The sequence below is a fragment of the Delphinus delphis genome, chromosome 12 (genome assembly GCF_949987515.2).
Source record: "Delphinus delphis chromosome 12, mDelDel1.2, whole genome shotgun sequence".
NCBI lineage: Eukaryota > Metazoa > Chordata > Mammalia > Artiodactyla > Delphinidae > Delphinus > Delphinus delphis.
This window is the reverse complement of record NC_082694.2, coordinates 75,324,934-75,469,112: the sequence shown is the minus strand read 5'-3', so window position 1 is coordinate 75,469,112 and position 144,179 is coordinate 75,324,934. Positions and strand designations below refer to the sequence as shown.

At 41.6% G+C, this 144,179-nt stretch overlaps 3 protein-coding genes and 1 pseudogene across 3 annotated transcripts; all 4 read right to left on the bottom strand.

Annotated features, from left to right (window-relative positions):
- Positions 1-45,969: 45,969 nt before the first annotated feature.
- On the bottom strand, positions 45,970-52,402 carry TTC32 (tetratricopeptide repeat domain 32). The gene is made up of 3 exons (XM_060027060.1): positions 51,989-52,402; positions 47,100-47,266; positions 45,970-46,354 (listed from the first exon to the last, which is right to left on the bottom strand). The coding sequence occupies exons 1-3, from the start codon at positions 52,138-52,140 to the stop codon at positions 46,227-46,229; spliced, it is 447 nt and encodes a 148-aa protein (XP_059883043.1). The 5' UTR covers positions 52,141-52,402; the 3' UTR covers positions 45,970-46,226.
- Positions 52,403-58,632: 6,230 nt separating this feature from the next.
- On the bottom strand, positions 58,633-118,242 carry WDR35 (WD repeat domain 35). The gene is made up of 27 exons (XM_060027059.1): positions 118,108-118,242; positions 117,082-117,199; positions 109,950-110,021; positions 108,805-108,897; positions 107,129-107,257; positions 103,706-103,839; positions 102,665-102,830; positions 102,399-102,544; positions 99,081-99,206; positions 95,994-96,179; positions 92,938-92,998; positions 86,735-86,879; positions 83,974-84,043; positions 82,897-82,950; positions 80,895-81,004; positions 80,208-80,418; positions 75,513-75,593; positions 70,377-70,513; positions 69,854-70,057; positions 68,854-69,000; positions 68,121-68,253; positions 65,998-66,108; positions 64,917-65,081; positions 63,795-63,935; positions 62,968-63,124; positions 59,415-59,655; positions 58,633-59,115 (listed from the first exon to the last, which is right to left on the bottom strand). Exons 1-27 carry the CDS (start codon positions 118,129-118,131, stop codon positions 58,965-58,967), a joined length of 3,513 nt encoding a protein of 1,170 aa, XP_059883042.1. The 5' UTR covers positions 118,132-118,242; the 3' UTR covers positions 58,633-58,964.
- On the bottom strand, positions 111,984-117,061 carry LOC132435341 (E3 ubiquitin-protein ligase RNFT1-like; annotated as a pseudogene).
- Positions 118,243-121,266: 3,024 nt separating the features above from the next.
- MATN3 (matrilin 3) lies at positions 121,267-142,483 on the bottom strand. The gene is made up of 9 exons (XM_060026335.1): positions 142,441-142,483; positions 141,075-141,587; positions 136,353-136,919; positions 133,446-133,571; positions 132,512-132,637; positions 130,772-130,897; positions 127,909-128,034; positions 122,960-123,070; positions 121,267-121,322 (listed from the first exon to the last, which is right to left on the bottom strand). Exons 1-9 carry the CDS (start codon positions 142,481-142,483, stop codon positions 121,267-121,269), a joined length of 1,794 nt encoding a protein of 597 aa, XP_059882318.1.
- Between the last annotated feature and the right edge of the window lie 1,696 nt (positions 142,484-144,179).

The window sequence follows — 144,179 nt, the reverse complement described above, 5'->3', positions numbered from 1 at the left end:
GTCTTTGAGCACAGACTTGACTACAAACTTTTCAGAGGCATTAGTCCCTTCAACAGACTCATTTGTGTCTTCTAGTTTCCATGTGGTCAGTGGGATAACTACACCGATGGCATCAACAAACTTTTTGCAAGTTATACATTAACATTCACTTTCCTGAAAGAAAAAAAATTGTTCTTTATTTTGTATTAAGCATATATTTGGGGTTTTTGAACTCATTGTTACAGAGATTATGTTCCCCCCTCCAAATTTCTAAATACCAAATGATAGAGTAAATACTTAATCATTGACACCAAAAATAAATGACAAAACCATTCTAGAAAGAATATCCAAATTTCTTATTCACTCTACCACAGAACTTCTCAGCCTCGATTTTCTACACATTTCACATGTAGCTAACGTATAATTTTCCTCATTTTCCAGTGACCCCACTTTGTGACCTGGTGGTCTTTGTGTACTTGCCATATCATAACTGGCTGGTATACCAGGTGAATTTCCCCCATCACCACCCAAGACCAGGATTCCAATCATGCTTAGTTGTATCAGGAAGCAAGAGTATCCTGCACGCTGCCCTTAAAAGGTAGATGTTACTTATGCTCTGTCTGGAAAGGGAGGTGGATAAATAGAAGTTTGCTATAGCAAGGGACCTACCTTTTATGTGAAATCATACATTATTAACTCGACCACTAAAGCAATAAAGCTAAAAATGCAACCCCTAAAATAATATTGCAAAGTATACAGCTAAAAATTCAATAGGAAATAAAAATAGAATGCTAAAATATATTCAGTTAACCCAAAAGAAGGAAAGAAAGGGAGAAAAGTGGAACTAAAACAGATGTGACAAATACAAAACAAATGGCAAAATGACATACCTAAATCCAACTATATCAATCATTACACAGAATACCAATGTATTAAACACTACAATTAAAAGGTCAAGAGAGAGTGAATTTTTTAAGTAAGTCTTAATTATATGCTATCTACAGGAGACACACTTGAAGCAATTTATTTATAAATAGTTGAAATTAGAAGAAAAGAAAAGACAAACTACGCAAACATATATTATGAGGACCTCTAAAAGAGTTGCATTTCCAAAATCACAGGGCTAAAACACAGGAGACACACTTGGTACTTGCTCCCACCATGGATGAAGTAGGTCAAGGGCCAGAGTTTCCTCACACCACTCACCTTCCTCTGAACTTTACCTTCTACAGGTATACCAAAGCCAGCAACCCCTCTCTCCCTGGATCTCTGAGAACATACTCTCCCTAAAAATGCCACTAACTGGCTGCTCTCCTGGACCATGGCATCCCAGGATGGTTTCGGGAGCCAATGGATGGGCCCACACTGGAGCAAGATCCACCTAGAAGAGTAGTTACATAATCGAGGTGGCTTTGTTTTGTTTTATTCTTTTCACTCAAAAATATATCATGAATATCTTTTTTTCCAATTGATTTGAAGATACTTTATCTTTTTGTAATGACTGCATCATTTTCCTTTGTAGTATGAGCCATACTTCCGTTAACTGGTCCCTTAATAACGGCTGTTAAGAGGCTTTTCCAGTTTTCCATTAATCAGAAATTAATGAATATTCCAGTTCATTCTAATACAACTTTCCTCACTGGAACCATCTCCTTCTTATGGTAAATTTTCCAAGCAGGGTTGCTGGGTCAAAGGATATGGGCATTTTATGTTCTGGTATTTGTCACACTGCCTTATAAACGGGTTCTACTAACTTATACTCTTCTGAACTAAGTATCTCTCAAAACCTCAACTAATACTGTTACTTTTTTCCTTGCAATCTGTTCACCTTCACTAATAGGCAAAACATGATATCTCAATCATTAATTAGCTTTTTTTCATCATTATGAGGGTTGAACATCTTTTTATATGTTCTGGCCACTTTATTTCTTCTTTTTGTAAATTGCCTATTCAATCTATTTGTCCATTTGTCTATGTGGGTTTTATTTTTCTTTCTCTTTTTATTTTTTAAGGGTCTTGTAGATACTGAGCCTATTAACCCTACTGGAAATGCTGCAAATATCTTTCCCAGTTTGTCATCTGGCTTTAAATCTTTAATCTGATTTTCACAGGGCAGATGCTTTTGTTAAATGTTAGATGTTAAATAAAACTTACATATTAGGAGCCTATAGGGTTTTCTGATTACATGATTAAATATTTACATTAACTCAGATCCATGTCCTCCTAAATAGCCCACAGATAATGCAACCTTCCCTCCAGGAGCAATGATCTAAGCTCTGGGGCCAGTAAGATGTTGATTAAATGTCTTCTGATGACACTGTGCTTCTTGCCCCTATACTTTTCACTTCCCAGCCTCTTCCCCTTGACTTTCAAAGCTCTCACTGAGGCATAATAGAAGCCATCTGCATCATCATCCCCTTCCAAGGCTCCTGTTTTTTTTTTCTTTTTTTTGCGGTACGCGGGCCTCTCACTGTTGTGGCCTCTCCCATTCCGGAGCACAGGCTCCGGACGCGCAGGCTCAGTGGCCATGGCTCATGGGCCCAGCTGCTCCGCGGCATGTGGGATCCTCCTGGCCCGGGGCACGAACCCATGTCCCCTGCATCGGCAGGCGGACTCTCAACCACTGCGCCACCAGGGAAGCCCGGATCCTGCTTTTTAAAGGTGATGTACCTTCAGAAGTTTAGTCTTAGCATTGGAATCTAGCCCTCTGCCTTTGTGCATTCGTTCAAATAATCCTTAGGAATCACAGCATATGTTTGGCCTGTGTTGGATGGCAAACCCCCTGAAGTGCCTCTCCGGTCGCTAGTGGACTTGCTCGGTTCCATCCCAAAAAGGAAGAAAAGACAGGAAGATCAGTAAGGGAAAGCCCATGGCAGGACTCTGCAGCTCAAGGTCTTACCCCAGCCTCCTTGTCATGGCTGTGGTTGAAATAGAGGTTGTCATCTGTGAACAGGCCCAGGCTTTTGTCGACAAAGCCCAGTCGTTGCCAAACCTCAACCGCCTCCAAGTGCACCGTGGCAAGGGTTTGCTCAAAGAGATGACTTCACCAGCCCAGGGTAGAGCCAAGAGCCGAAATACTTCGTCTTCTGCTGTTTATTTTTAAATCATGATTATGTGTTCCCTCTTCTTTCAAGGACATCAAACATGTAGGAACATTGTGCAGGGACTTCTGGGGGGCCTGGCCACTGGCAAGAGCACAGAGGAGATGTCAGACAGGTGCAGGGAACACTGTATCCATGGAGGATGTTCAAAGGGCTGACCACACTTGGCTAGACTTGCTATTCCATAAGTGTGTCTGGTCCCAAGGCTGTGGTCATCTGGGAACAGTCACGGTGCACAGGGTTCTCCTCTAAGAATAATACTTCTCCCGCTGCATCTCCCAAAGGAAGCTGCTTATCTTCAAGATCAGGAGGTGAAGCTGACATCTTCCTTGGTCTCAGGCTCTTCCAAAGCGACATTTCTTCACTCTGTGCAAATCCCAGCTCTCTGGAGGCTCATATCTTCAAGTAATCTACCCGTTACCACTCCCTATCACTGTTCATTCATCAGAGACCCCAGTGTCAGCTGAACAATTACCTCCACCAACCAAAGTCCCTAGTTGACCTCAACATCTGCACCCAGCACCTGGGCTGCTTTTTTTTTTTTTTTTAAGTTTGTCTGTTTTATTTCCAGTCCAGTACCACACACACTCACACGCACACACATACTGCATCCACTTGAACTTGGCCTGGGCTGCTTCTAGCTCTCTTGACCTTCCAATCAACAGTGGCCTTTACCTCCACCCACCTTAACCATCATTCCTTTTGTGACTCCCTAGACCTTGTCTTCATATGTACTCCTTCACCTCTGAAATCTTGAATTCAGTCACCCTGATTTCCGACCACAGGCTTGAATTCTTTCAGCTCACTCATTTTTATGCACTATTGCTATACAAATACATTCCTCCTACTTTGCGCATTCTTCAGCCATATAGGGACCTTCTGCCCTCATTTCTTTGGCCTCTTCTCCCTCTCTCCCTTCCTTCCTTCTACTCTTCACTTCCTCCCCCACCCACCTGAAATTTCATGGTTTGACATCAAAATCCCTCTTTTGTCAATACCCTCAAATCAAACCCTTGTCCCTTTGATGTTTCACCACATCCACCCAACAGAACTGCAACCCTGGGTCATTTTGACCGATTCACTCCCTGTGCCTAAATGTAGGCAGCTAAACCCTACTGATGAAATTAGCTCAACCCTAGGCTTGGAGTCATTATAAATGTCTGGCCACCAACTAACCCAACACTGCTCTCATCTTCCCAGAGAGCTGGTTCAGATCTTCTACACTCTCAAACCTCTGCCTCTGCCTCCGTGCTCTTTCACCTCTCACTCCAGGGAGATGACTCCCTCGCCTCCTTCACGGAAGACACAGCTGCCAGTGGGCAGGAATTTTGCCAGATATTTACCATCAAACCTACCAATTGTCCTCTCTGCCTCCTACCCTCCTCCCTCTCACTAAAACGCGAGATTTCCTTCTTTTGCTCAAATCTAAGCCTTCCACTATTCTTCTTCTGATCTGTTTCCACCTCAGATGTCTCCTATGGACTGTCCACTCTCGCTCTCATCTCCAAATCCTCTGTCTTGCTATTAATTCCTTGCCATCAATACTTAAACATGCTCAAGTCTGCCTAACGTTAAAAAAAGATAAAACAACCTTCCTCAACCCAAAGTACCACCTCAACCCTTCTCAGACTCTCTTCCCCGGTCATAGTCAGTCATGTTTAACCTTCTTTATTATAAAATAAAACACAGATACAGAAACACAATGTAAATGCATAATGTAATGAATTATTACAAAGTAAATAAGTTTGCCAAGATGTTCAAGAAATGATATTTTTCTAGCCATCCCAGAAGCCATCCAGGCGCTCCATGTCAGTCATAATTTCCCCTTTCCCAAAACGTAATCACCATTTTGACTTTCACAGTCAAACACACTTTATGGCGTGTTTTTATAGTTGTATCACCATAGTTGTGTCCCTAGACACTGTAGTTTAGTTTTGCCCGTGGTTTCTTTGATACCTCTTTTGAATATCTATTATCTACATGTTCCCCCTTGATCCCTTTCTTTTCCTTTTCTTCACAATGTTTCAGTTAAAGAACCTTGGTCATTTGACCTGCAGAGTTTCTCCCAGTCTGGATTTTGCTGATTGCATACTCTTGGTGAAGTTCTACATGGTCCTCTGTCCTCTGTTTTCCTGTACATTGGCCCCTGGATCTGGAGGTTTGCTCAGGCTCAATTTTGATCCGTTCGACAAGACTATAGGTTGTGGTGTTTCTTTCATCAGGAAGTGTTTAAAGTCTGGTTGTCTTTCTTTTTAAATGTTAGCAATCATTGAGGCACAATGTCTAGACCCTGATTCTATCATATCCTTTTGTAGCTGAAATTCTTCTGTAAAAGATGTGTCTCCTCTTTTCCAACTTGGTTACATGGTGGTATCGCTGATATGGGACAGACAGGATAAATGTTTGATTCTTTCCTTACCCAGTTGTTAAGATAATAAATTTGTTCCATAACATCCTCTCAAGAAGACAAGTAGTTTTGGGGGTTTTTTAAGTATTATTATGAACTCATGGATTCCTCTTTTGCCAGTGGAATCCTCTTCAAAATGGCTCCTTTGTCCCTTTGACATAGCTTTAGCAGTCTTTGATAGCTCCCTTGCTATCTGATATGACAAGATGTTCCAGGCTTATCTTTTATATTTTCTATCCCAGACACAGAATTAGCCATTTATCCAAGAAGCCTTGATTTGTTTTAATGGGAAACGATTTTTCAAGGTCACAGTCTTGGTGATAAGGAGGCTCATGGATACGTAGGCAGACTTCTTAAGAGCATGATCTTCATTCCTCTGTCCCCGTTTACTCCTTAGCCCATCCAACTTAATTTCTGCCACCACCACTTCCTCAAAAATATTCTTACTAGTTGCTAAATGCAACTGGCACTTCTGAGACTTTATTCATAATTGACAGAATTGACCACTCCTTTCTTCTTGAAATACTCAGTAACATTGATATCCATGACACCACCTCCTTTTCCTCCTACCTTTTCAAGTGCTTCTTCCCATTCTCCATGGTGACCCTTGCCCAGCCCTTAAATTCTGTGGCCCTGAAAGGACTGAAAACATCTTAAAACTTTTCTCTTTTCACTGGACCTCTCTCTCTGACCTATACCACCCCTCCCATGGCTGAAATTAATTTCCATGTTGATAATTCTCAAATCTCCTATCATGATCTCTCTCCAGAATATAAGGCTACACTAGCCAACCCTTCACTTGGGTGTCCTACCCAGATACTTGTCATGTCTCCATTCCTCAACATGGTCCTGCTGTGATGATTCTTATCTCAGTGATTAGGGGCTGCGCGTACCTAGTTCCCTGAATCAGAATCCGAGCATCCACCTTTGACTCATCTCTAACCCAATCAAAACCTGAAACTGACTCAGTCTGTGCTCCCACCTAACTGTCCAGCATCTATACACTTCTCTCCACCAACACTACCCTTACTTCAGCTCATGCTGCCATCACCCAGCAGCATCTAAGCAAAAGCCTCCCTACCTGATCTCCTGCCTCTGGTGTGGCCCCTCCAGTCCATGTCCAATCCTTCTAAAACACAAACTGGATCACGTCATTCTACCATTTAAATGTCTTCACATCAGTCTTGAAATAAAGTCCAAAATTTTTCTTAAGATATTTTTTTTACAAGACCTCTGCTCTTTTCAGAGAAGTGAGCTGATAAGTTCCCTTTCTGCTTAAGGTAGTTTGGATTGGGATTTCTGTCCCTGGTAAACAAAAGCACCAAATGGATATAATCCTATTGTAACTCAACCCACCTCAGGTCTCACCAGTCCATGGCAGACGTCTGGTCACATTAACAACAGTACGATGGCTCTTAGTTTCCACCTACTGTACAGGGACTCAGCCCCACCTCCCAAGACTCCCTCAGTTATTTCATGGCAGCAGTTTCCCCAATGGGTGCCTCACATGTGTTCAGGAACAGTTCTGGTCATGTTCTATTATAACACACTCTTATCAAATGACTGAGGCCAGAAGAGTGAGATACATCAACTGACTCCATGATAATCATGGGCAGAGGTGGGAGGAGAGTGAGTGTGGTTGGCAGCCTCCACTAAAACCACTCGATTAGCATGGAGGAGAAGCCACCCCCTAGAGAAGGGAGAGTTGTTATCAAAGAACAGGGGAAGGAGAGCTGAGCAGATAAGACAACAGGGACCACCAAGGGCAAGGAGGGCCATCATCAACCACTGATGACAAAATGAAGGCCTAGGGAAGGGAAGAGATGTGCCCATGGTCATGGTCACTGGGAGAGAGAGGTGCAGAGCTCAAACTTGAGCCCCGGGATCCAGGGTGCTTCCCCTGCACACCCACTTCCTTTACAGGAGAGCTGGACACAACTTAGGAAGAGCCAGGAATGTTCACGACTTCTCAGGCCAGTTCTTTCCAATCCACTGTCGAATTTGAGCACATCCCTGAACAGTGGGGCAAAGGCATGATCTGTTTAACAGTCCAATATCTCCCCAACATGAACACCAGGCTCCCAGGCTCCCCATGATGGAAACTGCCACGAAACAGAGGCCCAGACCACTGCAGCCTTCCTCAACTCAGGAAATGGCCATGTTATGGAGTTGAAGCTTGGCCCTTTTGCCCCAGGCTTGATCCAAATACCTCCTGACTCACACCCACTTCAGCCAACCCTGTGACTCTAAGATCCTGAAATTCTCTCACGTCTCATTAAGCAAATGAACCTGGTCCTTTAGACTTTTCTCTCTCTCCATCCTTCCAGAATTCCCTTTCCCAATTCTATAACCTAAGAGCTCTCCTTTCACTTCTTTCTCTAAGATTTTTCGCCTTTAAACCAAGCCCCAACCCAACCTCCAAATCCCAGACTCCTCAACAGAAAGAAGCCTGAATTGAGAGCAGGAACCCGGAGGGTGGAGCATGCTGGGACTGCTTCCCCGGATGAGGCCAAGCCAGTTCCTCCTCCTCTTGGACTTCAGTGTGCCCTTCCCGATGCCAAGCACACACATGCCAGGCTTTCCCCCATCTTCTGACCCACTATAAGCGTGAAAGACACCCTCTCTTCCCCCTCCCCCAACCACAATCCTCATGACACCAAATTCTCCAGCACTCACACTGGGGCTGCATTCTGCTCCCAGACTAGACCTGAATGGTGGGAAGAGATGGTCTTGGCCCTGGAGACACAGGGGTCCAGGGCTGTTTTTGTTTTAAAAATAAACCACATGACTCTTTCAGATTTGGGGAATGAAGAGCAAAGGGAAAGGGGATATAAGAGAAGCTTCAGGGCTGATTGCCAAAAATGTTTCCCAGCCCCCAATTTCTTTAACTGGGAGAATCTCACGGGGGAGCCAGCCACATGGTCTTGATTTATTACAACTTCACTCATCAGGCTGGTATACTTTCAGGCGTATTGAACGGCCAACAGGCAAGAGCCTTTTCAAAGCCCCTTCCCCTCCGTCCTGGGGCTGGCCGGTGGCCAGGAGAGAGGCCCTGAAGCAGGAGCCTCGCGCAGCCTCCCAGGAAGCTGCTTCTGCTGGATAACATCCCCCCACGGAGCCAGAAGAAAGCTCTGCAGAGGATCACATGTGACAGAGATCACACAGGGACAAATGGCTCAAGGAGTCAAAGTCAGAATGGACGCCTTGGGACTGGACATAGGTGTGATGGACACATGTGACCATGGGTATGAACGACAGCGTGGACAGTACCACACACAACCAGCCTCCTGTGGGCATCAGCCCCTCCCCCCGCACTGGTTCACACTCACATACAAGGGCCACCATTCCTGCCTGCTGGCGAGACACGCCCAGCGAGCTCTGTCCCTGCCTGTGGCTGGGACACCACTGACTCCCAAGCTCCCTGTGAACTGGTTGTTGAACCCATGCACACACTCTTGCTACAGACATACACACACACACACAGACTCCCTAAGAGTCCGTCTTCAGGAAAAGCCATCTTAGCTATGCCAGGAGTTCACTCCCCGATCTGGGTGAAGAGTAGGAATAAGTGCATCTGCTCTCCACAGCCGCCTGCAGGACACAGTCTCTTCATCGAGGCCCTGCGCTGCGATGGCTCCTTGCAGCTGGTACCTGTGCCCCAGGTGTGTGTCTGTGGCAACAAACATGTGCAAACACGTACAAACACCAAAGCCCTCAGACACACAGAGATGAAAAGCAAGTTCCTTCTGGAGCTGGCTGTTGGAGGTCAGGGGTGACCTCTGGGAAGTCAAAGAAGGGACACCACACAGCTCACCTGGTGGCTTTTTCTAAGCATCATCCTAAAGCCGGAAAAGGCATAAAACCAGCCACAGTCCAGCACCAAGACGCATTTTCCCACCAAAGGATCCTTACTAGACGGTCCTTTCCCGAGAGCCAATCAGGGGCCATGTTTCCTGACTTCTGAGCAGAGCCGGGCCTGAGTGTGTTTCCTTACCCAGCCAGGGGTGCCTGTACCCCAGATGCCCAGCCTTCACACGCTTTTTTTTTTTTTTGCGGTACGCGGGCCTCTCACTGCCGTGGCCTCTCGCGCCACGGAGCACAGGCTCCGGATGCGCAGGCTCACTGGCCATGGCTCATGGGCCCAGCCGCGGAGCGGCATGTGGGATCTTCCCGGACCGGGGCAAGAACCGGTGTCCCCCGCATCGGCAGGCGGACTCTCAACCACTGCGCTACCAGGGAAGCCCCCCTTCACACGCTTTTATTCACAGGCTGCAGATAAGCCCATCAGATCTGTCCTGGGGCCCAGCCTGGCTGGTGGAGGACTTCCGAGCTCTCTGGGGCTCAGTCTACAACCAACCAGGAGACCCACTGTGTGCGCAAAGGATGAGCCAGCCTGGGTATTCCCAAAGGACAAGGTCCCCTACCCCCAGCTTAGGGAGGGGATGCGTTTTATGATTGGGAAACACACTGATGGTGACAGAGGAAAGAGTCAAACTCAGCAACTGGCTGATCTATTCCCCAGACCAGGAAGTTCTAGAACATGATGCTGTCCAGTCAGGTGGCTTTGATGCTTCCCTAAACACCTCCCAGCTACGCTCAGTTTTGGGAAAACTCCAGGGTTGTTGGTCTTCACAGATGATCACAGATGTTGGTTCTGGAAGGGGATATAAACCAATACCTCATCTTCTGAATGGGAAACTGAGGCCAGAGGAGAAGACGGTCCTGTCCAAAGCAGTGCAGAGCTGGGCCGTGAAACCAGCCTGGTCCAGCAACTGAGAACACAGGCTTTGGAGATAGGAGGTCCTGAGTTCAACCCAAACCCCACTGTGGCCAAGGGCCAACACCGGCTTCTCCAGAACGAGCATCCTTGCTGGTGAAATAAGAACCCCACTAGCCCACGGAGTTAGGTGAGCACTAAACAGGACGCTACATGGAAGACTCCAGCATGGAGTAGATGCTTCATAAATGCAGGGTCTGCCCCTTCCTGCTTCCTCATTCCTCCACCACGCCGAGCACAGCCTTGGCTGCCTCCTGACCATTTGGTCAGATGATGCTTTGGAGACCTGGCCCAACCTGAGACGACTGACCCAGTGGATGCGAGCACATCAGCTCAGCCCCTCCCAGGGTCAAGGCCAACTGGAGCTCAAGATTCCAGGAAGACCCCCTCCTTCCAGTTAGAGCCCAAAGCCTGCATCACCCTTCCCCTTGTGCTCCAATCCATCACAATAGTAGTACCAAGAGGGGAGACCCCTCCTCGTTTGGTGGCCCTCCCTGAGAAGGAGAGGATCCTGATTCATAGCGTCGCACAGCCCCACGTGTGGCTGAGGACCTGGGCGGTGCCCTTGCCGTCCGTGGACCCTGCAGGGTTTCCCTGAGCTGGAGGAGCACACAAGCTTCATGGCCCCAGAAGGCAGAGCCAGGACCCAGGGCAGCGACAGGCTGCTGGGAGGTCGGGGGAGTATCGCGCCTGCCACGCCTATACCACTTTCCAATATAAAAAGCATTACAACATGCTCCCTATCTATCTTCTCAACTCGGAGTATAATGGGCCCTCTCAAAACATGATGACTCTTGGGCTTCCTTGGTGGCACAGTGGTTGAGAGTCCACCTGCTGATGCAGGGGACGCGGGTTCGTGCCCCAGTCCGGGAAGATCCCACGTGCCACGGAGCAGCTGGGCCCGTGAGCCATGGCCGCTGAGCCTGCGCGTCCGGAGCCTGTGCTCCGCAACGGGAGAGGCCACAACAGTGAGAGGCCCGCGTACCGCAAAAAACAAACAAACAAAAAACCATGATGACCCCAAGATGAATCTTAGCAGAGGAGCACCATCTGCCAAAGACTATGCTAGGAATTTCTCCAATGGGTAAGAGAGGAAGGAGGTGGCTTTGAGGTCCTCCCCAGAGAGGCCTTCCAGGCATCAGAGGATTCGAGTCCAGCTCCATCAGAGTTTCAGGACACTGACGGACAACCCCAAACATCACACAGTGAGAAGCTGGTTGCTTTTATGGGGCTCAAAAGGATACCTCCCAGGCCAGGTATGTCCAACAACTTAGCTGCAACTCCCCAGCCTGGAAAGGCCAGGCTTCCCTCCCCAACCCAGAAATTGGAAACTCACCTGCCACGTGCGTCTAGCAGAGCAGAACCTACTGCATTGACCCAGTGAGAGAACTAGGCCACCCACTGGGGGGCTCCCTGTGATTGGTGCCTGCAGTGAAGCATTCCAGGCTGAGCCTCCCAAGACACACACTCTGTCTGTTCAGTCTCCACGCCATTAGCAAGCAGAGATTTCCCTAGGCTGGTCCTCAGCAGGCTAAATGGGGAGGAGAAAGGCAGATTTCCCAGGACAAAGAAAGTCACTTTGTCCAGGAACTTGTCATAGCCAGAGTGGGCCATCTCTCCTCTCTGGATTCTAAGACCTGCCACTAAGATATGCTAGGGGTGGTGAGAGAGAAGGGGCACTGGGGTCCAGTATAGTCCAAGCCCAGGGAGTGGAGGGAGCCCGGTGGTCCACAAAGAGTGCTTCAAATCGCAGAGGAGAAAGAGGAAGCTCTCATGAAGACAAAGGACCCCTCAGTTCTGCCTTAATTCTTGGGGCTTATGGACACTATATAGCCATTTGGTTTTATTTTGTTTTGTCAAGGAAGGGATGGGGTGAGAATCAGAATGTCGTCTATCACCATGTCCTTACAGGTGACCCAGCCTGGTGGTTTTCAAACTATGCTTGAAGGAGCCCCAGGGTGCACAGGTCCTGTAAGGGGCGCTGGGGAGCAGACTGAAGGGGCAAGGTAGGGCCCTGCTACCTCCCACCCCACCTTACAAGAGTCATTCCGAGCTTATCTATTCTATGTGCGGGGCTTTTCGTTTGACAAAAGGCTCTCACGGATCCTTAAAAAAAATTTTTTTTTGGATACTTCTTGCTTTTTACAAGAGAAAATAAAACCAAGGCCCAAAGAGAGAATGGAATTGGCAAAGGCCACCGAATGGGATGTGATGATCTCCTGAGTGTCCAGCCAAAGTTCTTTTCATGCAATTCACCCAAACTTTAGCGCTACTTTAAGGGAAAAGGCACCACATAGGAATATTGAAAGTGAGAGGTGAGGGGCAATTACTCTCTAATTGTGGAGCATAAGAAGTGCACATGGATGGGTTTTTTTCCCTGGACAGAAACCACACACAATCCAGGCTTGGACAGAGCACCTGGGACCTGGGCAGGTACCCGTGCTAGATTGTTCCCAGGTCAGATTGATGGCGTCCACATCGTCAGGCCCAGTTTCAGGGCCATCACAAAGCCTGGTAAACGCTTCACTTTCCTGAGCCTGTCCGTGAACTTGAGCATGGAGACAATCCTAGGGGATTTACCTGGCTCAGGTACGGAATCTTTCAAAGCCCCAGACGAGAAGGCCCCAGGCAGGGCCCCAGCGGGGCTGAGTCAGTGTCAGGAGGAGACATGGTGTCAGCGTCTAGCTAATGCGCAAATAGATCATGAATAATTTGCTGGAAGCAGCTGAAGGCCATACGCATTCTACAGCCATCAAATGTAGACTGTACATTGTTTTTAAACTTATTTCATTTTCTCTTTTGCCAAAAAAGGGGGGAAAAAAAGACACAAGTTTTGGGCCATGAGATCAACCCACTTCATCTGCTCTATGTCCCTGTGTTTCTCCAGGCCTGGACTTTTATTGGTGTTTTGTCTGCAATGGGCTTTGGCCATGTAAATGCAAACAAAATGAGGTAACTCACACTTAAATCTTCTGGCTATATCGTGGCTGAAGGCTAGTGCCTCTGAGTGTCGGCAGAGATAGACAGGCAGGCAGGGACCCCAATCAAGTGGTGGCCGTCAGGCCGGGAGCCAGCATGTTGCACAGATTAGGGGTTCAGACCAGTGGTCTGGGATGGGGAGGCTCGGGAAGGCAGGACAGGATGAACTTAGCTACCGCCTGCGGGGTCTGCTTCACGACACCGGGCACTGAGAGTCGCTACGTCCTGAGCTACAGTGGGGCCCCCATTCTGAGTGTAGCACCAGGGGAATTCACTGCCCTGAATGGACCACACAACCCCTGGTAAGGAGAAATGGCCGGAGACCACAGCCCGTCCTCGCTCAGCCTCGCAGAAGTGAAGGAAGAGAAAAGAGCAGGAGGGGGTCAGGCATGGGGGCAGGGGCAGTGGGACACAAATAAAGAGAGAGATGGGACGGCCAGCGGCCAGGAGGCTGGGGACTGAGCCAAACTTGATTTAGAAAAATAAATGCGACATTTCTTATGCCCAAATGACACAGATCTAATTCACACCGGTTATACTTGTTTTAAGTGTATCAAACTTAAAGTGTGCCAGCTGTCCACACCCACAGATACTCAGAACCCGTTTTTCTATCGGCTCTTCTGCTGTGACTCTGCTCAGCCCCAGCAGATGCCCGACACACCCAGGCTCACTGACACTCCAGGTCCTGCAACAGGGGATGCGCAGATTCTTTCTGCCACAAGGGAAATTTGGGGGTTGGCTGAGGCCTTTGCATTTAGAAAGCCATCGGTAAACACCTGAAGTGCTCCCAGGTAACGAGGAAACAGAACCCTCCCGTCGGGGGCAGTGGCTTTTTCCCTCCTTCCGTGTATTCACCTATTCAACCAAAGTTTCTGGGGTCGCTTCACTAGACACATCCAGTGCTCACCAGTGTCTGTTTCTTTTCTTCTTCCTGGAAGTAGAAGACCCTCTCACAGTTAGAGGGGGCCCCGCAATTAATTCTAGCCAACGGGCTGTAAACAGAGGTGATGAGTGTCACTTCCGGGCTGGAGCGGTTGGGGGACCCTCCTTCATCCCCTTCTACCACAGCATCAAGAGAGACCATGCCCCAGACGATCTAATGCAAGTGACGGAGCTTCCGGCAGCTCAGGACTTCGAATGACTGCATGGAACAGAGTCTCTGTCCCTGATCTGTGGTGGACAGGAAGCATGAGCAAGAAATAAAACACTGTATTAAACCCCTGAGATTTCCAGGTTAATTTGCAAGCTAACCTAACCTAGCCTGACTACTACAGTGGCCAACCCCATAAAACCTGTCCCCAAAACAGGAGTTTGGGGGGGAGGGTCAGAAATCAGCAGGATGGAGAGAGAATGGAGAACATAGGGAGAAAAGCCACAGAGAGCAGGGCCTGGGGGCTGCCAAGGGGAACTTTGCCAAGTTCATGGTCTCTGGAGGTCAATCCCGCCCTGTCCCATCTCAGCCAGCAGCTATCCCCCACCACCTGGAAATGCCCTCTGCTCTGCCCCCTCCCCAGCCCTCCCGGGTCATCCGTCAGAGCTGCGTGAGGGGTGGGAGAGACCACCTGAGGGTGGAGACGTGAGCAGCTGCATAATTCAGGGGGCCCAGTGGGAACTGAAACATGAGTCCTCTTGTTCAAAAGTTAGGAAGAGTTTCAGGATGGTGATGGCGTGAGGCCCTTCTAAGCACGGACACCCACGGAGCGGGGAGGTCCCGAGACAGAGGTACAGGCAGGGGCGAGAGCCTCACACGGGGTCTCCGAGCCCCTGCAGCTGAGTCACAGCACCCTGTTCCTAAAACACCCCCAGGAAAAGCAGCAGCTCCTGGAGAAGCCCAATGGGACACACAGCCAGGGCATAGCACACTGCACCCCCCGAGGCCAGGCCTCCCCCTGCACCCCGTGTCAGATGGGATGCTGGGGGAGGTGAAGCCCTGAGCTCAGCCCCGTGGAGGCCCCGGAGGTGCAGGCGTGAGGTTCAGACCCACCACCTCCCCGGGGCTGCCGCCATCAACAGAGTGAAGGAGAATGAGTCACTGTCACGTGGCCAGGCCAGAAAAGAGGCCGTCAGGGCTGAGCTCTCTGGCAATCCCTGGGCGGCACTGGGCAGCCTCAGGGGAGGCACTAGGACATCTCAGCAGCAGCGGGCTCAATGCCAGGGGTGGGGGGAGGAAGTTACAGGCTGGGACGGTACCCAAGGGCTCAGGAACCTTGCCCACCCAGGAGGACCACATCCCCACAAGCTCAGGGCACACTCCCACCCCTCGCTCCCCCTCTCTTTGGTCCAAAGCCGCAACCTGAGGTGGGGAAGGAGGTCTGGTCTCAGCCCCAAAGCCGACCTACTTCATGACCCTCGGCACGGCTCCCCTCTCTCTCCCAGCTTATTTCTTCCACAGTAAAATCCAAAATTGGGTTATATGATCTCAGAGGCACTGCTGTCTCCAAAATCATGATTGTTCCTGAGAGGACTCTTCCTCGAGTGGGACAAGTCACGCTAGCCTTGGGGACTGAGTTCCAAGTCCCCCTAAGAGCAGACGGGGAGACAGGGCTGCATGACTTTACCTCCCTCCCAGCTTTTCTGGAGCCAACCTCCTTGCGGGGTCCCGGGGCCCCTCTGCTCAGCCACAGGTCGTGTGGTGCGATTTCACACCATGGGCGCACCCCAGGCTGGGGCTTTGCCATGGAATCAGCCAGAAACTGTCGTCCAGCTGGCAATGTGTGGGATCTCGAACAAAGGCCATGTGTAAATCACCCATAAAATCTCTCTCTTGCTCCCCACCGAGCTCTAATGGACCCCACAGAATAATTTACGAAGCCCAAGTGGGGAAGACTTCATCCCTCACCCAGGGCCATAAAGCATAGGGTCTTCTGGTCCTTCCCCAACAGTTCCACGGGCCCCAGGCTGGAACAGGGGACCTCCCCTCATGCACGTGCTTCCAGTCCCAACCCAGGGGTCTATTTCGGTCCTGCGAAGGCCCGGGTGTCACGGCCTCAGAATAAGGACGTGGGCAGACGCACAGGGACCCCAGGGCAATTTATCACCATCACTGCCCCCAGGATCTACAGCAAACTCATGTGGAATTCCAGAAAGTTTTTCCAGATATCTATTTCATGATTAAAATCAAGGTGATGACTGTACAGAGTTAAAAAGTCAAATAGTGCAGAAACTTACACGATGAAAAGAAAAACCCCCACCTGACACTGAAATAATCCTCTCATGAGTAGAATCTATTCCCCTCTACAGATACAGAAACTGCAGGAAGAGAGATCAAGCGGCTAGTCCAGGGTCACTCCGCCGGTCTGTAATGGAGCCCAGGCCCTCCGACCACCTGAGGTGACCGGTCCCTCGAGATGGCATTTGCTACCCCTTCTGGAGCTGGGAGGTTCAAGGTGCCTCCTGTCTAATTCCTGAGCCCCACACAGACCCGGATGCACAGCCTACCCTAAAGAAAGATGGGACTGAAGCTGGTTTCTGGTCCCTCTTGTGCCTGTGTGGCGTCCCCAGCTCCTCATGAAGCTGGTTCCATCACGTTCCCATGCACGGCTCACACTGAGAGGGTCTGAGCTAGGGCTGGAGAGACATGGGAAGCAAGAGGGAGGAATTGTCCCACCTGGCACCCGGGGGATGGGGGCCCTAACCTTCAGAGCAGACTCCAGGGGAGGGTGAAACACAGACCGGTGGCTTGAATGAAGAATAAATGAATGAGTATCTCATTTGGGGACAAATAAACTTGCAGTACCATTGGGCCCTGAGGTAAAAGTCCTGCAGGCCATGAGGAAGGCAGCCGGAGACCACCAGGGCCAGACCACCTGCTGGACGTGCAGGGTCCACCCCAGCTGTGACAGGATGACAGTGTCCGGGGGCGCTCACATTCTGAGCAAGAAACCTGCGCCAACTGGGCCTGGCCCAGCCAGAGCTGCGTGATCTGGGACAAGTCCCAGAATCATCCGAACCCCCAAAAGTACCCAGAAGTCTAGGGAACTGAATGTTAGGAGAGCCCAGGATAGAACGTTTTATGTCCTTAAACAGAATCGCAGAGAGGAGGAGAAAGTCATCTGTGATGGTAAACTTCTCCCCACCCCAGGACAGGGTCCTCTCAGCAGCCATCCTCACTCACCTTAACTACTTCCACCAAGGGCATTCACACCCCTAGAAGTCTGCTCATTCCTTGGTTCAAATTTGTATGTTTTGAAAGTTTTTTTTTTTAATTTGACTAGAAACTGCCTTTTTGTAATTTCTGCTAACCAGCTCACGTCTAATCTCTTATAGCATATTTTCGCCACATTTTCTTCCTCCATAACATGTAACTGCCGGCCTCCAAATGTGCCTCATGGGCATTCACGCATGCGTTCACGGAACACATTTTACTGAGCATCTACTAGGTGCCAGGCACTGGAGCAGAAGAGAGCGTGAAAAAGACAAAAACTCCTGCCTCACAGACCCTATATTTATTACAGTATTGCTTATAATAATAATAAATAAAATACACAGTACGTCAAATGGAGATAAGGAGAAAAATAAACAAAGCAGGGAAGGGGGGTTAGTACTCAGGGTAAGGTTTTAGATAGAATGGTCAAGAAAGCCGCATGGAGTCAGGACCTAAAAGGGGGGAGGGAGCAAGCAAGTCATTCACGGGGAGTGATAGGTGCAAAGGCCCTGAGGCAGCAAAGGCTGGGGCACAGATGGGCTTCAGGACAGGCATCTACGGAGTCTGGGGAAAACTCCACGCTTAGCGTTTCACTCAACAAGGAAACGGGAACGCAGGGGAATGAGAAGGACGTCTCGGAGATGAACCTTGAATTCGCTCTCATTTCTTTTATAACGTACGTTAGTGCTTTATTATGCTGGCAACACACCTCACAATGAAGACGACTCCCCAGGGCAGTGCCACACCGTGCTGAGAACGCTCTCCTAGAGACCAGCACGACCAGCACAGCCCTCTCCTTGGAGAAGAGAAGGGAGCTCACATCCCTCACTGTCTTGTCACCCTCCTGGACCCCCTCCAGCCTGTCTAGGTCAATCAATCAGTCTCCATCCTTCCTTAAATCACGATGTGCAGCTCACAACATGAAAGATGGAGAAAAATACACACTGCGTATCCGTTCACACGCAACTCAGGTTGCCTTAACCCAGACGCGTGACCTCCATGTTGGGGAGTCCGCACGCGGGCCCGCCCTCCCCCCCGCAACCACGTCACCTCCAATACCAGAAACATGAATCACTCGGATCCTTTCCCTTTTTTTAAGATGTTCCCAGGAAAATCTGTATTTAATTTATGGGCAATTTATAATGGAAATAGACCATATAAAATGTATACAAATGTGCAGGACTGTATATAGGGCTTGGAAGGAGGCAGTTGAGCTTAGCAATAATTAACGTGAAGGGTCTCTTCCCCGCTGCCAGGTAGACGTTTGGATTGCCTGTACTTTCATTAAACTTAAACCAGAAAGGGCTCAGGGGCCGAGGTCCAAACATTCCTCAACTCTGCAGAGGACGTCAGGACACAGAGCCGACGACAATACATTTCACCAGGATTGCCAAGGCCCTGTTTAAGTTTAGAAGATGCCTGTATTGCATTACTTGGACAGAGAGAGCCAGCCTGTGCACCACAATCAATTTTCCGGAGAAACAAAACCATCTCCAACCAAACCAACCCCAAACCAATGTGAGGCCGCAAGGGTTTGCAAGGCAGTCAGCAGACACACAGCACACCTGTCTTCTGTCCCCACTCTGGGCTCCTTGGCCTCCAAAGGCAAGACAGCTGCTGCTCCCCGCCTAGGGCCGCCCTGCTCAAGTCGAAGAAGAGTTACAGAGAACTTCAGAGTTGCCAAGAGTTATTTCCAGGGGACTTTGATCAACTGATGCTGTAATCTCTGAAAGGAAACATACTTCATTTAGAAGGTATTCTTTGGTGTCATTCCCAAGGAGAAGGCATACTTGTTTTTGGAAGAACAGAGCACTTTCTCTCTCTCTCTCTCTCTCTCCTTCTTCTTCTTCTTCTCTCTCTCCCTCTCCCTCTCTCTCCCAGCCGTGAGCACTCTAATTATGATGGTGCACAAACAACCTTGCTGAACACAGGGAAAGATCATAGAACATGCTGTCAGCCAGAAAAACATGTTTTCAACAATGCCCCATTAGGAGCCAAAATCCTAGATGGCGACAACACCATAGCCTAAGGGCCAAATCCCAGGCTCCAGCCTTTCCCGCCCACCCCCCTCACGGGTCTCCTGCAGTCCCCACCCCCTGAGGATTCCTCCTCTCTGACCCCATTCAGGGTGAGACCTGAGTGTAACAGAGGCAGGCCCCCCTAGAACACATATGGGTCCCTCGAAGCCCTTGGATGCCATGGTGAAGGGTGGTACATTTAAATAAGTTTTTCCTGGCATATTCTGACATGGCTTAGATCAACTACCTCATTTTTCAACAATGAAAAGATTAAACAGTTGTTAAGAGTTATAATATGATTTAATATGCTATTAAGCAGAGATGTAAACTATCAACGTTTAAGTTTCCAGAGAGAGACTTAAATATCAATTATATTCGAATCCAGTTTGTATCCAGCTGCCCCCACATCCCCATCCAGAAGCCCACATCAGGGGCAGCTCCCTACCACTGCCATGGGCACACACAGCCCCTCCGAAAACAGCTTTGGAAATCCAGTTCCCGTGCGCTGGTTTCAGGAGAATTTGTCGCGGCCAGGGAAACCAGGCTCAGGCTGTTCGCGACACTTCTTTTCCTTTAAATGGAGAACGATATCAAGTTTTGGAGACATTCTGGGGATATGTCTCTGTGCTGAATGATGGGAAAGGACCGTTAAGTACCTGATTTGAAACCAGAGTAGGACTCTAACTTCTGAACTCTCACTGGTTCAGTGCTGGCAACTTTTCAAAGTGTTTTTGTTTGTTTGTTTGTTTTTTCCAAATTACCTTGTAAGGCAAAATACAAAAAAAAAAAAAAATTCTTTTCTTTATCTGTTTCCTCTCCTTGCATTCACGTTTAAAAATATGGGTTCTTGTCTCACTTTACTCCCCAAACCATTCAGCCTGAAAACCCGCAGCCCCTGCTGTGGACACCTTCCCGATTCGCAGAGCCCCGTTTACATAACGCATCGACAGCCGTGCATCCTGCCTCAGTTCACCTCCAGGCCCCTGGACAGGTTCCGACACCGTGGGCCTCACCAGGAGGATGACTCCGTAACCCATTTTATCAATGGCAGCTGCAGGACGGAAGGGAAGGCAGACCCCACTGCGGGAGGAGCTCTGGTCAGCCTTCACAGAACACAGATGTGCCCTCACCTCCTGACCGTCTCTCTCCCTGTTCACTCCAACTAGAGCAGATCATAGCGGAACGGCACCAGCAAGGCAGGCTCTTGACACTGTCTTGTGGTCCAGCCAAGACCCCTGTCCCGGCCAGACCCACAGGCCCCCATCTCCCTCCATCGGACCCCGGGCAGCTTTAAAGATGATAAAGAAATCTGTGTGTGGGGAGCATCACCGTCCTGCTCTTGACAAGCGTCCGGGGGAAGCGGCTGAAAGAACATGTGAGAAAATGTTTTGCAGGGTGACTATCTCCTGACCCCAAACTACGGCTGCCCAATATCCAGGAAACCAGAAAGTCCTTATCAGGGCAAGATTGTGGTTGCAATTATTTAAAAATGCACATTCCATGTTTTTCAAGGGGAAGCCAGACTCCCCAAAGTAACAGTAAATCAAAACAGAAAACCACGCCCGGGCATGAGGCAAGCACGTAGCCGCTGATGCGTCTTAGAGGAGAGACCTTCCATGGCTGCTGTGTGTGCGCTTCTGCGTCAGTGCAGCGACTCTTCTCCAGTCGCCAGGTGTGAGGCCCTTGGGGCTGGTGAGATGCAGCCCGGTGACCTGGAAGTTTCCTGCCTCTCTGCCTGCTACTCTCTCCAGCCTGCTGCAGAAGAAGAGACTCGGGGTCCACTTCCTTTATGACTTGTTTGGCTTTCCAGTTGTGCTCCTGGACAGCTTGTGATGAGCAGGGAGGGGTCTCTGACCCTTTTCCTCACGTACCCCAGCTGGCTGCACCTGTCGGGCCTCTGGCTCCAAAGGATGGGCCTGTATCTGGGTGAGAGGGAACCTCGGTGTATCAGTCACCGCGTCCCGAGCACTGTTGCCAGAGGCCAAGATGGGGTCTCGCCCTGAGTAGGTCTCCCTACATGTGTGTGTGCACACCACACTCTCACACACGCACACAGCCACACACCTCCCAACAGGCACACTCACACACCTGCCGGCATGCGCGTGCAGGGCTCTCTGAGTGACAGACCCTGGCACGGCTGGCGGCAGGTCACCCGCAGCCTCGGCCTCCGGAAGAACCAGGGCTCCCTCCATGCTTCCTGGGCCGGGCGTGTGTGTGGGAGTGTAAGGGCTGGATTTAGGATCTGGATAATATAAATAACGGACCACCACACTCAGATCGTCTTGTTTCCATGCAACCACAATCCCATGACCCTCCATTACTCTCCAAGCCACTCTTGTCGTATAATATATGAACTATGCATAAACATTTCTGGGTTATGATGGGTTTCCTAAAACTAAGAGAATTTCAGCCATAACACTGACATTTTTTTTCTGGAAATTAAAGCCTGGGAACAGTGGAAATCAAGTCCATCGATTTATGAATCGTGTTTCCGCACACAGCTCAGTTCCCAGCGCCTGTGGGGAAACAGAAACACGATCTCGTTTCTGATGGCGTGGCCACTGAGGCCAGCAGGCCTGACCCTGCTCGGTTTTCCACTTCATACCAGGAAGCCAGACTCTCCAAATAAGGGCCCTGCTGAAACCCAAGTGAACTAATACTTCAGGAAAGGACAAGGACACATCCAAGTAAGAGGGTCCTGTTCATTGCTCCTGGGACACGGGCGTCCCCTACCACTGCCCGGCTGTGGCACGAGGGGGACAACACTTCAGAGATGCTGGGACAGGAGGCTGGGGCCGTTCATCTGGGCCATTCCTCAGACACCAGGTCTGCACCCCGCTGTGAACCAGGCCTGGTGACATGGTGCGGGGACTGGTTGGTGTGTCAGCCTGTCCCCTGACTGTGACCTTCTGCTGATGGCGGACACGGACCCCCGACACCCAGCAAGCTGGAGGCCCAACCAATGTTTGCAGAATGATCACTAAGGGAGGTTTGAAAATGGCTTCAGGGAGGCAAAGAGGGAGTGGTGCCAGGCATGGAGGGAGGGCTGAGAGAAACCGGGGAAGCTTAACACACAAGGTGGGGTCTGGGTATGGACACGAGGGTAGGATCTCAGCAATGCCGGCGGGAGAACAGACTAGGTGGAGGGAACACAGGGCAAAGCTAAGGGGTGGGGCCGGGGGGTAAAGGAAGAGTGGGAACGTCGCTTCGATGAGTGCTTTGGAGATGAGAAAGGAATCAGGGATGCAGCAGTTGGGATAAAGACATCCCTGGCAATATCTAATAAACGTCCTTTATAAGATTAAGGAAGTTCTGTTATATTCCTTGTATGCTCAGGGATTTTTTATAATCATCATAAATGGTCATTTAATTGTATTATATTTTTATTAATTTATCAACATTGTACTGAAGGTACTAGCTAATGCATTTAAGAAGAATAAATAAAATATGTAAGCATTAGGGGCTTCCCTGGTGGCGCAGTGGTTGAGAGTCCACCTGCCGATGCAGGGGACACGGGTTCGTGCCCCGGTCCGGGAAGATCCCACATGCCGTGGAGCGGCTGGGCCCGTGAGCCATGGCCGCTGAGCCTGCACGTCCGGAGCCTGTGCTTCGCAACGGGAGATGCCACAGCAGTGAGAGGCCCGCGTAGTGCAAAAAAAAAAAAAAAAATTTAAGCATTAAAAAACAGAGAGAGAGAGAGACCCATGGTGATGCTTCTGTGCTAGAAGGGCTCTGGGACGGCCTGGAGGGGCAGACTGCCACCTGCACGTCTCACTCCCGCTCCTTCCTGGATGCTTCTGTCTGCAGGGTTTCCTCAGCCAGGATGGCCTCTCCACCCCTTCCTCTAGGATAAACCTATCCATCCCTCAAGGCCCTGCTCAAACTCCACCTCTTCCAGGAAGCTTTCCCTGAACTCCTCAAAAGGCAATAATGCTCCTCTTCCTCCCCTGTTCCTATTTCTACTGAGCACAGTCTGCTCTGCCCAAGCCAGCCATCCGTTTAGGGCCGTGACAAGGCGGAGGAAGCATTTCAGGGACAGTGTTGCCGCAGAGGACAGTGCTCTACGGGAAGAAGGGCCACTTCCTACACCATCAGTTGCCCCCGTGGTGTGACTTAACCCAGGCTGAGCACACAGGACTGCAGAGAGGGACCTACCAATCCTGAGGGGGACTGGCTTGGGAGGGGGTGATCCAGCCAACCTAGCCCCTCCCCACTTCCCCACCCTGCAGGGACCCTGCCTGCCTTCCCAGCCCTTGACCCAGGAACCAGGACTTCAAGGCTCCTGTAGAAAGAGACTCCTGCACCCAGTTCAGGGGGCAGCCCTGCCTTCTGCGCCTCCCCACAGAACACCCAGCCGCCCGACCTCACCAGCACGCCACAGCTAGAGACCATAGTCAGCACTCATTAAAGCCAGGCAGCGTGGCCTGCCCAGTGCCAACACTTTCTGGCCACCATCATGTCCAGCCAGCCCAGCTCCCAGGAGGCCAACTAGGCCTGCCGGCTGGTCAGAGCATCTGAAAACTTCCCTAGCTCTGTGAGCAAACCCACTTTTACAAGGTGGGGGAGGGGACGGGGGAGGGGAGGGGGAGGGAGGGGGAGGGGAGGGGAGGGAGGGGAGGGGAGGGGGGAGGGGAGGGAGGGGAGGGGAGGGGGGAGGGGAGGGGGGGAGGGGAGGGGGGGAGGGGAGGGGGGAGAAGAGGCAGGAGGGTGGCAAGAGCTCTGGTCTTGGTCCTTCCCACTGAGGAGGAAGGTGGGAGACTGTCCCTTGCCTCTCCTGGTGCGGTGAGGCGTGGGCCTACAACAAGGCCCCCCACCTGTGAAGAAGCCAGAGCCCACCCCAGGCCTCTGGGTCCGCAGCACAGACACAGGCCCCAGGACTCTACCCTGGTCATAAGGAAGACACAGAACATGTTTCATGGATTATCTACGGGGCAAACACTCACATGACAAATTTTTTTTATTCATTTTTATGGTTGTTTGGTTGTTTCACAGTGCTGTGTTAGCCTCCACTGCACAACAAAATGAATCAGCCATTGAGGAGGATGATTATAATTTTTGTGACTTTCTGTTTGAATGAATAAAAAAAAAAACTTCAATTTTCTGCCTGGCAAACCTTCCCAAGTACCTAAATAATTCTAAAAAGTCTAGTAAATTACCGAAAATGTCCTGATGAGATCACACACACATATGTAAATATGCATATACATAAACATATACTATATATATAACACACAGAAACGTGAAAAAAAAGTGAATCAGCCATACACATACAGATATCCCCTCCCTTTTGGACCTCCCTCCCATTAGGTTGCCGCAGTGCACTAGGTAGAGTTCCCTGTGCTATACAGTACGTTCCCATCAGTTGTCTATTTTATACATAGTATCAATAATGTCTATGTGTCAATCCCCGTCTCCCAATTCCTCCCACCCCACCTCTTTCCCCCTTGGTATCCATACATTTGTTCTCTATGTCACATGACAAAATTATTCTTCATTCAACAAAGGGTCCTCTTAGGGAATTAACAAAATTTTCTCCAACACCTAAGTGCCCCTGGGAGAGCTAAGTAAGGCCTTACCCCAAATTCTCACCACGGAGGTGTTAGTCACTCACCCCTTAGTATGAATCTTCTGCCTCTGGTAGAATTCAACTTCCTGAAAGAATGGATTCAGTGGAGGACTGATACAGGCTGGTCATTTTGGAGCAAGGGTCACAGTATGAGGCTGGGGAGAGCAGAGGAGAGAAAGGGGACTTGTTCAGCCAGAGCATCGAATAAGGAGATAAAAGAAGAGCCGGCATCAGTCAGAGGCCCAGCAGGAAGAAATGAGGGTCTGAAACAGCCTCTTAGATTTGGGCACTGCATTAGTGTGCTGGAGCGGCTGTGACAAAGTACCACACACTGGGGGGCTTAAACAACAGAAGTTTATCATCTGCCTGTTTTGGAGGCCAGAGTCCAAGATCAAGGTGTCTGCAGGGTTGGTTCTTTCTGGGGACTGTCAGGGAGAAGCTGTTAGCCGCTGGTGGTTTGCTGGGCATTTTCAGTATCACTGGCGTGTGGAAGCATCACCCTGACCTCCGCCTTCACCTTCACATGGCCTTCTTCCTGAGTGCTTGTCTGTGTCCACATTTCCCCCTTTTATAAAGGACACCATCGTATTGGATTAGGGCCCCTCTAGTCCAGTACGGCCTCATCTTAAGTAATGACATCTGTAACAGCGTATTTCTAAATAAGGTCGCATTCTGAAGTTTCTGGGGGTTAGGAATTCAACACGTGAATTTAGGGGCACACGATTCAACCCATAAGAGGCACCTCTACCATATGACCAAGCAATCCCACTATTGGACATATACCCAGAGAAAACCGTAGTTCAAAAAGACTCATGCAACCCAATATTCATTGCAACACTATTTACAATAGCCAGGTCATGGAAGCAACCTAAATGTCCATCAACAGACAAATGGATAAAGAAGATGTGGTACATATATACAGTGGAATATTACTCAGCCATAAAAAGGAATGAAATTGGGTCATTTTTAGAGACGTGGATGGACCTAGAGACTGTCATACAGAGTGAAGTAAGAAAGAGAAAAACAAATATCGTATATTAACGCATATATGTGGAATCTAGAAAAATGGTACAGATGGACTGGTTTGCAAGGCAGAAATAGAGACGCAGATGTAGAGAACAAACGTATGGACACCAAGGGGAGAAATGAAGGTGGTGGGATGAATTGGGAGATTGGGACTCACATATATACACTAATATGTATAAAATAGATAACTAATGAGAACTGCTGTATAGCACAGGCAACTCCACTTCCCTGTACAGTGGAAACTAACACAACATTGTAAAACAACTATACCCCAATTAAAAAAAAAAAGAGGCACCTCTTCGAGGATGGAGTTGTGGTAGAAGGGAACTCAGCCGCGACCAGCTAAGAGAACTTGAACAAGGCACTCCCCTGCCTGACCCTCAGTCTATGGTATGTGGATGGTGGGTCCCTCCCACCTGCCTCCCAGCATGTTGAGAGGGTCCATGAGGACCGGCCTGTGCTCTGCAGGCACCAGGGCAGTGTCAAGGTCTCAGCAGAGCCTCGCCTGCCTAGATCTTCGAGGCCCTTCCATCCCTCAAAGAAGGTCATGGGCCTAGCTTCCAAGATTCCCAAGCCCCTGGGATGAGGGAGCTGGGACACTGCAGGTGCAAAAGTACGGCCTGACACCAAGTGCCCTGGAGACTTCTTAAATGGGTAAGCCTCAAGGACCACAAGGCAGAGACTTCCACAGAAAAGCGTTCTATGAACAATCCCAGTAAATTCCTGATGTTGCCTGCAAACAGCTTGTGCGACCAGGAAGGAATAGCACTATCTCTGCCCAAGTCAGGCCCACCCACTGCCTTCAGAACAGAGCCAGATAAGGGAACGCACCGCCCCAGCCCCTATCACTGGCCAGCACCTGGTAAGCCCTTAAGGAGCCTTAGACTGCGGGAGGGAAGACCCACTTGCGGAGCGAGGGCGACACCCAGTGGTCATTTAGAAAATGGCATGCTCAGGCCCAGTGGCCGGACAGGAGAGAGGGAAGCCGCCCCACCATGTTTACCCAAGCGGCTCTGCCAGATTTGCGTCCCACATCCTCCGGACTCCACGTTAAGAAGCCAAGTCCTAGGAGGGACAGCAAGGTCTCCTTCACCTTCCCAGGGCCATCTGACCGCCCACACAAAAATTTAAAAGAACAAAACCAGGCACGAGAGTGGGGCAGCTGAGCCCTCCTATTCAGACCACTCGTGCCAGCTGTGGACAGTCGAGCTGACCCTCTAACAGGGTTCTGTTCCCCAAGGGACACCCGCAGCAGGGCTCCCAGGCACCTCCCAGCAGGTCTGGAGTAAGGGAGCAGGGGGAACTCAGCGGCGACCGAGGCTCCAGGCCTGGCTCTGCACCAGGACCCGGGAAGCCCTCACCCCCACCGGGACTCGCACATCCCATCCCTGAAGTGTGGGCGCAATGGGGATACAGCAAAGCACCTCTGAGGGCATTTGCAGCTCATATGCCCTCTGGGTCGTTGTGAGCCACTTACTTTCAAGACCCTGAGCCTTGTTGGCGCCAGGCAGAGCTGGGTTCAAATCCTGCCTCTGCCCTTAACCAGCTCTGTGGTCTTGGGCAAGTCCCTTAGCTCCTAAAAGCCCTTTTCCTCTGATCTAAAATAGGCTTTTAAAAGAACTTGCCTCACAGGGTTACCAAGAAGATTCGATGATACAGTATATGGAAAGCACCCCACACTGTACCTTTCCCATAACAGGTGCTCTTATTATTTAAAATAAGGGTTCTTTTAAAAATATATATAGCATGAAAATAAAATAAGGGTTCTTCTTTTAGCCTCAGCTCTACGGCACGTGTCGAAGACAGCTCAGTATGGAATTAAGTAATGGAAGATCAGAGAAGGCATCTACGTCCTCTGCCCTTCCGCAGAGCCTCTCAGCCACAGACCCCACCCAGCCCTGATCCGCGCATTCCCACGCAACACGAGGCCCAAGACCACTCCCTGACTGCCTCAGGGTCAAGTCCACATTGATCCCGCCCTGCATTCCATCCGGGAACCCCCTTCTGATGGGGGTGGGAGAGGAGTGTTCCTGTTGGGCTGGGGGTTCTACCCCTGTCCAAGTCCAGCCTCCCTGTGTGACTGGAGACCATCCCACACCCACACCAAATGTCAGCAACAGCCCTCCGACCTCAGAGCTGGCCGCAGTCTGGGGTGAGCACAGAGGGTCTTTCAACTCAGTGATTTTAGATAAAGGAAAACAGTAAGTGGCAGAAGCAGGTGTAATTAAATTTAAGTGTATTTAACTTGACCTAATCTATCCAAATATGTTATCTTTTCGACCCACAGTCAACATGAAATATAATTCATGAGATGTTTTACATTATTTTATTGGTACTAAGTTTTCAAAATCTGGTATATATTTAACACAGCACATTTCAATTTGGACACTAAATTTTCATCAAAAGTACTTGATCTGTGAATCTGTTGTTCTAAACATCTTTTACATTTTTCCAATAACTGAACTGAGTATTTAAAAAATTTAACTTAATTCAAAGAAAATTAAATAAACAGTTCCTCAGCAGCAGCAGTGATACTTCAGGTGTTCAGCCACACATGCTAGTCTACCAAGTTGGACAACACAGCTCTAGATCCTTTGAGTAATTCTTTTTTTTTTTCTTTTTCTTTTTGGCCACGCAGCTTGAGGGATCTTAGTTCCCCGACCAGAGATCGAACCTGTGCCCCCTGCACTGGAAGCGTGGAGTCCTAACCACTGGACCACCAGGGAATTCCCAAGTAATTCTTAAATGAATCCACACCCAGAGACACAGCTCTTCGAAGTCCACGTCTTTTCTTCTTGCTCTGCCCGGGAACTCAGTGTTTTTGACCTTCATACGTTATTGGGCTGGCTGTGTGTCCCAAATCCCTCCTGACGATCCGTGGGTATGTGTAACAGTCAAAGCATCAAGATCGGTATCCATAGAGCAGAAACGAATACGGCGCAACTTCTGAGAAAGTAGCCGGTGCCCCAGAGAGTCCACGCTTGTAAAGAATCAGAGGGATAAGTCCAGTCTGCGCATCTCACAGACTCGAGGGACCCGAGAGGAGATGCCATCCAGTGGCCACGCTGCTACTCAGACAGCTGTGCAGCAACGGAGGCCCGCACAGAAGAGTGACTGGTCCAGACCACAGAGGCAGCACTGGAGCCCAGGTCCTCGAATGCTCAATTCTGAGCTAATAGGTGAGACAACTTCACCAACTCCAATTCCTGCAACCTTAAGTTTCCCTAGGAAGGCCGAGTCCTCCACCACGGGGGCACCTGGGGGCAAACGTCCCACGTGGTCTCTGGACTGGGAGACAAGATCCCGACCCTCGGCAAGCCCTGTCCCCACTCACACTCATCATCTGTGAAAGGAGGGGTGTGTTCATTTCCTGGGGCTGCTGGAACAAAGGACCACATACTTCGTGGCTTAAAACGACAGAAATTTATTCAGAAGTCAGAAATCAAGGTGTCAGTAGGGACCATACTTTCTCCAGTGGCTCTAGGAGAGGTTCCTCCCTTGCCTCTTCCAGCTTTTGGGGGTTCCAGAAGCTCCTCAGTTTGTAGCTTCATGACCCAAATCTCAGCCTCCATCCACATGGTCTCCTCTCCTCTTCCGTCTCAAATCTCTCTCTGCTCTTCTTTTAAAAGGACACTTATCATTGGATTTAGGGTCCACTCAAATAATCCAGGATGCTCTCTTCATTTCAAGAGCCTTAACTTAGTCACATCTGCCAAGATTCTTTTCCAAATAAGGTCATATTCACAGGTGCTGAGAGTTAGGTCTTAGGCATATTTGCAGCAGGGGGGCTCCGGACCAAATGAACTCCAGGTCTCACTCAGTTCTAAAACTCTGTCACAAAAATGTCAAAGAGCAACTATTTCAATATCTCTAATGCATCCAGGTAGGCTAAAAAAAAAAAATCAACATCCCAAGAGGTAAATGGACAATTTTTACATCCAATTTGGAAGATACTCCAATTAGTAAGCAGACATACATGGATGCCCTGCCTTCCTAATGTCAGAGAGATGCAAACCAAGACGAGTCTTAGATGTGTTTATTCTAAGAAAATGCAAACCCGGCACTGACAAGGACGTGATGAAACTGGGACTTACACATGGACCCGCCATTTCTTCCCAGGGAAAGAAAGGGAGGCACGAATTAAATTGAATTGAATTGTAGGTGGGTATGTAAATCAGCAAAACTCCTTGTGGGAAAAAGCGTGGCAACATGTTCCAAGAACCTTGAAAATAAAGATGTCCATTGGCTGAAAATTCCGCAGCTGAGAATTCACCCTGAGGAAATCATCCTTGGAAACAAATGTCTGTCTCACATTATTTACAAAATCTGAATATTGCAAACAACATACACTTTAAAGAGAATGGGAAGAGTTTTGCGTGGACACTCTGCAGCCACAAACGCAACTTTAAAACCAGGAAAGCAGCTAAGGTGAATAGATCTGGATCACCGAGGATGAGGGAAGGAGTCTTCAGAGACGCGAGCCGTGTTTAGTTGTGGGTGAGCAAGAGCGTGATGTGTCTGCTTTATAATTATGTCATAAACTGCATCTGTTTTCAGCATTTTTATACTTCAATCGCATTTTAGGATGGATGGATGGATAGACAGATATATAGTTGTTTGGGGTTTTTTCATTTTGTTTTTCCTTTTTAAGAGGTAGATCCAAGAACCGTTAGGACACCAACTGCCCCGGAAGCGGAACTCCATCTGGGACAGAGCCTTGAAGGGCTCCCAGAACCGGAAGATGAATCAGCAGCGATTTCTTTGTACTTCCATGAAGTCCACAGCTGTTGACACACACGGTCCTGAGCGAGGATGAATGGAAGGAGGGCCCTAGGTTTCAGATCCCAAGAGGTGAAAATGTCATGACCGTGACTCCCGGGCCACGCCCTTGCCTCCTAGGACGCGCCCCTCACCCTCCCGTGGGAAGCCAGGCGCGGGGAGCGGGCGTCGCTCTGCAGCCGAGGAGCCTCCCCCGACGCATCACCCCGGGGGCAGCCGCCCGGAGCTGCAAGGCCGGTGGCACGCGACACACACCTGCCCCTCCGGGCCACCCCTCCTCTCCCCGGCGATCGCCCTGCGCAGCCCACCCGGCTCACCCCAGCTGAGCGCGCAGCCCCTGCCTGCGCGGCCCTCCCACCCAGGTCAGCGTGCTCCCGGGATAGGTGGCCCCAGTTCCCCTGCCCCTTGCTCCTCGCCGCCCTCCCCACCTGCCCGCTTCTCTGCCACAGGCTGTCCTTGCTGTTCCGGACCTTCTCCCCACGGCCGGGCCCGGGGGGCACCCAAACCGACCTCTCGCTGCCCCCGGGTCAGTGAAGGATCGAATGGAAGTGCTCGCGGGGAGTTCCCGTAGGGGCAGCCGCCGGGCCCGCCTTTTCCAGCTGACCCTGCACCGGGTCTTCCCAAGCTGCTTGCCCAGAATCTTCTGGATGAGGCTGGCCTGGGCTTTCTGAAAAACAAAGCCTACCGCTTAGAACTTATTGCTGGGGACTTCCCTGATGGCGCAGTGGTTAAGAATCCACCTGCCAATGCAGGAGCCACGGGTTCGAGCCCTGGTCCGGGAAGATTCCACCTGCCGCGGAATAACTAAGCCTGTGCGCCACAACTACTGAGCCTGTGCTCTAGAGCCCGCGAGCCACAACTGCTGAGCCCAGTGCGCCACAGCTACTGAGCTGCACGCCTAGAGCCCTGTGCTCTGCAACAAGAGAAGCCATGCAATGAGAAGCCCGCGCACCGCAACGAAGAGTAGCCTGTGCTCACCTCAACTAGAGAAAGCTGGCGCGAAGCAACGAAGACCCAACGCAGCCAAAAATAAATAAAATTAAATAAGTTAATTTTTTTAAAAAAGCACTTATTGGTGGGAGGGGAAGAGCTCTTGCGGCTTCTTATGGCCCCATGTCCCCAGAGCAACCTCCTGTCCCTCACTCCACACCCCTGACCAACAGGGTAAGACTGGCCTGGCCGGGGGCAGGGGAGGTAGTGAATTGAGGGGCCTCCGGCATCGCCTGTCCTTCCATCTGTGGGCCCTGCCCGCCCTCCCGACATGGAGGTGAGCCACCAGGGCCTGGGAAGCGTGAGGAACGCCAGTCAGAATGCGTGTCTCCAGGCCTGAAACGACTTCATTCATTCCTTCACCCTGTGAATGTAAGCCAAACTCGGTATTTACATGGAACACAGTCCCTTCGTATTTAAGCCTTATCAGCCATGAACTAGATCCTTTCCTGGAAGCAAGCTCTGATGAGGTCAGTCTTGGGTCCTCCCTCCAGGAGGGTGGCCAGTGCACCCACAGCCACTGCTCAGGGGCCTGGGCTTCAGAGACCGTGGGCGAGTTTCTCTTCATGGACACCTGTCAACAAGTAGGCTTCTTTATGGGGCAGGTACACTCAAAGGGGAGCAAGGCTCTGCATCTCATGGGCCCTCCTGGCCCACAGTCACGCATCACCTTCACTGCAGGGACTGTGCGGTCCACACACATTCCCAGGACCCAGCCCAGCCAATATCCACACCCAGTTACATCTTCCAGAGCAGGGCATCTGCCCAAGGCCACGGGTCCACCATAGGAATGGCCTTTCTTGTTGGGACCTAGATTCTCTTGAGACATCCTCAGGTCTAAGGGCCTGGTTGGGGCACCGGCTTTGACCCCACCTCTGTGCCCCAGGCAACAGCAGGGCACCAGCTGGCGGTAGTGACTGCATACAGCCTACCAACCTGCAGGCCTGGGTTCCTGCCATCTAACCCCTAGACCTAGACAGAAGTGGCTCCCAGATCCCAGGCCCCCAGGCTAGCAGACAACTCTAGAGGTCCAGGGCCCAACATGCACGTGTTGCCAAATCTGCCTCTTCCGGTGAGGAAGCTGAACCCAGCCGTGGGGTGAGTCCCAGAACCTTTCCCTGCAGAGGATGCAAGCCCAGTTTGAGGTGGCTCTGAAGAAGGCTCCAGAAACCTCTCACAGAGTGTGTTCACCCCTCTTCAGGCTTCATTCGTGAGTAGCCAGGCCTCTGGGCTCTCCAGTCACGTGGCCCCCTGCTCGGTGCTTCAGTCACGTGTGGCCCCCTGCTCGGTGCTTCAGTCACGTGTGGCCCCCTGGTGCTTCAGTCACGTGGCCCCCTGCTCGGTGCTTCAGTCACGTGTGGCCCCCTGGTGCTTCAGTCACGTGGCCCCCTGCTCGGTGCTTCAGTCACGTGGCCCCCTGCTCGGTGCTTCAGGAGGGCTCCTTGGCCTCCAGCAGCCTTGTGTCCTGTCTTCCCCGTGATCTCTGCCTGCCTCATTCCGCCTTCCAGCCCCGTCTTAGGCCTCCTGCTGGCTCGAATCTGAAGCCACAGCATCTGCTTCCGTCCTGAGTAAAGAAGACCTTGAGCGTCTGCCTTGGTGGAATCCCTTTCCAGACTCACTGATTTCTCACTTCCTCTGTGGAAGATGACTGAGACGGTCACAGCTCAAACTCACCTCCTGTCACTTCCACACCTTTGTGAAAATTATCCCATCTCTTCCTATGTGAATTCTCAGGCTTCAGAGCGCATTTCAAATGCTGCCTCTTCCACAAAGCCTTTCTGGTTCTCCCTTCCCTCTCCCCCAACCCTCCTTCTTTTAAATTCTTATGATCAGAGTCATAACTGTATTCTGCCGTGTATGGTCATTTGTCCCTTATTGTTTGTCCTTATTTTCCTTTCTAAATGGATTTCCTTGAAGGCAAGACCCATGATCTTTGCCTCTGGTAGCATTCAGGCTTGACATTCAACTCCTAAAATGTATGTGAAAATGAGTAAATTCTAATATTTGTCCACTCATCCTAGGTCAATGCTATTCTGCTGCTACTTGGGTAAAGAAACACTAACCCAAGTGGGCAGGCATGGGGACAGGCCAAGGAGAAAGCTGTTCTGCCACCAGGAGATGGCTCAGTGGTGTTGCAGACCCAGATTAGAGGTCAGTGGGGGACCGAGGGAGAACTTTCCTTAAGTATTTCTACCTGGTTGCTCTAGGCTTGGCATTCTCACTCAGTAGGGCCTATGAGGGGGCAGACAGACGCTGGAGATGCAGACAAGGATGGCTAAAGGTGAGGCTATTCCAGGGTGTATTCTGGGGGAAGGAGGGCAGAGGAGAAAATTCTCCCTGAGTTCACCAAATGCTTCCCCTCTTAAGATGAATCCTTCACTGAGCTCTACATTGGGAAAATGACCACCGTGAGTCAGACGTCAGAGTCGGGGTCCTTTGAGATGGAACGGATGTGCTTGGTGGATATCACAGCAGAATTACTCCCGGGCAAGTGCTGGGTGTCAGTGTCAGCAGGATTTGACACTGGAACACAGTGAAACATCACTGTGAATGGTAAGTGCTCTCAGACGGCTTCTGCCCATGAACAGCTTCATCTTCTAAAGACTCTGGCCCAAACCACCTGGCCCTCACCCATCAGGCTTTTCTAGTGTCTGGTTATGCTCATTTTCAGGCATTTTATGAGACATTTAACAAGTCTGGTTATCCTTCTAGAAGAAGGTAGTCCTGGAACAAAGTCCACATGAGCCAAGAAACCTTAGTTTTCCTTGCCTCGGTGATGTCCCCTCTCTGCACGCACCTTGAACTTGGGCCAGGAAAGTGTACTTAACCTTATGGCCTGGATTCTCAGTCAGGATCTTCCACTGACTTCCTAGCTGTTCCCTCCAGCCCCACGCAGGCTTCCTCATGTGTAACAAGGGGCCGGAAAGGGCTGTAGGCAGGTGTTGATGGACGCAAGTTTCTATGGGGCCAGAAAGTCACGATCTGAGAGGGAACCTCGGAACACATGTCACCTGCGACCCTACCTTCTTCCTCCTCAGAGGGTGGCACCCAAAGTTCCCGGCCGTGGTTCTGCCCGGCTGTCTGCTTCCTCGTCACAGAGGTAGCCACCGCGTCCACACTATCCAGGATGACCTGTAAGTCATTCCATAAATGTCAGCAGGTTTCAAATTCCAAACGCCCTTAACCAAGGGCGTGTCAGCCCCGCTGCCCTGACACTGGTGTTCCAGTTCGGGGATCTCGCACCCTTCCTTAAAACAGGGAGAATTCTCCGCGCGCCACGGCAGGGGCCCTCCAAGTTTGTTACCTTAGAACGTGTTTTATGACATGAGATGAATGACCTCATCCTGGTTGTCTGGCTTCCTGTCGGCAAAGAAAAAACATTAGAGACAAGGATAATCACCACCTGCAGAGTCCTTTTGTGGAGGAGAAAAGCTGCTCAGTTACTAAGTTCTCCACAAGCATTTTCAACAGCTCCAGTCGGTCTGTCCCCACTTTCTCACATGTCCTAACCTGTCAGGAGCAGTTGTGGTCTCCATCGCAGCACGTGTGAGGCCCAGTTGCCCACTTCTCCAGGTAAGAGTGTTTTCCAGTGATGACCACGTGACTGTCTTCACCCCCAGGGGCCAATATGAACCCCACTGTGGGAGTTCACGGAACGCAGTCTGACTTTGGAGGTCATCTTTGGCATGGCTCCTTCCTCCTCCATGTGTGATCTAATGGCCTCAGATGCAGGCCTACAGTTGTGGAGCCCTTCCTGGCCGGTCCTGCAGCAGTCTCTGAGGAGGGCGGCAAGAATGTTTCCCCTGGGCCCAGTTATGGAGCCTGTCTCCTTTCCAGAACATGCCGTAACAGACTGAGCCCTCAGCTCGGCCCATTCTCCCCTTCCTGGCCCCCGTAATGGTCTCAGGTGGGCAATGTTTCTCACTGTAGAAATGGGAGGTCCGTCCTGTTAACCTAGCTGAATGTTATGGCTTGGCTAGCTATAACGGCCAGGGTGGTGTGAGTGGAGTGTAGTTCTTGGCTTTGGTGATAAACGGCCCTGGCCGCAGAGCCCCTGCTGGTGGCCGGACCCCTGCTGGGCCACAGGCGCCGATTCAAGATGCTGGCTTCTCCCCACTGAGGAGCTCAGGCCCCCAATTCATCATGAGGATTTTAGAAACACCAAGAGCATCAAAGAAGAGGAAGGACACAGTTTAAGTGTAAGTATTGGCTCACATAAAGGAGACCCTTAAAGGGCCCCTAAGAAGACAGGATTTGCATGTAACCACTGACTAAAACTTGAAGTGCTTTAGAAAGCAAAAGCCCCTAAGTAGTGTGTATAAACTGACGGGCGTAAGTATTCAGAGAAGGGACAACAGCTCCGAGGAGAGTGAGAAAGTCTTCAGGAAGGAAGTGGCAACCCAGAGCCTTCTTGGAAGGGGAAGGGGCTCTGAACTTGAAGAGCAGAGGGTGTAATGTGCCCGTAGGGTGGATGGTGGCTGTGAGCCAAGGCTGTTGCATTGCATCTGGACTATTGGGAGAGAGACGAAAGGCTTATTCCCCACTCCTGATGCCTCCTTCCGTGTGGGAAGAGCTCTAATAGCAGTGGCACACAACATTTCTCCACCCCCTTACCCCCTCCTCCCCAACCTGGGGTTCTTAGTGGGATAAAGAACCAAACTGCACAGCTGGGACATGGCCTCCCTTCCCTTCCTTCCTCTCCTTGGAGTAGCCTGGGTTTCAGAGTCTGTGTTTCTCTGGTTTCCTCCTGGCCATAAAGTCTTCCCTGGGCCGCAGCAGCAACCTACATCTTCCCCAACGATGTGGCAGAGCAGCGGAGGGTTGAATAAATTGTCCTAATTCTAAGTCACTGGTTGGAGGACACAGCCTACACTCTCTGTAAGCCCTATATACTGGGCTTCCCAGAGAAGCCCAGCATCCCCCCTAAATGTGCCTGTCTGCACTACCAGTTGGTTCAAAGCCCAGTGCTATTTCCTTGGGCCCTCAAGACTGGGGGCAGCTGGCAAGGGGTGGCCACTCCCATCCTCCCTCCTCCCCAAGAGCGCATATGAAGCTCATTCTTGGATCCCATGAAACTTGTACTCTTAAAATAAAGTCCCTTTTGACATGAGTTGAATCTGAATAAGTGTTTGATCCTTGCACCTAAATTTGTCCCCAGGTGGAAATGGCAGGGATTGGCTTCCTCGGTGGCTGAGCCACTAGTCTCCCTGTTTGTCATCCTCTCAGTCTGGGCTGATGCAGAACCAGGTGGATAGCGCCTCCTGCTGGCCAGTGCTCCACAGTGAACTGCAGCCTGACAGGGGTTGGCGGAGAAGCAGCCAGCTTGGGGCCATGGACCCTCTCCCACCTCCACCCCAAAGCAGGGATCTTCTTGCCCAGCTGATGGGCGCCTGGCAGGACAGGACAGGCTCAGGCCCTGTGGTGCCAGGATGGCTCCTGCCAAGATGCCTGTTGCCTGGGGACAAAAAGAGGGAGAGGGCTTCCCCGGTGGTGCAGTGGTTGAGAGTCCGCCTGCCGATGCTGCCGATGCAGGGGACGCGGGTTCGTGCCCCGGTCCGGGAAGATCCCACATGCCGCGGAGCAGCTGGGCCCGTGAGCCATGGCCGCTGAGCCTGTGCGTCCGGAGCCTGTGCTCCGCGACGGGAAAGGCCACAAGAGTGAGAGGCCCGCATACCTCAAAAAAAAAAAAAAAAAAAAAAAAAAAAGGCCCATTAGGCAATTCAAAAGGAATTATGTCTAGAAATTTGAAAGCCAGCAGCCAGCCTGAGGAGGAAGAGCACTTAAGGAAACATTCTGGGACATTCTGCTCCCACCCGGGACTGCTGGCTGTGGTGGTAATTGACGGTGATGGGACACAGCAGTGTTTTATGAGAGCCCAGGAGTAGGGAGCCCAAGAAGGCTATACATTAGTCATGTCTGAAAATCCTTCTCGCTGATACTGTGTGCCAGAAGAGCTAGCCACCGCCACTCGCCCAGATGAGGGACTTAATTGATCCAGGGAAAGGAGCCTTCAGCCAGCATTGTTCTACTTGCTCAATGGTAATGACTTTTTCCAGGGAGGAAAACCCACATAAAACTGTTGGAAGTAGAATTCTGGATCCAGTCAGGCCCTGATGTGTTATTAACCCATTATGCACAATTACATGGTATCCATTTGGTCTCCAATTTGAGAGAAGAAGCTTAATGCCCTCCCCCCGCAAACTAAAATCCTAGAGAAACTCAGGAGAACAAAGGGAAATCTCCCTGCATCTTCCCTTTCACCCTCTGGCCTCCTCTCCAGTCCCCACACGCTTGAATAGAGACACTGGTCGGTTACTCTGGACATCAGTCATCCCATGTTTAGACCTGGGCTAAGTGCCAGAGAGACGTACAAACACTGCTCCTGTCCTGAGTGTCCCCAGCTTGAGGGGAAGGACAAACACACAGGAAGGGAAAGAGCATACTTAGATGCTGGACTGAATGATACAGACGAGCAGTTCGCAAATTCGAGTGTGCATCAGAGCCCCCTGGAGAAGGCTGGGCCCTACTCCCAGGGAGTCAGGTTCAGCGGGTCTGGGCTGGGGCCCAGATGTTACGTACTGACAAGTTCTTAGGTTATGCTGGCACTGCTGGTCCAGAAACCACACTCTGAGAACCAGCGAAACAGACCACTTTACACCTTGCTCCCTACACCTTAGTGTCCAGCTGAAGCACGTGGGGAGCTCTTGAAAATGTAAAGTCTGAGTCCGTAGCTCTAGCATAAGGCCCGGAATCTGCACTACTAACAAGCTTCTAGGTGACGCCAATGCTGCTGGCCTGTGGACCACATCCAGTGGCAAAGGTGCTCCGTCTAGACCATCACGGAAAATGGGAGAACAAGGAGATGAGTTTGGGTTGATCTTGGCAGGGAAGGGTTAATGGTATTTGCTGGCACTTGAAGGAGGGACAGGATTTAAATAAATGAGGGCAAGAGGGCATTCTGGGAGAGAATGCCAGAGTAGAAGCAGGGAGGTGGGAGTGAGAATAACCAGGGTAGATAAGTGGCCCCTGGCCACTGTCACGTGCTGGCATCAGTGACAGATGGAGGCTTCGGGCTCCGCAAGAAGGCGCCTCGCTCCATTCACCCTCCACATCCAAGAGGCTGTTCCTATTGCAATAAGTCTACCAGCAGCTGGTCTTCATAATGGAAGTGATTATTGTTCTGCAGGCCCCACTGACAGCTCCCAGTCCTGCCAGCTTGGCCAACTTGGATGCCTGTCACCTGGCTTGTAATGGCTTGTTGTTTGGCAGCCTGAAGGAACTCCCACTTTTCTTTTCCCTTCTCGAGCCAGAGGAGGCTCTGTCCTCCAAGAGCCGAGTGTCTCAAAGGCACAGCGGGTGGTTAGGAACTTCTCAGCAGGCAGCCGGAGCAAACCAGCCTGTTTTTGTAGGGAGCTTACTCCTGGGTCCCTCTCCTGATTCAGTCAAGGTCATGACCAAATAAGGAAATAAGAGCCCTCTCTTTCCTCCCCTCCCTTGTTCTAACAAAATGTTCACCCTGTTCCCACAGAGCTGCATTTTGTGGGTGCAGGAACACGAAGGCATACGTGTAGAAAGTTTGGAAATGGAGCTAATGTTTACTGGGTAGTCTTTTAATTTTCCCAGGGCTGCCACAACCAAGTACCACAAACCGGATGGCTTATAAGAAATGTCTTCTCTTACCGTTCTGGACACTAAAAGTCTGAAATCCAGATGTCGGCAGGGCCATGCTCCCTCCAAAGCCTCCTGGGGCGGATCCTTCCTTGCCTCTTCCGGTTCTGGTAGCTGCAGGACATCCTTGACTTGTGGCGGCATCACTCCCGTCTCCGTCTCCGTCTTCACACGGCCCTCTCCTCTGTGTCTGTCTGTATCCAAATTTCCTTCTTACAAGGACACCAGTCGTACTGGATTAAGGGCCCACTCCTCTCCAATACGACCTCATCTTAACTAATTACATTGCAAAACCCCAAATGGGGTCATATTCTGAGGTGCCAGTGCTTAAGACTTCAACATATCTTGGGGGCGGGGGGGACACAATTCAGCCCATAACAAGAAGCCCCTGTTACAAAGCCATATGAAAACATAAAGTCCTTGCAGAATTTGACCTTGTCTTTTAGAGAGCTTCCATCCTCTAAATTAAACTAGAACTATAAGCTGTTTTAAATGAAAACAACTATAAATCAGGCCCTTTCTCAAGAACAATGTTGAAACAAGAGGTCAAACCCCATACCTAATAGCCAGGGATGAATCTGCAAGATCTAAACAGCAAGTCCACTGGCAGACTAGGATCACGAATTCATCTATCCATTCAACATATTTGAGGCCCTTCTGTGTGCCAGGCACTGTTCTAGGTGCTGATGATACAGCAGTCAACGAAACAGACAAAAACCTCTGCCCTGGTACAGCTTACCTGCCGGGGGGCGAGAAGACAAGCAGACCAAATCAATAAAAATGCGGTATGGGTTGAGAGGGGAAAATAAGTGAAATGAGGATTGGGATTTGCATTTTAAGCGGGGTGGTCAGGGGAGGCGACAAGCAAGCAAAGGCCTGAAGGACACGAGGCTCTGGCCTTGGGGCGAGAGGTGCAGACAGGATACAGCAAGCACAAAGTTCCTCAACAGAAGATTTTGTGAGAACTCTGCTTCTTACTCTGTGATGAGCCACTGCATGCTTTCAAACACTCACATGACAAGTGTTTACTTAACTGAAGAACCAGAGACCCACCAGGATGAGAGCCTTTGAGGCACTGAGTAGTTATAGTCATTGAGGAAGGTCCCAATTTTACCTGGGCATAAAGTTACTGGGTTAAAATCAAAACGGGTTAATGTCCTCTGGGCCATAAAATTTGGGGTTATCATTTCCACCAGGCTAAAATCATTTGCATCTCCTCTGGACAAAAATCTTCAAGTTAGGGCTTCCCTGGTGGCGCAGTGGTTGAGAGTCCGCCTGCCAATGCAGGAGACACGGGTTCGTGCCCCGGTCCGGGAGGATCCCACATGCCGCGGAGCGGCTGGTCCCGTGAGCCATGGCCGCTGAGCCTGCGCGTCCGGAGCCTGTGCTCTGCAACGGGAGAGGCCACGACAGTGAGAGGCCCGCGTACCGCAAAAAAAAAAAAAAAACAAAAAAAAACAAAACTTCAAGTTATGTGTAATCTCACAGGGTCCAGGCCCTAATCAAGAGTAAATAGGAAATAAAAGAAAGACGCAACCCTGGAGAATTTAAACAGATCGTGGGTAGGTCTGTTAGGCTGTGCTCAGTATGATACTGAAAGGCTATGCAATCCTCCTTTTGCCTTCTTCATAAATGTTGGACCCTTTTTCTTAACATAAGACACAAATTTACATATTGGCAGCTGTGGCTTTCAATTTTCCAAATGCAGTGTGCTATTAATATTAATCTGCTTTTCACCATCTTCTGTGTCTGTTTTCAGTCAGGCAGGAAAATTAACAACAAGCAATTCTAGAATGACAATAATGCTCCATTATAAAAACTAAGTATATTTTAATACTCTTTTGATACTCACCTTTATGGATACTAAAACGTTTTATGAGCGATTTAAATTTTGTATCAGGACCAAAGAAATACACACATATCTGCTTTGAGTTGAAGCCAGCAACAAAAAAACTGATTGACACTAACTGAACTGTGGTTTTGAATTTTATATGGATTTGGGGCATAACTCTGGGCAAGTTACTGAATTTCTTAGCCTCAGCTTCCTCCTCTGAAAAATAAAACCTTCGTCACTTCACTGTTGTACATGTGGTTGTGCTGACAGACACAGAGCTGGGATTACGCTGCTGTGCTCATTTTCACTCTGTTAAATGCATATTCACAGGTCATAATTTCTGCTTTTGGGGCTTTATTGTAGGTTTCTTCTTTTTATCATGTCTTTTGCTACATGGATGTGTCCTTTCATCTTGTGATTGTAAAAATTAAAATTCAGGTTTTTTAATCTTACCAATTGCTTTTTTTTTCCCAAGGGGAAAAAAAGTTTTACTCGTATTTCTCATCCTTCTTTCCGTTTGTAAAGAATGAAATGGTGTTTTCTGAAGTACCCTTAGCATTAGATATGAAATTCAACAAATCTCAGTCTCTCTCAATCTCCTCTCTGTCTCTCTCTAAATGCCATTTTTAACTGGAATCCCTTTCCCATAATTTAGTGTCCCATTTTTGAGAAATATAGAAAACAACACAACGTGCATTTATCTAGAAGCTGTTAAAATTACACACTTAGCTCATGTACCAACTGTTCTGTTAGCTCTTCACTAGGTTCTTGGAAAGTTACACCATATGTTTGTCAATAATTAGTTTTTTAAAATAACAACCTGTTCACCCAAACACATTAAATAAATATGCCATAAGAAGTGAAAGTTCCACATCACGGCTTCAGGCAGAGATGCACCTCCCGTTTACTCCACACAAGTTTCTTGTCAGAGAACATCACATGAGCCAAATTGGAATCATGCTACTTATTTGGATGGAAGCAGAAGAGGCAGCAGTTTTTAGGACTCTTGCATCTGTGTTGTGTGTGTGCTACTAGGTGTTTTGAAACACTCTCATGTTTAGCCTTTAATTTGCCCAAAAGTGCTTTTCTGTGTTATAACTTCATTAAGTGCATTTTGCATGCCAGAAGACCATGAGACCCGAAAAGCTTGAAAAAGTTGAGAATGGTACAGAAACTCTGAATATACTTAAAACCCACTGAATTGTACACTCTGTATCTCAATAAAACTGATGGTACAGAAAAAATAATGAGTAAAGGAAGCATTCATGCCATTACAGTTTATGTAACTGTTGTAATTATGTAATTCCAAATTATTACTTATATAAACTTGTCTTTATCAGTCAATTGATATATATATATTTTAATTTTTATTGGAGTATAGTTGATTTACAATGTTGTGTTAGTTTCAAGTGTACAGCAAAGTGAATCATTTATACATATACTTATATCCACTATTTTTTAGATTCCTTTCCCATATAGGCCATTACAGAGTAGAGTTCCTTGTGCTATACAGTAGGTCCTTATTAGTTATCTATTTTATATGTAGTAGTGTGTATATGTCAATCCCAATCTCCTAATTTATCCCTCCCTCCCCTTACACCCTGGTAATCATAAGTTTGTTTTTACATCTGTAACTCTATTTCCGTTTTGTAAATAAGTTCATTTGTACCCTTTTTTAAGATTCCACATATAAGTGATTTCATATATTTGTCTTTCTCTGTCTGACTTACTTCACTCAGTGTGACAATCTCTAGGTCCATCCATGTGGCTGCAAATGGCATTATTTCGCGATATATTTTTCTATCTGCAAAAAGTATTTGGGTATCTTGGGCTAAGATGGAATTTGTAATTTTTCCAATTAAAATGAATGTAAAATGTTTTCATGTTATGGCTTTTCACTTAGCAGAAGCATTTTCAAGGATAAATTAAAGTTGTTAAGCAAGATAGGGGTTTAATTATTTGAAGCTTAGAGTCAGATGTTTAAGGGGGATTAGACTTGGCAGAGATGGAGATATTGAGATGTGTTGCCGTATGCTGAATTGATCTGTGCTGAGTGGCAGGGCTGAAATATATTCTGCCCATTGAGAAAGACGAAGACCTGCAAAACAGCGGAAGGCTAAGACTATATAGTGTTGTGGGGGGAAGGGGTAGAGAGGCCAGTGAAAGGCAGAAAAACCAGAAAAAATCTAGAAAAGCGCAAACAGATAATAATCAAAAGCTGACTTGGAAATTTCATTTGCTCATCCAGCAGCTGGGCTTGGTTTGTTATCATAAAGGAAGTCCACATGCTTCATTCAGTTCCAGATTTCAGACAAAAAAAAAAAAAAAAGCTCCGTGCTTAAGAGTTAAAAGTTATTTTCTAAGCTCAAAAGTAATTTATATCCATTTATTCTCTCTTACCTTACTTTGTAAAGGACAAACCTTAAAACAAACTACAATTTTCTGCCTTGTTTGTAGAGAGAAAAAACTGGAAAACAATATAGTTTGGGCACTTTTCTAGTAGAAAAAGAGCTCAACAAGTACTGAAACGTGGGAAATATAAACAACAGCAAACATAAAATAACGTCTTTTTTAAAAGGTACATAGCAGGACTTCCCTGGTGGTCCAGTGGTTAAGACTTCGCCTTCCAATGCAGGGGTTGCGGGTTTGATCCCTGGTTGGGGAGTTCAGATCCCACATGCCTCGCCGCCAAAAAACCAAAACATAAAACAGAAGCAATACTGTCACAAATTCAATAAAGACTTTAAAAATGGTCCACATCAAAAAAATATTTAAAATTTTTTTTAAAAAAGGCAGATAGCAAAGGTATTAGTCAGTCAGAAATTTAGAATCTGAATGTGTAATGTCGGAAGTTTTGAAGAAAATACATGAGGAAAATATATTATTCTTTAGTTATTTCCGGTAACTTGAGAAAAGTAAGTAAGTGTCTGGGTTCCAAATCAGCAATTGCTGATTCTGAACTTGAGTGACTTTTTTCTGATAAAGGATGAAGAAACGTTGAATAATAAAACCCTACAAAACCAAATTAAATTTTTAATAAGCTTTTTTTCATATTACATCTGATCCCAGTCAAGAGTAAAAAAAAGAGAACATAAGCCAAGAGAAAATAAAGTTATCGAAGCATTTTTTAAGTATTTGATTTTCAGGACAGACTGGCTTCAAACCTTCCCAAGGTCTACGGACTTTGCTTTTTATTTTATTTTTTTAATAAGTTGTAAAATAAGTTTTTAAAAGAAGTTATCTTAAGAGGAATTTTTCTACATTTTAATGCAACTTTATAAATTCTTTCAAAGACATTTCCAACATAAGATAAGTCATATTGGAAAATGTGAATCATTCCAGAAATAGAGATTTTAGTTTCCTTTCAAACTTCATTTCCTTTTAATATTCATTCACCTGCAGCCCAAATTCTTCATGTATTTTGCCAGATATTATTTATGAACTACAAACGAGGCAATTATGTCCTCTGCTTTATGAAATCACTTAAACTCAAACAAAACAAAACGGAACAAAACACCCTTTTAAGGGTGATGATGGTGATTGCATCTGAGAAGGTCACAGTAGTTACGCTGAGCCCTCCTCTGGAGACACTGGGCAAACATACTCTTTTCTCCTGATTAGGGCAATTTCCACCCCAGAACAGTTTTTTTCCACAGCAATAATAAACTAGTTTGGGAGATCCCCAGATACAGGCTCTGAATCTTTGAAAGCCAAACCTCAACAATAAAAACACACACACAAAAATGTAGGTGAGACATGGTGTCTCTGGCTCGTTTTCCCTTCAAATCCTTCCCGGCTCTCGAAAGCTTCATCATAGCCTAATCGAGCGTTGCAGCACCCAAATAAAATAGATTTTTTAAAAGCCTTCTATTTACTAAGTGCTTTTTGTCAGTTTCTCACCTCTCTAATCACCCCCATTCCACTCACAATTTATTATATAGAGTGTGAACAGTTCTTGGCTTATCGTGAGTATTTAGTAAATGTTGATGATGGGATTATTAGTGTCATTATCCAGAGACAAAAAACGATGCTCGATATTTAAATCTTAACTACCTTATCAATGATTACTAGAGAAAATCAAGTGTAAGTTGAATTCTTTCAAATTGCTCTCATGCAAGACATGTGTTTATTTTTAAGCCCAAACGTTATGTCTCTCTAGCCTAGCTATATAAAATAGCTTTGCTCTCAAAGTGAATACCATGGGGAGAAAATGGGCAGGGGACTATTGTAGATTAAAAGAACACAAAGAGGCTTAACAACAAAATGCAGTGTAACTTGATTGACTCCAGATCCAGAAATAAAAATCTACGCAAGACATTTTGGAAACAATTGGGGAATTCGAATATGGGCTGGGTATGGATGATATTATAGAATTATTAGTTTTATTAGGTATTATAACGGTATTGTGGCTATAAAGAAGGCTGTCTTTATTCTTAGAAAATGCAGGCTGAAATATTTAGGAGTAAAGTATTGTGATATCTGCGCAACTTATTTTCAAGTGGCTCAGTAAAAAGTTATATATTTAAGTATAGAGAAAAAGCAAATGTGACACAATGTTAACAACTGGTGAACCTCAGTGAAAAGTTTACAAGTGTTTATTGTACTATACTTCCAATTTTCTGTAGAGGTAAGATTTTTTTAATAAAAAGTTGGGAATAAAAATAGCAAAATAAATAGTTTTACTGAAGAAAACACCACACATTTCTTTAAATATTTTACTGTAATAATATACAATTATACATTCTTTTTACTTATTTACACTTCATAAAAGCATACCCACTCAACATAGTTACTCAATCTGAAATTAACTACCTTAAGTACATCATTTAACTTTCAGTGCTGATGCATGAATCTCTTTATCTTAAATATAAATCAAAATAGCTTAACACCAGCTTTAAATTAAAGACAATGAGATGCCAGGTGGATCATGAGTTAGTATTTCAACTAAGTTAAAATTTTCAATAATTTCTTTTTTGCTTTTCTTTTTTGTCTAGAATAGTCTGTTTTAAGCTCAAAACAGCATCTTGAAATCCAGGATTTAAGTCTAATACTTTCTTGAAATCTTCCAAAGCATCATCAAAGTATCCTGTACCAGAACCCAAAAAAATAGAAAAGAAAAAACACTGAGTATTTCTATATATTATTCATAGCAAAGTTTGGATACATATACTTTTGCTTTTATATCTACAAGCTTTCAACCACTCCTACTAAAGGAATATTTTCCTCTTGATAATGATGTAGGGATGTTTGAATCACAGTAACTTTGTGTACCCTTACAGATTAATACACTTAAAATTAGTTATGGGTTTACGTACTGGGATTTAACAGGTACGTAGCCTAAATCATCACAAAATTTCAACAAAATCATATCACCTATTTTATATAATTACAGTAAAATTAAGAAACAGGAAATTAATATTCTTTTTAACACTTTAATGAGAAACGATCCTAACAGTCCCTTTAGTCCAAGAATCTAAAACCCCTTCACTTTATATTGTCTTGTATGCCTTCAAAGATTTTAACTCAGAAAAGCTTCCCAGGGGATCAGAAGCATTACCCTCATTTCGCAGCTGGGGATGCAGAGGCACGAAGTAATGGGATCCCTCTCACTCCGGTGCCCAGGTCCAATTCCCACCCCAGTGCCCCGCTGTGGTCTGTAACACCTACTGAAAGCCTAAAATAAATTCAGGTGGCTTCCTTTGCTCCAGGCTCTAAACCTAAATTTCACATCACTTTCACACTGGATGGTTGCTACGTTAGCTTTACAACATTTGAGAGCTCTGAATTCACAGAATACAGTCAAAGACAAAAGGGGGGAAAAAGATCCTTACCCAGCCTATATAGTATCAACCCTCTGTTGTAATACGGAACTTCAAAATTGGGTTGGACTTCTATGGCAGATGTGTAGTCATCCATGGCTTCATAAAAATCCACCCTGAAGTACTTGATTTGCCCCCTGTTGTTATATGCAGTAGCCAAATCCTCAGGGCTGCATTTGCTTTAAACAAAAAGTTCACATTAAAAACAGTGTTGCCAAATTCCTCTTGCTTCCCCTTTCATTCTCTTTTGGGTGTTGTCAAACTCATAGCCTATGACATGCAGTATCTACACTGAAAAACCAAGCGGAAGAAACAAAGTGCGAGGAAATAAAGCGGTGGAGTCAATTTTTGTTTAATCCTGGTTTCTACATTCGCAAGGTTATATAGCACTGCAATGTCAATCTGAAAAGCACATTCATTTTACTGTGTGTTCAAAGCCCCTGTTCATTGTCAACTTGTTTTGTTGAATATAATATGAAAATGTTTATTTTCTAAAGCACATGCCAGTGAGGCAAAGAAGACAGCTCAGAATTGAATGAAGCAAGGAGGGAAAGCCAGCCCAAAGTTCAAGTGTGCTACGGACATGTCATAAAGTGAATCAGTTTTATCCTCAAATTTTTAAATGATCTCAAAACACTGAGATTTTACTCATTTTCCACCAGTAAAGAAACAGAGGTTAACTCTAAGTGAAAAATCAACATGCTGATCCCTAGGGAGTGCTCTCTGGGGACAGAATCGCCCTCCCTCCAGCCTCAGCAGGTATCCTTCCCAAGGCCAGACTGGCTTCCTGCTAGGGGGACATCATGGCTCTGGTCCACACTGGGGGTCCTGTGTGCAGAAACGGCACTGCATCTGAGGGCTCCAGAGGTGGTCCAAGGAGCTTTGAGTGAGCAGCCTCCTGTGAGTGGTTAGACATCCAGGCAGCTCTGACCAGCCACCAGCTCAACAGGACACACACACACACACACACACACACACACACCAGCCTTTGCTGGACAAATCTTCTACACAGAGAATATCAGTGGGCTCTGCTCCATGTCAGAGATGATTCTGTTTTCCTTTCTTTTTTTCAAAGAGGATTCTCAAATTTGAACCAAACAGGGAAGATGCAGGTTAAACTCAGCTGTCATTCTTTGTTATACTCCACAGTTCAAAGTCTAGTTCTCAGAAAATATTTGTGACCGCAGTCAGTGTTATTAAAAGTTACTTCTCTTAACATCTTGATCCTTGAGATCTCAGACAGGGACTGTAATTACTGCTGTTAGGAGCGGTACTCACAGCCTAGGGGTCTCCTTCAAGTTTAAGTTTCCTAACAATGGAAAGGAATCACTGCAACTTTAGAAAATGTCTGTTTCTGTGAGCTAGGACCGAGAGAGACTGGGTACATGGACACTTCTAGATGCCGCCAGCACCACCGTTAAATCCTAGTGAACAAGAAGGGACACTCCTGCTTTGTGACAGCCTGGAGGGGTGGGATGGGGAGGGTGGGAGGGAGGGAGAGGCAACAGGGAAGACATATGGGAACATATGTTTATGTATGACTGATTCACTTTGTTATAAAGCAGAAACTAACACACCATTGTAAAGCAATTATACCCCAATAAAGATGTTAAAAAAAAAAAAAATAAATAAAAATAAAAAAAAAAAAAAATAAAAAAAAAAAAAAAAAAAAAGAAGGGACACTCCGTTTATCTCTCTCTCTGTTATGATATAGCTGGACTGCTGCCCAGTAAAGAGTATTAAGAAAAATGCAGCCTCAGGACTCGGTAAGGCTTTAGTCATTAAATTTCTAAGCTTCAAAGCTTTGTTATAAGTGTCTTATTATCAGAGGATCATCAAATGTTTGATTTAGAATCAGATCTCATTAAAACAAATTCTAAAAGCCTACTCTCCCTATGGAAATCGTTTCATATTTTAAAGACATGGGCTAACAGTTAAAGCCGAATTTTTTTAATACTGAGAATTTTGTAATGATAGTGTTTACTTGGATGGAATATAACCAAGTCACCTAATCCAAAAGTAGATTTTTTTTTCTTTGCACTTGCTAACTTTAGCAAAGAAAAAAAAATTTGGAAATGACGTTTATGGCTAAGGCTGAACTTTTGGATATTAAAAGAAAACGTTATAAACCATTCAGAGTGGCAGGCATACAAAGACTGTGAATACTGTTTCAAAATGATTCACTGACCCATTGTTTTAAAAATAAACGCACCCTAAAAGATATATTTAAGGAAGAAAGTTGAAATGACAGAATTCAGTTTAACCATGAGTTCCTAGAAGAATTTCAGAACTATAAGGAAATTAGAAGGCTCATGCAGGCATGCTGAGCAACCTTCTGCTAAACCTCCACAGATTTTCCTTCCTATGCTGGTAAGGGGCAGAAATTACATTTGCCACACAACAAATTTGTGCTCTCAGGCTGAGATGAAAAAAGGAGGAGGAGTAACAAGACTAGAGGCATCGATGCCTGTTGCTGATGAATCCTTTTTGAAACCTACTAGATAAGTCTAAAAAATATAACAAACTAGTGAATATAACAAACAAGAAGCAGACTCACAGATATAGAGAACAAACTAGTGGTTACCAGTGGGGAAGGGGGAAGGGACAATACAGGGGTGGGGGATTAAGAGGTACAAAATATTAGGTATAAAATAAGCTACAAGGGGGCTTCCCTGGTGGCGCAGTGGTTGAGAGTCTGCCTGCCGATGACGCAGGGGACACGTGTTCGTGCCCCCGTCTGGTAGGATCCCACATGCCACGGAGCAGCTGGGCCCGTGAGCCATGGCCGCTGAGCCTGCGCGTCCGGAGCCTGTGCTCCGCAACGGGAGAGGCCACAACAGTGAGAGGCCCGCGTACCGAGGAAAAAAAAAAAAAAGCTACAAGGATATATTGTACAACACAGGGTATATAACCAATATTTTATAATAGCTATAAATGGAGTATAACCTTTAAAAATTGTGACTCACTATATTGTATACCTGTAACATATAATATTGTACAGCAACTATACTTCAATAAAAAATTAAAAAATAAAAAAAAATTAACCTACTAGATAAGTCTATGCTTAGAGCTTGAAACAAGAATAGAAAACTACATTTTCTATGATTACTAACTTTGGGGGGGGGGGTGGGTACCATCTTATTGCTTGTCCCAAAACTTCTATTAACTATTAGTCTGGTGTATGACTGAAATAAGAAAGCCACTAAATGTTTCTGATTTAATTCCATGTGAGTTTAACGAACAGGAGAAGAATCATAAGCCTCATACAAATAAGACTAGCTGGCATCCTGTCAAGAAAAATCAAATCCTTGAGGGGAGAGGATAGTGCAGACAACTCAGAAAACCGCTCATCCAGCTGCCCTTTCTTTTTTCATCCTGGACCACTCAACACCATCAACAAGAACAACAAAGGCAAAACCTGGAGTACAACACATGCTACACACTCAAGAATAAATCCAAGATGCTTTGAGAGAGTAGGTATTAGCAGGTGAGGTTGAGACAAGCTGGGACCTGGGACCCTTTGCTGCAGTGCTTGCACCTGGACAAACATCTCCTTGAGCAACAAAATACAAAGAAACTATACGGGACTAAAAAGTTGGTGCAAATTATGGACAAGATACAAGACCAAAAACAAAAACAAACGCCAACTGCCATTTCTGAAGAGCCGGGAGCAAAAACAAGGTGTCGGGAGCAAAAGCAGGGTACCGCGCATGCCCCCTACACTCAACGCCCCCAAAGGGGTGGGCAGACCGCCTAAGCCACCCCTCCGGCCAGCCGGACCCCGGACACACCCCCTCCCCTCACCCCTTATAAGGAATCAGCTCGCCCCTCCTCGGGGAGCAAGGGAATCTGTTACTTGTGTTTGCTCCCTCCGGCTGCAGCAGGGGCCCCAAGAAAGCCTTGCCGGAATTTCTTGTCGTCTCATCAGTTTCTATTGATTGGGGAAGGCCAAGAACCCTAGTAGGTATCAAGGTCGCTAACATCACACAAAAAAAGACATTACATGTTCTCTGACAGAAGGACACAACACCACCTGCAATAGTGTTCTCACCATAATTCTGGATCTGAATTGGATCAAACCTCAAGATTTAACTACCAACTCACAAGAAATGTAGGAGACAGAGGACCATATTAAATGACATCAGGGGGTTGAATTCAGCAAATCCAAAATATGGGAAACTCTCAGGACACATGACCCGGTTTCCTCACCAAATAAACTGCAAGGCAAAAAAATGAAGGGGAGCCTTAAAGGCTAAAAGACTTGACGTGCAACCCGACTTTAACCAACTGCTAAAAACCAACCAAACAAGCAAACAAAACAAAACAACCTTTATTGATCAACCAGGAAAATTCCAAAACTTGACATTAGCAATTATGTGCTAATGATATTGTGGTTACACCTTTTTAAATCCTTAAGATCTAGGAATGCACTCTGAAACATCAATGGATGAATAATATGATGCCCTGGATGAACTGATAATGCTTAAGCCCTGTGATGGTTACCTGGAGGTTCATTACACCATTTCCATATATTTAAATTTTTCACAGTGAAAAACAAAACACCTGCTGTGATGTCGTAGAGTTACGGCACTGTGTGCTAGCGTGGCCCCCACGGCACCTCGCCCTCACCAGGTCTCGCTCTAAGACTCTGGATCAGAGTAACATAGAATGGGGACACTCGAGGTGAAAGGCAGCCGGCGCCCCGGTGTCCGGACACCTTCATGGGTGTCCCCGAGGAACGCGCCGAGGGCTGCGCTCTAGGATGCTCCCTCACTGCCTTTCTGGAAAGACAAACGTCTGCCCGCTGCGCCGGTGAGCTCGGGTAGCCGAAAACCAGACTAGACGGACCCTGCCGCCCACCTTGCAGAGGTCCCGCTGTGCCCACTTCTCGCGATACTTACCTCCCGGACGCCTCTCCCTCGGAGGCCGCACAGGCGTACTGGCGAACGTAAGCGGAGTACAGCGCTTCGGCCTCCGCGTACTCGCCCTTCTGGAAATGAGCTTGGGCAAGCGCTAGGGTCGCGAGGTTTTCTTGCCCTTGCTGCCCTTCCATAGCGGTCGGAGGCCTAGCTTTCCCTGTAGAACTGGGGTTGATTTCTGAGCGATTAGAGGCGGCACGACAAAGCTACTTCCGCACCCCGGAATTTAACTTGACGGCAAAAACCTGGGCTCTAGAAAAGGGAGAATTTTGTGCCTTCCGCGGACCCGTCGTCTCGCGGGATTAATGACGCTGCTGGTGGCGAGCGCAGGTGCTTCAGGAAAGCTTGGGCAGACAGACCCCTGTGAAGTGCAGTTCTCTTGTTACTGCTGGTCTCGCCTACCTGTCTCCAGAAAAGCAGTAGATCGATAGTCCCAAACTGGTTTCCAGGTCCGTGGTTACATGTTGCAAGGAGTTTGCCCTTTGTTACAGTGAATGGTGGGGCAGGGGGGCGGTGCCGGAAGCGGAAAAGATGTAGGTTTGTTTTATGAATGGCTAAAGGACCCACGGATTTGTTGTAGCACTTTTCCGGTTCCTGCGTCCACCTGCTAGAGGTTGTTCTAAGCAGGCTGTGGTTACACTGAGACATTTTATGTCGAAATCCCATGAGCTTAGTTGTCACATGGACCTGAGTCCAGTTTCAAACACTACCATTTATTAACTCCAAGGCTCTAGACTGCAAACTTCTCAACCTTTTTGAACTTCTAGAATAGTGTAAGGATTAATTGAATAGTGTTTTGTGTTAATAGTCTGGGGTCGAGGATGTCAGTTTGCATTGCCAGGCCCTTTATGCCAAAGGGAAACCCATGTAGTAATGTATTAAACACGATATGTTTAATCCAAGTAAAAATTACGTAAAATGAACAGTCCTGAGAGAACAATTCCATTTAACATAGCATTAAAAAGAATAAAATACTTAGGAATTAACCAAGGAGATGAAAGACTTGGTTAGATGAAAACTACAAAACATTGATGAAAGAAAGCCATAAATAGACAAACCATGTTCGTACTAAAGCAATCTACAGATTCAATGGAATCCCTATCAAAATCCCAATGATGTTTTTACAGAAATATAAAACTCCATCCTAGAAATCATAAGAAATTTCAAGGGATTCCAAATAGCCAAAACTATCTTGAAAAATAACAAAGCTGGAGGACTTACATATCCTGATTTCAAAACTTACTAAAGCACAGTAATCAAAAGAGTGTGGTATTGGCATAAAGACAGTCTTTTCCATAAATGGTGGTGGGAAAACTGGATATCCACATGCAAAAGAACGAAGTGGGACCTAAATAGCATATTAGAAAATTCACTCAAAATGGACTAAAGACCTAAACGTAAGAGCTAAAGATTAAAAATTCTTAGAAGAAAACATAAAGCAAAAGCTTCATGACATTGGATTTGGCAATGATTTCTTGGCTATGACACCAAAAAGACAGGCAACAAAAGAAAAAATAAACTGGACTTTATGAAAAGTAAAACCTTTTGTGCATTAAAAGACTATCAACAAAGTAAATAACCCAGAGAGTAAGAGAAAATATCTGCAAATCATGTATCTGATACGGGTGTGAAATGCAAAGATGGAGGTTCTGTGGAGCAGGTTTGGGCTGGTGTGTCCATCTACTCACAGGACGAAGGGATCTGACATGGCGTCTCCATCACACTTGGGAAGCTCTGGTCTACAGGACACTGGAGGGCCCTGCCCCGTGACTGAGCTGCTGGGCCCAGGCTCAGTTGCTGTCCCTCTCCGACTCTCTTGCCCGGCTTCCACACAGTCCACCTGCACTCGGTGCTTTGCCTGCAGGGTGGCATCATCAAGACTTCCCTCAGCCAGCTCAGCCAGCAATACAACTATAAGATGATCTGCTGAAAGCGTCATGCTTGCCTTTAACCCCACACCGTCATCTGCCTCAAGAAGTGTGGCTACAACAACAGCCTGTGCCCTGAGAAGAAAGTCAAATAAGACTCCTCCACGAGGTCCTCCTTCCTCTGCAGGGCAGCCCCCTGCCTGAGCCCCATGGCTAGGGGCCTCAGTAAGGTTTCCCTGTCACTGACTGGGATAGTAAAAATAAATAATAAATAAATAAAATTTAAAAATACGTGTATACACACACATACACTATACATATATATTTCCAGAATATATACAGAACTTCTAAAACTCAACTTTTCCAGAGTGGGTGTACTACTCTGCCTTTCCCCCAGCAATGTATGAGGGTTTCAATTACTCCATATCTTCACCAACATTTGTCAGTTTCAATTCTAGCTATTACAGTGGGTATGTAGAGGTTTCTCATTTTTCTCTAAATTCCTCTATATTTTACTAACTAGAAATTTAAACTGTGCCAAATAAGAAATGAGTAAATAAAATAGAAACTCTAATGTCTACTTTTTCTTTTAATTTTTGAGAAATCTCTTAAAAACAAAGAGCTCTTATTATGAAGAAAACTTACAGAACAGCAATTTCTTCAGTTTCACCTCTTTTTTTTTTTTTCTGGCCACACAGCGGGGCTTGCAGGATTTTAGTTCCCCTACCAGGGATCGAACCTGCACCCTTGACAGTGAAAGCGTGGAGTCCTAACCACTGAACCACAAGGGAATTCCCATTTCACCTCATTTTTTCCTTCTCCTAAATTCAACTGAAATATAAATTAATGCCTTTTATTTTTAAAAAGGTTATTAAGACTATTTTTACTTTCTCATCTATACTCTTTACGTACTTTTGAAATTTTCTCACAGGAACATATGTTAGTTTTATACTCAAAAACCAGTAAGTGGGACTTCCCTGGTGGCACAGTGGTTAAGAATCCACCTGCCAATGCAGGGGACATGGGTTCCAGCCCTGGTCCACGAAGATCCCACATGCTGCGGAGCAACTGAGCCCGTGCGCCACAACTACTGAGCTGCGCTGTAGAGCCTGTGAGCCACAACTACTGAGCCCACGTACCACAACCACTGAAGCCCACACGCCTAGATCCCGTGCTCCACAACAAGAGAAGCCCCCGCAATGAGAAGCCCATGCACCACAACGACGAGTAGCCCCCGCTCGCTGCAACTAGAGAAAGCCCGCGTGCAGCAACGAAGGCCCAATGCAGCCAATAAATAAATAAATAAATTTATTATTATTTTTAAAAACAGTGTTAATTTCTTTTAAAAAACGAACTGAGAAAATGATAAGAGTAGGCAGTAGGGGGCAACGTAATATTGCGATTTTCATTTTAGAAACTCCGTAGCAATATTTTGGAGCTATAACATCATCAAATTAGGTATTCTTGATTTTCCATTAAAAATCTGGGAACAATGTTTCCCCATTTCTAAATGTGAACTCTGTATGATCTCTAAGGAGTAATTCACTGCAACCTCCAGTCATCAGACATTTGCCTAGTATCTTTAATAAATTGTTGTTGTTTTCCTGTAGGTAGCAAAAGTGATATTGTACAACTACTGTATCTCCTGTCCCTATCTCCCCTTATCCACTCTGGAGCCCAATACCCTTCGACCCAACCCCCATCAAAATATTTACATCAAAACAAGACAAATACCATGTTAGCATGAGTTATAGATAAAGAAAACAGGATAAATACAATTTTTACCTCAACATTTATTATTTTTATGTTTTTTCACTAATGCCACATAAAACCTAAGATCTCAGCTCTTAGAATACAAAAAGATAATTTCAAAGTGTATGTTAGCAAAAACATGTATGTAATATATATATAATACATATATAAAATAAAATTAGCATTTGTGCATGACAGCAGGTCAACAATGCTATGCTGCTTGTTAGCACACTGTTTATTTGTATGGCTTTATCAATCAGTTCGATCATCTCAATAGTTCGGCCTACCATGCTACTTTGAAACTTAACATAATTCAGGCCAAATTTTACGATAAAGAAAAGCATTACTTAAAGGGAGTCAGCTCATGTTTATTACAAGAAGAGAACAACCTTTATTATAATGTCTTCAATATACTGCCTCATTCTGTCTATCCGAATTCTCTCCAAGTATTTGTTGTATATAGACAATTTTGCTTCTCACTGCCCCTTTAATCAGGGGAGAATTTGTTGGTGTCGTTATCCTGAAATTTCCTTCATGTTGAATAAAACCAATTTTCAAGCAGGACAAAGGTCTGTCCCCAAGACATTACGGCAGATCCCTAAAACATTCACAGATATAAATCCCAAATAGTCATAAGCTTTTACAGTAGTTGGAAAGATATGTCTGTGTGTGTGTGTGTGTGTATATATATATATATATATATATATATATATATATATATACACACACACACACACAGACATATATATGTGTATATGCATGTGGATATATGTATGTGTATAAGTATATATACATACATACATACATATACATATGTGATAATCTAGGTCTACAAGGTATGAGAGGTTGTTTTTAGAGATTTTGGTTTCTTGATTAAACTGAACAAGAAGTAGTGACAACAACTCGGGATCTATCTGAAATAATTAGTTGGAGGAAAAATTCTAGTGCTCAGGTAGCAAGGAATTAGTGGCAAATGAGAAGGCTCCAGAAGAGAGTTCCCATAAGATATGTTAGGAAAAGTCTGAGGAGTCAACAGCTGATTTTGGAATTGAAGCAAATGGGAGTGTAATCAATAAGTAACAGTAAGGGCTAGAGAATGACAATCTAACTTTGAGTTCTCAGCTGATTTCTGGGATGAGAAAGGGAAAGAAGAGATATTCAGGCATTAGACCATGGACCAAGAATCACAACTCTCAACATGCAGTCCTGCTGGAATTCCTAAACCTACATCCCTGAAAACCTCTCTCTCATTGATGAAGCAGAGAATAGTTTCATTCCTGAAAAGAGAAAGTCTTGTGGGAAGATGTAATTAAGTTCAACAGGAGATATATTCCCTAGGGCTGAGATCTTAGTTAGGATGTTGTTTTCTGATTTGGGGGAATACTGCATTCTGTTACAGACAAAAACAAATGAGATAGATGAAATCCACTGTCTTAAACTTAGATAAGTTAGAAACTTATGAGACATGTTAGACAAAGTAAATAGAGCATATATGTGTGACTATACCTAATATTGACAAGGCACTAAAAATACAAGAGGCAACCAAGGCACTAAATATTCACGGCACACTAGGTATGCATAAGACTTAGCAAGTGCTCAGTATGCGGGAGGTCTTAATTCAATTTCCCACTGATGACTCTTATTCTGGTCTGTCCTCTGCCCAGGAAATACAACTGAATCCACAACTGCTCAGCAGGCTCTCTGGCACCTACAGCTATGACCAGGTAAAACTGCCTTTTCTATTGAGCAAATGTGCCTCACTGGCCTCGGGCACACTCCATTCGATCGGGTCCCCCGGCTCAAATCTCAGCTCTGGTCCTCTTCCTAGCCACACTATCAGGGGGAAGGCGATGAGGCAGAGTAAGAGTCAGGGCATAAGAACAGATTACAACTCAGGAATCAGGAACTGTGCTCTCTCTACCTGACTGGCATCCTATACTAATAGTGTTAATCTATCCCATCACTTTCTTCTTGTTCTTCACTGTATATTTCAAGTTGATTCAATAAACCATGTGATTTGAGCTTGTAACCCTTTCTGTTCCGTGACCTCTGGAATGGCTTGCTTGGTAGTGTATTTGGAGGCTACCATTATATTAAGGCAACTTCCCACAAGGCACGTGAACACAGTCAGAGACTTCGAAGATTTCTGGTCTTCTCATTTTATTTAGTGACAGGAGCCTGCTATCTATTATGAGCTCATTTAAGCTCTAAACTTCTTCTCATAGCTCACTATTCTCCATCTGCATCAGGCTTAACTTGGCTCTAAAGGACCAGAAACATATCACATTGAGAGAGTTAACTAACCTAAGTATTGAAGCTGCAATAACAACCTTGCATATTTCTCTTTGTTGCCTCTGCTAAATATCAACCAAACTTCAGCAAATAATCTTGACGGAATAGTGCTTAAGTCTGGCCTGAAACCATAAAATGAGAGGAAGTAAGATCGTGAGAAATGGAGAATATTATTAGCTATATAAAATAGGTAAGAAATTACCCATTACTGATTACAATTTTTTTTAAATTAATGACAGTAAGTCAAAACAGATGCATATTGAGAATCACTCCCCACAACCCAAGAGTTGTTTAAAGAAACGATCCAGCTTGGTGACAATGTTTCAAGTAAAACTACAGCTACAAACTAGATGTTTTTGTATAAATGTATATTATTATAAATTCAGCTAAGTGTTTGGCACAATAATATGAAGAGTAAAGTACCAAATGTCATCTCTTAGATGAAACTAAAAGGGTAGATTAAAAAGGACAAGCTATGTAAAAATTAAGCTATTAGAAACAATTCAAATTGTAAAAATCTATGTCTTAAAATGCCTTCTCTTCACTTCTGAAAATAAAATAGAGAAGACTTTCAATGCTTATTTAATTAAACACAGCTAGAGACAGTGCTCATTTTGGTATTACAACTGTTTAACCTCCGTCTAATACAGGTTATGTCAGTTCCCTAAATTCAACTTTGCCCCATTCCCATGTTTCCCCCATCCCTCCCTGCTAGTAACCGTGACACTGTGAGAAAAATTTTCTTATTTGGAATATTTCCATAGTATCATATAACCAATCACAAGATAGATAAATAGATAGATAGATAGATAGATAGATAGATAAGACAGGCAGATAATATGGTCCATTGCCATACATTTATATGACAATCAGCATCATTATTTCATGGTTGTATTTTTACACAAAATTTTATATATGTATATATTATGTATTTTATATATATATAGAATTTTTTATAAAAATACAACTGAAATAATGATGCTTATTTACATAAATTCAACATTGTTATATAAACACTCCTATTATATATGCAGTTTGTCATTTCTTCATCCCACTGCACTATGGCATAAGGGACAGAAGTTATAGTTACTTATTTCCTGAGCCAGGACACAGTGCTTGCACACATTGCATGTCCAGAATTGATATTCAGTGACCGGGTTTCCTGTGGCAACACATGTCGGCAGCTTCCCTTCCCCTCTGTAAAATAAGAGGGGACAAATATACTTTGAAACTTCTAATTCCTCAAAACTTCATTACACTACAAAAACTGAAGAATGAAAAGCATTTCAAGATAAGTTTCAAATAAAAAACTTTCCTTACAATGAGAAAATCAAGTATTAATACACTTACAAGACTAAATTAAATAGGGTATAATGTTAAGGTAGATTACTTCAAAATTTAGTGCTTTAATTATTATATTACACTATTTAGATATAAAAATCCAAGCTTCTAGTAAGGTGTTATAGAATGACATCTACTAGTTACATTTAGCCTACCCTTCAAGAAAGCTGTCCAATTCAGATTTTCTGTTATCTTTTGGAGTATGTTTGGTGAAGATTTCTAGAGCAAGATTTTCATATTGCTGTTTCTGTTCCGAACTGAGGGTCTCTAAAGATTCAAGTTTAATAAAAGCTTTTGAACAAGTGCCAAAAGCCCTACTGGCACATGCACAGAGTGCTAACAGAGAGTAGATCTCAACGGCAGGGATGATGTCTTCATAGTCTCTCAGGTGAAGAGCTAGGAAAGAGAAGACAATTTGGATTTTTTAAAGCAATCATGATATCTTGAACGTGCATGGGAAAAAATCTACGTTAAGCTGTTTCAGTTTAACCTACATGAACTTTAGCAAGCTTAAAGAAAACAATGGTAGGTGCCCAGAGAACAAGTAGGAGGAAGGAGGCTCCATGATCTCCACATTCTGTAACTCCAGCTAACAGCTCAGGGCCTATAAAAATAACCATCATCGAATGATGCACATGGCTGTGCCACTTAGAAATATATACACAGACCAAAAATAATTGGTGTCAAAACACCCATCTTTTGTTGCATATAAATATGTTAGAATTTCTGTGGATTCTCAAGATATCATGTTTCTTTTTGTTAAAAAAGCAAAGCATGAAATCATATGTTTTCTCTTTGTGTTTCTTTGAACAGATTATTGCTTTTGTTTGTCTTACTGAAACAATAGAACTTTGAGAAAAAAAGAAGTGAAAATGAGACTGTAAGTTGTCAGTTCAGACAATTTATTTTGCCAGCTACCATACCTTATTTTCAATTTTTCTATGCTGGAGATATAATCTCTTTCTTAAAAATGCACTGCACAATTAATATCAGATTGGTAACCAAATTGTATCTTTTTATTTTCTAGACCTTGCAATCTTAAAAATATCTTGTTATAGTATGATATTGGAAATTTCACAAAACAATTTAAAACAACATAATCATGTATTTTACAACTAGATTCCTATAAACTGATGCTGGGGTCAAGTGTTTACAACAAAGTTCAGTGGAAGAAATTTACAAAAAGGAAATTCATTGAGTTACAATAAAACATACCCTCTAATTTCACAGGCTCACAGGCAATAATTTACAGAGTACACATTGTTTCAGATCATTTTATCACTGAACGACAACCATATTAAAGCATATGGATATCTTCACCCAGTAGGTAAAGAATCTCAAGTTAAAAGTCCAACTGATCTTGTAATATAGTAAGTCTAGATACTGTGCATAAATTATAAAAAATACAACTATTTTAAACAGTGCATAACTTATATCACATATTAATCAGTTAAAATTCAATGAAGGTAAGTTATAAACATACAAAAATAAAAATGATTCCTATGTATAGCTGATAATCAATTAGAAAAAAAAGGTACATTCCCCAGTGCTAACAATGACAAAAACAGGAATCAGCTACAAAAGAAATGTACAGAAAATACAATAAAACTATAGAACTTTAGAGAGAAACACAGATATACAAAACGTTTTTAAAAATTGATGTTTCTGGATGAGAAAACTCAATATTATAAATATATCAATGATCCCAATATTAATACATTAAATTAATGCAATTCTAATTCAAAATCCACTAGGACTTCACTGAAACTCTTCCCACCTTCAAAAAGATTCTAAAGTTAATCTGAACGAACAAATGCAAGCAAATACCCAAAATGTTTTTCATAAAAGAAGAGGAATGAAGGATAACAGAAATTCCAGATATTAAAATGTAAAAGTAAGGTAAATAAGAGGAAGTACAGACACAGAGGTCCATGTCTAGAAAATAACAGCCTAGGAAGAGATTAACAAAATGTGTGAATTTAGTTTCATAAAGGTAGAATTTCAAATCCATGAGGGATGAATAAGTTTTTAATAAATGGTTTTGGAATAACTAAGAAGTTAAAATAAAATACAATATTTAATAACCTTGAAGTAAAGGACTTCCTGAGCATGACCCCTATCAAGACTGATTGATAGGACTATGTAAAAAGCCACTGTCAATATCATCATCATGACTACCACTTCTCGAGGGCTCACAATATCCAGGCACTATAATAAGTAAATTTTCTTTTCATAAATTTCTCACTTAATCCTCAAAACAACCCTATGAAGAAGATCCTATTATCCCTACTTTTCACAAAAAGAAACTGAAGCTTAGAGAGGTTAAGTAATTGTAACTTATAAATGCCAGGGAAAATCAACAGATATGACAGAGGGTTGCTATATATAATTTCTAAAGAGCTCTTACAAAAAAATGAATAAAGAAAAAGAAAAGTCATCATTATAGAATTCCAGAAACATTCAAATAAAAGAATTTCTCTAAGAAGGTTTCTTTTAAAGATGATGCCATTGTACTATAGATTGATGATGCATTGGGGTATGATGTGTGCTGGTGATGGCTATTTCACAGTGGCCCAACCAATGTGACCCAGGGTGGGTGGTGACAGTGCCGGCAATGCTGTCATGGCCCATCTGAAAGCGCTGTAACGATTTAGTCATTCATATGCTTTGGTTTATAACATAATTCTCATAACTATGCTCTTTTGGAGTTAACCTATCTAAACTTGAAGATATTGTTAATCCAGAAATGAAGATCCTGATACTACATGTAAATAACCTTCTATAAATTATAGTACATAAATACGATGGCACATTATATAGGTATTAAAAATGACAACATAGATCTACATTTATCAATGTAGAAAGATAACTGCAATATACTGTTGAGGGTAAAAATCAAACTCAGGAGCAACATACATTGTGTGATATTATTTTAAATAAAACTGTATACAATTTTATAGGCTTGGAAAAAATGTCTAAAAGGAGGTTCACCCAAGTGTTAGCAATGATTATCTCTGAATTATAAGATTATTTTACCTTTTTTGATTTTTTTCTGTTTTGGTTGAAATTGTTATGTAAGTATCAATTTTATAAAAAACATTTAACATACAGTTAAATGCTATAGAAATCTATCTACTAATATCGAAATATTTTACAACATATCATTATGTTTTTTTAAAAGTACACAAAAGTATGGTTTGTTATACTCTCAATATTTTAAAAAAACAAATTATTTCTAAATATATATACTTATTTTTATTTAAATATATATTTTATATAATTATTATACATAATGTAATACATATTACAGATATTAAATATGTAACTATTTCTAGTTTATATTTTATATATATATATATATATATATATATACACACACATACACACACACACACACACAAGGATATGAACTGGGCTATTAAGTGTTTAAGTGATAGTGAATGCTATAAATGTTCTTTTTGCTTATCTCAAACTTCTGGTTTTTCTGTGAACCGTATATATTGCTTTCCATGTATTAAAAAATAAAAAGAACTTCAAAAGGGAATGTGAAAAACAGATCATAAACAGCAAATCTCAAATATATGAAAATAAATCCACAGAAAAAAAAGTGTTATTGAAATCAATATAAGGGCACCTTGAAGGAGCTAGCCCTTCATCTACAATTTATGATTTTTGAGACATGTTATATACATTAGGTAATATGCCCACCTGTCTTCAATGCATTGTCAACATAGCCCTCGTAGAGCTGCCTCTGCGCCAGTATGAAGAAGTGGTAAGCCTCAGCCCCTCTCCAAGCATTATCTGTGAAACGACTAGTTGTAGACAGAACTTCTTCTTCCAGCAAACCAGCCAAAGCAGAAGTGGCCTACAAGTAAAGCAGACCCACTTTTTCTGTCAGCACAACCCTAACAATGGTCCTTCCAATAGAGATGATTTCTGAAACTGGTATATCAATACATTAAAATAGCTCAGTTAGCAGATTTTATCATTATAAAACTGTCACTACAGACTTAATGTCTCCATTATAACTCACATTTTGTTAAATTGATATGATCAAAGTTTTTCTTCAGTTTTATTGGGGTATAATTGACAAATCAAATTGTAAGATATTTAAAGTGCACTTCGTGGTGATTTGTATACGGGTACATTGTGAAAGAACTCTCCTCCCCATAGTAACATCAAACTTTTAAATAGAATTGATTAAACTTTAAGTTAATGTAAGGCTTATCTGTACATTAAAATAATATATATATTCTAGGAAAGTTTTTAAAACTCACTGATTAGAAAGGATTTACCAAGTAAGGAATTTAAGCAAAGATTACAGATTAGTAAAAAAATATAATTTTCAATATTTCCAAGTTGAAATGTCTAAATGTGAGCAGTAATTCCAAATCAGTCATTCCTTTTCCTCATATCATTTAAGAAAATAAATGCAAACAAGTAAATTAAATGGCCTGTCCATAAAGAGAAGTTTGATAGTTCTTTTTTCCTTAAACACTTCAGATGACTTAATGTTACTTAATGTTCTACCTTACCTCTGAGCTCTTTCCTTTAACTTTTCCTCGCTGGGCATTTTTCATTTGCTCATGGTACTGCTCTATAAGTAAAGCTGATAGTACATAGAGCTTCTTAACACGTAAAGGTTTAGTTCTTTTCTTTGCCTCTTCATCTGCAATCTTTAAACATTTAAAGAATTGGGGGAAAATATTTCTCAATCTATACTTGTACAAATATTATCATTTCTGAAATACGATTCTCTAAAAACAGGAGGAAAGTCAGTAGGGTGGAATATAAATACCACCCATTTTCTTTTCCATAGTACTGATAAGTACTTAGTTCTTTCCTTAGTATTTAGCCATTAGAGTTATAACTCAAAACAATTTAAGAAAATAACAGATGCTGATAAATAATTAAATCAAAATGAAGAAAGCTTTCATAGAGTGGCTAGTATTTTATATAACAAAGAGATTTTTAAAATAATGTTCCAAGTACCCAGAGATAAGATGGCTTTAACATGGTATATCCTTCAGAAATTTAAATTTTTTTAAATGATTCGGAGGGAAATTTTTCCTTTGTCATTAAATCAAATGGGAAAAGTATAGACTAGAATGTAAAATTTGCATACATTAATACTGTTACTGGTCACGTTCCCTCCAAATGCATACTATGAAAAGTGTAACGTCGAGATTGGGATTGACATATATACACTAATATGTATAAAATAGATAACTAATAAGAACCTGCTGTATAAAAAAAAAGTGATATATAATAAAATCTTTCTTAAATAAAAAAAAAAGTGTAATGTCTTTAAAACTTGCACATTTAAAAGGACTTAAAGTTTTGTTATCATCAGGATTTAAATTCCAGTTAAGGGAATTTGTACTTTATGGTCCCTGAAAATTCTATAATTCCCTGTTAACTTCGGTATTAAGTAAATATAAAACTGCTTAAGCATCAATAAGGTGCTAAAAGTAATAAACAGCCTTTTTAGTAAAATGTAATAATACTAAGATAACACATAGTTATAGCAGTAATAAATGAGAGGGATTTTGCTATAACAAATATTTGTTTCCAAAAAACGGAAAATGTATCCTTGAGTTATAAGAAAACATTGGTAACTAGAACAAGCCAAATACTCACCAAGATTATTACATTACCTTAAACATCAGCTTAGCAGCATCATAAAAGTAACTGGCTTTCCGATAGAGTTCTATGGCATCAAGAATTTTATTCTTTTCCAATAAATGAGATGCATACCTCGCTAACAGGGAACCAATTTCTTTCATATTATGACTTTTAGCCAATTCAACAGCTTTGTTCCACTGGGGAAAAAATATATATAGCATACAATTACCCAAGCATTTATAGTCAGATATGTCTTAAAATACATACAATAAAGCTTTAAGTTTATAATAATAAATAACACTATATCAAAATAAAAAACTGGTATATGTTTTTAAAAATCACTTAAAATCGGAGCAATTATAAATTTTAGGAGTCAAACATGTCAAAATAATCAAATGATCTGAGACTGATTTGCTTAAGAAGTACATCTGAAAAAGAAAGCATCAAAGTTTATAATCACATTAATCTTATAATTCTAATTTTGCACAAACTATGAGCAAGAAAAAGATACATTTGTTTATAGAAAAAAATACACAATTTCAGTTAAGAAAATGTCCTATCAGATTTAACATTTAAAAGTTATTTTTATAAAGCAAATGGAGCTTTATAAAATACTTCAAGAAAATACTTAAAAGAATACATTGATAGTCAACAATTTCAACAATTCTGCATTTTAATTTTAGTTAAATTCCAGCTCTTAAAAGTATCAAATATGTGTTTTCTATAAGGGGAAAGGAAAATAGATTTGCCAAAATAAATACTGATAAAGTAACTCAATTCCTTCCTCTTGCAATGACCATTAACTGGTCCTTCTTTGGAAACAAAACCCAAGCCTAATAAAATGCAGAAAATTATGAAATTACTTCCAGACAAAAACTTGCCAGACTAAAAGCACAGGGTTTGTTCAGGTTCCCATACTGAGTTAGTTATGAGCGGGTCTCCCTTAATGGTAGCATTTCAAGAGGTAAATGCAAATTCCAACATTTTCTCAGTCCTCAACTAAGTAAGAGACTATCTGGCTCCCTTCACAAAATCCATCTCAAGCTCTCCAACCCTTACAGGCAACAGTCTTTAAAGCATCACTATGGGTGACTTTAATTTTCAGTTCCTTACTCGGTTGAGATGTACACAGGTATCCACTGCTGCCTTTGGTTGATTACATTTCAAAAACGCAGTCACTGCTTGTTCACACATTCCAGCTCTCACAAACATCTGTGCTACTTCCTGTGGATAAAATAATACTATCGATCTCATAGAACAAGGAAATCACTTATATTTTAACTTATAAAACTCCATAGGGACATAAGAATATTAAATTTTCTGGTGGCTACAGTAATTTTTCTTTTAAATGGACGTAGGGGCAGGGGCTACAAACCAGAAGAGATGCTAAAACATCACTTTTTATAAAATCTGGGCTTCACTGGCTCACAGCACAGATCTTATTTTCAACCAGGTTTTGAAGATACTGCACTCTTACCTTCTCTCAGTGCAGTAGCTAGCTTACAGAAATACCAAGCTCCAAAACAAACCCCACGCTAGCAAGTAAAAAAAACCCTTTAAGGCAATTGATGTTATACTCAATGTCGATCATTAATTAGAGGTTTAAGGGAAACCTGACACTCAGAGGGCTCTCAAATCCCTCTATAAAGCAATGCCCCAGACAAGTTGGCCATTCATCAGTTCGGGAAGCTGAACCAAAAACAGAGGAGGAGAACCACAACAACCACTGATCACACTCCTTGGGCTGTACTTCCCATCTTCAGAATATCACTTTTTTTTCTTTCTTAATATCTAATTGGTCAGCGTTTTCTCTCCCCATCCCTACTCCTAAAATATTTTGGGATATATCATAAAAGTACAATTTTGTACCCAACTATCTTTTTCAAAGTAATGCTTATATTTTCCTGATTATAAAGTAATACATTCTTATGGTAAAAAAAATTAGAAAATATGAAAAAATAAAGGTACACATAATCTTATTCCCACAAGAAACCTCTCTCTCTATTCTGGTGTAATTTCCTAATATCTGTATCCTGTGAATATATATGTATATGTGTGTTTGTGAATATATCGTAATCATATTACATATAGTTTTGTATCCTGTGTTCCTCACTTAAATATTTTGTACATTTTCCCATATTATTAAAAAATCCTCCAAAACTTGATTTAAAATTTGCAGTACTACTGAAATTTTTTAATTATTTTAAATATTTAATTATTATAGCTATAATTACTTAGTACTTAATCAGTAATATTACTGCTCTGGATACCGTACAGCAACATTTTTTTCTGCATCATCAGACACACCTAACAGATGACAGTATAATGTCAGATACACAGTCCCTAATCCCAGGGTTGTAAGTAATTTCAGTTTTCCTACTCAAATGAACATATAAGATTGAGAATAAGGGTGTGTAAAAATGCCATTATTACAGGGATAATTGCCCTAATTCACAATAGAGAAAAGAACTGAATTAACAGAATTCTATACTCATCTATTAAGTAACCGACAAAATTTTGTAGCAGAATCCACAACTGATATACGTCCAGACCCTGCAGTTGAGAGCTACTACCTCTCCAGGTCTCGTACAACTCAGTGATTTACCTTTCTGATAAAACAAATAAAATACAAGCTCACTTACATTATTCAAGAATTAATTTAAAGAGCCTTGAAAAGAAAACTTAGAACAAAGTTATAGACAGCTCTGCTTTTAGTTTCTTTTTTTCAACATTAAATCCTTTATTATTAATATAACCTAATAAAAGTCAAGCTATCTTGACTTTTATTGCTAATATAACCTAATAAAAGTTTATTGTGAACCTAATAAAAGTTTAAGCTATCTTAAACTTTTCTTATAGCAAATTTCAAACATACATACGCACACACTACTCCCCAGATCATTTTGAAGCGAATCTCTGACATGTCATTTCATCTGTAAATATTTCACGTGTTCAGCTAATTTTTTAAAGCAAGTTTACAAAACTGACAAGCCTACACAAGACTGTGATCATGTTAAAATAGTAGGAATATGACTGATTTCTTCCTCTCCAGTTTCAAGCATTCTGTAATACTGGTAAATTGTTTTAATAACTAAAGCATCATTCCATGCCTAAGAAACTGTAAAGTTTTAGTTAATTTTTAATTTTCTATATTGCAGTGGACATTTCCAGACTACGACATAAAAACCTTATAAAGTAACCTAACAACTCCAAAAACTGAAATTTATAATACCTACTGGAAGCAACTTGTGGTTTTCTGGAAGTGAATTGGCAAGATTCTCCAATCCCTCATAATCCTCTAACATATAATAACACTCAGCTAAGCGTTCCTGGTTCCGGCCTTGTACATAATATTGTACAGCATTCAACCTATGGAAAGAAAAAAAACCCTTTTAAAACTAATGTGAATCTCCTCATAAATAAGCACTTTTACTAAAAATGTTCTTTCATTAGAATGCCAGCACTAGTATTATTCCAATCATCTTTAGTTACAGTATGTCTTTGAAGCATATAAATTGAACAAAAAGCAAAACTAAACTAAAGACTGCATAGCATATTTTAGTTACAACATTCTTTGAATGTTCTTAAGAAATATGTTTTAATCTGATATACAGTTGTATTTCCAAACACTGACATAAATAAATAAGCATACTGATCAAAATAACTTAACAATAAAAGTCAATGATTTCTGAAAATAATCTATAATAACAAAAGAAAATATAAACTGTGGCCTCAAACAGTAGAAAGCTACCTGGAACTACAGTATAAGTCTTCTGGGTTTTGAAACTCCAAAGTCTTACAGTGCTTGAAGGATCTCTTGCTCCTCAATGTGAATCCAGAGCTATGTGAATTTTGGGATCTGGAAGGATGGTCTTCATTTCCCTAGCATTATTTCATAGGGAAGTACTCAGGCAGTTACAATTTTAAGTGCCAAATGAACGGATGAGGGGGTCCAGATAGGTTACCTACCACTTTTGCCGATCAGCAAAGTAGTCTCCGATGGCATTGTGGGCTTGTTCAAGGAGACTGTCATCCGCATCTCCAGATCCAGTTTTCAGGAGTTGGAGTACTCGAAACCAATCTCCCAACTTCAGCCGGAGGCCAATAGCCAGATCTCTACAAAAATTGACATTCACTCATTCATTCACCAAGTATCTATCAAGCGCCTACTATGTGCTAGGTTCAGTTCTAGGGCACTGAGAATACACAACAGTGAAGAGACAGATAAGGTACCTCCAAACATTTTAGAAATTTAGCCTCACCAGGTAAGAGGCAATGGAGAGAACCTGCAAAAGGAAAGAGGAAACAATTTCCTGCCTCTTATTATCCTAGACTTTCAATTTACTTGGCAAAATAATGACTTAAATAATAATCACTTCTTTTCATCAATTTCTTAAGACATAATCAGACTTATTTCATGTTTACATGTTTGGGTTTATATTTCTTTTCAGGGCTTGAGTTGTATTAGCAACCTCCTGAAAGTACAAATAATAAAAATTAGATATAATGTTCACAGTTGAAATGAAGTTCATACAGTATTTTATATAAATAAAAATGAAATATAAAGAGTAAAACTCAATCCCTACTTTGATTTTTATTTCATGCTCCTTGACAAGTGAAAATTAAATAATGGCCTAAACCAAAAAAGAGAACCCAAATAATGAGTGGTATAATAAATGATAAAGCCTCCAGTCTCTGCAGTCATATGAATGTTTTTCCTACCAAGTGAAAAAAGTCTCCCATGGCCAGTCATTAATATTACATAAAAACAGAGAAGAAAGTTGCCCCAAATTACAAAGCATAAATTAATGAAGGTCATGTAGACTATCTAGGTTGTAATCCAAACAAATTATTTTCTGAAAGAGATGGTATGATACATTTAGTCTATTTTACAATCCTCATTTGTGAAAAAAAAAAAAAAATCACAAATTCTGGAATTAGTCCGGATGCCTGCACCTTTATCACTTACCTTCTGTCCATATCAAGATACATCCTTTCAGCCTCTTCGAACCTGCCGAAGTAGGCAGCCACTTCCGCCTGCTTCATGGACTCACTCTGCAGGTTACCCAGGCGCTTCACAAACTTAATGCCTTGGTAATCTTTGCAACGCACAAACGCTTGCTCTGCAGTGTGCAAATCCAGTTTCTGAAGAGCTGCTTCAGCCAGTAGGCGCCTTTATTAAAAAGAGAAACAGAAAAGCCAATGGCAAATTAAGGATAAACAAGTCTTGAATCAGAATTCAATTATTACACCTACTGTTTCTAGTGAAACATGGTGGAAAGTGATTATTTTAACACATTTATACGTTTCATATAATATTATGCTTATGTTGAATACTTCCGAATCTAAAATAAATTTCTATATTTTAAATCTAAAAAGAATAAGAACAGAAGCCTATTCCCATCAGGAACCTCGTATGAGAGCAGGGGACGACAGAGCTGAGACTTCACACCTGAAAACTTGAGAGGTTTTATTTATTTATTTTTAAATACCAAAGTCGGGGGTGTGGATTATCCTCTATGAACTGAGATGCATCCTCAATTCCAACCTTCTCAATCAGTGCTCGGCTATCTCTCAGGGACCGAATCTCAAAGTTAATGATATAATCCTTGTCTGGATATTCTGGATTCTAAAAGTAAAGATGAAAAGAAAGAAATTCAAATAGTTGCCTTTAGAGTATGTTTTTTTTTTTTTTTTGCGATACGCGGGCTTCTCACTGTTGTGGCCTCTCCCGTTGCAGAGCACAGGCTCCGGACGCGCAGGCTCAGCGGCCATGGCTCACGGGCCCAGCCGCTCCGCGGCATGTGGGATCTTCCCGGACCGGGGCACGAACCCGCATCCCCTGCATCAGCAGGCGGACTCTCAACCACTGCGCCACCAGGGAAGCCCTGTATTTTTTTTTTTTTTTTTTACAGTAAAAACAGCAAACAAATAAACAACTGTATCATATTATCAGCAAAACTTGGCAAAAGAGAAGTTGCCATGTGTGGGTCTTCGGAATTATCTGGAAAACATCCACAGTCCACAAGTGAAGTCCCTCCTGAGGCAATCAGGGGAAAAGGGGACAGTCGTCAAAGGGGTCCCTTACAATCATGCAGCCTTGTCTCCCTTGGCTCAAAATGTCTTTCCCCAGGAGCTACTCTCTTCCCGCCCCAAGTGCTGCCAGCCTCCACTGGAGCAGAAAACACCATGTGCAGGGCCTCTACCCCTCACTCCTTAGTCTACTCTTTTTTTCTATTATTGAAAAAAAAAATTATAAATAGCAGTTGCTCTGAGGGTGGGTATGGACAGATTTACTGGGAAGAGGCATGAGGGAACTTTCTAGCATGATAGTAATGTTCTGTATCTTGACAGGGGTTTGAATTGCACAACCGTATGCATTTGTCATAACTCACTGACTGGTACACTTAAGATCTGTGCATTTCATTGTATGCAAATTTTATTTCAAGTGAAAGAAAACTATAAGCAAATACTGAACTTGAATTAGTGAACTTTAATTAATGATATGCATGCTAAAGTATATATGTACTAACTCTGAAATATATTAAAAAACAGGACTGATTAATGGGCAGATAGACAGATGGACAGAAATATGACACAGCAAGTATAGTAAAATGCTAAATAGAATTTAAGTGCTGCCCACATGCTGTTGGGCAGCAGACAAATTTTTTTTAAAAAAAAAGAAAAAGGGCTGGTTTTCATCACTACTTTCCTTTTATAATTTAGCAGCCTGACAAAGAAAAAAAAATTTAAAGGCCAGTCTTGCAGCAAAGAACTAGCTAACAGCCAGAGAAAGAAAACAGTTATAACGAACTCACCGATATTCTACATATTCTAAGTAACGAAAAAGTGAAGCATACAAGAAAATTAGAGCCCCCGTGTGTAAAAGAGTAACGGCTCCCATGGACCAGAGTTCTCTGAAAAGGTTAACTGAGCCACACATACCCCTTCCCCACCCTGCAACTGAACCCCTGTATCTAGAAACTGAAAAGTTCTTAGGGAACTACCGTGCAAAGTAGGATGGAAAGAGCATGAGGTTTGGACTCAAACAGTCCTTAGCTCAAATCCTAATTCCATCCCTTGCTGGTTATGTGGCAGCTCTTTCTAGAACCTGCCCTACCCCTCTCCCTACCCACCTAGGAAGCCAGGGCCATCTTCCCCAAATATAAACCTAATCATATCATTCTCCTGCATTACTCCGCCACCGACTCCAGGATCAAGTCTAAACTCCACAGCAAGGCATACGAGGTCACTTATGACCTGGGTCCCCTACCCCATTACCTCTCCCCAGCCTCATTTCTGCCAGCACTACAGTTACACACACCAGCTTTGAAGCCAGAAAGCTTGGAGTCAAACCATGCTTTTGCCTACTGCTAACCGGGTATCACTGGCAAATCAGCTTATTTCTCCAAGCCTCTGATTCTTCCTCTGAAAAAATGGAATAGTAATCAAACTTACTTCCTAGCATTGGGAGGATTAAGTGAGATAACACGTATCAAACACTGAGCACAATGCCTAGCCGTGTTATCCACATTATTCACAGTCTCAGAACTGACCCAATGCTCTCTTGCTTCAGACCTTTGAAGAGATACACCTACTGACTGAACCACAGCACCCCTGCCCCTCTTCCAGTTGCTGAAGTTCTTGTCTATCTCCCCAACTCCTCTACTTGAAGCCAGGAACTGTCTTACTGGCTCTCAATAAATATTTGCTGAGTCAGTGAACAGATGAACTTTGGATAAATCATTTTCAGCCACTAAGAGCCTTCCTCACCTAAAAATGAGGTCTGTGTAATATCTACCAGGTACAGGGGTAATCACAAACAAACATCTCATACAAAGGAAATTTAGAGAACTGTTAATTCCCGTCCTTTTCCTTCTGCACTCCTCCTCCTCTAGTCCTCCAAGAAATTTCTCATGTTATTTCTTTTTCCTATTTTATTGAAATATAATTGGCATGTAACATTGTATTAGTTTTAGGTGTACAACACTCATGTTGTTTCTTAAAACTGTATGCTTGAAGGAATCCACAGTTCAGCTAAATATTTCCTGGGTCAACAAGACCTCAGAGGGAACTAAGGTATGACAATATTCTTTTCTTTACGGCTTTTTATGTAGTAAGTCAGACAGATAACAAAATTGTCACACAGAACCTGGTTTGCCCTCACAGTTTAACAATGCGTGCCACTAAACCGGGCAACAGTACTGTAGTTATTCTTTTTTTTTTTTAACATCTTTATTGGAGTATAATTGCTTTACAATGGTGTGTTAGTTTCTGCTTTATAACAAAGTGAATCAGTTATACATATACATATGTTCCCATATCTCTTCCCTCTTGCGTCTCCCTCCCTCCCACCCTCCCTATTCCCCCACCCAAGGTGGTCACAAAGCACCGAGCTGATCTCCCTGTGCTATGCGGCTGCTTCCCACTAGCTATCTATTTTACGTTTGGTAGTGTATATATGTCCATGCCACTCTCTCACTTTGTCACAGCTTACCCTTCCCCCTCCCCATATCCTCAATCTAGTAGGTCTGTGTCTTTATTCCCGTCTTACCCCTAGGTTCTTCATGACATTTTCTTTTTTCTTAGATTCCATATATATGTGTTAGCATACAGTATTTGTCTTTCTCTTTCTGACTTTCTTTATCCTAGTATTAGATGTGCATAAAATGTGTATCAAGAATTTTAAAGTACATCTAACCAGTTTAAACATGTGTTTTAAAAAATTCTTCATAAAAGTCAATATAATCATCAGAGCAACACATCACAGGCATTTTTAAGCATTCCAGCATTTAAGGCAATCAGCAACAATGAGCCTTTCTTTTTTTTTTTTTTTTTTTTTTTTTTTTTTTTCTTTTTTTAATTAACATCTTTATTGGGGTATAATTACTTTACAATGGTGTGTCAATGAGCCTTTCTTGAAAAAAATTATAATGATGATATCCAGCCAACTAAAAGATTAATCAAAATTAAGAACTCATGTACAGAGAAAATGTAGAAAAAGACTGGTAATAGCTTCCATTTAAATATAAGACTACATATGTGGAAAATTAGGGTTACAAAACAAAATGTTAATGTTCTAAATCTTGACAACATAAAAATAACAATGTGCCTAACAAAAAGAAGAGAGAAAGAGGGAGAAAATGTAAAAACACCGTCTTTTAGAGTGACAATCAATACTATTAAAAATTAAGATGTAGTTTAAAAGCAATAACCTCTTAGTTCTTCAGTTTTTTTCTTAACCCAGAAAAGCTGTATCATTTGTGGTGGAAAAAAAATTAATGTTCTACAATTCCTTCAGATTCACTGTCACATTACTGAATTAAAATTAAACACTAAACAAGTAGATTGTACAGTGATGTCATTTTTATAAAATTACTTCTGTTTATTCATCTAATCTATCAAATCTATCTTTCCACATACTGGTTACAGCTATACGGAATAATGTTCTGATGTTTACCTAATGTTAATCATTAAGAGACCTAGATTGTAACAGAACTTCAGACCTTCCTTTTTGACTGACTGCTGATAGCTTTTAAGCCTCACCCTTCCCCCTTTCCCTTCTGCCTCACATCTGGACAAGATGATAAGAAAGCATAAGTGTTCCATCCTTTGGTGACGCAGGAGTTTCAAACCACACATATCTCTACCTACCCATGGGAACCCTCACCCTAGGCCCACCCTCTAACTGCCCAAAAAACCCAAGCCAGTCTCCTTTCCCTGCTCTCAAACCAATTTTGGAGCAGCTTGGGAAGCCTATCCTTTCTCCCCTAAAAACTCATTAAGTTTGTAAGACCGTTTTACACCCTTTTGGTGTATCTGTGGTGTCATCACTCTTTACACGCAAACCAAATTTTGGGTGAGGGCCATTCCTGCTGCGGCAGGGTGGTCATGACACAGAAAACAACTGGTTCCCAATAAAAGAGCTGCAATTTACATGTCAAACCAAAATATGAAAACATGTTACAAAATGCAACTAACTTCTGGAAATTTAAAATCCACTATTCCAATTCCAAAACACATATGTAGTACATAGAAAAATAAATATTTTGGATAAAAGGAAGGTAAACTTTCAATACATTCTTAGAGTAAAATATTTTCAAAGAACATTCAATGAAGGCCAAAGTAGGTATTCAAAAATTATCTGGAATTCTTTATCTGGAATTAGAACTTTTTTATAAAACCTGAAAAATAAAATAGGAGAACAGTGGACCTCCAAATAAAAAAGTTACTCAAATATCCTAGAACAAGCGAAAGACTAAAGAAAATTATCAAATATTTCTTCAGTATCTCTGTTATTAATATAAAAATAATGAAAACAACTAACTACCATTTATGAGCTCTTGATCACAGTGCTGTTTTTCACTCATTATCTTATAAAATAACAATCCGGTAAGACAGGTACTATTACTATCCACATTTTATAGAGGTAAAAACAGGCTCATAAACAGGAAGGGAAAAATGAAACTTTAAAAGATGAAGGAACCTGTCTAAAGGTTGTATAGGTGACAGGGCAGGGCTGGAGCTCCTCACTGCACACTCCTAACCAGGACACTACACTGCCTGGTATAAAATGAGTCCCAGTCAAGCCAGCAACAGAAATATAATTGTTTTTTAATAAGAATTACCTTTAATATCTCATCCAAAAGAACAGATTTAATTTCTAAATCCTCAAAATTACAAATATATCCAGAAGTCTGAATGGGTTCCTTTAAAGACAAAAACAAATGTTATGTTTAACTGTACAAAAGTTTCCTTCTTTACCATATCATGATTTTAACTTTTATTATCAAAATTTTCAAAACAACAAAAAAGGAGAGAGAATGTCATTAACACCCATATACACATCATCTAAATAATTATTCACATTTTAGAAATATGCTTCAGTCAATTTTTTGGCTAAGGTATTTTAAAGTAAAGTAAATTTAGACATGACATTTCACCCCGAACGATTTCATATCTCTAAAACATAAGGATGTTCTCTTACGTGGCCACATTACTATTATCACACCTTAACATAATCAGTATTAATTCCCTAATAGGATCCAGTATCAGTTCAAATTTTCTGAATTAATCCAAAAATGGTTTATACAGTTTGATAATTCTTATTCATGCCATGCAACATTAAATTTAATTCTTAATGAACTGACAAACACTATATTTGTATCTAAGCATCAAAGTCCCATACCATACTGAAAAGTATGTTCTCTATAACATTAGCCAGAGGGCATCCTTGATAGAATCATTTCCTATATAAGAAGATTTAATTTGCCAACATGGAAACACATGAGCCTGCTATATGTCTGTTTCTTGTCCTAGCGTTATACAGGCTTGTAGAAATAAAGTATGGTAAATGCATATTATAATGTAAAGTAGTTGTCCTAAATCCCTAGTAAAAGAAATACACTCCCAATATACTTAATACCTTCAAGAACACTGTAAAAAGAATAGGATAACGTTGTCTGATAATGAACATAACTCCAGAATGCAATTTTTTAAAATATGTGTGTGATGTCATAGTGAAATAGAAAGTAACCTAAATCCAAATGAAATAACATATCAAATCTATAACTCTGAAAGTTAGTGCTTCATATATAATAGAAACTACAAAAATTATCACGGTAAGACACTAAAAAGATGAAACTAAGAAGTAAATATTGAATCATATTTAGTTTGCATTTAATATGTCTAAGTTTAATAATGAGGCTCTTGTAGGCACATTATATGTGTTTATTGGGTTTTTAAATGTATATTTTCTTTAAAAAGTAGAAACTGACTAAAATTATATGAGAAAATTTTATAAAATCCCTAAATTTCCTCAAAAAAATTATATTACATATAGGCAAACAGTATGTTTTTATGAACCGAAAAAATCAGAATAAAATTTAATTCACAAAAAAAGCACATGTAACAAAATATTTCTTATAAATTATAGGGGCCTTTCATATACTTTATTTTGGTACTACATGTAAACTAAGTGTACCCTTATAAAAAGGTTAATCACTAGAAAATTTTTTATTTTTAGCTAGATAATTTAACAAAGCAAGAGGGTCAAAAGATAAAGTCATAAAAGATGATCTGTGGATAAAAAATAATACCAAAAACAAAGAGAAAAGGAGAAATAGAAGGATAAGGAGAGAAATCGGGCAGCACCAAGATGGCACAGGGAGACCCTGAGCTCAATTCCTCCCACAAACACACCAAAACTACACCTACATAGAGAACAGCTCTCTGTGAGGATGACTTGAAGACTAGCAGAATGGCTCTTCTACAACCAAGGCTGCAGAAAGATAAAACACACCGAGTCTGGTAGGAGGGGAGGGGAAGTGATCTAGCCGAGACCCACACCCCTAGCAGGCAACCTAGAGATGGAAGGGCTTATCACAAGCATGGGTATCTTCCCTAAGGAGCAAGGGGTTCACACCCCACACTGAGCACCCCAGCCCTGGGGTCCAGCACTGGGAAGACAAGCTCCCTTGGCTGATTTTTAAAACCAGTGGGGCTTACCAGAGGGCTGTAAGAAACTGAGACTCTGATCTTAAAGGGTGCAAGCACAGTCTTGCTTGCAGAGGCAGCAGATTGAAAAGTGCCTGGAACCCTGACTGCCTGCCCAGACTGCACCAGCACAGTCTCCCAGCCTGCACTGGGCTGCAGCTCTAGCACCCCCCACAGAGGTGGCAACCACCACTGCACCATGGGAGAAGACGCAGCATGCGCTGGGCCCTGGCTGTAGCCCTTCCGGCTCCAGCCCCACCTTCTGCCAAGGCAGCGGCCCCAGAAAGCCCCGGGAGAAGCCCCCACCTGTGCTGGGTTCTATAACAAAAGACAAGGAAGGGCATTATATAATGATAAAAGGGTCAATCCAAGAAGAGGATATAACATTCATAAACATACATGCACCTAACATAGGATCACCTAAATATATAAAGCAAGTATTAACAGACATAAAGGGAGAAACTGACAGTAACACAATAATATTAGAGAACTTTATTCCCTACTTACATCAATGGAAAGATCATCCAGACAGAAAATCAATTAGAAAACAGTGGCCTTAAATGACATATTAGACCAAATGGACTTAAAAGCTATCTACAGGACACAAACACAGCAGAATATACATTCTTTTCAAGTGCTCATGGAACATTCTCCAGGATAGATCACATGCCAGGCCATAAGACAAATCTCAATAAATTTTAAAAGACTGAAAAGATATCAAGCATCTTTTCTGACCACAACAGTATAAAACTAGAAATCAATTATAGTAAGAAAACTGGAAATAAAACAAACACATGGAAACTAAACAACATCTAAACTAAACTAAAAAAATCAATGGGTCAACAAAGAAATCAAAGAATCAGTACCTTCAGAGGGTCACTGGAGATGAAAATGATCAAGCAGGGAATATCAACATTAAATACTCACTTCCCAATTCTCAAGGAAAATAGGCTTTATCAATGAATTAGAATTTTGCACACAAATGGCACCCTTTTCTCACACATAATCTGAAGAAGGGTCTACAATGTAAGGAAAGGTATGAAACTAGAATTCATAATAACACTCAAACATATAAAAATGTATTCGGTATTAACCATCAAACAACAGTTTATCTCCCTAATAATAACACAGAATACTATGTCCTAAAGGAGTTCTAGTAAGTTCAGTTTTGAAGAGTATGACCTCACATGCTAGAGGAGTGACTAGCAGAGTAACTAACCAAACAGGGACCACAGGCAGGGTCCTCATGAATGAAAAGAACAGCACACCATGGTTTGTAAAGAAATCCAGTCAATAGTAATGTTATACAAAATTCACCTGCCTCTAAATCTAATAGAAATTGAAGTACTTGCCAAGCCAGACAACAAACTCCAAAAATAAATAAATAAAAGGTTGTTCTTTTAAAACTACTTAAGAAACACTTTCCACCAGGCAAAGATTTCCCTTGGTGCTAGACTGACCATGTGTGACCATTATGCGAGGCATAATCCTCTCACTTCTCCAGGCATATGATTTTGGAATTAATACAAGTAGGGCCAAGGATGGAAAAAGGACCCTAACACTCAAAACGTATTTTACTTCCATCCTCAAGTTTATCCCATGGTTACCTGTCAAATTTCCACACTTGTTTTGTACCAAGGGTCAAATTTTCTTTGAACCCTTGAAAGAAGTCCATGCTTATATAGGTCAAATGCAGCAGCCCTGAATGCCCTTCCTTTGAGCCATTACTCAGGGCCTGAAAATTACAAAGATCCTTAAGACTCCTAAAAGCTTTAACAAAGACTTTGAGAACAATTTACATCAGGTCATTGACCAACCCAAAGATCCTGAGTAGGGCTCAAACGGGGAAATGTAAAAATAATTTAGGGTATTAAAGATGTTTAGTTTACCACTAAATAATTACAGAAGATCTTCAGTAGCTCAGGGGACCCAGCACGTAATTTCTTCCCAAGAAGGAAACTACAGGTCCAAACAAACATCAATTAATGACATAAAGCACTTATCAAGTCATCTCTTATTATTTCCACTAGTGGAGTATAACAGGAGTATTGAAAATTCCAAATTGAAAATCCACTGATAATTCGAAAATTGTTTAAAAGATTTATCTTCTTAATGATGTTTTGATTAGGCTACCACTCAAATTATTTTGAATTCCCAAACACAACAGCTAACAGTTGATACACAGCAGACTGACAGGAAAATTCTGAGCCTAAAAATTAGCTGATGTGAGCCACAAGTAGAAAATAAAAATATAACTTTAAAATCAGTGAGAAAGCAGCTTTCTGACAGCCCAGAGAGAGCAGATTATTAATCACAGTCCACATTTGCCTGTTCGTAAGATTATCAGGATGATAAAGAACATGGATTACTAGGTGACAAAGTTCATGTAAATATACATAAGACAAAGGTAAGCACAGAATAAGCACAGAACAGGCAAAAGAGAATGAAAGGGCGAGGCAATTCCAAAACCACATTTTTTTGGCTGGTGGTTTTAAGCAATTTTGGTAATAAGACTACTTTATTTGTTTTAAACTTTGACAAGGAAAGAAATAAAGACTATATAGTTAGTGAGCATGGTTCCATCTTTTAAAAAGAATAGATAAATGCTTAGAAAGTGCCTTTCAGTGAAAGTGGAGAATATTTAAAGGATAAATATTAATCCCACTTAAGACCAAATATTTTTAAATTCCACAGAAATGTTTCTATTTATTTTCAGAATTCATGCAGCCAACACCAACAAACTTCTTGAAAAAACAAAGGGGAAATGTCCAGGTTTTGGTATTTGGCTCATTATTTATGTACTGTTAATGCTTATTTCTTGTTTTTACCTCAGGATCCAAGTTTCTGAAAACATACATTCTTGTCTTCTCCATCATTGCAAACAAATCAGGATTATCTTTGGCCCACTTCATATCCCAGACATCTTTTCGCTCCAATTTTAACAACTCGCCAATAACTTGCTGTCCTGTGCTGTCTGTTACCCGAGCATCCAAGTCAAAGAAGGTCAGAACTCCTGAGATGTCTATGATAGCAAGACGACTACAAATAATGAAATTGGAGAAGGGGAAAAAAAACTGTAAAAGTACTATCTGCGTTCATGAACATAATTACTTATCACCATTCTTCAAAATAAGTTCATCAGAACCCGGGAATGAGGTAGAAATGGCTTTAAATAAATAACTGGCTTTAAACTAACATTTACAAATTTGATAGAAGACATGGGCTGCTTTCCATTTTGCTTCCTTGTGAAAAAAGTATCCAAAGGATGAAAGCAACTGGTATGCAAATAATTTTTTTTACACTAGAGTTTCTATATTTTGCCCAATGAGAGAAAACATCTAGACACAGTATAGTAAATATAATATTTAAATACAAATATACTATAGTAAAACCACACTGAACTGTAAGACAAGTTTAAAACAAACACAAGTCTTTGCATTTATTACATAAATACAACAATCCCAATGGATGACTTCTAAGTCTAACATGTACGCGAGGAAAGTTTTCAGACTTACCTGGAGTTGCAATTCAAGGATAACTGGTAGGCTCGACAATCAAGGGAGTATTTTTGAATCAAACCAACATTAGGAAGACTGTATCTCTGAATGGTGCCAGATTCACGACTCTACAGAAAGTATTTTTGATTACTAAAGCATATTTACCATAACAATATTAAATCACAACTACAGGTCTCTCTATATGTTCATACATTTGTTTCAAAACCAAGGTGATGGTGTCATAGTGAATTCTCAGTCCTGATCCTGATGGTGTTCTGAGTACAAATTTACCTCATAATTTAATTAAAACCTTTTTAAAGTGGCTGAAGGTGATCGAATTTTTTTTCATGTAATATTCAAGAGAGAAGTCAGAAACCTAGCTCTTTAATAATACATAAAGTCTTACATCACAAGGAAGATGTATCTAGGGTTATTTACAGTTGTCTAGGTTAACATTCGGGGTACATTAAAGGCTAAAATATAAAGCACTTATTGAACTAAATTTCGTATACGTGAAAAATCAATATAAGATCACCATAGGAAACAGTTGTTACTGAAAGTCTATGTTTTTATCCTATAGCCATCTATGTGATACCAGTTTGTGGCAAAGGGAGATGATCAGAAAGCAGTGATACAATGAGTATTAGTTTAAATGTGCTTAAAAATAAAACAGAATATAAGTTTCTATGCAACTCTGTGCAAGCCTTAAGGCTGACAGATCAACAGTTAGAGCAACAGACAGGAGAGAGCTGTGATTTTCAAACCCTGCTGTGCCTGCGGCCACAGCCACGGGGAAAAAAGCAGAAGGCTGCACTCAGCCCATCACTCCCTGTCCCGTTTCTAATGGCAGCAGCTCTGCCCTCCCAGCATGCTTCTCCACAGAGGCCTATCAGAAAGGCTGGGGAGGGCAAGAGAGTGGTGAGGAGGGCAGATATTTTTTAATGTACAAAAAGGAGGTATAGACTTTAAAAGATTATACTGAAGTACACAATAAGATTTTGTTTTTGAAAAAGTGGGTCCTGTGGCTTTAAAAGTTTGAAAAAGGCAAGGTTCTAAAAGCTGTTTATATTTCAACAGTGGAAAGTTTTAAACGCAGAAGATACCTTTTCCATTAAAATTTTTGGCTGATATTAAAACTATTTGAGTGTAGAGGTAGACTCTCATTTAGGAATTAAGTCAATTTTTGTGACTGATCTGACTTGCATGTTTTTTTTATTTTTCCTGCAAATGTCAGAAACACAACTAACACAACCAAAAACCTGCTGTATAGCAAAGAATCTAAAAAGAAAACCTGACCTGACTGTAAGACAAACTGCCTTAAAACATATACCAAATTTATTTGGTGAGGAAAAATGAATACTATGTTCTTAAGATTTTTTTCCCCCATAAACTTAGCTAATGTCTAAAGAATGTAACTAGAACTGGAAATATACACACGCAAGGATCTATTTACATAATTCGAACTTAATGACTCTACCAGCATTATTATATTAAACTTATTTCTAAAATTAATATTTTCAAATGTCAGAGCTCAAGAAAAGGCACAACAACATTGATACATTGATTTTATTTGAAAAATTCAGCAAAATTTTGCCACAGGCTTCTTTATTTTACTGGCTACCAAGCACACTACCTCTTCATTCTAATTCTTATGGAAGTAGCTGAGCCGAAGCACTTTCTCCAATATGAAAAAGCAGTCCACACAGAGGAGGAAACTTTCCAAGACCTGCTACCACCGTCCATCTGCTCCACATCTGCCAACCTTTATTGGGCTCGTTCAACCCAGCCTCAAACTCTCCCCAGCTGGCCATGATTCTACCGCTTTCACAAAGTTATTTTTGGCAAATGATTAACAATTTGTGAGGCAATCTTTAAAACTTTCTTATTTCTTTTGTTGGACCTAGTAAAACTTGAGGTGCCCACAAGATGATATTCAAATCCAAAACATGTTGCTTTATTCTATTTTTAACAAGTTAAACGATTATTATTCATAGAATAAGTTTTTCTTTTAACAACTTACCACAATCAATGTCTTATCAGATGCAGTTATGGCACAAATTGGATCCCTTGTGCCCTAAAATAAATCAGCATTACTCTTTAACAAATATTCATTGACTGGCTAATCTGGTACAAGGTAGTATACAATTCACTAAGAAGAATACCGTAACTCTATATTTATTAACTTAACCAGCATTTACTTACTGAGCACCTACTATATGCCAGACATTGAACTAAGCACTGGAGATACTCGGATAAAATCTTTGCCCTCGGGGATTACTCAGAAGTCTACTGGGAAAGGCAGTGGAACCAACACCTAATGACAGCACAGTATGATCACAGTAGAGGTAAACCACAGGAGTTATAAGTGCACAGAGGGAAGAGCATAAACTTATACCAAAATGGGAAGAGAGACAAAAACTTGAGCTTAGCTGTAGAAGATGAACATTCAGCAAAAGGACCCGCGTGTGCCAAAATAGAGAAGGGGACAAACGGCACGGCACCGCTACAACCTGGATGGATTATGTTTTTAAGCCAGTCTCAAAAGCTGACATGCTATTACATGCTGTATGAGTCCATTCGTAAAACATTCTCAGAGTGACAAAACTATAGAGATGGAAACAGATGAGTGATTGCCAGAGGACAAGGATGGGGGTGGAGAGTGGGTGTGAAAATGAAGAAGTAGCACGAGGCAATTCCTTTATGGTGATGAAGTTACATAAAACTACATGTAAACACTAGTGAAAACTGAATAGGAATTGGGTCGTAGTCTAGTTCACAGCATCATTACCAATGTCAATTCCCTGATTTTGATATTACACTATAGTTATGTAAGATGTCACCATTGAGGGAAGCTGGGTAAAGAGGCTCTATGTGCTATTTTTGCAACTTCCTGTGGGCCTATGATCATGTCAAAATAAACTTTTTTTCAAAATCAAAAGAAGAAAAAACAAATCTAGAAAAATTTGAATTAGAATAGAAATTTTTAAAAGAATTACTAGAATAAAATGCTATTCGTTGGAAACAAATTATTTTCAGTTCTCAAAATAAAATTACAGTATTTCCAAATCTATGGATATTAACATTTGCTGGCACTTACTTGAATGGCTTTGCTATAATCAAGCACACCATCCGCTGATCCAGAAGGAGTATCATCAACATGATAAATTCTGAAAAAAAAAATTTAATTTCAATGATAGTATAAGTAAGGTTTATACTATTTCATGATCTCTAGAACAATTAAAGGATTGGATGACACCAATGAATACTGTTATTTAATATTACTGTCCTGATTATTTTAAAGAGTTCTTGACACAGCTCAATCTTACAAAGGCAGAAACTACCTACCATGTGTTTACTAGGTATGCAAGTGCCGTGCTCCTGAGAGCTATGCCAAAAATATATTTGGACACTGAATCATATATTTCCAGTGAATTTCGGTAAAAGCCCCAAGAGATATCTTCCCTTACTCCCCCAATGAACATTTGTCAGGAACAACTTCTAAAGCATCAAGTTTCTCTGTTGTTTCTCCCTAATTTCCCTTCTAACGATATGCTTAATAAAGGTAAAACGTAAGTGCATTTGGGAAGCTCTAATTAATGGAATTCTTGTTCTGAAGTAAAGAACCCTCCCCTATGCCTATTGTGTTATGAAGATGCACCACTTCTGGTGTACCATCTCTCGGATACCTTTACTGTAACACTTATTCACACCACAGTATTGCTGCTAGTTTCCTTGTCTCTCCCACTAGACGGTGATTTTCCTAGAAGCAAAGACTACATCTCCAGTGCCTGCCACACGTTGTCAGGCGCTCTATAATGTCTGCTGAAGAAAACATTGAAATGAACGGAGGTGAACAGAGAAGACACATCATTGAGTAGCTATGAGGCCCTGGGCAAGTTATTTAACTTCTCTGAGCCTCAATTTCTTCATCTGTAAAAGAAGGCTAACAATTCCCCCTTTGCAGGATTTTTGAGAGGCATAAATAAAACGATGCTGGTAAAGCACACGTGCACAGAGCCTGATACATAAAAGGAGTTCAAGACACTGCAGCTGCAATATAATCACAGGAAAATTAAGCCATTTTCCATCTTTAAAATATCATGAAAGTTTATCATTGTTAAATTAAAGTCGTATTTGTACTTTCACCAATATAATAAGGAGATCAAATGTTAAATAAATTTTAAAGAAATGTATTAAAAACAGAAAGGTATACTAATTTAGAGGTACCATGTTTCTGCTTTCTAATACATTTTTATTAAGTACATACAGTCAATATTTCTACTTAGTTATCACAAAATATAAGTCAAAGGTTAGAATAGGAGGTCTCTCAAGAGATCATCTGACCCAAATCCCTTTCTTAAAACAAGTAGGGTACTACAAGAAAGGCCAATCTGAGGAAAGTGGCTCAGAGCCAGATAAACCTGGCATTGTGTGCCATCTCCTCTTATCAGCTGGGAACCTCTGGCAAATAATTTACGCTGTGTGTCTCAGTTTCCTCTCTGTGAAACAGGAATAATACGAGTACTGACTAGACTTCCCAGTGTCTGGCACACAAGAAGTAGTACTCCATCGATGCTGGTTCCTATCAGCATCACCAACGGTATTTTACAGATGACGAGACTGAAGTTCAGAGAGAACTGGCCCAAAGTCATTAAAACTAGGAAGTATACCCCAGACAGAAATATAAGGAAATGATGCCTTCTTTATTTAAACAGAAGCCAGAATCTCTTTAGCTGGTTCACAAAGCACAGTCACTCCATGGAGAGGCTAGACTATTCTGCTCCAACCTTGTCCTAAGAGCCACCTTCTCCCCACAGACTGCAGGTCTCTTGTTACTAGTGCTAGTAACAAAGAGGCCAAAGATTCTTCCCACTGGGTCTTTCAGAACTACAGAGAATACAAGATATAGTATTTTTCCACTTCTTTTTTTTCCTGCTTCCACATGAATTCAGGTATCCACAATACTTTTACTGGGGTTATATCACCTACCTTAGTACACGAGTGAGTCTTAAAGGGAAGGGAAGATTGCATTAAGATCTCAAGTATGTGTGAAGGAAAATGGTTTGAAAAAAGCAACCTGAGATTTCTGACATGACTTCCCCGCTGCCCACCACCACCAACACAGGCCTGTGCCCTCATTAACAATCATTAGGTTAAAATTACTCAACCAAATGCTTTGCTTAAAGCCTTAGGATAACAACAAAAGGGCAGCAAACGTGGAATATCACTAACAGAGACAATATAACTTACAAAACACAGTAAATGCACTGCTATACTTATTGGAAAGAATCCCTCCATCCTGGCTCCTAATTTCTCCACATGGTAGAGTCATCTTTACCCCCAGTTATCAGAAATAGTTCCAACCCCAAAACCCCTGGAATCCAGGGCAAGAGAAAGAAGGCAAGTGACCAGTTCTCCCCACCTAGAGACCTCCTCCATATCTGTGTCTACGGACCTGCCTCTCCTGTGATGATTATGATACTAGAATCACCCCACCGTCCTGGAAAGACCTCTACCTCTAACCTATAGGAATGAAGTTTTGGTTAGACAATCATATGTCAGTGTAGCATTATAACTCTAATACGGAGAGAGTAGATAAGTGAGAATAGCCATCCCTTATAAAAACACAGGTTTCCAGTCTTTAACGCTAAAGGCTTTTCTTTTGTTACACCATGCTACTTCTCTTTTATTTTGATAAATTTAAACACATAAATCTGAAAGATATTCAAATTAATGGAAAATTATTTCTAGTAATCAAAACAATTCACAGTTCTCAAGCATGACAATTTGTAAATAGCTATGTCCGATTTAAATGTGATATGGTTGAGCTACTAAAAAATGTTCATCAAAAGTTATACCTTTCTCTCCCTTCTTTTCGAGACCGGGTGATCTGATTAATTTCCAATGCTGTGAGCTTCTTTGCCACACGATACTGCCAGGTATAAAATGCTTCTTTTGAAGCTGCTATCACATGGGTTTTGGTCATTGTAACAAACAATGGTACTATTAAAAAGAACATTAAGGCAATTAGGTTACAATTAGAATCGCAAAATGTGCTGCAAAAGACTTCAGTGATCACTGAGTCCAACCTCGCATCTTATAGACAGTATACCCTAAAAACAGTCTGAGAACTCAGAAGAGTCAAAAGTTTGTAGGACCATACAGAAATATCAACTCAAAATGAGTCAGACATAAGTATAGAACTCTTAGAAGAAAACTTATGTGTAAATCTATGGGACATTGGGTTAGGCAATGATTTCTTAAATATGACACCAAAACCACAAGCAAGAAAAGAAAAAGTAGGGCTTCCCTGGTGGCGCAGTGGTCGAGAGTCCGCCTGCCGATGCAGGGGACACGGGTTCGTGCCCCGGTCCGAGAAGATCCCACATGCCACGGAGCGGCTGGGCCCGTGGGCCATGGCCGCTGAGCCTGTGCGTCCAGAGCCTGTGCTCCGCAATGGAAGAGGCCACAACAGTGAGAGGCCATGTACCGCAAAAAAAAAAAAAAAGAAAAGAAAAGAAAAGAAAAAGTAGATAAACTGGACTTCATCAAAATTAAAAATGTTTGTGCTTCAAAGGACACCAGCAAAAAAACAATCCACAAATGGAAGAAAATATTTGAAAATCATATACATGATAGGGAATTACATCTAAAATGTATAAAGAACTCTTGTAACTCAATAATAAAAAGACAAATAGCACAATTTAAAATTGGGCAAAGCATCTGAGCAGACATTTTTCCAATGAAGATACACAAATGGCTACTAAGCAAATGAAAAGATGCTCAACATTATTAGCCACCAGGCAAAGCAAAATCACAATGAGATAACATTTCACACCTACTAGCATGGCTAGAATCAAGAAGTCAGACAATAATGAGTATTTGCAAAAAATGTGGAGAAATGGTAGGAATGTAAGTGGTGCATCCACTTTGAAAAATAGCTCGGTAGTTCTTCAACATGTTAAATGTATCAGTAGAATTACCACATGCCCTAGCAATTCCACGCCTAGGTATATATCCAAGAGAAATGAGAACATATGTCTACACAAAAACTCATACACAGGGGTCTCCCTGGTGGCGCAGTGGTTGGGAGTCCGCCTGCTGATGCAGGGGACACGGGTTCGTGCCCTGGACCAGGAGGATCCCACGTGCCGCGGAGCGGCGGGGCCCGTGAGCCATGGCCGCTGAGCCTGCGCGTCCGGAGCCTGTGCTCCGCAACCGGAGAGGCAGCGGCAGTGAGAGGCCCGCGTACAGCAAAAACAAACAAACAAACAAAAAAACTCATACACAAATATTAATAACAGCATTCATAACAGTCAAAAAAATAGAAACAGCCCAAATGTCCAAATGGATAAATAAAATCCCACTCCTTCCTCCCATCCCCACTACCATTACTGCTTGGTTCAGGCCTTTATCCTTCCCTCTGATCTCATATGTGTTATATTTCCTCATTAATTTAGTAAATGAAATTCTCCAAATTTAGGAATATAGTCTCTTAAACATTTTTTTCATCTGTTCCATTTCTTAGAGAATATTTAATTAAATTCCTACTGTGTACCCTTTGATGAAGTAGTCTCATCAAATCCATCTTACAGATACAGAGGATTAAAGATGTAAAATAACTTGCCCAAGGTCACAAACAAACAATACAAAATTAAACACACACATTCACAAAAATATAGAAAAACAAAAAACTCTTTCATAAAAGATCATTTTAGTAGCTAATTTCTAAATTCACAATTAAAATGGTACAAAACATATTGCTCTATTCAAAACTACTGTACAAAGTAATCATTAATACAGTCAGAATAAAGGAACAGTGTTAATAACAGCTACCGTTTATGGAGTTCTTGCCACAGCCCAAATAAAGGACATTTAGGGCAGTAAGAGACTTAGGAACTAAACAAAGAATTAGAAACTAGATTGATGGTATAGTGTTAACTGAACAGATTAACAAGTCGAGATTCAAACGCAAGAATTTTTATATGCTAAATAAATAGCTCAGTATAGTTGAATCATATTAAAAAGTTGTTTTTAATTACAGTTGTCAAGATTTCTCTATTCAAAATGTGTCCCACTACCAAACTCTAGAGGGAGTGAGAAGCCTTCCTGTAGGGAACAGCTGGTTGGAAGGCAGTCCTGAGAATGGTGGCAGAGCCCGATTCAGGGGCAGCCCTGAGTGGGACAAATGAGCAGGCCAGGCCTAGGCTTTGCTGAGCTTTTGCTGATCCCATCTGCACTAAATCGTAAGACATTTGCTAAATGTTCAGTAAATTCTACCACAGGTAGTCTGATGCCGGTAACTATTATGCCTTTAGTGTGATGTGAAGTAAGTTCACAAACCTTAACTGCTTTCTAATAAAATAGTTTTTCCTAAGCATATAAAAGCATTTTTCTAACCAATGTTTAGCTACAATTTTAAATTATACTCATGTTTCCTTTTTTTTGATACATCCTAAATAATCACAAGTTTATTATCAGCCTAATTAATTCAAAATTAAAAAGTGGTTCATAGCAAGTCAGACTTCTTGGATTTATATCACAGGCACTTGCTAACTCCGTGGCCTTAGATAAATTAAGTATTCTCTCTGAACCTCTGTTTGCTTACTGTAAATTGAAGATAATAATAATATTACCAACCTTACAGAGCTACTTTAAGGATTAAGAGAGATAACAAATATAAACCATAGTACAGTGCCTGGCATAGAATAAATGCTTAATAATAATAATTTTAAATGCCAATATTTATTGAATTTTAAAAATTATATGTCAGGCATTTTTATATAATTATATAGTTATGATATATAATATTAATACATAATTAATGTATTACATACATAACTCACACCTACCTTTTAAGGCAGGCACTATTATTACCCCCATTTAGCAGATGAAGAAACTGAAGGATGGAATGGTTAAATAACTCACTGAAGTTGCACAGCTAGAAAGCGGTAGAAGCTGGGACACAAACACAGTCAATCTGGTTCCAGAATCTGTGCTCTTAACCACTATGGCAGACTGCTTCTCATTAAGGGTTAATAACTGTTAGGTGAGGTTGCTATTATTTTTTGCTTTTTATAATAAAACGATATATAAATTCACTAGTCAATACAAAAAACAAATACAATATATATGAAACATGTTCTTTTGAATCATCATGGCAGTAATTTTGGCAAATTCACTTGGGCAGATAATCCTATCCAAATAAATTATGCTAGATCATCATTTATTATCTATCCCATCCAGGTGGTTTAGTTCTTAGTTTGCTAGAACTAAGCCTCTAGGAAAAAGTTAGAAGACCAAATTTTAACAGACTGAATATTTTAGGGAAAAAATATAACCAGGAAAAAAGCAGTCCATGTCCTTCTCAACTATTCAGTATCCAGAAAGAAAAAAACTGAAATATCTAGAAAGATCATTGGGAAAAAATTGTAAAGAAAGTAATTATGCTTCCATTAATTGAAATTTGTAACACTAATAGGTAACAGTTACTAGCTAAGCAAGGATGTAAAATAATTTAGGACAGTCTAGGAATTCACATATAAGTAAAACCTGAACCTGCTTGTAATAGTTTAATGCTGAGGCCTGAAATAAATGTCTACATCTGTAATGTTCCCCCACTTTTCTACCTATTTCTCAGCCCTTTAAAGAGCTGCTAAACTGAAATTGCACTGAACTGTTTTCATCAAATCACCTCTCTCTGGCCTATATAGAAGACTTAGTGCAAATGCTACCGGCCACCATTAGAAAGCTCCTACGTGCTCCCCACAAGATGGCTGCAGCACAGGCACCTGGTACTTTTCAGGCACTTTTCATGCCTTCATTCCTCTGCAAATGCTGTTTCCTCTCCTTATAAGTGTTACCTGAAGAAATACTTATCCTTCAGAACTCAGCTCAAATGAAACCTTCTCTAAGTAGAAAAAATGTCCCTGACATCCTTATGCACCGATATCTACTTATCTAGCACCTAGCACCAAAACCTAGCACACAGCAGGGGAGCAAATGTCATTGTTCAATAGACTAACTATATTTTAATTATCTGTTTAGACATTCTACAGGAAATGTCAGAGTTAATTTCTTATCACTCCCAGTACCCAGTACAGTACCTGAAACAGTATATACTCATTGATGGTTTGCTAAATAAATAGATTTTATTTTAAATATTTTCATACATTCAATAAACATTTGTTATGGGGCAAGCACAGCGTTAGGCAGTGGGGATACAGAAATGAATAAACATGGTTAGATCTTTAAGAAGCTCAAAATCTTGGAGGGAAGGTAGATAAGAAAATCAATAATCACAGTGCAGAGTAAGTACTTTGGATAGAAGCACACCAAAGGTATACTGAGGGCTCAAAGGAAGAGGCCCCAAAAATGGTACCTAACTCTTACACGTACAGAACAACAGAGCCCCACGAACTAAACTTCTGTAATAATACATAATGTTCTTTTTAAAAGTTTCTCTAGAGATTTTCAGGAAGAGCAGATGACAAATCACATTTCCTAGAACAATATCAGTTATACACTTTTTTTGCTTTAGCCTCCAGTCCTCATGAAAATTTGGCATAGAAACTTAAAAAAGGAATTTCACAGGATATGTGTGAAGCAAAAATGTTGAATTTTCGGCTGAGTTTACCGCAGACCAGTGAAAGAACTGTTTGGTAAAATTTCAGCCAGTGAGACCACAAAAAAAAAAGTTTCAAGACTCAAAAATACAAATAATCATGCCCTCAAGCATTTGCCATTTTATGAAGGTAAAGGATTTACATCTGGCTTTATGAAAACATAGACTGCATGTGATTAAAATACTTTGAGGCTAACCCTATCATCATTATGATATTACGTTAAAACTTTTGATATTAAAAGAAAAAGCATATAATCTGAAGACTGACAGAATTCATCCCTTAGATTTAAGACTATTCTATTTCCAATAAAAAGAAGATATTCATGTGGTAAGTATAATAATTTTAAGCTAAGGAATATTAACATTAACAAAGAACACTAACATTTATGTACATATATAAATATATTGCGAGAAACATATAAACATACCTAACACTGAACATAAGACAAGAAGTTGAAAAGTTTCAATGTTTAAAAGTGAGTTACCAAGACCCTAAACATACAGTTTAAAATCTTTGAGGCCAGTAAGTATTCTTCACATTTGCTCGTATCACCCAAATACCTTAGCAAAATACTTAGAAGGCACACTTTAACATTTAGTTGTTAAGGCCGAATGTGAAATCTAAAAACAAAAAAGACTAGTCCTCAGATTCAGAAGATAATTCAATGGGTTTTCAATTTTTGAAACCTACTATTTTTTCTAACGCCATATCCAATAAACTAATATACATTTTAAAAGAAAATCATTATTTTGGAAGTTATAGTGAAATTGGCAACAAAATATTTGGTAACAATTTTTGACAAAATACTAAGAATAAGATTTGGAATTTTTTATGGTTACTTTCATAGCTATTGGATAGAGGGAAGGGTAAATCTAAAGAAACAAATGTCTTCTGAAAACAAAAAAGTCAGGAATTTTTTTAAGTTGTCCCTATTAATAAACTAATTTCATCAGAAAAATCTGGACAGGGCAAACTCACTTTAACAAGCAGCTAAAGTGTTTTTTATGGAAGAGAGGTACTTGGCAGTTTATTAATAATAAAAGTGGTTTCATGGCAGAATTCTTTCTATAATCCTCAGTGTATTACATACTAATCATTACACTGGATACCAATTCTCATACAATTGTATTTCCCATTTAAAGCAAATGATGGCAGTACAGCAGGCGTGAGATTCTTGTGAATTTTAGACAGAGTGAACTTAAAAGTTATTGTATGAAGCAGGATCCTTCTGAGAGTGAAATGGGGCATTACTAGTAATTTTACCATGACAACAGGCATAGACTGGTACTGAACCTGAACCTGGCAAACCAGGAAGTACGTTCATCCTTGTTTTAGAGAATACCGTTCTAATTAATAATAATACCATTGTTACATTTTAAAATTAGTTTACAAATAAGACTTGATTAAAGAGGGAGTAAATATTAACATTTCCTTACCAAGATCAATGTATTTGGGATCCAGAGGTGTGCCAATAGAATTACAAAGAACTAGCACAAACTGTGAACAAATAAAACAGAAAGTATCAAAACTCCTGCTTATGTGTTGTAAAAGAAATAATGCTTAACATACCATGCTTATCTCTTTTTCAAGTATCACTAACATGGAAAGCATTGATAAAATTAAATACAAAGAACAGCAAAGATAATCTACAGCACAAAAGTAAAGAAATATGCACTAAAATTAAACTAAGGCTGATTTCTCAATATAGTGGAACACTGGTTTTTAAGAGACCATTTAAGAAACACAAGTACACTGGCTACTTCTCATTTTTATACTTCTAAAATTCCTGGTCAGCTATAACCTCAAAACTCATTTTTATCCTATAACCAGCTATGTAAGAGCTAACAATTTGTTACCGTTGCACCAAATGTTTCCATCTCGTTCTCCTCCTTTGAAGCAATATATAAATGACATGAGAAATTCAGAAAAATTCAGTTAATTCAGAAAAAAACATAACCCAACCCAATGAAAATAACTTAAAATGCCCAGTGGTTAACACATACACAATTATCAATGATTAATATTAGGAAAAATAATCGAACATAATGCACACTTTACATCAGATTATTCTAATGGTAATTTTTTTGCTGTTAGTCACCTTCTCTATATCTAGTACTAAGAATAATATTTTACATAGATGTTTTCTTGATTAGAATAATAATTTCAAATAACCAATTCTCAACGTACTATTTACACAGACTTCTTTTCTCAGTATCTCAAGTAAAACTTGTTTAATTTCATAAACGTAAACTAAATGATAAAAAAATACAGTAAAATATCATAATTTACTCTTCCACTACTTAAAACAAGCTTATTTACTGCCACAAAATATAAATGTTTTACATACTTATTATTCACATGCTCATAGCTTAAAGAATCAAATGAGACATCTTACTAAAAATAGAAGTCCCCCAACTTCCCATTTCTTGCTCCCTAGAGTAATTACTTTCAGCTCCTGTAATTCATTCTTTTGCTATTTACCTCCACAAATGTAAGTAACATGTTTACAATGCTACTTCTTGTTCTATTTTGTTTCAATTCAGGACATCATGTAACCATTACTTTCACCCCTCCTTCCCAGCCTCCCATTACACAGGAGCACACTCCCATCACTTCATCTTTCCACTACAGTCTTGTTAAATCAGAATTTAAGTTTTAAAATGTTATTATAGTTCAATTTTTAAACAATTTTTTTAAAAATCTAGTGAATACATCATTTTGACTCTAAATGCTATTCAGTGAAGCTGAGGCAAGTATAACATGATTTGTTTTCCTTCCAAGCATGTTTTAAAGCTTTCCCTGGCGTGGATAATTGCCTTTATTTTTTTCTCTTTGCTTAGTTTTCTCTGTGTTTATTACTAACTCAAGTCCCCAGTTGTCTCCCAGTTATCTATGTGTCCCTCAGGAGGTCAACCACATTAACTATTCTACTAATTTCATCTTGAATTTCTTTTGGAGCCACTGGGCTGCTCTCATTCGATGACTCACTCCCTAGGCGTGTGCACAACTGCCAGCTGGTACCACTCCACGCCACTGTTGTCAGGTTACCTGGTTTCTTCCTCTTTCTTAGTTTATTCTTCGTTTTGGTAAACCATATCCCATAACCTCCTAAGTTAAGAAAGCTCGGAAGGTAAATTTTTGGTGATCTCGTACATCTAAAAATGTCTTATTCTACCCTCATATTTAATGAGTAGTTTGCTTAAGGTATGGAATTCAAGGTGGGAAATCATTTTCCCTCAGAATTTTGAAAGCAATTCTCCAAAGTATTGAGGTTGACAAGTCAAATGCCATTATCATACCTGATCCCATGAAATCTGTTCTGGAACCAAGTGGGAAATGAAGACTGCGGTAACATTAATCTAACTGCCCTGTTTTCAGCAAGAGTTCCACCACCCTTCCCTGTGCTTGGTGCCCTTCAGTGCAGGGACTCCGTATCCTCTCTGGAGGGTAAACCAGTCTCCCTCGTGGTTAGAAGGGCAGCTGCCCACAGGCTCAGTAGTGGGAGGGGATCTAGAAATCTGCTCCTTTATATGACCCTTTTTCTTTTTCCCAAAGTATTCTCCTGCCTGCATAATCTCTGGTACTTCCAAATCCCTTTTCTGTTCAATTCTTTCTCCTACCAGGTACCACCACCAAGTCCTGTGTTTCTGGGATTCTGTGATGTAAACTCGTTGCTTCTTTCTTTCTCCACTGATGGCTGAGGGTTCCATTTTCTTGGGTCTGCTAAGGTAATTACCACTAACCTCCTTACTCTCTAAACTCCAAAATTATGTTGCTTTTTCCTCTCCCTTTCTGATCCCTATGGGCTTATAGCTTTTTAAAAAATACCTTTCCTGTTGTTTCAGTCAGTTTCAGGAGAGAACAGAGCCAAATGTGGCTGCTCAATGGCCACCTTAAACTAAAAATTCTATACTTTTTAACGGGATGAAATAATTTATAACACAGCCAAAGACATTGGTAGTCCTTTCTTGAAAAATTTGCATACTTCTGCAAATATTTAAATTGTTAGCAGACTTTTTTAAAGGGCATTATTTATTTATTGTATGTTATGAGACACTGTCTTTTAAAGTAATATAAGTCCACATAAAAGTACATTTCTGAATGTCAAAGCTACCCAAATTGTTATAAATGGCCATTGTTACATAATTTCTTGAGCATTTGTACTAGACACCTGGTTATTCATTTCTACTTATGGAATTTTAAATTGGAAAAGAATTGTGGTATTTTAAATATATTTCAGAGACAAAAAGCTTCAGTACAGGTCAATATAAACTGCCAATGGCTTAACTAATTGGAGAAAAAAATCAGGGGACACAGAACCAATGGAGTCATATAACTTTCCAAACAGAGGTCTAGACAGACATGGCCAATAGACCCAATACTTTGCTGTACCTGCCAGTACAGAGGCCATGCTTGAGAAGACAGAGAACTATAGCCCAATTCTGCCAAGTAGTTAACCCTTCTAAGTTTTAAGATATCAAGGAACACCTACCTGAGGATGATTTTCATCAGCTTTTGTAGCCAAAATGCAGAAATCTCCACAAGTAGTAATAGAAATGAGACTCTTCACATACTTAACATATTTCTCGTTGTTTTTTGTATCCCAAAATATAACACAGTATTCTGGACGATCAGGTCTGGTATAAGCATAAACTACAGTGTTTGAGCAATAACCCCACTAGGAAGAAAGGAAGAAGGAAAGGGAGGGAACAGAAGGAGGGAGGGAAGAGAGAGACAGGAAGGAAGGAAGCAAGGAAGGAAGGGAGGGAGGGAGGAAGTAAGTTAGGAAGGAAGGAAGGAAGGGAGAAAGGAAGAAAGGAAGGGAGAACGAACGAACGAACGAACGAAAGAAAGAAAGAAAGAAAGAAAGAAAGGAAGGAAGGAAGGAAGGAAGGAAGGAAGGAAGAGAGAGAGAAAGAAAGAGAGAAAGAAAAAGCAAGCAATTAACGTTGGGAAAGTCATATTATTATATTTTTATATTTTTCCTCTAGAAATACTGCAGATACGTGGTTTATCGGTGCTGACAAAATAAATTCTTTAGAAATGGAAGAGAGAAGGACTGAATATTCAGCTTAATCTCTTTTCTCACCAAAATAACAAATCTAAAAGTAATAAAGACAGTTAAAAAAACTGTACCACAAAAATAAATTTGGTTTAACTTCCCTTATTTTAGTTTGTAAGATTTAAGCTTCAGTGGTGAAAATTTCAGATTTTTCAATAGTCAATAACAGTTGCTTGGGGGACAACAGCAAGAGAGATCCCTGCCAAAGTTCAATTCTGAGTCCTGAAGCCAAAATTCAGAAATAGCGGCTTTGCCTTTTTTCTCCCATCCACGTTTTTTTATATTTGTTTTTATCAGAGTAACATATGCACATAGTTTATAGTCAAATAATTCTACATGGCTTATTTAACACAAAAACAAAATGCAGGAGCCCCCTGCCTAATTTCCTCCTTGGGGTAGCCATTTACAACTATTTTAGCTGTAACTGTTTTGGTATTGATTTCCATATCACATGTGGATTGATTACAGAACTTAGAGCTTTCCCTCTCCCAACAAATTTATACGTAATTTTGAATAAATCAATATTCAGTGTCTACATTATTAACACTGTGTTTACTCTTCTTTTTTGCGGGGGGCAGGGGCCGTGCTGTGGGGCATGTGAGATCCCAGTTCCCCGACCAGGGATCGAACCCACGCCCTGCCACAGTGGAAGCAGAGTCCCAACCATTGGACCACCAGGGAAGTCTCCAGTGTTTACTATTCAAAGTAATATGGTGATTACTTTCTAAAATAAACTTTTTAACTCTAAAATAATTTTAGATTTATACAAAAGTTGCAAAACTAATACAGTGTACCCTAACCCTTTACTCATTTTCCCCTGTTGTTAACATCTTACATTACCACAGTACATTTGTCACAACTAAGAAACCAACACTGATACATTACTATTAACAGAACTCCAAACTCAATTTGGACTTCATTCGCTTTTCCCTAATGTCCTTTTTCTAATCCAGAATCCCCTTTGGAACACATTATTATATTTAGTCGTCACGTCTCCTTAGGCTCCTCTGGGCTATGATGGTTTCTCAGTCTCTCCAGGTTTTTGATGATATTGACAGTGTTGAGGAGTCCTGGTCAGGTAGTATGTAGAATGTGCCTCAATTCATGTTAGTCTGATGTTTTTCTCAGGCTTAGACTGGGGTTACCAGTTTTTAGGAAGATCACCCCACAGGTGAAGACCTCTTCTCATCACATCACATCAGGGGGTAGTGATAGCCATGTGACGTCACTGATGATGCTAACCTCGATCGCCTGGACAAGGTGGTGTTCTCCAGGTTTCTCCACTGTAAAGTCACTTTCTTTTTTCCCCCTTTTTTTCCATACTCCACTCTTTGGAAGTAAGTCACTAAATGCAGCTCACACTCAAGTTGGGGGAACGAGGTAGGGGACTTTGCTCCACCTGCTGGCAGGGTGGTGTCTAGTAAATTAGAATACTTCTGTAAGGAAGATTTGTTTCTTCTCCCCCATTTGTTTATTTAAACAATTTATTGATATCAGTTTGTACTCATGGACATTTGTTGTATAATTTGGGTTACAATCCAATGTTACATCATTTATTTTGTTGCTCCAATTGTTCCAGGCTTGGCCACCGTGAGCTCTTTCAGGCTGGCTCCCTTGTCCCTTTGGCGTACCCCATCCTTTTGTTTTTTGAGCACTTCCTTACTTTCTGGCACTATAAGATGCTCCAGGCTTATCTTGCATTTTCCCTGCCCTAGTCCTAGAATCAGTCATTTCTCCAAGGTGCTTGACCTTTAAAAATTAGATACATAAGTCTTCTCACAACAACTATCCTTAGTAGTTTACCAGCTCAGTCTCATACTTCACAGCTTGTTATGGGTCAAATGCTAAATTTAAGGCAAAATATTGATTAGTCATTATGCTGCTTAGTCTCATTTTCCCCTTCTGATCCATTCTCCGCCATTCTCTGGCCTGCTCCGTGCCCTGGAGGCTGACTTCTATGAAATCCATTACCAGGACTACCTTGCCTTCTGCTTTCCAGTTGGGCTTGGCCAACAGAAGGCACCAGCAGGCGGTGAGATGGGCTGAATTATTTACTCCCCAAGGCTGTCTCTGCCCAGCCAGCTAGCAGTGGCTGTGCCCCTATGGAGTAGACCCTCTTGCGTAGCCACAGAGCTGGTGGGTTCCAGGAACAATACTTCCTTCTCTTGCTCACTGTTGCTAGTCTCTGGGTGCTTGCTTTGTCATCCCTTTCTGGTCCCCTTAACTCTGCTCATCCCTCTGTAATAAACCCTTCATCAATCTCTCTTCAATTACTCCTTTCTGCCATCTGTTTCCTGCTGAGACCCTGACACTGTTGGAGTAATTTTACTAATTAAATATAGTATTCCAGGAACATTTACCAGTTCTAAGGCCTTCACACTGAAAAAAGCCTCCTTTCAACTGGTTTATAAAACAATGTGGCTATGAATATATGCAAGAAACACACATTATACTTTCAGCTATAACAAAATTATATCATAAAAAACATTTTTTTTTACATTTGCTCTTAATACTCACCTTATAATCGGGTCGAATATTTGCAAAATATATAAAAGAATCAACAGCTAGTGCAATTTTCAGTCCACCTCCTTCCCAAGATAGTGCAGACATCTGCTTTCCAGGAATCTTCAAAGTACCCAGATGCTGAAAAAAGTAATTATATTTAACCTAAAGTATCACAATTAAATAAAATACCACCAATCACTTCACAGAGATCAAAAGTGGTACAAAAATTATTTTATGAAAGGTTGCTACAAACTTCAAATCATTTCCCTTCAATTTTTATAATGTAAAGCAAACATATGAGAGGAGAAATTTACAAACTATAGCCAAAGAATTCAATATCAAATTTCATCAAATCTAAGATGCCAGAGATTTAAATACGCATCTTTATTTTTATGTACAACTTAGGAAAGAAAAACACACTGCTAGCTAAAAATAGGACAACTTTGATTTTAAGATGCATCCCAATTTAGAGTTGTAAAGAATTGTGCTTCTTAGAATCAATGAAATATTGGAGTAATAAACTCAATCCTTAAAGTCTTTCCTCTCGTTCAGGCCCCATCCCACCCCCAACAGCCAACCAGATGCCAAGCATTTTGCTTTCACTCCTTTCTATCCTCCACTACAACTGCCTTCTTTCTTGACTGAACTATGGTGACAGCCTCCTAACTGCAATTTTTCCCTTTTGTCTCTTTTCTCATTCCTGCCCTTCCAATTCAATCTCCACTCTACTGCCATGATTATCATTCTAGAAGACATATCTAATCATGTCCTACTCTGCTTTTAAAAAATGCTTAATAATTTTTAAAAATCAATAGCTCCCCACCAGTACATTCTCTAGGATAGTATACAGTGACTTTCCCCACTTGCCCAAAACTCTGTGGCTCAACACCTTACGAGTTAGCTGGAATTACTGTGCTCTCCTCATGAGGGAATTACTGTGCCTCCATTCCTTGGGCCCATATAATATCTCTTCTGCCTGAAATCCTCCTTTCCTTTTCCCCAAGACTCCCTCATCCTACTACTCCTTGTCCTGCAGGAGTATTCCTATTCATCCGTCAAGGAACAACTTAAATATTACTTCCTGCCTTCTTCCCTGCCTCTACGGTTCCGGAGAATTTAGACCATGAGCTACTTGAGAGCACTAACTTTATCATATTCACATTTATTACCCTATCCCTTAATAGATTCCTTGGTAAACAAGTACTCAAAAAAATATCAAGTAAATAAATGTATCATGCCTTCAAGTGAATTTCTTCATATACTAACAGTATATTTAATGGCTAAATTAGCAAATGAATAAATGAATACAAAGACTTTTTTAATGTGGACAAAGAAAGAAAACATTTTTAATCTATGTTTTATTTGACAAAACAGTATAATCCCAAGAATTTTAATAAATTATACTGGTATCCCTCGTTCTTAAGCAGTTATGCTCTAAAATCAAATTTAATATATTAAACTCCACTTTGCCAGGGAAACCAATGGGGAAAAAAAAAGTTGTAACCTAGGAGGGTCCACTCTATCTGTCCTGCTGCCTGTACAAAACCAGAAGGAAAAAGCAGGGTCTCACAACATCACTCTTGGTACTGACAACCCATACTAGGAGGAGAATAAGGCCATCTTCTAACTCTGAGAAACACGCCAGGCGGTGGCAGCAGCGGGGAAAGAACACTGTAGACATGTCCCCAGAGTTATCTCCTTTGATTTTTACAACAGTGCCATGAGATGTTACCTTTATTTCAGGAAATACGTTAACCGAGTCTCAGAGGTTAAATAACTTCTCTAAGTGAAACCACACTGTAGAAACGGAATTCAAAGCCAAAGTCAGGTCAGCCAGACTACAAACCCCATGCTCTGTCATCCCCTCCCATGGCTAAGACCACACTGAGAAAACTAGAAGATCCCAGCCCTCAGAACCAAAAGTAAATTCTTCCCTGAGGTTTTCCTTAAGTTTCAATCTTTAGTTAATTTCTTCCCAAGTTCTTTCTAATAACATAGATCCAAAAATAAATACCCCACATATTCACTCATTCAAAAAATACTATGACTAAATACCCTGAGGACCTATGCTAGATACCTTTGATTACAACTATACCAAAAACCACTTACAGTTTTCAATTTAACACATAACAGTTGATTTGCAAGATAAAGCAAATAGGCCTTTGAATGCATGTTTTTATACTTGGAGAAGACTGAACTAACAAAAATAAGCTGATAAGATAATATAATGATAAATAAGCCAATGGCAACAAACAAAAATAACGAATAAAGAACATGAATTTAAAAGAAAGCTATAAACATTGAGATAACTAGAATTCAAATTTTTAATTATTTAGGAATCTTGAGAACTATACTTTTTGTTTTTTCTTAGCTTTTACATCTACCAGAAATATTATTAGTTGACAAAGTACAGAGACTACATACTCTCCAGAGCACATTCTGCTGGGTAACTTTCAGAATCAGCTGACACCATTACTTACCCTAACAGAATTTATTAAAATATATTAAAAAGTATTAACATAGTGAAACTGGTATAGGTTTTTGTGTAGCCAAAAATAAATATTATTGAAGTCTAAGGTGAATTTATAAAAACCAACAGGATACTCAAAAGAGACTGAATATAGTCTAAAGTAAGAAAATAAAATAGGTAAAAATTATTAAGCTTAGTTACTAATAAGTTCTCATTTTCTAAATTTTTAAAATGCACAACATGTTAATTCTCCTATTTTATATTTTCCACTGCTGTTTCAAGAAAATTCTCTTCAAAAATTAAATTTATTAATAATACTATTGAGAAGGATACCATATGTTATTTATGAAAAAATGTTTATATTTTAATGTAGCATCACCTAAGATTAATTATAAAGAGATTTTCTTAAAATAATCTATTATTCCACAACAAATTGAAACAATTAGAAGTTTGGGAAAAGGATAGACAGCACATTTAATTTATCATATTAAACCCCCCCCCAGATTAATCTGAAACAGCTAAATTACACTAAAAACAACTCAAAAATCAGCTGTAAAGAGATGCATATTCAGATCACAGAGAAAATACTCTCAATAACTACTCCCTAATGATTTCTTATATGAAACATCTGGTTTTCTAAATGTAAAGATTATAAAATAAATTCCACGATAAAATGAAGGCTTATAACATAAGGATATTATTCAAAGACATACACCTGATAGTTCATCATTTTTACTTAAAATGTCCGTTTTAAAAAATGTGACAGGTTTATACCCGCTTCCTCCATTCTTCTTTCCCCTACCTTATTCACTGCGTATTTAAATGGAAAGAAAGAAAGACAAAACCTTGAATACATTTACCTCACCAAATGGAGTGTAAAACTGCACAGTGTTTACATCTTTGTCCTGGGTGATGGCCTTCTGGGAGCCTGCCACAGCTAACACGCTGCCAGTGTGGTTCCACTGGATACTTACTACATACATGCCACTATCAATTAAAACAGGATCTAGTCAACAAAAAGAAAGCAACTGTGGTAAAATATTTAGCCTAGAGAAATTTATAATCTTAAGAATAATTTAAAAATTTTTTTTTAATTCTCCACATTAAAGAAAGAAAAATTACATACTTTGGTCATTCTCATGTCTCATTATTTGGCATCTGCCATTGTCAAAACAAATCGCAAGGCAGGGGCAGTGTGGCTCCACATAGCCTTCTGTGCCATGGTACCAGTGAATTCCAGCGATACTGACTGCTCCAGTGACATTCACCAAACAATTCAGTTTCATTTTCATCTAAATAAAATCAGTTAGTTAGTATTGTATATTTTAAAACAGGGATTAGTATGAACAGAGTATTATGGAAAGACACTGAAAATAGGATTTAAAAATCTGGTTTTGAATACAAGCTCCATCACTTACTGCTTTACCAACCATGGACAAATCACCTGAGTTTCAGTTTTCCCCGTTTGTAAAATGAGGATTTCAAAAAAGCTCATAGAGTTTTTATGAGACTCAAATGATCAAAGGTATACAAAATTACTCTGAAAATAGCAAAGTGTCATGTAAAAGTTGGTTACTATCACTTCCACCAACGAATGGGTTCATGTAACGTCTTAACCCTCACTAAAAATAAAACAGGCCCATAAGTAAGATCAGAGATCTATCATAGCTAGATCTCACAAAGCTAGAGTTTTTCTTGAGATTCTGCTACCTAAGCCTATTCTATTTTGCCTTCTTTCCAGGACCTGATTTTTGTCCCTTACTGTTTAAATCTTCCATCCTTTTTATAATCTAGTACCTTGCTACAAAAATACCTTTGGTATCTCATGTCACCTTTGGCTTCAGGTATTTGAAGACACAAAGATCAAACTGCACATCATCCTACCCATCATCCCTCAGCTTCAATACACTGAAGCCTTGTATTGAAAAGCCTTGTCCTTCCCAGCTACCAGGATATCAGAACTAAGAGCATTAATTTACCTTGAAGCAACCCAGAAGGTTTTTTTTAATAAAATGAATTTTTAGACAACTGGGAAAAAAACCCTGAATTGAAGACTTTCTTGATTACGCAAACTATCATAATAAATGAATGTGTATACATATATGAATGATATATAAAATAATCATACAAAGTTGTGTAAATAAAAGTAAGGAATATATGTACTTACTATAAAATTCCCTTGATTATCATAAATGTGTATTTCTCCATTTGCCATTCCAAAAAGTAAGATTTTACTATCTGCGGACCATGCTACGTGACATAACTGTATACCCTTCAGGTCTTTTCCCCAAATGCGATTCCCTAAAACAAACATAAAACATAATTATTTCCTTAAAAGTTCAAGGTCATGATTCTCTAACAACTGTTCTAGAAATCTCTGTTTCCCTAAAGAGCTCTCACATTCTTCACAGTATTCATGCATTTGTTCAATTTATTCAGTCATTAAATATTTACTGAGCACCTACTATGTGTCAAACACACACTAAGCATTTGAAATAGCAGCTGTTTCCAACTTTCTCCCTTCTCTTCTAAATTCTCACTCAGGACCTCACTCCCAAATAGCAGATGAATTCATCTTTTACTTTGGAAAGAAAATAAAAGCTTTCAAAAAAGAAATCCCCCATTCCCACTTTCAAACATTCAGAACATAACTGAACCCACACTTATCCTTTCTGCTTTGCCCCCTAATACAAAGGAAGAGGTATGTCCCCAACCAGACACCAATCTAAAGCTAATCCCTCTACCTATTCTCTGATCTAATCCCTTCTGAGCTTTGCAAAGATCTCCCTCTACTGATTATTCACATTTTCTCTCTCTCTCTGTATTTTTTTGGTTTTGGTTTTGGTTTTTTTTTGGCCTCGCAGCGCGGCTTGTGGGATCTTAGTTCCCCGACCAGGGATTGAATCCAGGCCTGGCAGTGAAAGCACCCGGTCCTAACCACTGGACCGCCAGGGAATTCCCCTTCTCTCTCTCTTTAAACTCTTCTCTCCAGGCCCTTTCTTATAAGCATTTAAACATACTCAGGTCTATTCCTCTTCAAAACTACCACCTCAGATAAAAACAAACAAACAAAAAACTCTTCCTTCAACCTTAAGTTCCCTTCTAACTACCGCCCTATTTCTACCATTCCTTTCCCAGCCAAACTTCTTGAAAGAGTTTTCCACACTGTAATCTTTGCTCCCTCACCTCGCACTCAACCCTCAACCCAACACAGTCTGGCTTCTGCCCCATAACTCCACTGTGGGGAAGGTGAAACTGCCTTTGTGGAGATCACTGATGGCCTCTTGATAAATCCAATGGATGCATTTTTCTTTTTCTTTCCTTTTTTTTTAAGTACTTAAATTATTTTATTTCATGTTTTTACTTTTTTTATTGGAGTCTAATTGCTTTACAATGTTGTGTTAGTTTCTGCTGTAGAACAAAGTAAATCAGCCATATGTGTACATATATCCCCTCTCTCTTGAGCCTCCTTCCCACCCCCTCCCTGTCTTTTTTATTGTTTTGACCACCTCTTCCTTCCTTCTTGGTTTCTATGACATCTCCAAGACTTCTACTTTTCAGTATCCTTTATGGAATTCTCTTCTCCTATCCATCCATTAAATGTGCTGGTTCTCACTCTACAGATGGCCCCTGGGTTTTTCATCTATTCCAATGGTTTAAATTACCATCCCTATGCTGGTGATTCCCAAAATTATGCTTTCAATCCAGATATTTCTAAGCTGCAGGCGTATATATCTAATTGTGGTCTAGACATATGTACTTGGATGTCCTATGGGATGACAAAATCAACATGCTGAAAACTGAAATCTCCCCTCAAAACCAGTCTTTTCCCACATCCCTTATTTCAATGAAAGGTACCAACCACCATCCATCCAGTGGCAAAGCTAAGAACCTGGATATCACTCTAGACACTTCCATCCTCTCATCCCCAACCCAATCAATAACAAGGTCCTATCTGTTCTACTACCTAAGTATCTCTAGAATATGTCTACTTACTTCCATCTTCTTTGTCGTCACCCTGGTTCAGGCTACCATCCACCACGATCTATCACCTGAATTACCATAGTAATTTCCTAACTGGTACACCTGCCCCCATCTTTCTTACCTTTCTCCTGTCTTCATATTGCAAACATAGAGATGTTCCTAAAGAACAAATCTGACCACATTGCTCCCATTCTTAAAACCTTTCATTGGACAAAAAACAAAACAGAAAAAAACCTTTCATTGGCTTCCCAATGCTCTTAGAGTTAAGTCCAAACTCCTTGTATAACTTATAATCTGCATGATCTGCCTTCTGCTAATCTTTCTAATTTCATCACATACAGCTCTTCTTCCTTTAGCATTATACTATACTGATTCTCAAAATTGTTTCAATATCCCAAAACATGGCTAAGTTCAACTCCTCTGGACCTCCTTAAATGCTATCTCTTAGGCCTAGGACATTCTACACACCAACCTTCTTTGTGGCTAATGCCTCAGCACAGATATCATTTCCTTTACAATGCCTTCCCTGGTCCCTCTAAGTCTAGGTTACATAATTCTTCTACATGTTGCTGTCTTTTCCCTGTCTTAGTACCTATCACAACGCATTGTAATTGCTTGGTTATTTATCCATCTCTCCCGCTCTAGATCTGGAATATTTTTTTGTTGTATCTAGTGCCTAGAACTACAGCTGTCACTTTGCAGACTCTCAGAAACAGATTTTTTCATACCAAAAAAAATTTTTTAATAAATTATTTCTTTAATAGAGAGAACTTCACACTAAAACAAAGGTACAGACTCTCAGAAGGCCCAGTGTTATCTACGAACTAGAATTTTAAAGACATAGGTTTGAAGGCTACAAAACACAACAAACAATGACATGCTCAGTTCTATTAAAAAAAGACTAGATCATTTCACAATATGAAATGAAATAATATTTCATTTCACAATAAAAATACTGAATCATTATGTTGTACACCTGAAACTAATGTTATATGTCAATTTTATCTCAATTTTTAAAAAGTGATAGATCTCTATATACTTTTTTTTTTTTTTTTTTTTTGCTGTACACGGGCCTCTCACTGTTGTGGCCTCTCCCGTTGTGGAGCACAGGCTCCGGACATGCAGGCTCAGCGGCCATGGCTCACGGGCCCAGCCGGTCCACGCCACATGGGATCTTCCCGGACCGGGACACGAACTCGTGTCTCGAACCCGTGTCCCCTGCATCGGCAGGCGGACTCTCAACCACTGCACCACCAGGGACGCCCTCTATATACTTTTTGAAACTAAAATCTACATATTTACAATACAGTCTAACAAGTGTAAAGATAAATCATATAATTAGGTAGACATATTTAAAATAACTCTGAGAAATTAATTCATTTTTTTCCAGTCCTACTGTAGAAAAAAAATTTTTAACAGATTTTTTACTTGAATATACTTAAAAATAAGTAATTCTTAAATGTCATCAAATTTTACAGTAACTATTTTCTCTTTTGATGTTTATTTTTCTGTCAGAATGCTAACATATGATAATTAATTTAAACCTCTAAAGATTAAAAATGTCAGCTAAATCTTGATCTTAGCTCTGGGTGCAAAAATGCATTACCATCCACTGAACCAACTATCACAGCCCCATCCTCGTATACAATGCATATCTTCTGTCCATCAGCATTCCAGCTCATGCTTCGAACCACTGATTTATTTCTATTGTTGATCATCTCCTCATACCAAGAGCCTGTTTTCACAAAGAAAAACAAATGACAAGTCAAAACTTTCATATCTAATAAATGGTACTTCAGAGTTGAAACATTCCATAAAATACACTGTGGGATAAATAACTGCAAAGCTTTCTACAACCTGAGACATTTAACTATGAAATCTTCAAATCCAACAGAACAAGATGAAAAAAAAACTTGGGCCTTGACTAATAATTGCTTCAAAGATTATCACAGAAAACACAATAAATGCCCATCTTTTTTTTTTCTCTCTCTCTCTTTCTTTCTTTCTTTCTTCCTTCTTTTCTGTCAATTAAAAAACAAAACTTCATTTGCTTCTGAAGGCCGAAACAATTGATTTTTCTCAAAGTCTGACTTTTCCCACTTGAGTACACCTCAGATAATAACCAAGGAAAGAACAAAATAACCACAATTACTTCATAAGTATGCACAAACTCTCCAATGATTAATTATAGGCATATTAAATATAAGCATATTATGTAAAAGCTCTAAAACTGCTTGAAAAAAATTTAAACAGTTCATATCACATTAGTGATATCACATCACTAATGCTGAGTGACAAAAACGTTCTTGTACATGGGGTTGGAGTGAGATGTGACTTGTCTCAAGGTGTAACCAAATGTGAGGCAAATCACAGAGCTATTCTGTTTTCTTTTTGTTTTTTAAAAGGCTTTACTACATTCTGGTACAGGGAATTCTAGTCTGAAGCCAAGCAAGTAATCATGTAACATGGAATAACTAGTCAGAGCAGGGTATTATCCATCAAGACTGAGGCTCAGAGAAGACCTACTTTGGAAAAAGACAAAGTTTAATCTCCTATATTTTCACATTCTACTCACTACACACATATACACAGACATAAACTTTAAAAATAAATGAGTTTGTGTACTACAGCATGTTTTAATTAAGAATTTTTAAAGGTATACACCGTAAATGTTTTTAAAACAAAACACATAAACTAAGGTACACTGTTCTTTTAAAGATGATGGCTACAGGCCCCAAGAGAACATGTTTTATGAGTTATTTTTCTGGTAATAGTGATGCACCTAAATTAATCCCTCTCTTGTTCTCTCTTGTGGGCAAAAGACACAAATTGTGAGCCAGTAGTCAGAGCTGAGATAAAATCTATATCCAAGAAGGAAAAGGAAGTTAACTGACTCATTAAAGGAAATTAATTATTGCCTTTGACACCTTCATAAATGTGTTTTTATCTGCTGAACTAACTCCAGCCACTGACCACAGAGAAACTAATCTTACTGGAAACCTGAAAAAAAGAGCTATCTCAAGCAGAAACGATTCTGCCAAGAGCCTAAGTTCAGTTTGAAGATAACCAACAGTCACATAATTCACTTTCTTAACGCAAGGTCACCGTTCAAAAGAAGTAAGGTTAAAGGGAGAAGTAGGAAGCCATAAACCCAGAAATATCACCCCTGTGAACTCCTACTGCCAGTTAAAAAGGGTCTATTTCAAAGATGTTATTTCCCCATTCAAATACTGTAATCCAGACTCCAATTTGGGAAAGATTAAATAAGCTCTCCTAAGATACCTTTATATAACATCCAAACAATGATAAGACCATTTTGATCACTGGTAGTCAACTTCTGATATTGTTCATTCCATGTTACAACTTGAACAGAACCTAAAAAATTATAAGACAATTTAGAAACTAAAAAAGAGCTACAATTAATTTCAAATTTATATTTTTATAATAAACACCAAGAGCATGTTAAAATCAATACTGTTCCTGGGCAACAAACAGCAATTAAGAGTCTTTAATATTACTCAAAAATGTTCATAGGATGCAGTTACTATTATCACTCATTTCTACAATAATGCATAATACTAATTTTCATGTTTATTCCTATTTCATGCCAGCTAAGGTACCAATTATGATCAGCTGCAAGAGCTGCCATATATCTGATGACCGAAACAAATGTAAGTAAGATTTACCCAATTTGCCTGACTCCCCAAGATTATTATGCCCAAAGGACATCATACTAAGTACTTGTTTTTGGGGGGAGGTGGTATTTGTTTGTCATTAATATGTCCCCTAATCTCTCCGCCTGCACCACACCTTGTTTTCCATTCTAGTAGTAACACACTCTTGAGCAGCTCTTAAACCTCTGGGTTATAGGAACAAATGTGTTTTTTTTAGTTTTTTTAATCCTTAAATACTTTATTGTATATTTCCTAAGAACAAGGACATTCTCTTTCAAAGCTATTTTACAAATTAGAAATTTTAACACTGATACAATATTATCTCCAACCCACAGTCCACATTTAAGTTTTATCAATTGTCCAAATAATGTCCTTTATAGATACTTGTTTTTCTCATTTCAAGATCCAGTCTAGGATCATCTAGTACATTCAGTTGTCAGGTCTCTTTAGTCTACTTTTATCTGGGACTATAAAACAGACTCTAAAAAAGGATTATATCCTATCCATAGACAGATAACAGTATTTTTAATATTTAAAATTACAGCTACTTTTTTTCATAACTATTGAAGATGTTACTTAATCATGTGAAAGTTGTTGAATGATTCTAGGCTGTGTTAATTATGGCTAAATAGAAATGATTACTTTAAATATTACCATCATTTAAAATGATGACATTTTTGCATTAAGTAGATGGTTTCTAAATACCTAAAGATAATACTATTCAAATATGATTTAAAAATTCACATGACTCACCACTATGACCTTCAAGAGTCTGATTCATAGAAAGGTTACTAGGGGCTGCAAGACCCCTCAATTTTGCATCATCTAGAACAAAAACAAAAACAAAAAATACTATGGAAAATATATAAAAGTGACAGATTATAAGATTTTGATATTTCTTGCTTTTTTTGAAAGGAGTTCCTATTCCTGGACAATATTAGAAAGTTTTTTTTTTTTTTTCTGTACACGGGCCTCTCACTGCTGTGGCCTCTCCCGTTGTGGAGCACAGGCTCCGGACGCGCAGGCTCAGCCAGGGCTCACGGGCCCAGCCGCTCCGCGGCATGTGGGATCTTCCTGGACCGGGGCATGAACCCGTGTCCCCTGCATTGGCAGGCGGACTCTCTCAACCACTGCACCACCAGAGAAGCCCCTAGAAAGATTTTTTTTAAAGCATGCTTTATCCTGATCTGTTTTTCTCAACATGGACAATAACACCTACCCCCTTGCAAAGATGTTATTCTGGCAAAATAAAGCAAAATGTATAAAAGAACACTGTTTATTCAGTATACTGAATATATTGGTAATTATTATTGCTACTTATTCCTTGCCAAAAGATAACAAATAGAAGTATTTATGACATATAGATTGAGAATTTTAAAGCATAAGAGCGATCAAAAAGCAAAGACTTTGGGGCTTCCCTGGTGGCGCAGTGGTTGAGAGTCCACCTGCCGATGCAGGGGATACGGGTTCGTGCCCCGGTCCGGGAAGATCCGCGGCTGGGCCCGTGAGCCATGGCCGCTGAGCCTGTGCGTCCGAAGCCTGGAAACTAGTTTTTACTAGATTTTGCAGAATCTTATATTCATTCATTCATTCATTCATTCATTCAACAAATATTTATTGAATGTCTACACTCTTCTATGCACTGTGGAAGACTCTGAAAATAAATGATGAACAAAAGCCCTCTGCCCTCAGAGAGCTTGTAGTCTACTAAGGGGACAGATATTAAATACACACACACCCACAAAAATATATATGCATATATATAAAATTATAAACTGGGGAAGTAAAGGCATAATAGGAGACAGTAACAGAAGGGGATTAATTTAGACTGAAGGGAGAACCAGGGAAGGATTTCTGAAGAAACGATATCTAAACTGAGACTGAAGGAGAAACTGGGAAAAGCCAAGCCAGGTAGGGGGGAAAGTATTCCAGGCTAGGAAACAGCAAGTACAAAGGCCCCTGGGTAGAAGTATAGAGCCTTTGGCAAACTGAAAGAAGGCCTATGTGGTTGAATTAGTGGAGAATGGCACAAGATAAGGCAGAAGTGATAGGCACAGAAAAAATGATAAAGTCTTTGCAGGAAGTGATAAAAATTTTAGATTTTATCCAAAGTGCAATGTAAGCCTTTAAAGACTGTTTTTTATTTGAAGTGACTTATTCTCCTTGATTACTAATCATACTATAGAGAAGAATACAATAATATAAAATGTCATCTCAGTAAATGAATCTTCACTTAGAAAATCTGATTGTTACATGTAAAATATAACATTTAAAACATTCATTTAAAAATACAAATTTATGAAAATCTTAAGAATTTGTGAGAGTGGGAATTATAAAAGTTGATGCTGAAGAAAATTCTCCTTTCAGATAACATGTATCTTAAAAAATTATGAAAAATATTCTTTATTCTGAAAACAATCTCAGGGAAAAAAAATACCTGAGTTCCTCTAAAACCATTAGTTCTAATTATCCAGTTACTGTCTTGGTAACATTAACAATAATACACATATATAACATCACAATCATCTGTCAAACAATTAGGATAAAATAAATGTTGTTGACATACATGTTAGGTTGAACATTATTCTTTTAACAGAGGGTTCTTTCACTCATTGACTCTTTTAAAGATTGTACTACACACTTAAGCCTTATTCTACTCTTCTAAAAAAAATTTGATACAAACATTCTTCTTAACTTATAGCACTGAAAATCCATTCTAATGCCTATAGTCATAGTCACTGTAACCAAGTAAAATTAGTGATATGTGATTCCAAGGGTTTGCAGGACCTAACATATTTGAAAGTGTGAGGAAGTAGGTCCATCTTTCCATTTGTTTATATGGTCTGAATTCACAATTCTGCATAGCGGGTATGTTTTCTCTTTGTGAAACCACAAAGTACAGGACTCCTGACAAAATATATTCTGACAGATGACAATAAGTTTTTGAAATTCTACTTGACATGGTGAACAAACGGCATCCACATCTGAACACTGTCTTTTGCTGGCAGCAACTCCAGAACTTGATCGTGCAGAAAATACCTGCAAAACCTACCTGAAAGTTCTGATGTCCAAAAAAAAAAAGTCAAAAGTTTTCAATGAGGTGGAGTAAAGCCACCAAGATCCCAAGACTCTACTGAGTTACATTAAAAAGCACATACCAATAACCCTTGGAATTAAAAGGCATGATGAAAGGAGGCACCAAAAAAAGAAGGCATTTGAAACCCATGAAGAGGGATTTCAGAATGAAATCAGTAATTCCAACCATCTAAAGTATCCCCCAGAAGCTCAAAAAGTCCAAAGGATTTAAAAAGATTAAACTGGGGGCTTCCCTGGTGGCGCAGTGGTTGAGGGTCCGCCTGCCGATGCAGGGGACACGGGTTCGTGCCCCGGTCCGGGAGGATCCCACATGCCGCGGAGCGGCTGGGCCCGTGAGCCATGGCCGCTGAGCCTGCGCGTCCGGAGACGGTGCTCCACAACGGGAGAGGCCACAGCAGTGAGAGGCCCGCGTATCGAAAAAAAAAAAAAAAAAAAAGATTAAACTGTCATAAAGTGACTGAGAATGAGAGATACAACAAAGGAGAACAGAAGACCCTGCTCAGAACACCAGTAACCAAGCACACTAAATCTCTGAGCACCTTTATCTTAGGAAAACCCGGCTGACGTTCATAAATATCTGTTTTTACACTTTGCATTCATAAAACTTGTTAGCTTTTATTTGCATCCATAAAAGTTGTTAGCAGCCCAACTCCAAGAGAAATTCCTGTTATGTGCTGCATAGTAAGTTTGACAAGCAGGATCAAAATATATGGAAGACATTTTGGTAACACTTGAAGAGAGGGTGGGGTTCTGAGAAGGAGCTGCTATGGGTTCTCCAGACTCCCTGGCAGGATCACCTGATTGCCTTGCTTCTCTGCGTGATGGGCTACAAGTGACTATGTGCACATCCATGGGTACAGCTATGGACACCTGACCTGGTATTTCTGGAGCTTTCTTTAGGTACGGAGTTGGTGTGGATTATGGATATCTCTAGAACAAAGGCAAGAAGCTTCGCGCGTCCGTCTCGCTACATGGGCACGTCGGAAGGTCGAGGCACTCCCACTGCCTGCAGTTCCTGAAGGACTATGCAGGTGGCTACAGTTGGCTTGTATGCTCTTGGAACACTTTTTCTCTGACCCGAATGTTTGCTTTAGGGTGATACCTCCTCTAATGAAGATGAGTAGACTGCACCCTCTGCAGCAGTGGCAGGAAGAGCAAGAGATGCCATCTCTAGTCAGGGCAATTGCCCTCAAACCCCACCACAAGCAACTCTGGCCCAAGCTGGCAGCCCTTTAGAGACTTTTAGCAGGGAAATAACATGATCTGGTTCCTTTTTTTTTTTTAAGATCACAATAGCTGGAGTGTGAAGAATAGACTAGAAAGAGGCAAGAAACAATGAAGGGAGGGAGGCTGATTCTCACAGCAGTCTAGGTGAGAGCTGATAGTGGCTGGGACTAGAGAGGTAGCACGGGACAAAGGAAAAGGATGGATTCAGATACTCTTTGGAGATAGAAGCATAGGGTTGTTGATGAAGGTGATGTTAAGTGAGAAGAAGGGGGCTTGTAGCTTGAGCAAATGGGTGAAATTTAAGATATTTACTGAAATGGAGAGAAATGAAAGAAGATATATGGGAGAAGGTCAAGAGTTCAGTTTTAAACAAAGTAAGTATGAGATGCCTGTGAAAGATTCTTGCGGAGATGTCCAAGTCTGAAAAATCAGAACTGGGCTACAGAGATATATTTAGGAATCGTCACCCCAAAGATGGCATTTAAAGCTAAGGGAACGAAAGAACAAGTCTAAAGACAAAGTAAAACGAAGACAGCCCAGAACCAAGTTCTCAGGAATTCGTACAGTTAGAGGAGAATCTAGTAAAGAGACTGAGAACTTACCAGAAAGGAAAGGAGGGGAAAGCCATATGTATAAATATAACAATAATTTAAAACATTTCTATTCTCCTTTTGTCTTGAAAAATAATGGTTCAAGACAGAAGGAAAGGTCACATGCTGATAAGAACCCAAAAAAGCTGTCCATGAGATTTGGAAAATGAAAGTCACTGGTGAGGGAGAAAAAAGAGGGAGAAAGCAGACTGATACTCCAAGAATAGAGAGAGGATAAAAAAGTGATGAGGTCCCTGAGAAGGTGAGAGGAGGTGGGCTCCAGCAAAACCTGTGGAAGTTGGCCTGTGAGAGAAGAAGGATACTGCCTCCCCATCTTAACCTGATGTAAGAAGCTGGGGCAAATGCTGATTCTAGTTCCTTTCCTTCTAAGGCAAGGGAGTGAAAACTGGGAATGCCACCACAGGGGATGCAAAGTAGTGCTTCAAATGTACTCGGCATATGCAGTATCTGGTGATTGTTACTGGAGGGATCTGTTGCATCACAACTATTATTATTAAATACAATAGACTGACCTTTTAAGAATCATCCAACAATATTTCTCATATTTATCTCTTTCAACATGACTTACACTCATTAACTACCAAAACAAATAATTTACTCCATATTCCAAGGCTCTCAAGAAACTATTTTCCATCTTGCTCACTAATTTCAAAGAATATTCTAACCACACTTCATCAAAAATGCAGAACAGGGACTTCCCTGGTGGCGCGGTGGATAAGACTATGTGTTCCCAGTGCATGGGGCCAGGGTTCGATCCCTGGTCAGGGAACTAGATCCCACATGCATGCCGCAACAAAGAGTTCGCGTGCCACAACTAAGGAGCCCGCATGCTGCAACTAAGGACCCGGCGAGCCACAACTAAGGAGCCTGTGAGCCACAACTAAGAAGCCCACCTGCTGCGACTAAGACCTGGTGCAACCAAATAAATAAATAAATAAATAAAATACCAATTTAAAAAGCACATATATATTTTTTTTAAGTGCAGAACAGGAAATGAAGTAATTTTTTTCTTGAAAAGCCTTCAATATTAAACATAATGCATTTCTTAATGTAACTAAAACTTCCCACATATTTTAAGGCAAAAAAATATGTATATGTACATATACTTACATATATTTGAGAAATATAACAGAGACAAAAATTTTCTTTCAACACAGTTAAGAAAACTAAAGTGTTGAGAGATTAAATTACTAAACATCAGAAGCCAAACTCTGATTGGTACATAAGTATCTACCTTCCAAATTTGCCTTTTATTTCATATAGTTAATCTAGCACATCAAAACAATTATTCTCTCTTTGCTTAGGCTGTCATGAGTCCTCCACATAGTGGGTAAAAACGAGGCTTTGAAAGTGAAACAAACTAAGTTTTGATGGAAGAAATGTTCACATATTGAGGTATGGGGAAGTCATTCTGGCTTACATATTATTTAGCTTAAACTTTATGCTAATTAGAACAGTCTGTTTTTTAGCCTATCACACATATCTTGTATATGTGCTTTAACCATTAAAGAAAAGTGTGCATTGTCCAGAAGTAAAGAATGTCCATTCTGGAGACAGAGATCAATGCCTCCCTTCCTGGGACCTCGATGCTTGTACTCCTTCGATGATAAGGCTCCCTTCCCAGGTGCCAAAGCCATACTGACTTGCTGTGTAGGAAGCAAATATATTCCTTGAAGGAGTGTATCCCTGTCGTGTTTGATGTTCTTTGCTCTGACAAGAGATAAAACCATGCTGAAAACCATCTTCTTCGGAATAGTTCCTCAGAGCTGTCTGAGAGGCTGCCTCCCCAGCTATAGTCCTCAGTTTGGCTCAAATAAAATTCTTTTCTATTCCTGTTACTTCAAATCTTAGCTGTGTCACTTATTTCCTGTGTGACCTTGGGCAAGTTATTAACTGATCAGCACCTAGTTTTCTCATCTGGAATACCTACCTCTCAAGATTATTGTGAAGTCAAATTAGATAGTGAAGGTTAAACACCCCAGACATAGAAAGTGCTCAATAAATATTTATAACTACCACTTCAAAGCTGTAGAGCAGTGCGGTCTGAGATTCAGCAACACCAGCATCACTAGAAATGCAAATTCTCAGACCGAATTCCAGATCTACTCTGGGGCTTGGGTCCAGAAATCTGTTTCAACAAACTCTTCAGATGATTCTTATGCCTGATAAAGCTTGAGAAGCAATGCTGTAAGGAATCCAAAATGTAATTTAGTTCAACCTTCATTTTACAAAAGACTGAACTAAAACCCAGATATACTCAGCAACTTGCTGAAAGACATTCAGAAGTCTTATGGCAGAGCTGAGGTTCCAACTCCAATCTCCTTATCTAAATCTCCAATTTAGACTGGAAATTGTCTAGCTCTCCAACCTAGAGCAATACTAGATAATAAAGAAATGTGAAACTGTTTGCTATGATTCCAGAGAACTAGAAAAAGAGAAATCAAGCTGTAAAACACAAGAGACTTATTACTAAAAATGGTTTTTTTAATCCCATTTTCTGTTCTTGGGAACTAGGTGCATAATTATTAACACATCTGAAAAGTGGAAAGGACAACACAGGCCTGTAAATAATCTACCAAAACGTGAGATTTTTGTGACCTTACTGAAATGCTGATTCACATCATTTTTATTTTACTTTATTTATTTTAGACTCCTATTTATATAGCACAACCAATACACATAGCATAAAACAACATAATGACTTAGTTTTCATTCTTCATTCATTTTCATTTGCCATCAATAATTTCAGCAAAAGCCATCTGATGTTTACATTCAATATTTTCTGAACTTTGTTACAAAAATACTCTAGAAGAACACCCCAAAATGTTTGGGGTTTTGTTCTTTTTCCTTTTGAAAGAATTAGAATTGCATACTGACAAATACCATGGGCAAATCTCTCTGACCAAATGATTTTCCATCAAGTTCAAACATTTGGGCTTGCATTCATTTACCTGTCTGTGTCTCTAATTTCAAAACCTTCAGTAATCCATCTTCACCACCACATGCTATGAATCCTTGGTCCTTGTTCCAAGATATACATTTCAGCTTCACATTATTGGGAATGGCAATCTGAAAAGCAACCACACCCACTCTCACAGCTTTTCACCAAGGGGTTGGGAATGAGTCTACAGGACACGAAGCCTGAAGAAGAAAAACGGCCAGCCTTGCAGAAATGTGAGCCGTTATGAAAATGAGCATAGTCCCCTGAACTGCCCTGGGCCCATTTGGGAAAGAAAGAAAGGACTGCCCACAAAGAGAAGGACAGTGACTGCAAAGGAACCCAATGGGGAGTGACCTGATGGATTTTTAAAAGGGGGGAGGGGGACTTCCCTGGTGATCCAGTGGTTAAGACTCCCCACTCCCAATTCAGGGGACCTGAGTTCAATCCCTGGACAAGGAACTAGATCCCACATGCCACACTAAAGATCCCGCATGCCGCAACCAAAAGATCCCGCAGGCATCAATGAAGATCCCGCGTGCTGCAACCGAGACCCTGTGCAGCCAAATAAATACTTTTTAAAAAATAAACAAAAGGGGGTAGGGATAACGGAAGTATAAATCTATTATCATCAATTCATATTCCCTTTCTGCATACACTTTGGGTACCTTTTTATTACTTTTCTCCTGCCCAGAGGCCTGTGATGATCCAAAGAGTTTAAATCACCTGGATAAGCAACAGGTGAAGGAGGAAAGACAGGGCAGCACGAAGTGATCAGCCCTGCAGGCCCCCCAAAAGGACCTAACCAGGGGCAAGAATGGGAAAGAATCATGCGAGAGGGCTGCTGTCTCCGCCAAGGATTATTTGGGTCTTGGAGACCATCAGGCGGAGGTTCGAGGCTGGACCATGCAGGAAGGTGGGCGGAGGGACGTCGAAGCCGGGATCACCACTCATGGCCCTTCCGGCAGGATGCGGGAATCGCCCGCAGGTCGAGAGATCAGAGGAGGAGCGACGGCTCCGGGAAACCCGGGAAACTCACTTTCTTGCTCAAGTAAAAGAACATTCTGGGAACCCCGAGAGGACGACGCCAGCAGATAAAGCCCGACACAGGAAACTTCTTCTAAGCCGCCAATCGCTAGTACCCGCGGCTCTTGGAAGCTCCGGTCGCCCTGGCAACCGCCGCCGCTGGGTCGCATCCGGGGCGCCGAGGGACACTTCCGGCGTCGTCCTCGTCTCGCCGGGCGTCGTACGCCTGCGCGGACGTCGCGGGGCTGGTAGACCCGGTGTCGCGGGTAGGACCTGGTCGCTCTGCTCCTGGGCTTTTCTGCCCAGCGCCCTGGCTCGTAGCCTCAGCTGCCCTACGACTGGGCGGGCTTCGAGGACCGGCCACACCTCGGGTGGTCGCGGCGGAACTCGACTGAGGTGTCAGTACCAAGTCAGTAAGGGCGCCCATTAAAATGAGGTCGTAAAGATGAGGTGTTCTGTAAGCCCCGAAGTCCCAATATTGTGAAAGGAAAAAGTTATTTACTGTATTTGGTAGACTGGCGCCGTTGGCCAAATGAAGGTACAAACGTGCATTTTCAGAGCGTGCAAACCTTCCTTTGTGCCTTTGGGGATGGGAGAGCCCCCTGGAGCAATTTGGGGGTAGGAGATTTTGTTAATTGTTTGTTTTAGTACTTTTTAACAACTTGTTTAAGCTGTTACTGCAGCCTAAGGGTCCTTATAAAAAGAATAAGTGTGTACACTTGAAACTAACACAACATTGTAAATTACCTACACTTCAATTTTTTTTTTAATTTTTAAAAAGGAAAAAATATGTGTGAGCTGTGGGCTGTTACAGCAATAATTGCCATTGGGGCATAGCCTCCCATTTTTAAGTACTTGAGGTGTTTAGTATTTTCTTGCCTGTGGTCCACTGTATTCTTTTTCTACCTTATTTCTTTCTTCAGTTCTCCTTGTCCTTTCTGAATGCTTGGAGAGTTACACACCACCACAATTTTAGACATAGCGCAGAAACTCCTATGAAATTATTCAGTCTCATCTGTTTTTTTAATTAGTCTCTGGTTTTACCTTTTACCATATTTGCGGCTACGCCTGTTGATTTGTATAATCTAGTGTGTACTTTATGCAACGGTAGCTAATTTCCCCACCTAGAGTCTTTCCCCATCTCAGGCAAATAACATTCAAATCCTTTGACCCAAGTCTCTTGCCTCACCCAGCATACTCGAAAATTGACAATGGTACTAGCCTTTCCTATTAAATCTAAACCCAAGCTAAAATCAGATCTTCCTTCGGTCTTAAAATGTTTTTACTTTGGTGCCCCCACTTTAAGCAAGCCAGTATGCTTTTTTTAATCCCACTATTCCTGTGTGCTTCCAAGGTCATTTTATATATCCTATGATGTTCCTGCTTCCTTGGCCAATTGCGCCTAGCCAAACGCACACATCAGGTCTCCCTGAGAAATCCTTCCCAAACTTAAGCCCGATCCCATTCAGATAATTTGTTTGTTTTCAAATGAATGTGTATCTTTTTCAGCACCAACTACATCCCTAAGATATGTTTGTTGGCAACGGATCACGGGCTCCCTATACTGGACTCAAGAAAAAAATCAATTATCTAAGCCAGGGGATTCCAGTCAACTGGTTAAGCTTAAGACATGATTAGTTCAAGCTATTGATGGTCACACTCTTGAAAATTTGTCTCTCTTTAAATACCTTTCCCTAGTTCTTGCACATGAGCTCTCATTTATTCCTCCTATAACACCATGTCTTTGTGATATATTAATATAACTAATTTGTGCTCAAATAAGTTTGGAAAATAATACTTGCTGTATGTCAGGTGCTTTCAAAAATGTTGAGCAATAACAATAAATGTTTCATATAATATTTACTGCCTTTGATGTGTTCATTTTTCATGTCTTCCCTTTACAGTTTATATTTTAGATTTTTTACTGTTTCTGGGTTTGCATCTGTAGGTTATATTTTCTTTTCAAGTGCATATATTAATGTACCCTCATCATTATTTTATCTGAATTTATGTAATTTTGTTTTATTCCCTCTCCCACAACAATCTTGATTAAAGCCTTTCTGTTTAACCTGAGCTTAAATTTTTAATTTTAAGAGCACGAGATTAAATTATAGGAGGAGTCACAGTATTGTGTCCTTTGACAAGAAACTGTTTCATTCAAAATAATTGTAATTCAGCTTAATTTAAGAAAATATGTTAATAGGCAAAGTTGATACAAGAGTTACCAAAAAAAAGCATGACAATAATATATAAAGATATTGACATTTTTATTATACTAAACACAACATAAACCAAGAAAAGAATGAGTAGTATACAATTTAAAGAACTATTTTTTCTAAGTTATAAGCATAAAAGCTGAAAAAAATTTATCAAATATGTAAGTGAAAAAAAAGAGTTAGTCTTATCATTAACATTTTAAAAGACATTAGGTTTTGTTACTTATTATACCAGTATTTATAAATATATAATTTTATTGACTGGATCCTAGAGTAAAACAGCAAAGTAAATTTAGGGTTTTTTGTCCTTGGTAAAAAATTTAACACTTCATTCACAACTAATTGTGTGTTTCTTTCTAACATCAGAATGAATGAAAAATGACATATAACAGTTCACTTAATCTGTATTAACTATATTTAGGTATGTGTATTACAATTTCCTGATCACAGCTTCAACAATACTCTGGCAAAAATGAGAAAAAAACAAAAAGTGATAAAGATATAGTTCTAAATTGTAGTCATCTCAATTTAATTATATGAACTTTTTATGTGTAAATACCCTGTACAATTTACACTCTAAAGTAACAGGACTGGTTTACACTATAAATACTATCAAGAGAACATCAAAAGTTCGCATTTTAAGCCTGGTTATCTTACTAATATAAACATTTAAAAATTAAATGGCTCAATTAGTAAAGAAAGAAAGAAATTATGAAACTTTTCACTCTGTTTCCTACCATTTCACAGTAATAGCTTAGAGACACTAAAATTTGCTCTTAATAAGGGACATTTATGTCCTTAGAAAAATGATACAGATTCTCCAGAAGATCCTCATACTACTTATCCAGTAACATTAAAGCATTGGTAATGGCAGATTACTAGCAGGAACACTGGAGTATGCCGAAGTAGTAAATACACCAAATGCTTCATATTTCCAGGTAAAAAAATTGAGGAATTTAACGATGTATTTGTCCATATTCATTTGCTTGCAACTTCTCCAAAATGTCATCAAGTGGCTAAGTTGTTAAGGCTAACACCGTATATTTTTAGACATTAGAAAATGCAAACACACTTTCAAACACTTCAATACAAGATTATATATATATATATTTAAGTTTTATTTTGAACAAAAAGAGTGAAATTGTTTTCTCACCAAAAATCTAATCTATCTAAAACTCAGATATTCTGTTCTTTAGCGAGCATGATATAAAGCAGTGGTCTTCAAACATTTTTCGTTCATATGTCCCCTAAAATAATTTTGACAAATAAGTGAATCTTGTGCATATTTAGAATACATGAAAATTTTCATCATAAGTTTTAGTTGCAAATATGCAATTTCTGCTATATTATAAATATTGATGCTTTAAAACAAAATTTAAATCAGTCTTTTAAATGTATCCCAGGTAATATTAATACTGTACTGAATTGTTACTACTGTTGTTCTTCTAAAATGAAATACTTCCTTGAATTTGTATTTCCTTTCTACTTCCTCCACAATTTTATTCTACTTTGAATCTTGGAAATCTGTTCTTTATCACTCTATTATACTTCTCTGATGTAAACTTCATACAAACAACAAGCACATACATATTTATATTGAAATTACCTTTGGATTAATTTTCTTTGACCATAAGGTGCTAAATTTTTTTAATCGTCTCAGTTGAGCTACCATTACAACTATTATGGGGACACAATTGATCCAAACAACGAGTAAGTCACAATTTTGACATAAAATCATTAAAAATAAAAGGTGAATTGTAATTAGAAAGGTATCTCCTAATGGGATGAATTGGGGGAGATGTGTTTATGAAGCTTAATTTAAAAGCTCTCTGGAGAGTTTACCTTTCCAAGATATTCACCTTAGTAAAGTTCAGGGTAAGTAAGAGGTATGCCTTTCTTGTATAAATTTAGGAGAATGGTGACACTGAAGTGAGAGATGGGAAAAGAGAATGCCAACTGACCCCAAGTTGCATTGTAGGCAGATCGATTTAAGGAAGTGAAGGATTTGGAAATTGATTCCTTTAAAATTTTCTGTGTCCCCACATACCCCTGGAAAGTCTCTGCATACCCCTAGGGTATCCCTATCACAGTCTGAATACCATGCCTCTAAGATCCCTAGGAAAGGTGTTGTTAACTTGAACTACGCTAAGAAAAAGTACTTTTCCTGAATTACTCCTTTGGCTAAAAAACTGATTTTGAAAGTTTCTGAGGTAGTACCGTGTTACATTTTGAAATCTGCTTTTTGACCACTTGGCTAGACAAAGCACACAGCTATGTGTCGTCTGAACTATCACACTCCATTAATCAGCTGACTCGTTTTGTACATGTACAGATTCTGAATAAGAAAATCATATTAAGGAATCAGGATAACAGCACTGTCAAATAGAGCACAATTAGGAGCTTATATTGCTATGGAAAAGCACTAGAAAAATAAATAATTACACAGCTCTTACATGTAAATAAGAATGGGTGTAACGGTCTTAAAACATTTTAAAAGAACTCAAGTAAAAAAATTAAAGCTGTGTATTACTGTGGCTCATCTTAAAACTTAATAAGGCACTTATCTTGTGCAATGTCCTAAAATGTCAGCTCAATTGTAGTACCTAAGCTGGCTTCAAGCGGAAGCAGAAAACCTTCCAGAAAGGATATGCTTGGTGTTCAGTCTCTGCAGATATGAGCTGACCTTATCCTGGAATGCCAGTGTGGCTTCACATGCACAAGCATCTTCTGTGGAGATGAGTCTTCGTGCTTCTGCAATGGCTGAGGACAATGACAATACACAAAATGTTATAGCTAATTAGAAATCATAGCAAATCAGGAAATCTGTGATTCAATACTTCCTTATATATATATATATTTTTTTTTTTTTTTTTTTGCGGTATGCGGGCCTCTCACTGTTGTGGCCTCTCCGCTCCGGAGGCGCAGGCTCAGCGGCCATGGCTCACGGGCCCAGCCGCTCCGCGGCATGTGGGATCCTCCCAGACCGGGGCACGAACCCGTGTCCCCTGCATCGGCAGGCGGACTCTCAACCACTGCGCCACCAGGGAAGCCCAATACTTCCATTTTTAATTCTTACCTAAATGCATTTTCTAGGAGATAAAAGAATATAAGAGCACATGGAAAGAGGAGAAAGTACTGTGGACTTTGTCACCAAAGAAACTGAGTTAGAGATGTTGAGGAAAAGTTTACAATTGTCAAAGCTGGGTGATGGTTATATGAGAGTTCACTCTATTGTTCTCTATACTTTTGTAATTGTCTGAAATTTTCCATGATATAAAGTAAATATTTAAGTTAATGCAGGGAGAAGCCAAGAATGCAGAGATAAGACAATCCCTTGTGATACTGTGTACTCATTACGAAATGAAAATGTTCACTATGGAGAACAGTGTGAGGTTCCTTTGAAAACCAAAAATAGACCTACCATATGATCCTGCAATCCCACTTCTGGGCAAATATCTGGAGAAAACCCTAATTTGAAAAGACACATGCACCCCAATGTTCATAGCAGCACTATTCACAATAGCCAAGACATAGAAACAACCTAAATGTCCATCGACAGATGAATGGATAAAGAAGATGTGGTACATATATACAATGGAATACTATTCAGCCATAAAAAGAATGAAATAATGCCATTTGCAGCAACATGGATGGACCTAGAGATTGTCATACTAAGTAAAGTAAGTCAGACAGAGAAAGACAAATATCATATATCACTTACATGTAGAATCTAAAAAAGTGATACAAATGAACTTATTTACAAAACAGAAATAGACTCACAGACATAGAAAACAGACTTATGGTTACCAAAGGGGATTGGGGGAAGGCGGAAGATAAATTAGGAGTTTGGGATTAAGATATATCCCTGCTATATATAAAATAGTTAAACAACAAGGACCTACTGTATAGTACAGGGAACTATACTCAGTATCTTGTAATAACCTATAATGTAAGAGAATCTGAAAAGTTATATATATATATATATATATATATATATATGTATATGTATATATTACTGAATCACTTTGCTATATACGTGACACTAACACAACATTGTAAATTAACTATACTTCAATTTTAAAAAATGAAAATGAGGAAAACGTTCCTCTATTTGTGTGGCCAAAACATTTCAAGGTTTAAAACTAGATAATTCCTGAATTCCTATACAGACTATTATTCTACTGAATGGTTTGAACTGAGAATTCTTGTTCTTACCCATAAATACTTTGGAACTAAAAATTCAGGTTTGTATTGACATTTAAGCAAAGAACGTGGGAGAATGATAATTCTAGCTCCAATTGCTTCTGTAATTCAGTGAGGCGGCTATTCCTACTCAATATCATAGCCCCTAAAGTTGCCTAACAGAAATAAGAGTAACTTCCAGATCTGAAGACTGATGAATAATCTTCCAACTGAGTAGTAGTACTGCTTGGGGAAAAGAGTAGTCCTTTGCTCTTCCATTTTCTCCCACATTCTATCCGTAAAATGTTACACAAAAATCCGAACGAACTTTTTGGTCAATACAAAGATAAGATACAGGGCTGGAGGACCATAAATTCACTTGATTTATCAATCTAGCTGTCTAAATCCTATTGAAACTTTTAGGGACAGCCAGCTCAAATCCCCATCTCGATCAGTAAATTAATAGTAAGCCAAAAAGTATCTACTGAATATCAAGTACATGCCCATCATCCCTGTACAGAGTATAAAATTGGTACCTATGATACTTTTCCAGCATATCTTGCCTGATAGCCTATAAGCTCTGTGAGGGTAGGGGCTCAGTGTAATATTCTCATTAAAACACCCCATAGAAAACTGGAAAACTGTGATGTTGCACAATTGAAAGTTGAGAGATGGATCCATTCACACTAGCAGCAAAAAGAATAAAATATTTAGGAATAAATTTAACAAAAGTAGTGCAAGACTTGTACAGTGCAAACCACAAAACATTAATCTGTCTCCAGTTCCTTCCTCGGGACCTAACAGAGTACTAGATATAGAACAGAAGTTCCATGAATACTTGCTGAACAAATAAGTGAATGGCTAAAGAAATGAGGTCAGAGCCTAAGCCATTATAAACCATTCTGGAATCCTCACCTTCCAGGAGAAGAAAAAATTCCCAAGACTGATTTTTCTGAAGATTAAACACTTAAGATAGGAAGACAGCACCCAGAAATACTCAAATGGTAAAAGCAAGCTGCTCCTTATTAACCCTCCCCCTCCCCAAGAAACTGATCCACACTTTACTTCAAATGAAGAAGTATCTGCTGAGTAACTGTCACGTGTTACGGTAGATGCTAAGAGTACAGACAAAATCTACTACCCGTGGTGGTTGGGGTCTATAGGAGCATAAAACCACAAGTCCAAAACTTGCATTTTCTTCCCCAAATCTGCTTCACTCTCAGTCCCCTTAGTAAAGATACCCCATCCTTCCAGCTGCTCAAGTGGAATAGGAAAGCCGTCCTACTCCGCCCCCATCCTATCCCCACATCCAGTTTATCACCAAGTCCTGTTCATCCTACCTTCAAAACATGTCTGGAATCAGTCTACTTCTATCACCTTGTCACCATCCTAGCCCAACTGCAATAGCCCCCGAACTGGTTGGTCTTCTTCTGCTCTTCATCCTCTTCAATCCGCTGTTCACACAGCAGCTAGAGTGAGGTTTTTTTGTTTTTTGTTTTTTGTTTTTTTTTGCGGTACGCGGACCTCTCACTGTTGTGGCCCCTCCCGCTGCGGAGCACAGGCTCCGGACGCGCAGGCTCAGCGGCCATGGCTCACGGGCCCAGCCGCTCCGCGGCACGTGGGATCTTCCCAGACCGGGATACGAACCCATGTCCCCTGCATCGGCAGGCGGACTCTCAACCACTGCGCCACCAGGGAAGCCCTAGAGTGACTTTTAAAAATATAAACAGCATGGTGCTGCTCCACTGCTAAAAACCCTCCATGACTTCCCATTTCTCGTAGAATTTCCCATGCCCCAGAGCAGCAGCATAGTTTGACCCCGCCTAACTCTCCAAACTGCCTTACCCCACACTTATCCCTGGCCGGTCATGCTTCCGTCAGACGGGTGGCCTTTCACCTCCTCTCCCCACTAAAGCCACCACTCAGGACCTGGCGTTGCTCTCCCTCCTTCCGCCAGCACTCCAGTCTCAACCTACCTCAGAGAGACCCTCCCAACCTGAAATAGGGTCCCCAACCCCCATTCTGTTCTCTTCCATCGCTGCTCTTAATTTATAAATGTGTTATGCACTCGTCTTTTCCCCCTAGACTGTTACCCAAGACCATACTTGTTTTGTTCATGATTGTATACCTAGTGCCTAGAACATAGCAGATGCTATATTTATTGATTGGATGAAGGAATGACTGAAGGAACACACAAGTAACCACAACACAAGGCATCCAGTGCTGAAAAAGAGGACACAGTTCAATGGAAGAATAAGGGGAATTCTGGTAGAGGGGGTAAAAACTGAACTAGTTCTGGAAATTAAACAAACAGACATTTTGTAACATTTGATTCACAAAAAGTAATTTATAGGACACTGATGTAAGTTATGATGCATAATAAAGACAGATGCCTCATAATGCATAAAAACGAATGCATGATAAACCCACTGCACAACTTAAGAATTAAAACATAACGAATGCTGTTGCAGAGACGTCATTTAAGAAGTGGAAATATAAATACAATCTAGGAGAAGATATTTGCAACACATAAAAACAACAACGAATTTATATCCAGACATGTGAAGAGTTGTTATGATAAGTAAGAAAAATATAAATAACCCAATAGAAAAATAAAGGCATAAATAGATAAGATCTTATTTTCCAGATAAGAGACTGAAGTGACAAATAAATATAAGAAGAGAAGCTTAGCCTCTTTAGTAACCAGGAAGTGGGGAAAAGAAAGACTACAGGGAGATACTTCTTTACATCTACCAGACTGACAAAAGTTTAATCCAACAAAACCAAACGTTGGCGAGGATGTGGTTCTTGGATTTTGACAAGCAGAAGAGGCAAGGGAAGCAGATTACAGTAAAGGATGGAGACAGGTGAGTACAGGGCATGCTCCAGGAATATCAAACAGTCCATGTGGCTGGATCACAGGTCTTGGAGAGAAGGAGTGAATCTGGGGCCAAATGTAGTGACAAAATGAAAAAGAGTGGTTACCTGGGGTAGGGAGAGTGGAATGGGGAGTTTTTGTTTAATGGGTACAGAGCTTTAGTTTGGGATGATAAAAAAAGTTCTGGAGATGGACAGTGGGATAGTTGCACAACAATGTGAATGTACTTAACACCACTGGACTACACTTAAAATGGTTAACATGCTAGATTTTATGTCATGTATATTTTACTGTAATTAAAGAAAAACCTGGACTTAGGGAGAGACTTTAATTAGGAAAAAAAAAATGGAATCAGACCATGGAGGGAAGGATGCCTGGTGGAAAGGTAGAATTATTTCATTCTGAAGACATTTGGGAACCACTGGAGAATTCTGACCCAGGAGCAAGACTCAGAAGCGTGCTTCAGACTTGGAGACGGGAAAGCTCACTCCTAAGACTGTCCTAGCACATGAATTAGGCTTAAAGGGACAGTCTTTACCTGAACATGTCTTCTTGTCTTCATTCAAGGTGTAGCCAGTATAACAATCGCAGTGGTAAGACGCGGCCCCGTCATTCACACAGATGTGCTGGCACCCATGAGAGCCCAGTGCACACTGGTCACGAACTGACCAGGAATGGGTCAGGAAAGAGAATATTCACAAATTACAACTGGAAACTAAACACAGACTTCCGGGAGAAAGAAGCTTTGGTTCGGTGCCAACAAGTGCAGCAAATGAATCCTACAGTCGTCAGCAACGCGTCTCCCACGTTTCAGAAGGAGAGAGCCTCTTTTCCCGTTCCCTATCCCACACCCCTTTCCTTGTTATCTCTTGCAGCTATCTCGGTGCCTTCTCTTTTTTGCTATCTGCAGTCCTGGGGCTGCACTGAGTCTTGATTCTATTCCAGAACTTATCTCCAGCCTTTCCTGATGACCATGAATACCTGCAACCTCTCCAGCTATACACAGATCATCTTCACCATCACCAAAAATAAATTATTAGGGACCTACCTGCACATGGAGTTACATTTGATGCTGCACAAAAACTATGTTGACCAAGGGCCTGCCCTTGATGCTTAAAGTGGGACAGAAAACACTGGCCTGCACACACACACGCATACACACACACACACACACACACACAGAGAAGAAATAATAACAATGATGATGATGACGATGGTGATGATGTGTATGACTGGATAGGGAAGTATTGTGTCTGTCACAAGTAAATACATTACAAGGAACAAGGGCTTCCTGGGATACATAGGTTCTTCCTCAGCCATTGCAGAAGCCAAACTACTTTATTTGTTCTCCTCTAACTCTCCTCTTAAGTGTCATTTTATGCTCACAAACCTTCCATGGCTCACTATTGCCTGTAAAACAGCTGTTCATGAAGCGTAAGGCCCTAGGTAATCTATCCATAGTGTCTTTCCAACTTTCACACTGATATTCCCCTTCACTACTACAATTCAGATGTTTCCAGCAAAATGCCTACTAGCAGAACATTTTGTTTTCCCCTCAGCCCAGCTTAGCAGCGACTCTGGCGATAACAAGTGGATATGCCTGCAGTCCCTGGCCCGTGATCTGGGGCTCCACATTTAATTTACAGGCCTTGCCACTGCCCAGCAAGGGGAAGGCAGGCCATTAGAGGGGATCTGACCCAGTTTTAGAATGGCATCCATTATTGCTGTAAAATATATAAATACCAACTTCTCACCATCTCGTCTTTTCCTTCTATCTCCTTTTGCTGTCCTGTGCTTTGTACCATGAGACGTGTAGCTTAGTGTTTGAGAGCATATGTAACCACCAGAGCAAGTGCCTGGGTTCAGATCCTGGCTCTGCTACTCACTAGGCAAGTGACCATAGGCAAGTTACTTTGTCTGTGCCTCAGTTTCCTTGTAAAGTTGCTGTGAGCAGTAAATGTGTGACTGTGCCTAAAATGCCTAGAACGTGCATGGTACCCAGTAGGCACTGAAGAATGTTGGCAAACCGTTATCTGGAAGTGTTGCCTGGAGTAGTCTGCCTTAACTGAAAATCTCCTTTGATTTCTTTCTTTAATAAAATGGTCCATTTTATGCCATAATATCTGTTAGTTTACATGTAAATGTGTTTTTGTTTCCTTTTCCCAGGTCTTCAGATTAAAGGTCCTGCTTAAAGTACCAAGAGGGATACTTGTAACGGTTTGAGAAGTGCAGCCTTGAGTCCTTTCCATCCAACTGACTTAGTCCCACCCCCTGAACAAACCAGTGCAAGCCACTCCCCTTGCCCTTGCCCTCTCCACTCCTCCATCTAAGCCTTATCCGCCCTCCTGCCGAGGCCCACCTCCAGTCCCAGCCCTCTGTGTCCATCCCAGACCTCCTGCCTCCCAGCCCCTCCCACCCTTAGTCACTGTCGGTCCCTCTCCCTGGCTAAGAGTCCCTGCTTTCTTAAGGTGCTGTTTCTCCTTGCACCCAGCCTGTACGTAGCTCAGAGGCAGAAGCTGACGCTTCCTTACAACCCCACAGTGCTTAGCAGAGTCCTGGGAACAAAATAGGTGCTCAGAACTCTTTTATTGATCTCATTTTAAAAAAAAAAGGGGGGGAATTAGTGATATGCCACTTCCTTTAATCTCTCTTGAAAAGGTCACACATTACAGCTCAAGGAAGAGGAAAGCATACAGAAAATCTAAAAAAATATTGAATATGCCAAAACTAAACACCACCCTGAGAGCTAGGAATTTCTCTTAGGAGTGGTTTTACATTACAAATGCCACTCTGTTCTGCCAGTGAGTTTAAATCAAATTAATGAGGATTAGCAGTTCTGGCATGGGCTTCCTCGCCAAGTTATAAGTCTCACATTCACGCAAGACTGATCATCTAGAAACTGTCAGGGAACGACTTGCTTCAAACTTACTGGAAGATCTGTGTAGGTCTAATTCAGACATTTACAAAGCCTCCTTTACTAAAACGATCTGGCTTTAAGATTAATGCTACAGAAAAGTTCCAGGCCAAGTTTTAATTGGAAAAAGATCAGTTCAGCCTATCACACCAAATACTTACTGTCCAGCTGACTTCCTCTAAAGTTTCCTATTTGCTTTACAGAGCTATAAAATTTTCCTGGATTAGGACCGTATATTCAATTAGCTTTTCTTATATCCCCCACTCCCTACCCATTACCCAGTAATTTTCTGAAGTGAGCTATGTTTGGAAAACCTAGTGAGCTCACTGCCTCCTGAGCAATGTTTACCTTGGTCTGAAGAGCATGGTAGAATGTCTGAAGCCCGATTCCTTACATTACCTTTACGAATCTCTCTTGGTGAAATGCAAGTTGGTTTCACTGCAGTAGAAAGAGCCCCGGATGAAAGAATTTACTGAGTGGACCTTACCTGAACACGTTTTTTTATCTTCATTCAGAGTGTAGCCCTCGTAGCATTCACAGTGATGAGACCCAGCTCTGTCATTCACACAAATGTGCTGACAGTCGTGTGTGCCCAAAGCACACTGATCTTGAGCTGCCCAACAGAAGTCCAGAAGAAAAGATGTTAAACGTGGAAAAGTCTTTTATCAGCCATATAGAGAAATCTTCTTATTTGCAGCTAGCGATGCAGAGAGGAAAACTTATCAGAAACCACTCAAAGCCATCAGTAATATCTGTTCTCACTAGGAATTAGCTGAGTAAAACAAACTCCTACACACACAATACTTATGCTTCTATTTTTCCCCACCCCTTTTCAGAATCATCTATACTGAGCTTTTTTTTTTTGCGGTACGCGGGCCTCGCACTGTTGTGGCCTCTCCCGTTGCGGAGCACAGGCTCCGGACGCGCAGGCTCAGCGGCCATGGCTCATGGGCCCAGCCGCTCCGCGGCATGTGGGATCTTCCCAGACCGGGGCACGGACCCGTGTCGCCTGCATCGGGAGGTGGACTCTCAACCACTGCGCCACCAGGGAAGCCCTATACTGAGCTCTTATAATCGAAGTATCTCATGAATACTTTCTAAAGCATTCCTTTTAGATTTGTTGTATTTATGCTGAATCAGAGGGATTCTAACAGCTGGGGGACGAATTATACTAGAATCAGAAAGACATAGAATTAGAGTTTGAAGAAACTGTAGCTCGACCCTCTCCTGTAATAAATGAGGAAACTGAGTCCAAAGGAGACCAAATGACTCAGAACAGCATCAGAACTCAAGACCCAAATTGCTACTCAATGTATTTTTCTCTGTACTGACATGATATTTTTTAACTTTTTTTTTTTATCTTTGAGCTTTTTGTTTTGAAATCACTTCAGGCTTATGAAAAAGTTTCAAAAATAGTGAAAAAAATCCAGTACTTCACCCCGTTTCCCCAAATGTTAACATCCTATATAAGCACAGTGTAATTACCAAAACCAGGAAACTAATACTGATACAATGCCATTAACTAACCTACAGACCTTATTCAAATTTTGCCAATGGTTCCACCACTAATGTCCTTCTTCTGGTCCAGGATCCAATCCAGGATCACACATTGCATTAAGTTGTCACATCTCCTTAGTTTCCGCCAATCTGGGACATTTCTTTAGTCTGTCTTTGCCTTTCATGACTGTGACACTTTTGAAAATTACTGAAAAATTAGTTTGTAGAATGTCTCTCAATTTGGGTTTGTCTGAGGTTTCCTCATGATTCTGAATTTTTAGCAAGAATACCACAGAAGTGCTATTGTGCCCTCAGAACATCATGTCAGGAGATGCATGACGTCACTGTGTGTTATTGCTGGTGATGTTAACTCTGATGTCTTGGTTGAAGTGGTGTCTGCCAGGTTTCTCCACTATGGAATGACTGCTTTTCTTTCTGTAAGTAGTAAGTTCCTTGTGGGCTGTTATTTGATTTTCACATACTAAATTGTCTTTAGATTCTGGAAAGGACTCTTAGGGCTGGGTACAGAGAAGGAAATAACACACTCACACATGTGGGTCATGAGAGACACATGCTGCCATTTGTAACTTTTCTAATAAGAAAGGGGAAAAGCCCAAGATGGCAAGAGAGGAAAAGAGACCGAGCTCCCCGTCGATGTGACCCCCGCCAAACACTGACTAGGGAGACAGGTAAACAGGGAGGCAACAGTAAAGCCTCTGCCCCCACTTACCCGAACACGTTTTCCTGTCTTCATTTAAGGTATAACCTTCATAGCACTCACAATGATAAGAGCCATTTCTGTCGTTCACACAGATGTGTTCACAGCCGTGAGTGTTAAGAGCACACTTATTAATAACTATCAAAAGATGATCAGGACAAATGTCAACACATGGAAAACATGGCAAATAAATAACTACGGGCCACACCACACACACACACACACAAACACACACACACACACACACACAGTGCTAATGAAATGGGACAGCTTGGCACGAGAGGAAGCCTGCTGGACTGGGTGGGAACCCACTTCGTCTTGACTCTTTCACTAACAGACCCCATGACATGGGTAGGTAAGTCTTCTCCCTTCTTGTGGAGGTCTCAATTTCATTTTCTATAAAATGAGCAGGTTGAATTAAATGATCTCTAAGTTTTCTTCCTCTCAAAAGCTTTTTTCCAGGATTTAACAAATTGGACCTAATTCCCACTCTTCATCGATTGTACGTGAGTATTCATAGAGCAGATGAGTGAGAGCCTCCCTAGATTTTCTTCCACTTCTAGATTCCATGAATCTTCTACGGTCACAGACAGGTAAGAGGAGCTTGTATTTAATGAAATAAAACCCAGGAAAAAAAAAATCCAAAACCTCAAAAGGACGAAGAGTTTTGGCCCCCTTCCTCACTAGCCCTTTTCCCTACTAGCCCTTCTCTCTAAACCTAGTAATAAGTACTGTAATAGGTACTTAAACTATTACATTACTTATAGTATTACATACTGTTTTAGGTATTACCTCACTTTTCTCCTCATGTTCCTTTTCAAGAAAAGTCATTGATAACAGTAAATCCCCCACAGGGCAGTTAGGAGAAAAGCATAATGCCAGTCCAAAGCCTGGGGTGAGTCCCCAGATAAGTTTCCATCAGCCACCACCCCTTAAGCAGCCTCACCTGAACACGTCTTCTTATCGGCATTCAAGGAATATCCTTGGCTGCACTCACAGTGGTGCTTGCCTTCCCCGTCACTGACACACACATGCTGGCACTGGTGTGTGCCCAGCGCGCATGGGTCCAGAGCTGTGCAAAGGAAATTTACAACAGTCAGCGTCGACAGGTAAGAAGCATTTCAGATACTTCCTCCTGTGTCAAAACAACATCACTCTCCAGGTTCGTCTCTGATTCTATCTTTAGTTCACTCTAAAAATTGGCTACTTGTTTCCTGCCCCGGGTTTATTATAAATACCAGTCTCAGTAATGTTTAAATTGTAACTAATTTAAAATCATAGATCTTGTGGTTGACTTTCTCAAAAAAGAAAGGGAATTTTGAATTTGGAGCTGAAGCCAAACACTTTACATGAATCAGGCAATTCGATATTTTATTCAATGTATCCACCTAGCCAGAAAAAAAGACTTTTGCTTCCCAACAGAAAGAAGGGAACAGTAATGTACTTCCTGAAGTTCTATGAGCTAGTGGTCCCACTGCCACCAGAACCCAGTTTCCAACGGTTCTATAGTTTGTGTCTAAACAGAATTCACACCCAGGCTTTCCTCTAGGCCTGGAACCCACTCACTCTTGGGCAGCAATACATGTTTGAAATTGCAAATGGTGGAGGGCAACGTAGGTAACTGCCTTCCGAATATGCGGCATGGGTTCCTAAGCCCAAATGTATACGCATGCGACTCTCATATCTGCCAGGAGAATAAACTTACGTGCTATATACAAACCAGTAAAAAGAAAAGGAAGAAAACAACAAATTAGATTACATTAGCTAAACTGTATCCTCATTTTTTGCTCCTGGAGCCATTTTTAACCTCAGATTTTTTTCCCCCAGTGACATGTTTTGATAAAAGAATCAATGAATTTAGTCATTTCTGAGAAACCAAGGAGGCCTGTTGCAGGAGGCTGGCACCCCTGTGGCAGGTCACCCAGCCTCCACTATTTTGGCAACAGGACAGGTTAATATTTTCCCAAGAAGGGCCTTCTCATGGAATAATCTTTCCAGCTCGTTAACTACAACAGCTACCTCTCAGTCTTTTTTCCATAGAGAGGATATTTTCCCCCCAGAACAAGCAGATCTTTCGTACCAGAATGAAAAGATGACCACTCACCACTTGTTACTTTATGTCCTTCAAGCCCAACCCCAGGTGCTATCTTTGAGACCCAGCCTTGCCATAGACCAGCATCTTTATGGAAAAGTTCTCACCCACAAACACAGGGGGGTTTTCTGGGAGAAAGAAAGCTATTTTCTTTTGGGAAACCAATGAATGCTGAGTCAATGCCACCGAAGCCAAGGACAGCTTGTGAAGACCCAGTGTCCTAGGGCAGGAAAGATAAAGGGTCCCTGGCCAGGTCTGGTTGAGATGAGGCCAGACTTTGCTCCAGACCGAGACTTCGTCTCTCATTTCCTGACAAATTGTTGATTGCTGAGTTTCACATTCATTTATATATAAAGTCTCCTTGAAATTTACAATTGTAATGATTGGTTCACTTGTTTGTCTCACCCCCAGCCGCAGACTGCTGCTTGATGGTAGGAGGGACTACCTTATCTTTGTATCATCAGTGATCAATAAACACATGTTGAAAAAACAAATGTGAAATAGATTATATAGCAAAAGGTATCTACATTTTAAAATTCACCTGAACTAGAAATTTGTCCACACCTGCTTAGATAATTCCACAGAGGGCTTTGAAAGATTATCTCCAAATGATAAAAAATAAAGCATGACTATAGAAAGAAAGAAAGAAACAAAGAAACAAAGGAAGACAGAAATTTTTAAAAGAAAAACAAAAATAAATTTAAAAGTAAAAATTAAAAAGTTTGAGTCCCACAAATTCATAATCCTGGTCAGTGACCACAGATAAACCCGAGCCTTGAATGGATTCATATTCATGGGTTTGGCTGATTCATGCTAAAGATTCTAATTAAATCAGCATGTTTGGATTTAAGCTCCATCCTAAAGGAAGAAAGGAGAAGAACAGTAACAGAATAATTAAAAAATTAAAAAAAAACAAAAAATACCCTGCTTCTTGCTATCTCACAAGTGAGCTGAAATCCTAACCTTCCTGGTCCCTAAGCGTCTCCCTCCACAGGGAATAATCAGACACCGAGCTGAATCTGAAAACTGGAGTATTCACTAAGTGTACACACTGACTGACAGTTACACTGGGATATAAGCCGGCTGATCTTTCCACAGACAGACACAGTCCCCGACTTCTGCCCCAAAAACAAGCAGAGTTCTGTTAAATCTAGAGATGGAAAAACTAAAGAAAATATCTGGAAAAAATGTGGTGGGCAGAGGGGAGAAGAGAGGTGTCTGGAGATTTTTTTATTTGTATTTTTTTCTGACCCCATCAGGGAATAGCAGGATCATGTACCTTGGATATTTCCAGAATTTCACATTTCTAATGCAAACACAAAGATTTTTATGAGCAAACCAAGTTATATATAAGGCAGCTCTATATTTCTAAACCAACAAAGTATGTTTAAGTTGCTAAAAAAAAAAAAAAAGAGGGCTTCCCTGGTGGCGCAGTGGTTGGGAGTCCGCCTGCCGATGCAGGGGACGTGGGTTCGTGCCCTGGTCCGGGAGGATCCCTCATGCCGCGGAGCGGCTGGGCCCGTGGGCCATGGCCGCTGGGCCTGCGCGTCCGAGGCCTGTGCTCCGCGACGGGAGAGGCCACAACAGTGAGAGGCCCGCGCACCGCAAAAAAAACAAAAAAAAGAAATACACACATATGAAAAAGTATTGCTTATATTTAAGTTTTCCATAAATTTCCACCAAAAAAGAATAAATCTCTTTTTTTTGGATACACAATGTCTGACTATATAACATCTTTTCTAGTTGGAAGCAAAGACTTACCACAAAAGGTTTCCTGGAATCTAGAGGAAAGTTTCTCAATGACCCCATAGGTCTCCACATAGAAAACGTGCTCGTCCAGGGGCTCACTGGCCATCATCCTGAGGGACTCCATGTCTGCCCGGTCCACGCCCACGGCGTACAGCTCAATACCGGATGCCTGGGCCCGAGCCGCCACTTCATTCACCTGATCCTGGGGCCGCCCATCTGTCACAATGATGGCCACCTTAGGGATGTTGGAAGCGGGTCCCCGAGCTCCTGCCTCCACTGTGAAAGCTTCGTCCATCGCTGTCTGGATGGCCAGGCCCGACATGGTCCCTGTGGACAAGGGTGTGATCCGCGCCACGGCCTGTTTCAGGGACTGCTTATCCGAGTGGGTCTGGAGATGGAACTCGATCTTCACGGTGCTGGCGTAGTTCACCACTGCCACCCGCGTGTCTGCCGGCCCGATGTCCAGAGTGTCAATTACCCGTGAGATAAAGGTTTTTACTTTGGTGAACTCCAGAGGCCGTACACTACGAGAACTATCAATGATAAACACCAAGTCCAAGGGCATGCTCTTGCAAACACCTGCAAAGAAGGGTGTGAGAAACAGACATGACTAAGCGATGAGCAGACCACAGTCAAAAATGGGGCAGTTCTGGGACTTCCTTGACAGTCCAGTGGTTAGGACTCCACGCTTCCACTGCACGGGGCGAGGGTTGATCCCTGGTCCGGGAACTAAGATCCCACATGCCCGTGCTGCCAGGCCAACACAAACAAACAAAAAAAAAACAAGAAAGAAATGGGGTCAGTTCTCCCACCCAGAGAGTTCTGGCCAGCATCCCTTGATCCCAAATACCCCACTGTCTGCTGTCTTCCCCAAGACCACCCTCCCTTTGGATGTTGAAAGCACTGAGGCCTTCAGGATTCCCTAGTGAGAATTCACATAGAGGTGTGACATTTCCCCAAATATCTCCCCTACAGGCTGGCTGAGTCTTGAAATTTCACTGGGAACCTTATCCTTCTGCTTAAAGTTTTGTTCAAGGGTTCCTCTAGACTCCCAGGAATGAATGGATTCCAGACCTCTCTTGGGCTTCTTGGCCATCAGAGGCAATGGGACAGTGACCCTGAATCGTGTGAAAGGTGAACTCAGGGCACCCTCACTGCACCCTCCCCTGCCTGCCCAGGCCTCAGAGCCCCTCGGGCAATGGCAGAGTGTGAGGTAAGGCACACTGGTGCTCTCGTGCTGGCCTCCTTCTTTTACTCCATTTCCAAGGCGGTGAAAACTGCTCCAGAGTAGCCCTAAATTCTCCCTCCATCTGGTCATTCACTCACGTTTAGTGAACTTTGAGGTCCAACTAGCCCTGAGTTACAGTTTGAAAGTGGAAAGAAGGATAACAACTTAATCTGGTCCCTGTTGACTTCCATCTTTGTCAGTATGTCTTGTTTTAAGAAGCAGAGATTTTGACCTAGTATCTGTCCTACTGTCCCCACCAAAGTGTCTTAGTCACCTCTCTTTCATTTTTTCATTCACCAAATATATTTTTTTGAGAGCCTACCATGTATTAAGCCATGGGGCTACAAAAGCAAATAAGCCAGATTCCCTGCCCTCAAGAAACTTGCATCGTTCCCACACAAAAGTACCTGGCACACTGCAGCAACACAATACATTTTTGTTTTCAGCACATCCTTCTTATCCTTTTTTCCTCTAATCTCGTTCTATACTCCTCCCTCTCCTAGCCACCCAAATCAAATCCAAAAGTCAGGACTAGCTAAGAAAGAAGCCATTCCTCTTCTTTCAACACACACACACACGCACGCACACGCACACGCACATGCACACACACACCAAGCCCTGAATGGAAATGAGATCCTTGGGCATGAAGTGTCATTCAGGGTTCTTTTCTTTCCTAATAGGGGGCTGGAAATTGATGCAACTCTAAGAAGGCAATTTACTCAGTGTGTAGGGGGAAAAGGTATAGGTATTTATTCATTCAAAATAAATTCCTAGGCTAAGCAGTTGATGACAGAAAAAGCCCAGTCTGGAGCAGGAATTATGCCTGTTTTCTTTTAAAAACTGAAAAGTATCCTCTTGGTTTTAGCCTGATTCCTAGAGGTATTAACTAAAACAATAAATAATATCCTACTTTCAATAACACTGAGGGATCACAGGATTCCAACACAACAACCCTGTGAAGTTAGAGATGCAGAGGTTGTTTTTATACCCATTTTACAGGCGAGAAAACTGAGTCTCAGGAAGCTGTAAGACCTAGAAAGTGGTAGAAAATAGCGGTAGATTGCACTCCAGGTTTCCTGACTCCCAGCCCAAAGGGACCTTTCATTTCATGGTTGCCTCTCTCTGAAGGAACATTTTCTACTACCAAAATTAACATTACCTCATGTACCTAGTAAACATCCTGCTTGGTGACTTTGAGCCACCAGCCTGAAATATGCTGTGCGTCATGTATTTAGCTAGGTCAAAAGGAATTAATTCTTTAAAAAAAAAAAAACCCTCCAGAATTTCATTTCGTCCCTAATTACCATGCATCGAAAGCAAAGAAGAAGAAAATCCTTCCAGGAGTTGGATCTGGATGTTTTTGCATAATTTGAGTAAAGGGAAAACTACATGTGATACAAACCCATATCTGACAATGCTGTCACTAACACCCAAGTGGTGTCCTTACTAATATCGAGGCTATGTTCTTGTAAGTAAACATGCAGGATTCCTTGCTTCTTCACTTGATTTTTCACATGGAATCATCTATGGGAGGTCACAGGGGTGTGGTGGGCAGGAATAATGCCCCCCAAAGATGTCCATGTCCTAATCCCCAGAACCTGTAATTATGTTAATTTACATGGTAAAGGAGACTTTGCATGTGTGATTACGTTAAAGGCTTGAGATTGAGGATGTTGTCCTGGATTATTCTGGTGGGTCCAATGTAATTACAACAGCTCCCAGAGTGGAAGAGAGAGGCAGAAGAGGAGATCTGAGAGATGACATGTGAGGACTCATCCTGCCTTTGGCGGCTTTGAAAATGGAGGGAAAAGGCCATGAGCCAAGGAATGAGGGCGGCCTCTACAAGCTGAAAAAGGCAAAGAAACGGATTCTCCTCTAAGGTCTTTCCAAAAGGAACATGTCCCTGCTGACACCTTAATTTTAGTCCAGTGAGACTAGTGTCAGACTTCTGAGCCACAGAACTCTTAGATAATAAATGTGTGTTGTTTTAAGCCACTAAGTTCATGGTAATTTATTACAGCAGGAATAGAAAATACAGGGGGCTTGACTCAGATGGCAGGACATTCTGTGAGCATCTGCTTACTTCCTGATTCAGACCCCCTCATCATTAATTGTTTTTGAATCTCACTCCCCTTTACTAGATAACAGCACTTTGATTCTCAGAAACCAAGAAAATGAGAATCTGAATTTCCTAAAATGTTTCCTTACTCACAATAACTGTCCATTTCTGATAGCTCTGCTAGAAATAAAAGCCCATAGCAAAGCTTAGCAGTTTCTGGGTGCAAAAAGAAGTGAATTTGAAAAAGGGTGGAATGTTGTGTTTATTAAAGAATTATCATTCAATATTGGTTTGGGTTTCAGGTAATAAAGGACCAGTACTGCATAGGAGGAACATTGACCACCCCACGCAGAATCCCTCCTCTCCCTCCCAGATGCTTCCCCAAGGGAGGTGGATCAGGACAAGAGGTAAAATTAACTTCTAGGAGAAAGGCTTCTCCCCTACCCCCATTCCTGGCCTGGAGCAACCAACTGATTACTAACTGAATTGAACGGTGGTGAACCCTGGCACTCCCTGTCTCAATGACAATGCTCTCGCCATATCAAATCCAGCCCACTGGAGCTGATGCAGGAAAGAATCCTTTGTGCTCTTCCTCAACATTATCCAGAAAGGTGCAGGAGGGGTAGACAACACAAATCAACCTGGGCCATGAAGCATCACTGGCCAGATGAGACTGGACATCCAGAAAATGGTTTGATGTAGCCTCTCTTTAAAGCAGGACTTTAACAAGTCTGATGCTGGACTTTTTGGTAATGAAGATAAAATCTTATGTAAACCATATTGAGAGCTTGGTAGCTTGAAGCAGTGGAAAGTTCCATGCTTGGGTTATCTGAGCCCTGAGTTTTATTCTGGGCTCTGACACTGATTTGCTGGGTCCCCTCCCCTTGACGAGCCTCAGTTTCCCTATATGTGCTGTCAGGGGCTGTGTCAGATGATCTTCCCTCTCTGCTGCTCTAGGATTTTTGCTCAACCAGAGAACTAAAAGCAGAATTTCAGGAAAGGTTTACTGAGCTGAACCAGAGGTGGGTCTAGGACAGAGAGCTGAGAGGCGCCTGGTGTTCCCACGGCTGCCCCATCCTCCCTGCCCAAATCTCAGGGGGCAGTTGCTGGAGTTTGACCTTCAGGAGACCCAAAGTCTAGCCCTGACTATGAGTGACCTTGGGCATCTCTCTCTTCCCTTCTCTGGACCTCAGTATCCCCACAAGATTCATCGGGGAGGGGATCTTTCTCCTGCACCACAGTCTGGCTCCGGCTGGGATGGAGGGAATACCTGGTGGATGACGGAGGCTTTTCCTCCTCATTCAACGCCTGATGCCCCTGCCCACCCAACATCCCGCCCGGCCCCGGCCGGGGATCTCCCTCCTTCCTGGAGGGTGTCCCTCCCTGAGGCCCTCTCAGGTCCCTCTCAGCCTGGGGTCCCTCTCCCGTCCCCGCCCAGGCCGTGTACCTGCGCCGCGGGCCCCGCCGTGCTGGCCGGCCCCAGAATAGGGCGTGCCGGTGGGGGCGGCCGGAGCGGGACGGCGTCCGGGGCTGCCCCCTGGGCCGCGGGTCCCCAACCTCAGGAAGCCGGGGCGGTCCAGGGGGCCGGGGACGGCGGGGGGTGGCAGCAGCAGCAGCTGCCAGAGCAGCAGGAGCAGTCCCGGCAGATGTCGCAGCATCGTGGGCTTGGCGCTGCTGCCCGTGTGCGTCGGGGGTCGTCGCTCCCTCGCTGGCTGGGTCAGTCGTGGGCCCGTGCGCCGCTCCCGGGCGGCCAATTTAAAGGTCCCGCGGCCGTGGGCCCCGCCCCGCAGCCTTCGGTCCCGCCCCTCGGCCGTAGGCCCCGCCCAGCGAACCAGTCCGGGGCCGCGCGCCGCCAGCTCAGTGCATTCCCGCGGCTGGCGTGGAATGTCTGGGGCCTCTCGGCCGGCGGCGCGGTGCCCGACTCCGGCCCGCCGCCGCCGCCGCCCCTCCCGCCCCTGCCCTGCGCCGGCCCGGTCTCGTCTGGGTGGTCTCGGCCCGGTGCCTCCCGGCCGGGCTCTGCTTCCCTCCAAACTTCTGCCTCGCTGTACACCCGGGGCCTGGTCGACCCCACTCGTCTGGCCAGGGCCCCAGGCTCCCGGTTCAGGAGGCCCGAGCTCTGCCGTCCAGCTCCGTTCAGGTTTGCCTGCCTCAAGGTTTCACCTCCATCCTCACACCACATTCCTTTCCCCTACCAAGTAACCCAGGTTTTTCTGTGGGCTCTCTGTAAAAAAAATTAAAACTAAAAAAGGCTCATAGATTGTACCAGCATGAATAGACATGCTTTCATCGCAGCTTCAAAAATCCATAAACATTTGAACTTACATTACCAGGACTAGAAAGTCAAACATACATTCCCCAGAGAGCCCCCTGTGAGCTGGAAGGACAGCCTGTACCACAGGCTTCGAAGGCTCTCCCTTTATCCCACTTCCTCCCCAGAAGAGTGATGGTGGCAGCACAGGACTGGAGGCTGCCCAGGGGACCCTCCAGGAACTCACAGTCTACTGGCAGAGAAAGATGCATAAATGATGTACCTGTCTAAGGGAACAAAACACACTGAATTCAAGGAGAGACTGGCTCTGCCTGAGGAAACCAGTAAGGCTTCTAAACTAGCTTTTAAAAGCTACACTCCACACAGGAACCTTAAAACCACTTCTCTTCTTAAACCTTGCAACTTCACTTCCAGTAAAATCCGAGCTCCTTTTCATGGCCACCTCGTCTACTGAACTGACCACATCTGGAACTGTACTCTGCTCTCCATGCGTCAACCACACTACCCTTCCCTCTGTCCTGGAGGACACCAAGCTTGTTCCCACCTTGTGGCCTTGGCACCTGGTTGTCCCACTTCCCATCTGCCATCTTCTCCCCCCACCCTAACACACCCGTCTCCCTCTCATCACCTCAGAGCAGTGGTCCACCCTAACACACCCGTCTCCCTCTCATCACCTCAGAGCAGTAGTTCTCAAACAATTTCTCATCTCATCAAACCTCACAGAATCTACACACTCCGTCAGTATCCATGGGAGCAGCTTATTAGGACATTGAGAGTCATAAGGAGGGAAAACATCTCTCAGCTCCCAGTGAGAATTCACCAATTTCAAAGAATCTTAGAAGAAGCTAGAATGTTATCATAATGGGAAAGGGACACTAAGAATATTGAAAGAAGTTATGCCAAGGTGAGAAGGGCTTGCCAAACACAATGTCTGCCAGCTCTATGGACATATGTCATTTGTCAGTCATCATACTCTTTGGATGATTCTCAAAGCCTTTGAACACTCTTACTAAACTTGAGGATTCCAACTTTATGAGTCAGCACCTCCCCAAGTAGAATCCAGCAACTTGCTTCCCAGCATCTCTTGCAGCTATATATGCAAGGGACCCAGACTTCACTGACCAGATGAGCTCAGCCATTCTGTTTCAGCAGCTAGTGGTGAAAAGAAGCAAGCACTCTGTAGACTTCACTCTGACAAGGGTGGGGAGACAGCTAGCTTTCAAAGCAGCCATGGAGAGGGTAGAGCTGGATTCAGTGCCTGGGGAAAGCAGGGTGAGCTCTGTTGTCTGTGCCCAGCAGCAGTAGCTGTAGATGTCCCCTAGAACTGACCTGCAATATCATCTGGGAGTGTTTCATGACTGTGTGATCATGATTCTATTAAGTCTTTGAGAATAAGCAGAAAATGTGGGAATTAAGTTTAAACTTTATGTTCTAATGTCTGTGCAGTTTTTAATGCCAGCTTCCTTGCTACATGAGAGTTGGTTGAAGGCCATGTTGGCTGCTCTGGAAAAGAAGAGGACTACTTTTGAAACTTAGGTAGCACATTTGTATCATTGCCAATAAGTTCTGAAGAGGTCTTTTAATGACCTACTGCTATTAATTAACATTTAGAACTCAAGAAGTATTTCTATTCAAAACAATTGAATTAATATTTGAAAAGAGCAACTCACAGCAATTTTGATTCCTTTAATAAAAGATTGGCATTGATTTTTGTTGTTTCTTTTTTTGTTGTTGTTTTGTTTTGTTTTGTTTTGTTGCGGTACGCGGGCCTCTCACTGTTGTGGCCTCTCCCGTTGCAGAGCACAGGCTCCAGACGCGCAGGCTCAGTGGCCATGGCTCACGGGCTCAGCCACTCTGCGGCATGTGGGATCTTCCCGGATCGGGGCATGAACCCGCGTGCCCTGCATCGGCAGGCGGACTCTCAACCACTGCGCCACCAGGGAAGCCCTACTGTTTCATTTTATAGATATAAGCATGAGTATTAAGTTTCATTACTTAATAAAAAAAATGTCAACCAATTTATTAGTCATCAATGTAATGTCTTCCTCTTCAGAGCAGTCTTTCCTGAGGCCATATCTTAATTAGTTTTTTCAAGCTTATTTTTACCACTATCTACTATAACAACTACATTTTATATCATGAATCAGGTGCTACATAAATATACGATAGGGATATATACAACAGAAGTAGTAATTTCCTGAAACAAGTTACCCTTACCACATATGACATACTCTAATGTCTTCTGTTTTATTCATGTCCATTCGGTTCTATTTCATTTTTTTA

Coding starts and splice junctions, on each gene's coding strand:
- WDR35 (XM_060027059.1), bottom strand. CDS start 118,131: ATGTTCTTTTACTTGAGCAAGAAA. Junction 69,001..69,853: donor TATCTTGATATGGACAGAAG/GTAAGTGATAAA, acceptor CAATTTTTGTAG/AGATCTGGCTATTGGCCTCC. Junction 66,109..68,120: donor AAAACCACAAGTTGCTTCCA/GTAGGTATTATA, acceptor TTTTATCCACAG/GAAGTAGCACAGATGTTTGT.
- TTC32 (XM_060027060.1), bottom strand. CDS start 52,140: ATGGAAGGGCAGCAAGGGCAAGAAAACCTCGCGACCCTAGCGCTTGCC. Junction 47,267..51,988: donor GAGGGAGAGGCGTCCGGGAG/GTAAGTATCGCG, acceptor TTTTGTTTAAAG/CAAATGCAGCCCTGAGGATT. Junction 46,355..47,099: donor GTTGATACTATATAGGCTGG/GTAAGGATCTTT, acceptor GTTCTGGTACAG/GATACTTTGATGATGCTTTG.
- MATN3 (XM_060026335.1), bottom strand. CDS start 142,483: ATGGCAGATGGGAAGTGGGACAACCAGGTGCCAAGGCCACAAG. Junction 133,572..136,352: donor ATTCCAGGAAACCTTTTGTG/GTAAGTCTTTGC, acceptor TCCTTTGCACAG/CTCTGGACCCATGCGCGCTG. Junction 128,035..130,771: donor AGATAAAAAAACGTGTTCAG/GTAAGGTCCACT, acceptor ATTCCTGGTCAG/TTCGTGACCAGTGTGCACTG.